The sequence below is a fragment of the Apis mellifera genome, linkage group LG13 (assembly GCF_003254395.2).
Source record: "Apis mellifera strain DH4 linkage group LG13, Amel_HAv3.1, whole genome shotgun sequence".
NCBI classification, from domain to species: domain Eukaryota; kingdom Metazoa; phylum Arthropoda; class Insecta; order Hymenoptera; family Apidae; genus Apis; species Apis mellifera.
The window spans coordinates 2,638,517-2,760,412 of record NC_037650.1 but is presented as its reverse complement, the minus strand read 5'-3'; the positions used below and the strand labels follow the sequence as shown (position 1 = coordinate 2,760,412).

The window sequence follows — 121,896 nt, the reverse complement described above, 5'->3', positions numbered from 1 at the left end:
CCCCCCCCGCCCCTCCCACTTTCCCCGGCCAAGATCTTTGCCCGGTCCTTTTTTGCCCGGGAGAACTCAAGGGCCGCATACTTTACGACACCTATCTCGCGCGACAGCACGATGCATTTCTCACAATCAGGACCCTCGAAGACGGAAACGCGTCTTGTAAGACGATCCACGAGGTGGTCCGCCGCTGGCTTTCAGCCACGATGAATTTTTCAACGACCGTTTCCTCCATCCGCTCCTCCATCGCTTCTTTTACACATTTACCAAACCCCTCTCGTCCGCGTTTCCTGCGTTCCTGTTCGGGAAGAACAATTGGAGAAATGATGGGATGATACAGGGGAGATCGACACCGTTCCTTTTCCTTCTTCTTCTTCTTTCTGTAAATTCGTTCGTCTTTATTCGGATAAATACAGTCGTCGAAAACGGTTCGATCGCTTAAGAACATAACCTAACTTAACCCAAGTCGTACTTACGTAGTTTTTATTAATAATATCTTCTTTTTACATCTTTGATTCGTATCAAATAAGTATCATTCACGTGTGATAATTGTATTTACAAAATCATTTTTTAATTCGTATCTTTATGTACGTATAACTTATGTTCTTCGTGTCCAGTTTGACGTTCTTTTTCGATTTACGACTTCTGCTTTGATCGTGGATAAAATTTAAATCAAAATCATTTCTACTATATAGATATATTTTTTTCTTAAATTCATATCTATTAGTATTTATATACTTCCTGTTCATTTCGATACACACGTCTTTTTCAACTTGCGAAACCAATTAGAACGTAAATGCGGGTTACGGCTATATATCCATGATAATTTATGGCGGATGAACTCGAACGATTCTCATAATATCTCAAAACTCGAAGGGATATAAAGATTCGATCGTATACGCGTCTAAAGTGCTTACGTATCGTGCCACGTGACCGTACATCACTTTAACTATTTCCTGGCGTGGTACAGGCCTACCGGTTCGCACGATCGCGAACAACGAGAGGCAACAACAACGCCACCAACGTCCAGGGACTAACGCGCAACCGTGCGCTATGCCGGGTGCAACGGGGATAATTCAACGATACTCCCGCGAGCAATCGTCGATCCGAAAGATATATTTGAAAGACGTTGCCGCGGTGTGTTCCGAAGTGAACCGTTGCGGATCGCCTTTTACCAATTTTAAGACGCACGCGCCGTCGTAAATTTCCGTACGTTCCATCGGGAGAACGAGCGATCCAAGCCTTGTTAATTCGGCTCGTCGACGAAATCCGTGCTCCGATGGACTTTGAAAATCCCGATAACGTAGTCGTTCGCGTGGCCAGGCGTGGAAAACGTGTCGCTGTGCACCTCCATTAAATGCGCGCGAAGTTCTTTCGCGAAATTCGTCCGAAATGGTTCCGGATCGTCCCCTTGGCAAACGTCGCATTCGTAAATCGTCTTCCCCGGATGCAGATTCGTGGACAACACGTGTTTTCTAAGATTCTCCTGAAACAGAAACGAAAAAGTGACAGCGTTAGTTCACGAGTTAGTCAACGAATGAACGAGTATAGATGGCGGTAAAGCACGGGAAACGAAAAAGCGAGGCTTTCGATTGGCGACGAGTCGCGGCCACGAATATAGAAAGATATCGAAAGTGTCATTTCGAAATAACCTTTTCTTATAATTTGATCGGCAATCTCTTATAATTTTCGAAATATTTTAAAAGAAAGATTATTATCGTGTTAAATATTAATTTGTTCAACGTGTATATCTAAGAAGTAAGTATATCGCATTTAATAAAACAATTCTATTCTACCATTTATTGTACCATCTTTTTTCAATGATATAATTCCCGAAAAATTACGTTTCGTATCGATTTCCTACAAAAATCATTCCTCACTGATCAAATAAAGTCTCTTTTCGTCTCCAATTTCATAACGCTCGTATTCTACATTTTAGGTTAGATTAGGTTAAGTTTGTCAGCGCGAGGCTGTCGTTTATCAATTATTTACGCACTCGCAGCGAGCAAAACGACACATAACAGGTAAATAATCTCTCTTATAAAACATTAAACGCTCATTTAACGTTACGATCGAGCGTATACAGCAAAACAATGAATATCTGCCAAACTATCGTGCCACACCTACTCGTCTCTTGCGTTGTGCGTTAGATATCTGTGGACGCATCGAGTGGATAGAAGATCGAAATCGAAATGGGTGTCGGAGAAAGGATTGTGCGTGAACGAGAGCGTGTAAGAAAATGCGTGTAAGAAAAAGGAAGAGGTGGGTGGCGAATACGCGACACACGCGGAGAGTGAGGGCAGAGAGTGAGATGGAGAGGCGAGCCGGTATTGGGGAACGGTCAGGATGGTCGGAAACAGGGTTTCGTTGGTATCGGTCGGCGGTGAATACCTGGGACCAGAATCGGTCTGCCGCAAACCGGACGCGTTCATTGGCTATGCCATGGAGCATTTAAAGGCGCTTTACCCTCTCGGGCTAAGTAGCTGGCCGTAGTCGTAAACATCTTCCTACCAGGCGGGCTTATACGAGCCGTTGATGGCAACGGCAACATCAAATTTAATTTCCCATAAGTAAATCTTTCTGCACGGCCAGCGCTCCGTGACGGTCCCGGATAAAGACCCGTTCACACCGTCATGGGCGGTCGTCCACCTTTCACGCGGAATCGCTTTCCAACCGTGGAAACCGTGCGCAACCGTCACGTGCAATCCGTTCCTACACTTCTTCATTTCATTAATCGGATCGATACCTCTCGATCGATATAATTTTACATCCCGCGCTGTAAACACGGCGCAACAACCGTGGAAATATTCCATTTTACGAGGCATCCGTTCTAGGATTTCAAATCGCGCCGCTTTAACTTCTCTCCTCCTTTATTTCTTTCAGGATTCCAGCGCAGCGGTATAATATTAATTTCTCTTCTACCCGGTGCAATCCACTACTGTGCAACACGTACGCGTAAACGTTCCCGTAATGTACACACGTACGTATATATACATAATACTCGCATGAAAATTATCGAATATGCGGCAAAAAAAATCCGATATTCCCTTGGCCGGCCGCTGACCGAACAGGATTGTAAAATTATAAGCGCAAACTGCCAGGATCTTTAACCCATGTCAAGATTTTTATCGATGAGATATCGAATCGGCGGGCGTTTCCACGTTTTAACCGATAACTAATAAATTCCGCCCGGTGGACGCTTATTCGTATTCCGAGTTTGTCGAGAGCCATCCCTCTCCTCAGTTAAATTTTCGCCCAAGATCGCGGATAAATCGATCGTATCGCTTTCATTGGATGCCCGTTTCACTTTTTCATTATTTTTCGCTTCTTTTGCACAGGACGAAGACCACCTGGAGAAGGAGAAAAGAGTTGAGAAGAGCAATTGTGAAAAAAGAATAAGAGATGCGTAGAAACGTCACGTTGAAATGGACCAAGTTTTCCTAATTCTGGAGTGGAGAGAACAAAAAGCTGTGTACGAACATGGACGACAAGAGGAAAGAAAGAGCCATCCGAGGTAAATCATAAACTGGATGGATATAGGAAGAAAGGAAGGAAGGAAAGGAAAGTGGAAAGGCACGTGTAATCTCGTTGACGCAAGGCGACCCACTCGTGGAAGAATTTCGTCGTTGAAGATATTTGGACTATATATTCTTACGTTGATTTTTAGCTAATCTTTGTTGTATGATTGAGAGTAGATATAGAGTCTTTGCGAATACATTTGAGACTAATATATCGAGAGAATTATTTTTTATTAAAATATGCGTTTTAAAACTTGTTCAACGTTCATATGATTTCGTATCTTTATTATTAAAGCTGATTAAAACTGATCCCAGAAACTTTATCGATGCATGCAATAATATATCAAATGAACGTTCATTAAAATTCATTAAGAATGATGTTAAATTAGACAACACGTTTCTAGAATCGTAAATTTTATAGATATTACTATTGGTTGATGAAAATTAATGAAAAAATAGAAATAAATTAATTATTAATCGTAAACTATTTATGTATTTTGCAAAAAAGAGAGATAATTTAATGTTAATTAATATTCTAAATATCTTGTAAAATATATTTATGATATTATCGTACAAGTAATGTCGAGTAAACTGGAAAATTAAATGACAAATATTTTAATATAAGTTAATTCACATTTTTTATTGTTAAAATGTAGATCAAAAAAATTCAAAGCTTTTCCTAAAATCAAAGTGAATAAAGTTTAATCAATTTTCAATAGAAATTCTTTTTTTGCGATTCATTTTACAATTGTTTTCCAATTGTTTCCCAAAAGTTTCTCCTGAAAAAAATTAACAAATTTACACATATATTATATTCAACTCTCAGACGCGAATTTAATTTTTCATTTCGAACAATTTTGAACGCGCTTTCGATCGATGGAAAAACCGCTCGAACGCATCGTTATTAATACAGCAATCTTCCAATTGGCGATCAGTAATCGATTCAGAACCGCGAAGGAAACGGAAAACAGGTTAAAACGAGGCCAGAAGGCCTTGTCATCTTTCGTATAGTTATGCGCAGCGACTTGCTACGATGATTCAGAAGTGCCTACCGGCTGTATCATTACCGATGCAAGACGTACCATTCGCAATTCCCCGTGCCGCGAGATTACCTTGGCTCAAGTTATCCCAGCGGCTGAGAGCCACTGGAATGAGTTTATGTCGCTATCAAAGAGACACGGAGCCCTCGTATGCGAGTCGCATCCTAACTAAAGCTTCAAAGGGCATTAGCATACCGGCCGCTCGGTATGACTGGGCCGTGCGTGTGTGGGCATCCAGTGAGCACAATTAACTCGTTATCTTATCGCGCCTCGGTGGCGGCAGAGGCGGCGGCATGGTCCAAACGTTAAGGTGTACTTTGCTTAATTTACGCCGCAGAGTCACCGCGGCGTACAAAAATTGAACTGCGAGTCAACCTTCCCCCTCCCATCCCATCGTGTACACCGAGAACAGAGCGGGAATACAAGACCGATATTTTTCCCTTTCCGACTCGATCTTTGCTCGGAAACCGAAACATGACGAGGATTTCTTCTTTCGTTCTTTTATTTACACTCGATCCTTATTACACTTACCAAATTGTTGCTCGCGTAAGGGCAATGGCGACACTTGTACGGCTTGGTGCCCGTGTGGAGGCGCACGTGTCGTTGCAAATGAGAAGCGATCTTAGTTCGAAATGCGCAGCCAGAGTACGGACACGGGCGGAGGAGATCCGATTTCGTCGCGTTCTCCGGCCCGTCGTGGCGTGCACGGTGGCTGGAAAAAAAAGGAACTTAAAATTTTTTCGTAAGAAGAGCAGCGAATTCGAGCGACGAAAGGGCAATTTCAAAGGTCTCTAAAGCGGGAAAGTTCATCGTCGTATCGGGGCCGATGATTACGAGCGACGCGATATGCGTACGCGATATTACGGGGGGGAGCCACTGGCCATGGTTACGTGTATATCAGGTTCGAAATGCGTGACACGTTTAATTAAAATCCTCTGTGATTTACTCCGCCGCACAGAGCGAGACCGAGAGAGAGAGTGAGAGAGAGAGGGGGGAGCCTGGCGGCCAGGAGTGGGAGAAGGAGAGGTGACACTCCAGGACAACGATGAAAAAGAGAACGAAAGAGGAACGTGGATAGGGATAGGAGAGTGGGAGGGGGAAAGTGAAGGATGCAGCTAGTGATGAGGGTTCGGGGGGAGGGAAAACGGAGGTGGGAGAGCGAGAGAGAGAGAGGGCCGTGACACTCTGTGGCTGCGTTGAGTTCGACTCACGTAGTAAGTACTCAATTCGCGATGAAATATCGCGTCGACCATCGCCATGCGGACGATCATAACGGGTTGCCCGCACTTGGCCGACTGCTGCACGCAACTTCCGCTTTCGGTCTCTTTCTCCCTCCTCCCTCCGTGTCGCGCTATCTCCCTCGATCCCTCCCCCATCTCCCTCTTTCCCTCCTCTCTCTCTCTCTCTCTGTTTCTCTTTGACCGTGGTTCGTTCGACGTGCGGGAGGGGAAAAAAAAGAGAAAGAGAACAGAAAAAAAAGGAAGGGAAGAAAAAAAAAGAGTTCAAAAGGACAACGAATCAAACGAGATGAAATTTATTAGAGGCCTTCCACTGTACAATGTCCTTAATAAGACTTAATTTAAATCGAATCGGCCGCTTTCGTGCGTAATCTACGATATATACGCGCGTTGCATATTTTTCCGGTATTAGCGTTCAACCACCTATCTGCTCTCGGACAACCGAGAGTTAACAGAGAGGATCGTTTTTTCTCAAAAAAAAAAAAAAAAAAGTTCTACAATATTCTCTCTCTCGTAAGACTCGTCTCGTTCCATTCCCCTCCCCTTTCATAAATCGAAATGTAACTCAAATTTAGAATAATCTCTTACATTTTCCTCTGCCCTGAAGTATACAATAGCTACTTATCGATAACTCAAAAAATTCAACCACACCTTTCGATATGAATAATCAGAAGAAAGAATCAACTTCGTAAATCGATTTATCGTACGTTTTCTTTCTGATTTTAATTACATACGAGGAGAGGGAAAAAATCGATGATATATATATGTACAAAAGCGAGGAAGAAAGACTGCAGCGTGCAGTGACTTACAAAGTAAATTGTATCGATAATATTATTCAACGATACATATATATATATACTTCAATAGGCGAGTGGAAAATTACGTACATCAACTGGCTCGTCCACTACGCCCATAGCAATTAATTCACTTCTCTTCCACATCGATCACGCGATTAGGATTAAAGATTTCTAGAAACCTAGAATCTTAAAAAAGAAAAAAATATTTCTCTTACCGTCGAAGCTGGGTCCTGGTTTTGGCCGCGTAACTGCAATCCGAGCACTTGTAACGTCTCGTGGACGTCGTAGCTTCGTGGACCAAGCTCACGTGCGACCTAAGCTCGGACGCTGTGCGAAGCACGGTCGGGCATCCCGGAAGCCCGCACTTGTACTTCTTCCCGGCGTGTCGCAGCATGTGCTGTCTTAGCGAGTGCCTGCGGAAAAACGGAAAAGCGAAAATAAAAGAGAGAGAGAGAATCGAAGAATTTTTCGAATGCCGGAGACGGAGAGGCAGCATTGCAATGATAACGATTTCGCGAGGGGAAGGGAAGGGCGCGCTCCCCTCCCCTCCGCCCCGTTAAATCGAGCGCGTAATAAGACAGCACAATGGGGCGGGCGACGACGAATACGAGCGCCCTCTCGTGTGACCATCGGCCGTGCTGTTCGCACGCCGTACGTACGATCGGGATCGCGGCAGCTGTTGCATCCTATATCAACCTGCCGGCACAAGAGCTGCACTTTAAATAGTTTCTGTCGTAGAGGTGACGATCTATACGGTTACTGAACTCTCCCCTCTCCCTCCAACTCGCATTCCTACTCTAGTTTTCCCGTGCTCCGCGCTCCAGCGCCCTCTTTCGATCCCGATTAGCGGATTTCGTAAGTGGAAGGAAACACGTATGAATATATACGTGTATATATATATATATGTATTCTCCTCGATATACTCGCGTAATAAAACTAAGTAAAAGCTCGTCGTCGATGTTATCGGGATCGGCAGCAAATTTCCGAACGGTGGTAGCCGTGCCGATCTTCGTACACGTATCTCCTCCCTCTCCCCTCTCCCAGTAGTCCTGTATCGAGATCTTTCGCGAGGCAAGTGGTCACAGTGGTTTGCGGGAAACCTATCGCGGTTCAACGGAGAGCGAAGGACACGGATTTTTCGAGATGGCAGCTCGACGATATCCGCGAGGGCAGAGAGAGAGATGGAGGAATACGTAGGACGAGGAGGACAAAGGGGGAGAAAATCGAAGAAAAAGGGGGCGAGAGGAGAGAAGAAGAAGAAGAGGAAGAGGAGAAGGAGGAGAAGAAGAGAAGCAGAAGAGAGATCTGGGCCGTCCTAGGGGGAGCCTCGGCCTACCCAATTGGCTACGCAAGTGTAACGGCGACTTTTACAATGTCAGGATATACACGCCCTCGTACGAGCTTAGAACGTTTATATATGTGTCTGTGTATATATACACTCTTACACCTGCACTGTCGTAGCCTCTTCTTCGAGTACGTTCCCGTGTCATCCTTGGAGAACAGCGTCCACCTACCCTTCCTTCGTTTCGAAACCTTTGTCAAGGACACGCGCGAATTTCACCAACGAATCTGAATCGAATCTAATCGTATCTGTTCGCTTTTTTCCTTTTTACCTCGCGTGATTAAAAATGTTGCACGATTTGGCAAGAATCTTTTTTTCCACGATACATTAAGCAATCTCGAACTTGAAGGAGAGCAACAAAATCGAAAGATAAGATCGAAAGCGACTACTTTTTATCCACTCTGTAACAAGCGATATCCCATTCCGTCAAACAGGAAATCGAAACTTTTCGTGATTTTCCTAAAGAAAGGAAGAGAAGAGAAAAGAAGAAGAGAGAGAAAAAAAAAATTCGAGGAACAAAAAGCGGAGGAACGAGAGACGAGGCTTGTTCCTCGTCCCCGTCTACGTGAATTATAGCGTTGGGAAATCTCGTGTTGTAGGCCCATTCCGGGGGATTGGAATTCCGATAGAACAATATTAATATGGTGGTCGACAAAAGCGCGGCGTCTCTCGCGGCAACGACATTGACGGAAGGGGAACGGAGAAGAAGGTTGATGAACAGAGGACGATGAAACAGAGAGAGAGAAGACGCGTGTGTTTCGTCGGAATGTCGCAGGCGTGACAAGAGGCCGTTAAGAAGAGTCTCGGTCCGATTGGGTAAGCGGATGCGGTCACTCCGGATGATTTAGCGCGACGTCCACCGTCATCTCGTGAAATATGCGCCGGCCCGGCTCGAGGTCATTTAAAAGTCTAATCCGCGGCGGATACGTACGTATCGTCCTTATATTCGTCAATATAACGATATATAGAGGGGGAGAGGACGAGAAGAATTCTTAAAGAAAAGAAAAAAAAGAATCGTTTCTTTCTTTTTTTCTCGTGGCCGAAAATTCGCGAAAACGTGTACAATAATAAACGCGTGCGTGTACGTGACGATGAGTCAGTCGACGAGGAAAAAGGAAAAAGAAGGAAGAGAGAGAGAGAGAGAGAGAATTCGCGAATGAAACGAGGCTCGGCGACCGTGCGCGCACAGGTTAATACACAGCCTCGATCGTTCTGTTCGGGATGGGGGGAGGAGGGAGAGGAGAGGAGAGGAGAGGAGAGGAGGCTGCGCGGCGATCGTGTACTATCCGAGAGGAGGGAAGCGGATGAGAGCGAACGAGCACGGGCATTAATTAAAAAGGTTGCGCATTAAAATGATTTGTTTTAATTGGCTGAACGCGGTGAGGTATTTATGGCCTCGCGGTCCTTCGCTCGGTCTGTCGGTCTGCGGCCTCGTACTACACAACGAACGAACGAACGAACGTCGACTCTCGAACGGACTTCTTCAGGCCTCCTCCTCCTCCCCCTTCCTCCGCCTCTCCCTCCCCCCGTCGCTTTCTCGGCTCGTTTTCTCCTCGCCTTTCTCGTCTTCCACGCCTTCCCTCCTCTCTCTCTCTCTCTCAGTTCTTCCTCTCCGCAAGTCCTTCGCGGCCTAGTCCCCTCCGCCCCTGACCTCTTCGATTATCTCGAAATCGGACGATCGTTCATCCGGAGAGCTAGCCGAGAGAGAGAGAGAGAGAGAGAGAGAGTTAAAAGCCGATTCTCCTCAGAGGAGAAACCGAGGGCGATTCATAAATATCGAGCCACGACAAGTGGATCTTTATTACCACGAATGATTTACAAGCGACTCCTCGCCCCGGCTCTTTCCTCGACTCTGTCAACCCGAACAACGCTGTCCCTCCGCCTCTCGAAACATTCCGTCTATTACATCTAAGAATATTCCTTACTCTCTTTATCTGGATTATTTCGTCCAGGACTAACCAACCAACCAACAAACTGGAAAACTCTGTTCGTGGAAGCTGCAAAGTTATAAGGAACGGATAAATGCAAACGGGGAAGAGAAAGAGAGAGAGAGAGGAGAAGAAGAAGGTGGGTGGAATCAAACGTTTCGAGCGGACGATGGGCAAGGTGGGATCGTGATGGGCCGTGATGGTGGTGTGGCCGTGTGGAACGATGCCGAGGAGGAGGCAGGACCAAAGTGAACCGAAGGTGATGCATGGCCGACGGTTTCTACGGCGGGGCCGCAGACCGAGAAATAAAGAATAAGAAGAATATCCGCTTCGTCGGGTCCAGAGCCGGCCCCCTGGAGCAAACGCTGTCATAACTCAATCCCACCTTCGTCCGCCGTTCGTACGTCCGTGCGTCCGTCCGTCCCGTACCGTTGCAGCTTGCACCTGCGTCCGTCTCGCTCTTTCTCCGACTCTACCCCCTTATACACATGTCCCTTCTCCCCTCCACTCACTTTCGACCCACCGAGCTCGATCTTGATCACCGCGCCGAGCCGCATAACCCATCCGATGTTCGAGTCATCGATCCTCTCTCTCTCTCTCCCCCTCTTTCCTTAGATTCTCCATACTTCTCTCTCGTTTCTGTTGCGAGAGACGGATCATCGAAACGAGAAAACTTTGTTCTTCTGCCGTAAGATAAGACGATGATAATTTTAAACGCGGTTTCGTGTCGAGGAAAATTTGGCAGAGAACCGGTTCGAGAGCTGATTCACGCGTTATTCAAATTATTGTAAATCGAAGTAAAGTTTTAATTATAGATTTCTCAAATTTATGTAAACAAGAAGAAGATAAAGAACTTGATTAATCTTCGAAAGTATCTCGATCGTATTTGAAAATCCAAATCTCGAAAAGCCGGCTTCGTTAACGCGTCGAAATAAGTTCGAATTAACCCCCTCGAATTTCGAAGAGAGAAGAAAAATTCTCCTTCTGTCGCGGGGAACGGTTAACCCTCCCTCCTTGTTTGGCGCCGATGCTGTAAGAAGGAGAGAACGAAAGAAAGGAGGAAAAAAGGGGAGAGAGATAAGGGGAGGTGGAAACTGGCGGAGAAGGGAATGGAGAGGGATCCTAGGCCGCCGCGTCAGGGAGATTAGGGGATCGTAGGGTCGGTTGTTGCCAGAGCCAGAGGGAGGGGGTGGTTAACGCTTCGCAGCCGAGGCTCAGAATAAACAACAATATTATAACGCGAGCTTAATTGCGCCAGAGGGCTCGGTAACGGGCGCATAAATCGGGGCAGCGGGCGCGCGCGCCCTCCAAACTACCCTCTCCTCCCCGCCTTCTTCGTCCCTCCTCCCCCGCGGGAACGTGTACCAGTCTTCCACCGCTCCCGGACCAGGATTCATTTACAATAAACATGTCCTCCGCTAATTTCGTCGGTGGAAAAGGAGGAATCTCCGGAACGGGGAGAGCGGCGTCTTAACCGTAACGTACGTCCACGTTCCTCCTCCGCTCTTCTCGTTCACAGGAGACGATCATTCGTTAGGGAGAGAGGGGAGATCGCGAGTCCTTCGTTATCGTGTGTATATATATATACATATATATATATACATACATATATACATAGGATAAGCTCGCACGGCTACGATCACGAGAGCCAAAATTTCCTCCTCTCTTCTGCCAGTCTTTTCCCCCGTGGGAAAAAATTTTAATTAAATAAAACAACTGTCCGTGCCCCGGATATTTTTTCACCCACCTTCCCTCGTTACCGCATTACTGGCGCGGATACTAGCGCGTGCCGCACCGTACCGCATCCCCCGTGGAAAACTTCCAGCAGGAGGGAGGAGAGGAAAAATTTCCCGCGGTCCACCGAAAATACCGGTATCGAGAGGATAAAGGAAACTCGAAAGGAGATGAAACGGGATGGACGAGGGGGGGAAAGAAAAATGTCAGAGGGAGGAAGGTTAGGTTAGCAGGCTGCGGCTGTATCTACGCGTCCTCGACCGCAGGCCTGTTTTATTTTATGAATCGCAATATTTCACGCGACAACTGGACTCGCGGGGCGGCCACCGCTAAACTGTCTGCATACGGGGGCCGTGCTTACTACACCATACCCGAACCGTACCGCGTCGCATCGCATCGCTACCATTCCCGTCTCACACAGAAGGAAACGCGTGCAAACAATGCGCGCCACGGGTGGAGACACCAATACATTCGAGCGCGACGAATGCGGTGCAACGTCGCATTGTTCCTCGAGAAAGGGGGGGAGAGAAAGAGAGAGAGAGAGATCCTTGCTCTTTCTTTCCTTCCCTTCGAGGGGGTGGCTGTACGGGGTGATCCGTAAAGTCGACACCGTCGTGCCTCATTAGTAGCCCCGTCCGAGGTGAGAGGAAACGATACACGCACGCACCACGCGTCCAGAACAATGGGATAGGAGAGAGAGAGAGAGAGATGGAGCCCTCTCTAAATTTACCGTGATCCGGCGAGATTTATGCACCGCCTCGATCCTCCAACATGCCTCTCGCTCGAATTAACTTTTTTCCCCTAACCTGTCTCGTCATTATCTCCTCTAATAATTCTCGATTTCTCGAAGTGGGAAGGATCGTGTATAAGGTAGGTACTGCTTCCTCTCGTTTTATGGAAAAACTTGGGGACGATCGTATATTTTATAAAAAGAACGCTTTGAGAAGGAACGGAGGGAGGGATTGTCAAACCGGGCCGCTAGGTTACGCCAATCTCACCCAGTATGCCTATCTTTACGGCGTTTACCTGACCGAAGGTACGTACCAAGGAGGACGTGGACGCGCGCCATTACTGCCGCGCGCAAGATAAAAGATACGCGGCCAGCCACGCCGCGGTCCATATATGTAAATACCTGTGGGGAGCCTCGGTTACATCGAGGGGGTTGCCCTCGAGGGGGAGGAGCACGACGAGGGGCGAAACGTACGGCGGTCAGCGTGCCCGATGTATGTAACATACTATCTTGAATATGCGCATACATCGAGAGAATTGCCCGCTTATTCCGAGAATTGGTTACGGCCATCGAATGCGCGGGAGCTGCCTCCCGTCTTCCCGTAATTATCCCTCTTCTCCTTCTTCTCTTCCTTTCCCCTTCCCTCCTCTCTCTCTCTTTTTTTGTTCCTCGCAATTTTTCCAACTCGGAGACACTCGACCTCAGGCGAAAACGACGAACTCGAAGTTTTGAGATCGAGATCTGTATCCCTTATATATATATATATATATTATATATATTATATATATATATATATATATATATATTATATATATTATATATATATATATATATATATATATATATATGTACAGGGTTGGCTATAATCGATGATAACAGTTTGTTGCATCCTGGGGAAGCGGCGGCACAAAGTTTCGGGGAAACGTTTCTTGCTAAATTGTCTCCGTTTCCTCTTCTCTGAGCAGCAAGAAGAGAGAGAGAGATAGAGTTTGGTTTCGACAAGTGAAGCTAGAAAGTCAAATCGTCAAACCTAGCCTAGAATGATGCGTCAGGAGATCTAACTAAGATCGCTAATATTCCGGAAAGAAGAATATTAATAGCTCACGAATTTTCTCGAAATCGAATTGTTCGAATTTGGCGCGCGATCGCAATTTTTAAGAGGGCCCAGGGGGCGTTAATCCGGGCTAGTAATTTCGCCAGTGTAACGAAGCATTAGCACGCGCAAGTTCCTCCAGTTACGGTGGCCGCGTATGCTACGTGTACGCGTATGCTTGCACGGGCCATAATGCAAGCCCATTAAACGCCGGAATGACCCGTGGGCTTACAGGGGCCGAGATGTTAATACGAGAACTCCATCCCTCTCTTTCTTTCCTTTCTGTACTTCTCCCCCTCCCTTAGCCGAAACGAAACGATCTTCGAAAGTCGAAACCGTGTCTATTTCTCAATATCCTCTCTCCTTTGAAGCTGAATTTATTTATTCTAGCCCATGTAACGTATTCGCAGATATTTATTAAGATAGACTTCCATAGATCTACTATGGAAATCCACTCGTGATGAATTCTTTCGTTATTTGATAAAAGTTTTCTCGAGGATGTCGCATGATACAAAATCAATGGAGGGATGATTATTTCGTTTAAAATTATCGATAAGCTCGTTAATGCGTGTTCTTACTTGGTGTAGAAAGCGTTGTTGCACTCGGAGCAGGCGAAGCCGCGCTTTCGTGCGGCACCCGGCCACCCCGACGACGAGGACCCCGCGCACTCCTTCTGATGGGCGTTCAGGTCAGACCTCCTGGAGAAGGGGGCGAGGCACTTGGCGCAGGGAAACGGCCTCTCGCCCGTGTGACTCCTGATGTGATTCCTCAACGACACTTTGGCGAACGCCCTCTTGCACACGGGGCACGAGTACTTGGCCAACGGTTTGGCGCCCTTCTCGGCTTGGCACCCGGGGCTCACGGGGCCCGCGTGAAGGGCCTCGTGGAAGATGAACTCCGACCGGGACTCGGTCGAGAAACTGCACTCCCCGCACCTCCACTCCTCGCTGCCCTTCGCCTTCGACCTCGATCCCTCGTCGTCCTCCTGGCACTTGTTCTCCCTCGTGTGCCTCGTCACGTCTTGCGACAGGGCGAACAGCGTGCCGCATTTCGGACACCTGGCGGCGTTTATTACAAGAATGTTTATTGCAAGGATTTAAGGATGATTCTGAAAAAGATAAGTGTAACAGAGGGATTCGAAAATGATTGGAAATTAAGGAAGTATATTTGGAAGGAAAATTAAGGAAATATATTTGAAGTGATTCGAAAATGATTGGAAATTAAATTAAGGAAATATATTTGGAAGAAATATAGTCACGGTATGATTCTAAAAAAGATAACTGTAAAAAGATACTCGCCTGTAACAGAATTTCGGGATTCAAAAATGATTGGAAATTAAGGAAATTAAGGAATATTTGGAAGAAAAATTAAGGAAATATATTTGGAGGGATTCGAAAATGATTGGAAATTAAATCAAGGAAATATATTTGGAGGAAATATAGTCACGGTGTAATTCTAAAAAAGATAATTGTACAAAGATACTTGCCTGTAACAGAATTTCGGGATTCGAAAATGATTGAAAATTAAGGAAGTATATTTGTAAGGAAAATTAAAGAAATATATTTGAAGGGATTCGAAAATGATTGGAAATTAAATCAAGGAAATATATTTGGAGGAAATATAGTCATATAGTGATTCAGAAAAAGATAACAGAGAGATTTGAAAATTCAAAAATGATTCTGAAAAAGATATCTGAATAGAACTGAATAGATAACTGAATTGATAGAAAGATACTCGCCTGTAACAGAGGAATTCGAAAATGATTGGAAATTAAATTAAGGAAATATATTTGAAGGAAATATAGTCACGATGTGATTCTGAAAAAGATAATTGTACAAAGATACTCGCCTGTAACAGAATTTCGGAATTCGAAAATGATTGGAAATTAAGGAAGTATATTTGGAAGGAAAATTAAGAAAATATATTTGGAGGGATTCGAAAATGATTGGAAATTAAATTAAGGAAATATATTTGGAGGAAATATAGTCACAGTATGATTCAAAAAAAGATAACTGATACAAACTGATACTCGCCTGTAACAAAGGGATTCGAAAATGATTGGAAATTAAATTAAGGAAATATAGTCACGGTGTGATTCAGAAAAAGATAACAGAGGGATTCGAAAATTCGAAAATGATTCTGAAAAAGATAACAAGATGTACAAAGATACTCGCCTATAATAAAGTTTCGAGATTCAAAAATAATTGGAAATTAAATTAAGGAAATATATTTGGAGGAAATATAGTCATCAAATATAGTCAAATATAGATGTGATTCAGAAAAAGATAACTGTACAAAGATACTTGCCTGTAACAGAGGGATTCGAAAATGATTGGAAATTAAATCAAGGAAATATATTTGGAGGAAATATAGTCACAGTGTGATTCAAAAAAAGATAACTGATACAAAGATACTCTGAATTTTGGGATTCGAAAATGATTGGAAATTAAGGAAGTATATTTGGAAGGAAAATTAATTAAATATATTTGGAGAAAACAGTCACGGTGTGATTCAGAAAACTCGCCTGTAACAGAGTTCGGGATGGCGATCGAGAAGGTGCCTCTTGTGATCCGAGAGATTCGCCTGTTTTTCCTCGCAGTGGGGGCACTGGCGGCCCACGATCGCGGCCTCGTTACACTTGCGCGCCTTCACCACCTCCTTGTGGCTGGACGTTCTTCGATGGAGGACAGCCTCCCTGGCCGTGGCGAAATTCATCGAGCAGAACGAGCAGAAGTAGGGCTCCGTGTCGCCCTCTCCGCCTCCCTTCGCCGCCCTGGCCGCGTGGCAGGAGAGCTGGTGGCGTTGGAGGGCGACCAACGACCTCACTATTCGGGGGCACAACTTGCACCTCAACCGTTGCTGGTACTCGTCGCTCGCCGTCAAACCCTCCTCGTGGCCCGTCTCCCTCGCGTGGATGCGGAGCTGCAGGTTGTAGCGGAAGCGGCGGTCGCAACCGGCGCACGCCAGGCCCCGCTGACGGCCGATCATGATCGGCACCGAGCCGTTCATCATCGAGCACACGTCTCGGTGGCCCGGGTCCAGCAGATGCGACTCCATAGCCTCGTTTCCCTCGCACCAAAAGTCGCACGGGGTGCACCTGTAGCTGCCGCTTATCTGGAAAAGGACCATTCTCTCTCTCTCTTTGTTAATGTCAAAAAGATTGGCAGGGATATTTTCTTTGGAAAGGGGATTTAGAGATCTACCTGCTCGAGGGTTTTGGCGTGAAGCTCGGACCTCCAGTGGCGCAGGAAGGTGTCCTCGGTGTTGCAATAGAAGCGGCAGGAGAAGCACTGGAAGGGGCACTGGCGAACCACATTCGCCATATTTTCGAGCAAAAAGCGGCGGGCCCGCGGCCCGCGAGGATTTACGCCCGCCACGCGGCAGTGATAATGGGAGAGCAAATGCTTGCCCATTTGCGCCCTCCTCACCCGCGCGTTGCACATCTCGCAGCAAAGTATCTCCCTCTCCCGCCTCCGCAAACTCTTCTTCACCCCGCCGAGCTTCGCCTCAGCCGCCTGCCCCCTCCCTTCCACCCTCTGTCGATCGAGCTGCAATTCCACAATTTCCTCGATCCATAGAAATCTCCAAGAACTGTACGATACATAAGGTTTCGAAAGAGAATTATTACTTGGTGGCGAGGTTTCTTCGCTGCGTGGACGGCGTTGGCGGCGCGCTGCGGGCAAAGGACGCCGTCCATCTCTCGCACGCTCCTTCTGGCGTGCAAATCGGATCGAAGATGCCTGTTGTACACCAGTCGGGAGGCGAGTTTCCTGCCGCAAGGGTTGCACCAATATCCCGACTCGACGACATCCGACGGTATCCATTTCCCCCGCGTGTGCCCCGCCGGTTGCTGTCCCACGACGTTGCTCCCCTTGGCCCCCCCGTACTCCTCCTTCTACACGAAACGCATATAAGAAGAAGAGGAAAAGGGACGTGGGAAGAGGGGAGTAAAAAAGGGACGATTACGTACGTGGGACGCGTCCGAGGGCCGCCACTTGCCACCGGTGTGGGACGGCGGCGGATGCTCTTGATGCTGCTCGTCTTCGTCGTCCTCCTGAAGTTGAGACATATTTTGAGGGAGATCGTCCAATTCCGGCTTCCATTTGCCACCGGTGTGACCCCGCAATGAACGCTCCCTATCCTCCTCCGACTCCGCGTACGAGCCGTCCTCCTCCTCCTCCCCCAAGTCCTCCTCCAACATATCGTCCTCCTCCTCCTCCTCCTCGTCCTCCTCCTCCACCACACCCTCCTCCTCCTCCGACTCGCCCTCCACCTCCTCCTCCTCCTCCTCCTCTTCCTCCTCCTCGTCCTCCTCGTCCTCGTCCTCCTCCTGTTGATACCCGAACCCGTACCTGGCCAAATCTTTCCCCGAACTCGCCTCGTTGTTTGCCACCAACTCGGCCAATATCGTGTCCTCGAGCCACGTTTGATGAACCTGCTCCATCCTGCTCTGCTGCTGCTCCTCCTGCCTCTTCCTCTCCCCCAAACCCTGCCCCCCGACCAAAGAGTTTTCCGCCTCGTGGTGGTGCGTTTTCGAGGAGGCGGTCGAGGGAGACGAGGAGGAGGAGGAGGCGACCGCCAATCCTACTCCCGCGCCTCCTGTTCCCCCCTCGACGACCATGGAACCCGTCGCGTGGCCCATCGATTGGGCCAACTTGTTACGCGGCCCGTTGTGGGCCGAGGGGGGAGGTTTCGGGGGGACGATGTCGGGGAAACCGACGAGGGACGGGATGCAGAGATAATCGGTCGGGTCGTCGACGAGCACGGGCACTTGTGGCAGCATGTTGTGAATGTGCTTCTCCTTCCCCTCCTCCCCTTGGTGGTCCACCTGGGCCACCACCCCTCCTCCCCTCTGGCCGCCCTTCTTCCGCCTCTCCTCCTTCTTCGTGGACTTTTTACCCTCGTCGACGAGCAACGAGGGGGCCGCCTTCCGGGGATTCGTCTTGGAGCTGCTCTGCAACTCCAACGAGCTGAAGAACGCGTCCGCGTTCAGGATCTCGGGGTAGGAGACGGTGGTGGGGGAGGCGGGGGTCGCGGGCGAGACCCACACCGAGACGTTCTTGTCGTCGGGGGGGCGGCATCCCGATTGACGATGACGCACGTAATTCTCCAGACCGTGTATCGTCAGGTGACACTTGATGCAGAAGTGGGTGTCGTCGTCCTCCTCGTAACTCTCCATCGGTTATCTCTTCGTTGATAAAAGGGTTCGATTAATTCAACAAATTCCACGACTTGTTTCGAAAAAAGGGTGAGGAAGAAGAGGAAAAGGAAGTATGGTCACTTTGAGACAGTTTCTTGTATATCGTATATTCTTGGATCCTCTTTTGATTATCTTTAAGACACGTAGAAGAATATCATTAAATAACACTCCTTGTAATATCTTGTAATAAAACGTGTTTAGATATATATATCTTTCAACCGGATTTATATACGCGAATATCCTCCTTGTATATATATATATATATATATATATGTAGTCTCTGCGTGAAAGTTTGCCTAGATTCGAAAATTCTCGCGTCGTCGAATGTTAATTAATGCGTCACCGTTCCTCTGTAGATATCCATCTCCGCCTGATACGTGTCGAAAAAAATTAACGAGATATTCATCTAACGAATATTCGAAACTTTTGGAAAGATATATATCGTCGTTACTTTCAACGGCATAAATTAGACTTCATTCGTCTCGATGAAATTAAGAAAGAATACACGTTCGTTACAAAAGCATCCTACACACGTGCCTCTCTCATCCCAAAAGAAACATTATAACTTCTCCTACGTCAAACGTCGCCTAACTCTTCCACCCCTCTGTCATCCCTGCGTGACGATAAAAAAAGAACAACTTCATCGTCTATCCCCAGAAAAGAAGAAGAGCCAAAGCGAGAAAGACAGGACTTCCTTTTCCCTCTCCCGTAAAGTCGGACGAACGTGAAGAAACGAGAAAGAGAGGGAATATCGATGGGACGAGTGATGGATCCCGCGCGCATGGATCACGCAGCAAAGGGCAGCGCAAAGCGAGGGCCGCAAATTGAAGGCCCGATACTCGCGGAACAGAAGGGAAACAAGTTGACGCTTCGTACGAGCGGCGAGGGGAGGGGGAGGGGAGGAAGGGTAGGAAGATCGGTCGATGCCGCTTGGCCGTTATTCGGACGACGACACTTCGCCTCCCAGTCCTGGCCGACCCTCCGCCGCCCGTCACCCACCCCTGCTTACCTCCAACCATCCGCCGCCCACCCCATCCTCTTCCTCTCGCCTTCCCCTCGCCCGGACGCCCCCGCTTCCTCCCTCCCTCCTTCCTCCCTCCCCAGCCTTGTTGCGCCCTTTCCGTTTCCCCTTTTCCCAAGTCTGCGAACCTCGGCGAGCGACCTCGTGGCTCCTCTGGCGTCCCACCCCGCCGTTGTTACACTACTCTACTCCATACTCTTCTTCTTCTTCCTCCCTCCACCCTCTTCCGCGCACCCGTCTTATTAAACGGGGAAAACTACCAAATGAGATTTCCATCCGGCTCGAAACACGCTCCACGACTCCTCCTCGCGACCCGATCGCTTAACGCGCGGATCTAGCCGGATCGTTTACTTTTGACGTGACTAAAATTCGATTTGTAACGAGATACCGGAAACTCCCGACGAGTTGGGTAGGGAGAGGAGAGAGGAGAGAGGAAGGGAGAAACCTCCACTCTCGGTGTACTGACAAGAAAGTCGAAAGTTTCGAGATTCGAGAATACGAAGAAAGCGAGGAAATGGATAACGGATGAACGGATGGATGGATGGATCCTTCTTTTCTCAACGATCCTCGAAAGAGAAAGTGCAAGGTTGATTGTACGAACGATTAAGTTTGCGGAGAGAGAGAGATACTTCTCGATATTATTATTATTATTTCGAAAGACAGGAGAGGGTAAATGGAGCGAGTCGAGATTCGCCGTCGGGGAACAAGGGGATAATTGGCAGGGATAGTCGATACGTCAATATCGGCGTATCCAAGTTTGACGTGTCGCGAGGAGTGGAGACTTAACGTTGATCGACGATCAACCACCGGCGACTAATCCCTTATTACGTGGCGTAATAACGGACGGGGAAAAAGCGCGTTACATACGTAGGGCGCACCTGCTACCGAAAGGAAACGTTTCTTCCCCCCCTCCTCCTTTCCTCGATCCTCTTGGAAGGCGAAAAATAAGGAGGGATATCGGGGCCAGATTTTGCCATCTAAAGAGGAGACACGAGAAGGGAGGGAGGGAGTAGAACTGCCGAAGGTGGAGGAGGGATGGATACTTGTTGAACGTACGAACTAGACGAATTCCCTCTGTAGCGATGCCGTGCGAAGCTACAAATTGCACGTGCAATGCATCCGGCGTTGGATATCCTGGATAGCCTGGAGAGGGGAATCGGGTGTTTTCCATTCCGAGGAGCGAAGGAAAACCGGGGCGATTATAATTATATCGATTTGGAAATGCATCGATTTGTAACGCGCATCCGATCCTCCTCCGCTCCGCTAATCCGATCGAAATGGTCGAGGGTATCCTATCCCTCCTACGTATCAACCGCAATTAACGGTAATCAGCCCTCGAACCCTCGCGTATCCCGCAATTCCAAAATGCTGTGTGTGACTAACCTTCGTCGATCGATTTCCCCTTTCCGAATTGGGGGAAAAAAGGAAAAGGAAAACGAATCCCTTTCGCGTTTCTCTTTACATTTTGGGATAATTTCTTTGAAAAGGAAAAAAAAAGAAAGAAAGGGAGGAAGACTCGAATCGAAAGAGAGAGGGTATGGTACGGGGCGAGATAGCCATGGACGGAACGGTCCGAGATAGGTAGAGAGCAAAGAGGTGGAGAGGTTCTGGTCTAGAAGGGAGATGGACCGGAGGTAGACGCAGGGGATGCAAGGTCCGGGGAATATTGAGCCGCTCCGTTAATGTTTATAACGACGTTAGACGTTGGTGTCCCCGGTGGCGCGTGTATAGGTGGCATAGGATAGCTGCGCTAGGTGGCTTCCCTCCCACCCTTCTCACCCTTTACATCCGCGTCCTCTCATTCCCTCTTATTATCCTTCGCTCTTGTATCTTCTCCTTCTCCTTCAACGGGTTTGATTCGCTCTTTCCCCGTGGTGGCCCGTGTTCATGCGGCCCTTTCTCTCTCTCTCTCTCTCTCTCCGCCCGATCCCTTCCCGCTTCTTTCCCTCTTTCTCGACGGTGGCACACACAGCGGTGGTAGTAGTCGTAACAACGGTAGCAGCAGCAGCAGCAGTAGCAGCAGTAGCAGCAAGCGGAGGCGGCGGCAGAGACAGAGGGCAGAGGCAGAGGCAACGGCAGGACAGGAACTGACATAAGCGCACGAGTGTGTATGTAGAGCACGTACTCGGGGGCTCTCCAGTTCGACGGAGTGGGCGGAGGCGGGTGGGTGGTTGGGTGGTCGTGGGGACCTCTCGTGGGTCGACGACGAGGGTATGGGTTGCGGGCGGTGGACGGGTGGATATGGCGCGGGGGGTGAGTATGTCGGTGGGTCGAGGAGCAGGAGGAGAAGGGGAGGGCTGCATCCTAGCAATGGGACGAGGGAGCCTCTGTCTAATCGATGCCGCGGCGGTGCGCGCTCGCCCCGCTGGCTATTACGCACCTTAATGTCCTTTTCCCTCGCCTCCCCCCCGCGCCAACCAACCCCCGGCCCTCTCTTCCTCCTCTTCTTCCACCTTCGACGCCGCTCCCTCGCCCCTCGGCCGCCTCGGCCGCCACCTTCCTCGTCTCGCCTGCTTTTCTTCGTTTCATCGCCCCCTCTCTCTCTCTCTCTCCCTCGCTCCTTCCCGCCACCTTTCTCTCAACCTTTCCCCTCTCCCTCCCGCCACCTGGTTTCTCTCCAACACCGAGAGGCGGCCATGACACGTGTCAATCTACCGCAGACGCCCGATCGATACCGACGGACCTCGGCTTCTCTCTGCGCTCCTCCACCTCTTTCTTCGCCCTATCGTCGACAACCACCCCATCCTCGTCCACCTCTAACCACCCCATCCCCCTCGTCAACCGGCTCGCACGGCCAACTCGACCACCACTACCACCGCCGCCGCCACTACCACCACCCCCCTCGTGTCCCTCGCGACCCCTCGTAGACCACGCGCCACACTCCCCGAAACCTTCTGCGAATGCTGCTATACACGTTGACGCCAACCCTCGACCCATGACCCGACCACCACGACAGGATCGCGCCTATTCCTTCCTATTTTTCGACCGCGCGCCGTATCTCGCGCGAAACGCGCGAAATCGTCCTTCGTGCGTTTCTTTCGGAAATCTTGGACGAACACACGTGGAGATTCGCCCAGGTTCCAGGCTAAACTCGATTCCTTCTCCTCAATTTCTCTCCCGTACTTCCTTCCCCAAATATCCCAAGTATCCTTCTCGCAAAGTTGGAGAGCAATTTATTAATGACGACCTAATAAAAGCGAAAACGCTCGCGAAATTTATATATATATAAATATACATACGTACATGCACATATATATATATATACACACACGTGCACATTTTTTTTCGTCGCCTCCGAGAAATCGTTTAAAGCGTCAACCGTCGCGTTTAACCGACTTTTTTTGCCCATCCCCCCTCTCGTAACCGCTGCTCGTTTGAAACCGAGCAATAACCGGCCGCTGCGATATTCGACGGAGTAAGGAGTAGGTACATATTCGTCGGCGCGTTCGAAACGTTTTCGATACCCGCCGATAATTCACGGAATCGAATCGAAGCCGATTTCGTTACGTTAGAAAACGCGTAAAGTTTATCGTGGTCGTAAAGTTTCAACGAGCGCGAAAATATGCGAGCACTACGAGGAAAGAACGTTAAAGCACGATCCGTATTGCGTATTGCCTTGCCACGCTCGGTTTTCGCGGGACGGTTTTGATATTTCGATACAGGCTGACGTATCCCTCTCTCTCTCTCTCTCTCTCTCTCTCTCTCTCTCTCTCTCTGTCTCTCTGTTGAAATAATGCAATCGGGAAAGGAATCGGGCAGTTTGATGGGCGGTGAAAAAAAGCAGGCTCCGGCAACAGTGTTAAACGTTCGTAATTCGATTAACAGCGGGTGGCTCGTCTGTGAACACTCCAACGTTGTTGAAGAAGAAATTATTTTCAAACAAAAGTCGGGCATCCTCGTCTGAATTCTAATCGTCTATTGCCCGAAAGTTATTTTCGAAACTGCGAAGGTGAGCTCATGCCTCGGCCCTCTCTTGCTTGTAAATATAAAGAGATTACGATTTTTTACAATGTTTCTTTCCCGTGCGATTATCGTCGAATTCGTATCTTCGTCGAATTCTAAACGCTTATTATATCCTCGGAAGACGATTAAAAGTTATTTCGTCCATTTTTCGAGACTCGTTCATTATTTTTAAGTCACGCGTTCTTCTCTCTCTTCCCTTGTCAACAGAGTTTTATCGTCGAAACTATACTCAAATTGTGCTTCCTAGCTCGTGCAAAATTTTCACTGTCGAATAGACGAATATCTTGGAATATCTGCGGAGAGTTTAATATATCCGATTAGAAATTTCTCGATACGAAAGGTAAGATAAAACGAGAGAACGTTCTCAAAAAACTCTCAATCACGAAAAAAAAAAATACTCTCGAGAGCAATTCGCGATGATATTACTCTCAAGTAAGACACGTACCTTTACCCTCTCGAACAAGACGAATCTTGTCTCGTTCTCGTGTACAGCTCCAAACACACGTACACGTTCTTTCTCTCTCTCTCTCTCTCTCGGTCCAGCGTCCTTTTTTACCCGTTTTATTCTTGTCGGTTGACCTACGCGTGGAAACGGAGCTTTTAGGAGAAACCGGAAAAGAACCTCCTACCTTTGTTTTCGGAGGTAATCCGATAAAAGAAGAAAACGTCGAGATCATGTCCAAGCGCTATAGGGTACCGCTCGGCTTACCCCCAGCGCCCTTCCTTCTTATCTAACGTTTCTAACGACATCGTCGCAAAAAGGAGGAAAAAAAAGAAGAAGAAAAAGACAACGAGATACGTTTAATCGGCATAATCCGTCCTCGTTTCTCGATAAACACGACGTAACATGTTAATTTTATTGAAAAAAAGGACAAGCCTATCTTCTCGCGCGTGATATTTTATTTAGATTCAAAAGAAAGACGAAGAAAAATTAATCGTTCACAATTCACCCGTTTCCCGATCTAAATCTAATATAATTTCAACATTATGATATATCCAGTTTCGAAAATTCACCAGATCCATGCACACACGTACTTGTTACTACATTCGAACGTTGTGTGAGCGCGAATATAGATGTTCATCCATCAAGATATACCGAAAGGAAAAAAAAGAAGAAGAAGAGGAGAGAAAAAAAAGAAGGTAAACCAAACTCGAATTTTCTTGCATATGTTACGGAACCACTTTCAGTTCGGTTGGTTAAATTCTGATTCATCGTTTTCATAATTCTCTCCGTATCACATTCATTCAACGTTTTTGATTTCCATTTCGTATTCGACACTCTTACGTAACTTCATCTGGGAGATTTCGGAATTCGTCGAATTTTTTTCTCTCCTCTATCTCTCTCTCTCTCTGTCCAACCACGCAATTTAATTTCGATCCGAACGACTGCTCACCGTCCGTAAGTATGCCATTCGTTAAACACGTAAACACGATTTGGGATGTCAGAGAGCGCGTCACGTGATCGACGATACGCCGGGCAACGGGCAGATAGTACGGGAAAAGCGGCGTATACGGTACTTTATTTTACGAGGCGCACTTATTTCGGCGGTCCCGCGGGGAACTGAGCGTACGAAATGAGCAAACGTACACCGGCGGACTTGTGCACTGACCCACATTGTCGTTGCATAACGGGACGTCTTTCGAAATATTCGCAAGTTTAGTGGTCTCGGTCTCCGTCCACCGACGACCGTATAGCTCGTAAACGGAACCCCCGCAGTCACCGTGAAGACGCGAACCCGACTGACGCTCGCCCGGGGAGAGACGTGCCCGAATCAACGATTTCTCATCTGCTCGAAGGAAGGGATTATCTCGATAATGTTTTGAATGTTATCAGTCTCGCCGAAAGAATAATAACAAACGACGTTATGTTTACGTTGAGCGTGAGAAAGTCGTACGATCATCGAGTGTACGAATTATGATTAATACGTTTCATTTATTTGCTCGTTTGAAAAATTTGCATGATAAATGTTGCGATAAAAAAAGGATGTATGAGTTTGAGAAGCAGAAATTTTTAACTATTGATAAATAATTGATCGAGAGATCGAGCGAAAATTATATAAAGTTTAGAGAAAAGTTTAGTAGAATTATATACCAAGGAATTGCAAAATAAATAATTAACAATGATAAAGAAAAAATAATAATAGCTCTCAGGTAATCGAAAAAGAAAAAAATGAATTTTAATCTACGATCAAATTTGCAAAATCATGCGATTTAATTATTGGATAATTGGTTTGGAAGAGATTGGAAAAAAGAAAAATTGGAAGAGTTACGAATGGGAGTTACGCGTGCATGCCTCGAGGAGCTCGAGAAGCGTAGCAGATAAAAATTGTTGATAATTTTTTAACGCAAAAAAAAAAGAGTACGTCGATTCTTCTCTTCGTTTTCAAGTACTCATTGGATAAAAAAGTATATCCAAGATATACATCAGGAACGTTATACCTTTTTCAATATTTCGCGATGTATATCGTTATGTTTGTCGCGCATAAAGGAAACGATAATCCTTAATTTCAAAGTATAATTTCGATAAGTTCGAATCCTATCCGGTAAGAAGTTGGAATTCTGGAATAAGGGGAAGGATTGGGCACCCGACAAAACTGCTGGATGGAAAACGTCACCTAATAAACGATCTCGTAAACGTCGGATCGCGAACGTCGGCGCGGCGTTGAATTGGTCTGACGCGCGTAGAAATGACACGATCGCCTCGCAACCCCAGAACAAAAACGGCACCACGATCGTCGAAATAAAATACTCTTTATGACAGCCTCTCCGCCGCCGCCGCTCCGAATCCCTAACGCCATTGGCGTAAAACTCGGGCGTGACGATTGCCACGAATAACCTTCGAGGTAACTCGAACAAGAAGAAGAAGAAATTCTTCGAGACAAGAATTCTTTTCTTTTTTTTTATCCAACATAATCGAAATTGAATCTGATAATTCTATAATCTAGAATCTACAAACAGAAATCTTGAAATTTCTATCCAATCGTTATATAAAAAAATATATAGAATCTATATTATATAATATATAATATTCCAAGATGATGGAAACGCATTTTACTGAGCTGTATAAAATCGGGAGAAACTAAGTCGATGTAAAATTTTTGCAAGAGGAGAGAATGGTAGGGCGACGAAGGACGACCGGTGCGGGAGAGGCGGTAAATCGGTGGAGTTTTAATTGACAGAAATGTTTGGCGATAATGAAGGCAAGGTGGAAGGATCCGGATAAGTCGGAGATAGGAGCGGAACAGGAGGGCCGCGATGCCAACGGCGACCGACAATGGTAGTCGGTGGCGGCAACGGCAGCAACGACGGCAGCATCGGTAGCGGGAACGGCAGAAGAGGAACAGTGCAGCGGCAGGACCGCGACTAGATAGAGACACAGCGGCAGGAGCATAAACATCCCGGTGGCGGCGGCGGTGGTGGTGGTGGTGGCGGCGGCGGAGGCGGCGGGGGCAGCGCGCACGTTCCACACCGTGGGCGTCGCCATCGAGTTCCTACCACAACGGCAGGGGTGTTCTATGACGCTATAGATCATGCGGGCTCCGCCTGGTAGGCGGGCACAACCTGGTAGTTGGTACGCCAATGCTCTTTTCCCCTCGGCTCCGCCAACCTTGGCAGCGCCGCCACCGGTGCCCGCCAAAACGATCTCCGCTCACCGACTATCTATAGTCTGACGAACTCGTATCCTTCGACCTCCTTCTTCCGATTCTTTTCCAACTCGAATCTTCGCCCCCGAATTATCGTAAAATATTCTCCGCCGGGGGTAACGGCCCCCCCTTGCCTCGGTGACGGATCGAAAACTTGCTACGAGCCTTCGAATTTTCGGATAAATAGCCGCGATCATAACCGCGATACCCTCGTCCTCCGACTCGAGCTACTCCTTGTTTTTCCTCTTTCTTTCGGGGAAAGAGCGTTGTGGAATTCGCCGCTCGAAGACGGGAAGACGGCAGGAATAATTTTGAAACGTGAATTTGTTATATAGCGAACGCCCGAGTTCTATATAGCACGAGTTCGAAATCGTTTTAAACTTTCGCGCTCCCCTTCCTTATTGAGAATCCTTCCTTATTTATTTAAGAATAAAATGTCCGTAATAACGTTTCTTAACGACACGAGAAAGATTTCGTTGTATCGAAGTTTCGACGTCGTTACGATTTAAACTTTACGCGTGTTATTCGTCCATTTCGTTCACGATGTATGTGCTTGAAATCTCAATATCGAATATAAATCGATATATATATGATTTCGATATTAAAAATATATCTACGTGCGCGATTATGCTATTACATTTTAAATAAGATATGTATATTTTAAGTAAGGTATAATATGTATATGATATGCATGTATATATCTTATTTAAAGTATAATAGCATAATATGTATATACTATGTCTGTTTAATAGCTGTAGCTTTTGTTTCTTTTTTTCCGTTTATGTAATAAACATTAGAAACATTTCACCAAGCTTATTTTTGTTGCTTATTTGTTTCGTAAAACCTGAATCGAATACGTACACAAAGAGTCGCAAGTTTCGTACAATTTTTGAGGTTAGGTTATAAAACTTCGTTCTATCGACTTAACAGCGACACGCGGATTAAACTGCTATAATACAGTACGAATTTCGATGAAAGAGAATAATTATGATGCACTCACCAAACTTGGTGGGAAGCTCACTGTCCTGAAAGGGTTGAAAATATCGAGAAACTCGTAGGTGTGGCTCCGTGACGCCGTAGTACCGTGGCAAGCTACATCGTCGAGCAGCGCCTCTACCGGCGGAAAGAAAAATTACTCGTGCAGAGTAGTTCTCCCCTCTCGTGGTTTGGAGCGGGGCCGAGGTGGTTGGGGACCCCGCCTCCTTTCTCGACCATCTCTTACGCGCGCGAGCGCAACATCAGTCCCTCGGGCCCATCGACGAACTTTCGTCGCACCTTTCCGCTCTCGTTATTCGCGAAATCGTCTTTTTTTTTTGTTTCTCGTCTTTTTCCCCCCTTTTCTCTCTCTCTCTCTCGCTTCTCGGAGTGCTCATAGTGCAAACCGAGATCCAAAAGGAAAACGCGTTGGTGCCAGTGTGCGATCAAGTTGGAGGAGTCAGTGCATTCAACGACATGGAGTGGTTGTCATTGCGCCGCCGCTAACCTCTCTACCAGCCCCTTCGCCGTTATTGCCGCGGTGTCGAATCGACAAGTAGCCGAAGAATAGCAACGGTTGCGGAGAATCGTCTCTCCGAGATTTCGTTTCTCGTATCCGTCCTCTTCCTCTCCTTTCTCTCCTTTCGCCCGCCTCCGCTCTTCTCATCCTTTTCTATTCGAGCGATGCCGTCTTTTGCTCGGCTTTGACTTTCGATAATCGCCTCGTTTCCGCGAATCGTATCGGTCGGTAAGGTGAACGCGGACGCGAATGCGAACGAACGCGAGTATACAGTGGAAGAGGTGAAAAAAGAAGAGTCGGCGAAGAGAGGGCAAGAGGCAAAGCATAGCAAGGAAGAGCTGGCAAGCGAGGAAACGAGAACGAGTGGAGGAGACGAGAGGGAAAGAGGACTACTACTCCTGGGGCCCCCCACCACACGGGCTGCCGCCGCGACGCCAGTCCGTAGTCAGTCAGCGCTGGACCGCCGCCCGCTCGATTTCGCGATCCACGAACGACGGTAGCCACCACTTCCACCTCCACCTCCTCCTCCACCTCCGCTTCTTTTCTCTTTACCTTGCTCACGTTCTTGCCCTCTACCCCTGCATTCTTCCTCTCGCTCTCTCTCTTTCCCTCTCTCCTTGTCTCTCTCTCACTCTCTCACTCACTCTCACTCTCTCGCAACATCATTTTATTTCTCTCTTTATCGATATCTATCCATTCGTTCCTTCTCCTCCCTATCTTCATCTTTCTCGGTACTTTACGTCATCCTATTCTCTTTCTTTCTCTCCTTTTATTCCCCTTTTCCACCCTTACGCTTTCAATTGGTCTCCAAGGTATACACGTACGAGCACGCACATAGATGCGATCGCGTATCGGTTTCTCTCCCCGTTTCTCTTGCTCTTTTCTCCATTTTCCTCTGTCGAGCGAGCTTTCGCTAGCTCCGTACGTACGAACGTAAGTACGTACGGTGGAGTGTCGTGCACGCGTCCCGAGTGGATGCAAGGCGTCGTCGCGAGGCACACGTCTCGCAGCTAAGTTGTCGCGTGATCGTAAAAAAGAAAAAAATTCTCGATCTATCTATCGATGGTGGATCGAATTTTTTCCCGACGAATCGTTCCTCCGTTTCGAGAGTCGCGTTGCCGTCCCGTGCCGCGCCGCGTCGTGTCGATCGGTCTTCTTCAACGGTTTCGTGTCATCTTCGCGAATAAATCGGGACGCGCAAAGTGAATTCAGGCTCTGTAGTGGCATCGATTGATCAATCCTCGATACGGTAACACGCGTCAAAAGTGCTCGATCGACGACGATTCGTTCTCTCGTGCAGTTTTTTTTTTTCCCCTCTCGACGGATTCCACGCGGAGGAACGAACGATCGCTTTCCGAACGCTTTTGGTGTTTCCCTCGCGACGCGCAACTTCTAGAAAAACGCCACGCGCGTCACTTCACTTTTTTTCACCTTGGATCTCTCGTAGGTGCGGCTTGATCGACATCGTAATCTTCGTCCCAGGAAGCAGACCTGTGTTCTCCTGCCGTTTTTTTCCAAAACAGTGGAAACAGTTTTTCAAAGTTGCGAATCGTGCCTGGTCCATCTTCCGACGATGATGCGACAGTGATAATACATAGCGATAATCGATGAATTTGCGCCAGATCCGTTACGAGTGAGCTCTGTTGACCGATCGCGGATGGATCACGAGTCTTGGGGACATTTGAAACCGTACAAGTGCAATCAGTGCGCGACATTCCGTGAATATATAACTGCAATTTCGAAACTGCAACATATTCTCCTCATATACGATAATAAATAGTTGCGTTCTTCTTGCGTGATCAGTATATAGTGTATACGGGCACCGATGTAGGTGCGAAACGAGGTTTTGTAGAAACGAGAATCGATAAGTCAACAGGGAAATGGCAGCGATCGTTGAAACGCCGAACCCGACCACCAAACGATCTATCGAAATCGCGATGAGGTAGTGCTCAACGCGCGTGTGGGTGACTGTAGTGCATATATAAGGGGAAACTTTGAACAGTTTCCCGCGGAAGATCTACACCGGATCTTCGGGCGAAATTTCAACACACGACCGTCACATGTTTGGGATCCGATCGACTACGTTTAACGAGCCAAGACCTGGAGGCCACAGAGAGAATCGAACATCTCCGAAGGACGCAGATGCCCCGAAGGAAACAGCACGCTCCACAACGTATGAAATGTAAGTGAATTTTTCTTAATATTCTTATTGCGCGACGAGGAAAGGAATATCATCCTACTCGGGAGGAAGGTAGCCAGCTGGAAAACGAGCTATCAACATCGTAATTAAGTGCGCTAGAGAGTAAAAAATGAAAAAAATGTTGTTTTATCGAATCTAATTTATCAAAAGCTGGTTTGCCACGATTTCAAGTTGAACGCTCCTCCTCATTGTCATTTTCCAGCACGGGGGATACCACGTGTAACCACGTTACTCGATGGTATCACGAGCCGTTTTTCTGACTAATTTCATACCCGTATTCGTTTCCTCGATAAAACCGCATTTTTTTCTATTTTTTTTCTCTCTCTTTCTTTCTTTACGATTCGAAAAAACCGTTAATAAAGAGATAAACTTCATCGATTCTAAACGTTCTTCGATTTTGCAATCGATCGATCAGTGCATTATTCATTCCGCGACTAAATTATTTTATCAGTTAATACAAGTTATTCGCAAAATATGTTGAATATCTTTATGCATCGTTTAATCTAAAGTGACTACTATAAAGTCGCAAGAAAATTTTATCTCGACTCGTATAATATTCCGTTGAATATGTTCGTCGAAATTATAACGTTAACCTTACTTCTTTTTCGAACGTCTAAAGAATTTTTAACGTATTTATTCCTCGCAGCAAAACATAAATTCCTTCGTATGCGTGCAAAAAGATAAACAATTTCTTTTTCAAAATTTCGCTCGATTCCACGAACGATTATCTTAATTATCGCTCGACGTTACAAAAATAGAACTATTCCACGAATTGCAATATTTGACACCGATCGTTACGTATCGTATTACAAAACTCGACATTCGTTAGAAAAACAACATTTTAACGTTGGAACGAAGATGTGTCTGTGTCGCGTGACAAAGAAAGAGAGAAGAGAGAGAGAGAGAAAAAAAGAATTCGTTATGAAATGAAAGCCAGTCGGCGAAATTTCGTGGCGACTGGTAGAAAAAACAACTGTGAAACTGGTAGTGGATTCGTGGGTTTGAATTCTCGACGCGCGCCATGCTGCTTTTCCCACGTGGGGAGCCATGAGGCGTAAACAAACTCGCCCCTGGTGGAGGACGCCATCTTGGTGAAGTTCTGCCGGAAACATTTACAATTCACTCAACTTGCCCTACCGAAACTCGGCCAAGCGCCGATAAATCTCGTTGTGCGCGCGCGCGGATACACGCCGCGTACATAAATCCACGGCAGTCTACGGAGTTTCGGCGCCGTAAACGCCACAGTTTTTCGCCAGCTTCCGTGGTGCCTGGCCATTGCCGAGCGAATTCAGCTTTTGATCACGTTTTTGCGACGAATCTCGCGTCCCTCCGCCACGATCCACCGGATTCTCTTATTCGTCCAATTCGCGAGATCTAACTCGAGAATATTTATAATAATTTATAATAAATTTGTCCAACGATCTCGGTGAGAAAGAAGAAAGGAATATTCTTTTGTTCGTCGAGCAATCGCATCGAAAAATCGCCGAGGATATTTATAGTAATTTATATGTAATTATAATTTTATATCATATATTAACAACGATTTCGATGAAGAAAAAAAAATTCATCGAATTTTCTTCTTCTTTAAACACGCGAATTTGTTAAATACGCTTGTAATAATTATTCGACGATTTCGATTCGATTCGATCGTTATTTTCTTATCCGATTAAATAAAAGAATATTTATAATAATTTATAATAATTTTTCGAAAATCTTGAAAAGAGAAGTACAAAAACTAATGAATCTATCCTTTTGTTCGGGGAAAAAATCAGTGGCCGTGTATTAATTCGATTACGAGGTATAGAAAATATGAAACGGAACACAGTACGATGAAGCCGTCAGCGAAAGTAGGCGCGAATAGATTAAGAAACGACGAAATATGTCTGTACAGATCGTGGAACGTGGCTTGGACTAATTTCTCCGTTTAATTTATGATGTCCCGGTGAAAGGACCTGAGAAACGCGCCGATCCTTACGAATCGATCTCTCGTCTATCTCGAGCTTGCTATCAAGCATTTATGCTGTTAACTTCGAGGAAGTTAATTAGCAGTATATTACCGTGAAAAGATTGCCGGCTAGATCGGCGGCTTCACGTTGTCACGTCGAGGGAAAATTCTCATCGGGTTAAAATATACATCGAGTCGATTGCGAGAAAATTGAAAATTCGAGGCCGTGTCGATAATCGAGTTTGTCCGTTCCGTGTGTTTCAACATCGGTTTCGGATCGGATGGTAAACGGTTCGTTTAAAGTAATCGGTTGTGGAAGGCTCGCATTATTTATCGCGGCTCTTTTCGACCGGAGGAACGATGGGCGATTCAAGATCGCGTTAGTCTAACGCGTTGGCTATTTATCAGAAAATTCGTAGCTGGCGCAACAGGTGCAGTTTCACAAGGCATCCTCCCTTCTTAATGTCCGAAAAAGTAAACTCGTCCGTAATTCGATCTCGCCGCACTTTCGATCGTATGATGGGCCGAATCATGTTACACCGTGCCAGCCAATCGGTAAGGAAGTGACCGGCAACGATGCGTTTAACTTGGGCTTCCTAGGCGACGATCGTTCATCTCTCGCGTATCGTCGACAATGTTTCAGCCTTGTTTAATATTCGTCGAATAACCACAGTGGCAGATATGTGTCGCGGATACGAGACGAATTTTGGAAGAAGAGAAGCTCGATAGCGGCGCGCGCTAATTATAAAGCGTCGCTCGAATAACTTCGGAGGACACGGATCGAGTTGGCCACCGTTCCTTGAGTTTCTCCACGTTTCTCCGTGATCCACGGTTCCATTCATAAAGCAGGAAGAGTGCTTTAAGTTGGCGCACGCGCAATTCCTAACGGCCGTCGTCCGTCTTCGCTACCAGATATTTTCGGCGGTCCGGAATTATAAAGCCAGCATGGTACTATATGGTTTCATCCACGAGACGCCACGAGACTCGGTCGCGAGATGATTCGTCGGGATAACGAAATGAAAATGATCGATTCGACGACGGAATACGGACGACTCGTATCCAAAGTCACAAAATTTCTTTCGGTTTATATTTGAAATATAATTTTCGACGGTTACTTATTCGACGGTTGCTTGTTCAACGGTTTGTTTTCGTTCGCGTTTCTCCTTGTCGTTTTATCGATTTTTACCATCGCTGGCGAACAAAAAACTAAGATATCGCCAACATCGAAACTCGAGTCCTCGACAGCCGAATTGTTTTCTTTCTTTCTTTTTCTTTTAGAAGAAGATAACCTTGGATAGAGAGAAAGGAGAATACACTTTTTCTATACGCATACCTGCCGGAAGGTTCGCGAAACGTGGCGCAAAAAATTTACGACGGTTTCTGACGGTTCTGGAAGGGACATCGGAGGACATGCGGTGCACACTCCTGCCAGATACCTGCCCCCACTCGCAACGAGAAATTTCACTACCTATCGTGGTAAAAACCCTTGGTGACCCGTGGCGAACGACGCCCATTGCGCAAAACTTTCACCTCAAACAATGCCGGCGCATTTTTCGGCCTCGAGGCCTCACTCCTCCGCGGCCATAAATCCTTCACCCCTGTGGAAAAAGCGTGGTGTGCCCTTTGCTCGACGGAAGGTTTGGGTCGACGCGGAAACGAGGAGGAACCCGCATAACTTGTGCGACTAAACACGGGAAATCCAGCGACAGTTTATCGCCTGACAAACCTTCGAAACGCACGCGGAAAATAGGATGGGAATCGCCTTGCACGGATCAATGGAAAAAGCTTACGGCTCGAAGAAAATGCGTAAATTCGTTTTCGTAGAATCATATGCGATACATATCCGCCGATACATCGAGGACAAATATATATTTGTGCACGTACAATCGGTTTTCGACGCATAACGAATTAACCATGCGTGAAAGATTCGAGTTCGGGTGCTTTCGCGTCACACTAGCTTTCTAATCTGCTTTCATTATTTCCGGTGACCATGATTTACTCCACGATACTGCGCGTTATCGACGAGCAAATATGCCAAAAAACGAAATATGCGCGTATCTCGGGATAAATGAGATCGCGGAGGAAGGAACTCGGTCGTTTTCCATTTCTTTATAATCTCTCGCCGCGACGATATTTCTCGAATCATACACACGAGGTATATTTCCGTCCATTCGTATGCAAACGGTGGACAAGCTGGACGACAGATTCGATCGAATTACAATTTCCACGGCTCGTCCTCGGTTCATCCACGACACGCGTGGTTATTTAACTCTTTCGGATGTTTTCGATGCAGCCAGAGGGCACGCTTCGAGGGCGCGGTCGTTGATCGAGTATCTACGCACTCTACGCATATACGTTCGAAAGTAAACGTGGCTTGCACAGAGTATTTGGTTGTAATTTATTCTTCACGTTGGAATATTCGGATCGAAGGAGGAAGATTCTTCTTCGATCGCATTTTCACGACGCGAGTCGACGACGACCAAGCTGTCGTCGATATTCGTATTCGGCGTGAATCATTTAACGCGATTAGACGTTTCATCGCGTTAAGCGCGAGCAGCGCGACGTGGCGCGGCCTCGGCTCTCTCTCGCGTCCCTCTCACCCTATTTTCGATGCTCGTAAAACCGGCGTCGCTGTATCCGACTGATCCGTCTCCCGATTTATACCGAGAGACGAGCGGCGACTCGTCGCCGCTCGGGACTTCGCAGCTCCCGCAGCCGGATCTTTCTCCGCGCCATTCTCTAAGCGGTGCTAATAAATTAGCCGGAGAAAAAGACGGCGGTACGACAGATGCCCGATGGCTGCCATAAAGGAACTGCTAGGAGACGCTCGCGGGTGGTGGTGGCACATCAAAGCGTATCCGTACCGACCCGATGCAGTACCGTTGTTTTATGTTTACCATGGGATTTGTTGCTCCTCTCCGTTTGCCTGACAAACACCCGAGTGAGTTATATATCGCCGGTTCATACTCTCGAATAAATTCGCGATATCCGTTGCTCGAGCGTGCGAGCGAGAGAGAGAGAGAGAGAATAACCCGGGTTGATCGAAGTGGAGGGGAAAGACGGGCGAATTATCGTGCCGCGAAAACGCGAGAGAAGAAAAAGGGTGGGGGATCGAGCGTAGCATTCTTACGAAGAATTCCTTTACCGATTCTCTTTTTGCACGCTTGGGCGTTGATCGGGCCAACGAGAAACGCAACGGCGTGTCCTCGTAGCGACGACGACACGGCGTGCCACTCGAAAACGAACTACCGCTGCAGAGGTTGGCATCGAACGTGCCGGCACGCTTAAGTGACTTTCGGTGTTTGGCCTTTTGCACGCGGCGAGAGAGTGTTTTGCCTTTGCGACAACGCTCTCTCGCTCGCGGACCAACCACCAACGCGGAGGCGGCAGTGCGTTTGACCTCTCGCTTCTCCCCTCCCTCTCCTCACGCACACGGCCCCGTCGACTTTTTTTATCCCGCGCTCCCTCGGGATACCTGTAGTGCCGCGGCACTTTCCGCGCAGATAACTGAATCGCCGCCGCCTCGCCGGCAGGATTCGTGGAGACGCGTCCGTCACGGCGATCGGGGTGAGTAGGTAAAGGGGCGAAAGTGGGTAAGCTCGAGGGTGCGGAGAGAAAGTGGGAAAGCAGACGGATACGGTTTACGCTACGGCTCAGGTGGGGAGGGACGACGAGAGAATATCGTTGTTCGTATACCGGCTATATGTATATGGCTCGAGTAAACTGAAGGCGGACGCAACGCGGGTCTCTCGAGCTTTTTTCCCTTCCTTTTTTTTTCCCTCTTTTTTCTTTTTCCTTCTTTTCCTCGACTCCAAGACTCGATGAAAACGCGTTTACGGTTTCATCGATAGGGAGATGAAAGGAGACCTATCCTCTGATCGTTACTCGGGAAGAGTAATCGCTGTTGTAAAAGTACGAGAATCCGAGAGTAGTACGCTCGCGAGAGAGAAATTTGTCCAGACGTCTTCGAGGCAAGATTGGAAGAAGTGGAAAGATCCCGCAGGAAAATAGCGATCGCGGAATACCCGAGCCAAAACTCGTAAACGCATACGCATGTATAACCGTGTGTTCGAGGGACGAGAAAGACCGAGTTGCGCGCACACCGACGCAGTCCTGTGTGTGTGAGCCGTACGGACACGAGAAAAGTACGGTGTAGTATCGCGATACAGTAGCCAAGCTATTCGTAGCCATGCACGTACAATCTAGGTACTGTTTCGCAACGAGAAGGCCCCGAAGGGGAAGTAAGCAGTATCTCTCCAGTTTCCCTCGTGGCCTCTCGGTCCTTGGTCCTCTGTCCTTCGTCTTTTGGTAGCGATCTTCTCTCTCTCTCTCTACACGATAAGTCTACTACCACCGCTCGCTTCATCCACCTCGACGCCGTGAATCTCCGCGGTAGAAGGGAAGATCGGAGTGGGGTTCTTCTCCGTCCGTCCGTCCATCCGTTCGTTCGTTCGTTCGTTCGTTCGTTCGTCCAGCCGTATCGTCTCGTCTAGTCTCGTCTCGTCTCGTCTCGTCTCGTCTCGTCTCGTCTCGTCTCGTCTCGACTCGACTCGTCTCGCGTGACGGCCTCGTCAGCCGTCAGCCAAGCTCCGTCCGGATCGATACGCTTGCCACCCTTACGACCCCAACTTCCTCCACCTTCTCCTGTGAAAAGCAATGCACCTACCATCCGCGCCCCTCACCATCGCCATCACCTACCCACCCTACCCACCGCTCTCTCTCTATCCCTCTGCTCGCGTCTCCTCCGCGAACCTTCCTTTTCCCCCGCGCCTCTTCCACCTTCTCCTCCTCCTCCTCCTCCTCCTTCTCCGGCTGCTGCCTCCTGCCAGCAAGCAGAGTCTAGTTGAGTCGAGTTGAGCCACCGGCCGGGTCAGAAGACGTCTGCTGCCCGGGCGAGCGACAGCTACCACCCTCTCCATTCAAACACCCACCTCCAACCACCCTCATTTTACCACTTCCCCCTTTGCCTCCTCCTTCGACCGTCCAACCACCCACCCCTCGACCTACTCCACGACTCCATTCTACCGCGACGTGCCGCGAGATGGACAGCCTCGCCTCACCGTCGAATCCGCACTCCAAACTCGCTCCCTCACCCCCCTCTGTATCGTTCACGTAAACGGCACCCTTCCACGTATTGGTGAACGTCCTCTCTCGCTCGTCAACCGACTACCATCCTCCCTCTACCATCGATGCCAACTCTTCCACCTCCACCCCTTTCTTCGACTCCTCCATCCTCCTCCTCCTCCTCCTCCTCCTCCTACTGCTTCTCATCCTACCGGTACTAGAACTGCTGCTGCTGCTGCTGCTGTTGCTACTACTACTGCACCATATCCTACCTCCCTTCGCGACACCGTATCTCGGCCTTCACTTTTCGCGACTATTCTCGAATGAACCGTCCGAGTGTGACGGGGACCATCGCTGTCACCGGTTCTCTCTCTCTCTTTCTCGTCCGTCTGTTTCCTCCACGACCACCGTTGCCAATAGATTTCCAAGAGAGAAGATTCATTGGAAATGTTTCGAAAAATATTATCGTATTTCTTTTTTTTTTCTTTTTAAGGTTCTCGTTTATTTCTCGGTATCGAAGGACTTGACTCGAAAGTCGCGATGATTATTACCCGTCCACTCCCTCTCCCTCGATTCGCGTCGGATACTCTGCTGGCGAGGATCTCCCGTAATGAATCATTAGTAGTCGAGAGTCAATCGAAGATTAATTAATCGTTTGGATTCGAGAACCAATTAAAGTTTGCCCGACGACGAATCCGTCTGCCCGAGCACCGTAAAGATCCCGATTTGTTTTCACTTCCATCCAACTTCGTCTCGAAACGTCGCCCCAATCCTCGAGACAAAAATTTAAAAAATTTCTCTCTCCCCCCTCTCTGTCCTCGTTTCTCTCCCGACTCTCTCTGTCGATACGACCATCGATCGCTCACCTTTAACGCGACAAATCTTCGACGCTGTCACGCGTCGCTTCCAAGTTTGATGACCCGTTGATTCTCGATCAGAAACCCGGTGAGAAAATACTGGAAAAGAAGGGACATTCAAACGAACGAGAAAGGAAAAGGGAAAGACAAGTAACGATCGATCCGCCTAAACAACGTTGCCGTTTAATTAAACGATTTGAACGTCGTTCAGATTCCCCGTCAATGGAGCAAAGTTTCATAGTTCGGTCGACAGTTTACCCGTCCCGTTTCATTTTCCCACCATGATTCAAGATCGCTCGAAACTAACGCGTCGAACCTCGGTTTAAACCGCGTCCGTTTCAGAGAAGAAACGCGTTATAGGGATTGGAGCGAGAAACGAATCGTTCGTTTCTAAGAGAAGGAGAGAGAGAAGGAAAGAGAGCCATGCCCAGTTTTTTTTCTTCCACCAACGTGACATACGGTGAAAATTATTGCCGTCCTCCGTGCTGCCCCTCTGTCCGCTCTCCCCCCCTCCCCACCCGCCTCGCCGCCGTCTCACTCCTCCCCCGCCTTCTTGCGGGTCGGACGAGTCGGAGGCGATCCCTGCCTCCCACGATACGGCACTGACGCCATCGTAGATGGGTGCCAGCTATCTAAGGGGTGATTTCTAATTTATGAGACTGGGGCGATGTGATGAACAGACGTCATAAAGCATGTCGCGCCCCGCGTCTGCAGCCTGCCACTCCTCCTCCTCCTCCTCTACCTATGCCTCTGCCTTCTGCCTCCACTCCTCTTACTTCGCCCCCAACCCGGTTACGCCACCCCTCCCTCCGTTACCCGTCCAACCGTCCACCCCCCTGTTATCGCTGCCTCCAACCTCACCCAACCTCTTCCACCTTCCGACGAACCCTACTTCCAACGCCTCACACCACCGCCCCGTGATTTGTGGCCTCTCGAATTCTCTTCGCGGGCTCCTCTCCTTCCCGAAACTTTCCCTCTCCCTCCTTCCTCTTTCTCTTTTTCCTCCCCTCCTTCGCGTCTCTCGCCTCACCCACGGCTCTATTATCTTTCCCTCTGTCTATCTATCTATCTATCTATCTATCTCTCTATTCGAAGGATCGCCAGGGTCGCCTATTCGCCACACGGTTGAATTCTTCATAAGGATGGACAATCGTTTCTTGGAAACGTTTCTATTCGTTTCTCACGATTATTAATTAGCCTCGATTATCTCGCATCGCTCGAACGTTTCGCGCCTCTTCCTCTAGAGAATCTCTATCGAACTTTACGATTCACCTTCGAATATACCGTGTGACGGATATAAACAAGCGATGATTTTACATAACGTGATGTATCTCCTCGAGGATAAGGAGAGATGGGGAAATTATATGGGGACGAGATAAGAGACAGAGGATAGATTCCCGAAACTTTGCGGACTTAATTATGGATCGTAATATTTGGAGCTCTCCCCGATTCCGACCGGTTAATGCGAGGAGCCCGAGCCGATCGAACCGATCGGTTTATATCGGCCCCGTATCCCAGATACCTTATAACCCGGCTCGGATCGAGGCAGGTATACGGAGGGATCTGGGAGGGGAGGGGAGGAACGTTGGCAGGGGAGGAGATCGGTTGGAAACGTTAGCGACGCGGCTCGACGGAGAGAACCTTTGTGAAAAATCGTGTTATAACCCTAATTTAATTTTATGGCCGGCATTACGGCGGATTGTGTTGTGTATCGGGGGCCTGGGCATAATGGCCGTATATGGCCGCGTATAATAATGGACAGGCCGTGGGACGGGGGAGGGAAAAGAGGAAGGAAAGGGAGAAAGACGGAAGGAGGAGGAGGTGGGAAGGGCGGCTAATAATCAGTTGTAACGCGAACCGTCGTAAACCGCAAAACAACTAGGATCGGGCGGAGAGGGAAAAAATGGGGAGAGGAAGCGGCGAGGCGAGGCGAGGGTGTGTGTTTGTATGTAGAAAGGGGTGCAAGTATCATTATCCCCGCGTCGAAATGCCCTTTCGTCGCTCGATTCCCTCCCGTTTGGCGCCACCGGATCCTCCGATCCGATCTTCTACAACTTTCGCCTCTTGCGTCCAGGATCACGAGAAATTATTCGAATTATAATTTCGAACACGCAGATAAAAAAACTATTGTTGACTCTTTGCAACTCTGCGCCGAGCGATGACAGATTTGGACGTGGTGTATTATAAAATTGAATAGCGATTATATTTTAATTGGATCGTGAAAATTGAAACGTTGTTTTGTATTCGTAAAATTCGAAAGAAAAGAGACTTATATATATATATATACGGGGAGAGAATGTTTGGGATAAAATGATTAATTATATACTTTATATACGCGTTACCGTATATTAATAAATAATGGAAAACAATACGATATCCACTTTAGCGATGACTAACGAAAATTACCATAGATCGATTGGAATGAAAAATTTAACGGCCTAACGGAATAAATTTCACCCCCTGCGCGAGAATTATATTAATTCTCATTTCGGGGAACGGAAACGGGGCAGGATAGAAATTTCGGGAGGAGTTTTGCGATTTTCCGATTCCTCGAAAATATACCCGTATTTTTCGTAACGATCGAAAAACGGGCACCGGTCCAAAAGGCGCGAGAGAAGAAGGAACAGAGGGAAAGAAATCATGGTGCAAAATTACTATAATACATGGGGTGTATCGAGGCCGGGACAAGAGCCGCGTATTCCGTTATTATTATTGATCGGTGGGGAGCGATATTAAAGTGGCCGGAGGGGATATTCTCTATATTTACGCTGCTTCTTCCGAAAACCGTGAAATTACTGATAATCACCGTGAGCGGGAAGTAACGCGGCCTAGACTCACCCTTAACAATAAACCGCGACGCTATAATCACACGATCCTTGCCCCTCCTTCCTCCTTCGTGCCCCCCTCCGCTCCTCCTCCTCCTCCTTCTTTTCTTCGATCGAACGAAGAAGCCGAGTCCGTTTTCCCCGCGCGCAATAACCCGTCCTCGAATTTCGGATACCCCGAAACGACCGATCGATTAATACCTTTGCTCGCATCGACCTCTGCTTCTTCTGAAGAGAAAGAGTAAACGATGGATCAAAAAAAAAGAAAAAGGGAAAAAGGTCGAAAATACGACAAAACTTCCTTACCTACGTTGCCCCCTCCCTATGCGTATATTCGAGAAGGGAGGAGAAGAAGAAGAAGAAGAAGAAGAAGGAGCCAGAGCGGGGTCAGCCATCGTGCGGGTAGGCAGCAGTTCGACTCGGGCTGCCGGCCGCCGTAAAAACGTCAATTAAAGTGTTTTATTTGATCCTTCGTTAGAACGTTGAAATGGAATTTTGATTTATGACCGGTGCTGTTCCCGTGATGTGTGCGTGCGCGAGGGCACAAGTGCGCCCGCGCGCGTACGCGTAAATAAAATAAATAGGAGGCTATAATTAGGTCGGTCGGTACGGTCTACCGCTCGGTCGATCACCATATACGACCGGTTCCACTCCAACGTGGGATATACCTCGAGCGTACGAATTCTTCGTACCGTCCAACGTTTCTCGCATGATCCGTGCAAAATAACACGGCCATCCTCGCCATCGTTTTCTGAGAGGTTGTTTGGTCGTAAACGCTTTCCACCGGTCGGTAACGAAATCGGTAATGGACGAAATTAGTCGTTAGGTCTCTTCGAGGATCTCTTTATCGGAACGTATTTAATAGCGTTGGTCGTCGCGGAATAGAGAGAGAGAGAGAGAGAAAGAGAAAGAGAGGAAAAAAAGCGAGAACTTCAACGACAGGCTCCAGCGAGATGCCCACGCGCTCGTCGATGTCCTCCCGAAGCGATTTATTATCGAGAACCGGTGTACGTTCGGGAGCGTCGAGGCCGAGGAAATAACACGTGCGATCAGAGCGTGCGCTGGAGCGAGCGAATGACCGAGTTAAGTGAAGAAGAGTCGTACCAGCCGTCCCGCCAGCCGGCCGTCCAAATGTTATTGTTTATTGTGGCCCAACGACAGCTTGATTTATCATGCGAGCCGGCCATAGCCATGCGTGAAATAGTGGCATAATCCCGTTGATTTGTGGCTACCATTGTTCGCGCTACCACTCTGCTGAAAGTATTTTTCTTTTTTTTTTTTTTTTTCGTGTTTTTTTTTTTTTTCGTCTATTTTTTCCTCCTTTTTTATTTTTCTTCCTTTTTTTTTTCGTTCGTTTACACTCGATTATTGTCCTTCGCGCTCGATTTTCGCGTTTCCCGAACACGAACGAGGCATGACTTCTTTCCACTCGTATTTTCTCGCAATCGTGACTTCGCTTTCTCATCCGAGGACACGCAATACACCGTCCTATCCCACTATGCGTTCTTTGATCCCTCCTTGGCTCGCGGCTATCGATAAATTGCCAAGATGACGCGATAACGACAGGGCGACGCCGGGTTGGATGCGAGCACGTAATTTGTCGAGGATAACTATAGTCCTTAGGACGGCGATGTCGGTTTTCTGGCCGGTAATGCAAGCTCGGGAAAATCGAACAGCTCGCGCAACGATTTTACGACACTTGTCTCGTAATTATAACGTTTTATTCGCGCGAGAATCTCCACCACTGTCGATACTCAGATCCTACTTGGCCGACGAGAAGATGGCGACTGAGCAAGCGGTATACTATCGCCCCTCCTCGCTCTATTTGCCGAAACAGTTATATTTACAATCGAGTTGTCTCGAAAGGCGAACGTGGAAACACAAACAATGATTCACGGCGTAAATTTATACTGTAAGCCGAGTGTCGACTATCGAACGCAAAATGTATCCTTGTTTATAAGAATCCTATTGTATCGTAACACGTTAACAATGTGTGATCTTTACGAGTAAAAAATCTCCCTCTCTCTCTACGCTTTCGTCTCTTCTATACGTATTATTCTACGTATTAAGAATGCGATTGATGATTATTCTACCGTTCCGGAGAAATAACCGAAAATTTCTGGCGGAAAAAAAACAGAGAATAGTATTCGATGCTGTCAAGGGTCGAGTGACAAACAACTCGCGAGACTTTGAACTCGGTAAGTGGCTTGTTCTCTCGTGGGTAAGTAGCCGGTCGGTCATCGATAAGCCGACCTACTGCGCTTCTTACGCGGTCGCGTATTACGGCGCGAAACGACGGGCGGTCCCTTCCGTTTGACGAGAGCCATTCATCCTCATCCACCTACGTTGATACCCACACGTTTCAACCTTGTAACGCGCACGCAGCCACGCGTGTTCCTCCATTGTGCGTCCATCTATCACGTGTCACAAGTAACGGCGGCTCCGCTGCCTCGATCGGGGTCGATGCTAGACCCGCTTTATAGCTTCGAAACGATTCCGCCCCCCACTCCCTTCCCCACCCACACCGTATCACGCCGGCAATACTTGGACGTTATTGCGTTTTCCATTCGCACTTTCCGCGACACGTAACGACACGGATAATCGATCGAACGTCCGCCGTTCGATGAGCGGTGTCCGTTCGAGGGAGACACGCGTCTCCCCTATGTGTGCGTGCGTGCGTGCGTGCGATTCGAAAACATCTCTGCGGTGGAAGGGCCTCTAGCGGCTCGAAACACAGGCCCTTTGGCGATGACCTGCCAACGGTTCGCGCATTAGCTCGACAGATAGCGCTGCCTAATCGGGCCTCATAAATTACCAAATTAATATCCCGCGTTGCCGACGCCGGGCTATCCGTCAGGTGTCAGCCGCGGTGCAGATAGCAGCCTCCTCCCACAGTTTCCCTCCGCTCTTCTCTCCACCACCGCTCATCTTCCCTCTCGCTAACCGCACCGATGACAAACACGACCAGGCAACGATCGACGATGCGCGCTCTCGCTCCTTCTTTCACTTTGATATCCTACTCTGCCTTCCGTTTCGTTTCGTTTCGTTTCGTTTCGTTGGAAGGAAGTGATGTTCGTAACAGTTCGTTGGAAACGTAACAAAGGAAGATACACGCTCGATTCGATCTTCCTTACCCTCTTCTCTCTCTTTCGCTACGTAGACGCTCTTTCCGTCAGGCTGTCCGTTCCGTTTAACACGGCCACGCGCGACGCGTAAACGCGTAAAGGGAAGCGGAGGCGAAAGGGAAGAGGGGGTGGGTGTGCCAGCACGCAGTGGCGTGGAACGTAAGCGCGAGCACGTTGGTCTCTCCTCCGGCGAGAAGATATTCGGATAAACGGGGAAGCAGAAGCGAGGCGAGAGAGAGACACGGAGGAGGAGGAGGAGGAGGTGGTCGGGTGGGAGCGTCGACGAAAGAAGGGGCAAGAACCGCTTACGAATTACGCGACGAGCAGCAGCCAGCTACACAAACCGGCTTCGAGAGCTACCTTTATGCGACACGGCTGCCAATTAGCGGGCTGACATCGACCTGACTGACCACCGTGCACTGCCAACCAGTCGTTTCTTCGCCTCGCATCCTCCTCCTTCTTCTCCTCCATGCTCCTTCCTCCTCTTATCCGTCTCATCGTCATCGATCTGTCCCCGGCTTCTAGTCACGGACCCAGCTTCCTCTCGCTTCGATCCAATCCCTAGTTTTCCTACCCTTTTTCCTCCTTCGTTCTCGACGCCTTCGTTTCGTCGATCATCGTCGAGGCGAACAGAGACGAACGATTCCACGGCCAACGCGTGGGACGACGTTCGTGGGATTCGATCGAATCTTGGACGAGTTTTTCGGTGTTGGTAATTAATCGGCCGTTATTCGTGCAATTTATAATATATAGGTGTCCTCGTACAAAGATACGAGAGAGGGAGAGAGAAAGATGGAGGATACTTGGGTGGACGTGTGACGCTCGAAATCCGTGGATCGATGCCGTTTCCTCGTTCGAATCGGTCCCACCTATTATATACGATCGGTGGTGGGGAAGGCGAGCGAGCAAGGCAATAATTATTACGTATATGTCGGCCGGTATTATTCGGCCGGCCTTTTAAAATGTCAATAAAAAACTCGTACGAAGCCCGCTATCTTTGTCGTTTCCTCTTTTACGCCACCCTCCTCCTCCTCCCTTCCTCCCTTCCTCCCACTCCCTCTCCCCTCGCCGTGTGTCTGCCCACAACCCTCGAGCGTCGCTTTCTTCTTACCCTTTTTTTTAATGCCGATGCAGCTGCACTCTTTTCAGAGGAGGAGGCCCCCGTCACGTTGCATTACGGAATGATATTTGCTAATTGGGCACGAAGATAAAACGACAACGGCGTGGCAACTAATAACGGCGTCCCTGCATCCTACACCTCCCCCTCCTCCCTTCGTGTAGCATCATCTCCGCGTAGTTTCTCTTCCGTCGACTCGGTCCCCGTGGGGAAACGGATAATCATACGTTGAACCGCGTCTAGCAACTAGCCGCAACACTTTGGGACGAACCACGCGTCCTATCACCCTTACCATCCCCCCTCCCTCCTTATATATCTGCTCGTTTTATCGGTTCGCCAACTCTCGACACTCTCTTTCCTTCTCGCTCACGTTTCTCCTCTTCCCTCCTCGGCCAACGGTCGGCGTACGGGAACAAGTTTCGTCCCGTACCTTTCCAATTTCCACCCGATTATCCATCTCGAAAGGCGCGGCAAAGAGTAACGTACAGGTATATATATATATATATATATATATATATATTCTCGGCCGAGACACGTTCGACTCGGGAATTCCAAGTTGTCGTTTTGTCGGTCGGTGGTGAGGCGACTCGTGTAGGTACGGCCCTGAAGCGGTAATAAAAATGAGGGGAGCAGGAACGTGTGGCTCGATCTGACGGCTGATGGAGACGTCTTCGTTCCAGACAGACGCTTCGGACGTTCGCGACGTTTGATCGACGGTTCCTCTCCTCCTTTCGCATGCGTTGCTCCCGATCATGCTCTCTCCCTCTTTCGTTCCTCTTTCTCTCTCTCTCTCTCTCCTCGTCCCGTCTCGTCTCGTCTCGTCTCGTCTCCGTGCCCGTCTTCGTTCGCTCGTCTCTTCTCGGTTCTCGCGCTTCTCGCGTCATCTCGCGTCCCTGTTTCTCCTTCTACCTCCTTCTTCCTTCCTCCACCTCCGGACTCGATTCTCCAGTCACTCACAGTCAGTCAGTCCCGCGTTCGGAGAAGGCACTTCGCGCCCCGCCGTTCATCGTTCGTGTTTTTGCCGGGCCGCCTATAAATAGGCTAGCCGCGCGGTGCCCCCGTCCCCTCTCCTCCCCCCTGCCGCGCTTTCTCGCGCGTCACTCGAGCTCTCGTCATCGCGTTCAAGGTCGACCGACCAACCAAACGAAACCCAAACCGAAAAATTCGTCCTTTGTCTTTCTTTCTCCCCTCCCTTCCCTTTTTATCGCTCGACGATCGATCCACTCCTCGGTGGATCGCATCCGATTTTCCGCCAATCCAACCGCGTCTAACCACCACCACCACCACCACCACTACTCTACCAACGTCTAACTGGTATTCCGGTAAACATTGGACGTTCGTTCTCATAACGGCAGTTCCGAAACGCGAAGTTACGAATAGAAGTTGCGCGCGATGCGAGGCGAGATGAAAAGGGGGGGAGGGTTGCGCGGGTTGGCGCGCGTTATGGGCAAAGATACGGTCGGCCCCGAAGGAAAGTCGTTGGCTTCGGGGAGATAGAGGGGAGGGAGGAAGTGGCGAAAGGGAGAAGAGGCGGGCGCGCGGTACAACACACACCGGGTGCTGCACACAACTTGATAATAATAAACTGAAAAAGGAGCAAAGGGCGTTATTTTAAAAGGGAAATGCAGCGCCGCATTTTTATGTCTTCGCCAGAACTTTTCATCTCTCGCGTGCGCGCCACCACGGTGAAATGGGTCGCTCGGGGAGGAGAGGGAGAGGAGGAATGGGGGGTGGGAAGCGCCAAGGGAATCGCGGCTATCCGTGGAGCAGGGGCAAAACCTGCTGGTGCCGCCAGGGGTTGTGAAGCGTTACGCGGACGAGAAGAGACACCCTCCCGAGCGGCGGATAGAGGGATAGGTGAAACGAGGGCGAGGCGAGCAGCCAAGGGGGGGCGAGGGGGGTGTTTTGGCCGGGGGGAGGGAGTGGTGGAGGCTAAAACGCGGAATGAAACGGCAGACTGCCGCTGATGAAATTCATAATTTAGATCCAATGCGCTCTCTGTACCTCGTTTAGAATACACTGCTATTTATAGTCGAAATTTTCCTTCGGTAGGAAAGGAGCCGCTCCCCCTTCTCTCCCAAGGAACGTAAAACCGTCTCCTTCGCATCTATCCCCTCCCTCCAACCCCTAGCCCGCGCCCCTTCGTCCATTCGTTACCGCGATTACGGAATATTCTTACGAACCAGCCGACTTTTGCCAGCCGATTCCACCCGCCTCTCGAACGATCGTGTTCGTTAAGAGCGAGTGCGGATATTCGATTCGCCAATCGAACCTTTTCATTTCCTCCATCTTTCCTTCTCGAGAGAAATTCGAATTGTTGCATCGTATTTTTTTTTTTTTTTCTTTTTATTAATCCTTATGGATCGTTATGGAAATTCTTCCATCATTCCGGATACTCGTTCGTTCAAAGTGGATCTTCAACCGGCCACGTATCTTGAATTTGATTTATTGGAATTTTTTTTTTTTTTTCTTTACGTCATCGGTTCTTTCTCGAAGAGATAACGAGGGATAATCGGCGACTCTCTCGCGAATTTCGATCTATTAGTTTTTAGAGATCATGCCAATTTTCCTCCTCGAGAGGAATTAAGAAGCTGTATTCTAAACCTTCTTTTCGTTCGAATGAGTATTGTGAGAGTGAATTCAAAATTGTCGAAATATCGAAAAATATGGGATTTAATCAATAAATTGTTCCAATATTCTTAATTTTTTGAGAATGCTTCGAAGAAATCTTACAGTGACTGTATTCTTTTCCTGAAATTATTAACCTAGTCTCTAATTGTAATCTCTTTATAACTTAATCAAAAATGAAATATACGTAACGATATATATTTTAAAAATTTCTTTATTATTTTTTTTTTAACTTGAATTCAAGCAAAATTTACAGGACAAAGTTACGATGAATTTTACTCGCGGTAAAAGTATATAATATGTATAAACAATTCGAAAGTTGAAACAATAAACGTGCCGGCGAGAAAAGAGTTAGTCGTAAAACGGGCGAAAAAATGCAACGAAATCCGAAATGATTGGATGCTCGTGTTGGATCCGTGTGCAAAAGGATTAATTCCTTTCCTTCGTCTTTCATAATAATTTCTCGAATAAATTCTCGTAAGGAACGAGCGGCATAGAAAACAGGAAATCCCCATGACGCATACGCTTGCTCGCCAATACGCCGATTAATTATAATATATCTCACAAAATATGCTTATCAATTTCTACGATCCAACCGTGTAATGAATAATGCATTTTTTTCCCCCGCGTTTCGACGATTTCGCACCATCGCCTATCTCTCTCTAACGAAGACGATCAATCCATTCATTCCCGAAACATCTCTTCCCGCCCGCGACAAAACCAATCAAACTCTAAAATAAAAGAAAAGAAAAGAATCATCGATGTCGTTTCCTCGAGTCAATTTTTGGAACTCATTGACTCATCTTCTATCTTCAGCCTCTGCCTGACAAGGGTCAATCGAGTGAATTTTTAAGATCATCCTAAACGAGATTACGAAATTTTCTCGACTCCTTTTTTTCAATCGATCGCAACACAATTTACAGAATCTCTTTCCCTTACGCCTTCTTTTATCATAGCCTTGTTTCTTCTAACTCTTCATTCAAAACTACGGGGAATCGATCGTTTTGCCGGAATGCTTTTCATCCCTCGTCCATTTTCGTTTCGTTTCGATTAATCGATCTTTCTCCCAGAATCTCCGTCGAGGAGTCGTTCCCCGGGGAGGGAAACGGGGGAGGAGAGGCTTTTGGATCGACGAACGATCGACCCTTTTTCCCTTCCTGTCGCGTTTCACCCGGTAGTTACACGTGATATTATACAGATCCACTCGAAATTCGCGGGCTTTAACGGTGCACGATCACGAAAAGGTTAACGAGGCGGCCTCCCTCGAACGAACGCACCAACTTTCGCTTTCGAAAGTTTCTCGATCTCCTTCGGTTACGATGTTTTCGTTCGTAGCGTCTCCGTTTCACGAAGGTGAAACGGTCACTTTTTTTCGAGCGCAGAGGGCGATCGATATCGCGTGTTGTTGTTTTCGTACCGCGGCTCGCCTCGCGTCCCACCTACGGCCAGGGAAGCGAGAGAGAAGAAACCGAGAGAGAAGGCAATCGTAAATTGACCGTAATTGCGTTCAATGTTACGCGCGCACGAACGGATCGAAGTCAATTGCTCGAAGTGACGGAGTCGCGAGGACGACGACGAAACCAATTGCTTTCTGCCTTCTGGTGGAACGCTCCGCGAGACGTTATTCGCGAAAACCTATGGTGGAATGTTTCGTTCGAATCGGGGATTCGAGACGATTCCTTGATTGGAAAATAATAATAATAAAAGGGGGATCGGATTTTGAAAGATGTATCTTATGTATATATTAAAAATGATACTTGTAAATAAGGAATATTATGTAGAAATAAAAATGTAGAGAAAGAAATGAGATTGAAGAAAGCGGCCAAATTATTCGGAGAGAAAGACTTTTTATTTATCGATTCGACGATAAATAGAAATGAAAATGAAAAGGAAGAGGATCTCTTATTTATAAATAAAAATAAAACGAGAAAATGAGAAAAAGAGGGGGAGCTAGAAAGAGAATTATCGAACAATTATAGCAATCCTTGTATCGAGTAAAAATGTGAAAAAAAAGAATGATCGGACAATTATACCAATCCTTATATCGAATAAAGAATGGGAAAGAAAAGAAGGTGAAGAAAGTATATTCGAAGGGAGAGGGGGTTTCTTCTTATTTTCAACGGTGCTTGCAAATAGAAATGAAAGAAAAAAAAAAAAATGGGAGAAAAAGAGGAAACTAGGAAGCGTGCTGGTTCGGGAAGAGAGGAGTTGTCGGGGCGAGCGGTGTGCGGTTGGTCGCGTCGCATTCGTGAATTTCGTTGATAAAACAAGGCGCGTTTTAACGGCGCGACGCGAAGCACCGGGCGCGCGCCCTCGCGAGCGCGCTCCACGATGAATGACGAGGAGGACAAAGACGGGCGCGCGCGAACAATAAACGTTAAGCTCGAATGGTCGTCGGTGTACAAAGCCGCGGCTCGTAGAAGAAAATCTAGGATATATATGGGAAGAGGGAAAGGGACAATCCTGACAGGGAGACGACGCGTCGATCAAGCGGGGGCCGCAGAATCGGCATTCAAAAGCTTCCTTTTTCTCCGACAGGCCGCGCGCCGATCGTTAGGAAGTCGAGTGTCAAACTGTCCGGCTTGTCACCGCGCGAGCCGCCACCATCGCGCCGTTTACACGCTTCGAAGAGGGAATACGAGAGATCCGCGTTGTCTCCGAAAGATGGGAGCCCACGGTTCATCGCCGATACCCGCGATCTAGAAAAACCCAAACTTTCTTCCTTCTCTTTTAATCTCCTTCTCCCATAGGACGAACGCTCGAGAACCTATATATTTTAATCGACGTTCGCTTCAACACGTTCTGGATAAACCTATTTTGTACGGATAATTTTTTATTATTATTATTATTATTATTATTTATCGCTCGAAAGCGAGCCGAGTTAACCGTATTAACCGAGGTATTGTATATATATATATATATAGCGAGAGTAAAGTTAGTTATTCGAACGTTTTAAACGTTCGTTGCCTAAAGTAAACTCGAACCGACTCGAAATTTTGATCGATTAATTTTCCAATTTGTCTTTGATTATCGATATTCAATTTCTTTTTTCAGTTACAAAAAAATTCTTATTTTCTTATTTCGTTTCGACGTGATACTCGTGAATTCGTGAACGACAAGGGATCCTGTCTTGTCGAAGCTCAGTTTTCTTTGTTTGAAACGATCGATAAAAAGAAAAAGGACAACTTACACCTCTCGCTTATACTTGTAACGTTCGATTTGGATACGAAATAACACCGTGAACGGTATCATCGGATCGTGTAGAGGAATCTTAACGCAATTCAACGATCATCCGTTCTCCTTCTCGAACGGTCCATCGATCTCGCAACGGAGACATCGTTGTAGCCCTCCCCCCTCCCTTCCCCCTCCCTCTTCCCACTGTCCACGGCCGTTCAACTTCGAAAACACTCGCGATTAACCGTTTGACGGTAACGATATCCTCTTCGAAACGAGGAAGGAAGAGTCTCGCCGACTCTCTTCATCGCCCGTTTCCTTTTTCCCGGATACCTCATTCGATCGATCGAGTCTCGCGCGTTTCGAATCGGTCTGGGACGCGAAATATCCTTCTAATTATCGTTGTGCTCGACCCTGGAGACCGGTCGATGGGTCGGTCGGTGCGTCGCAGCCCAGAAGAGAAAAGAGAAAAAGTCGGCAGGTTTACCCACGATAAATCTCGCGGTACTCAGGTATAAAGAGGGCTGGTGTGGTGCTTTCGGTCGACGATAACGTTTCTCTCTCTCTCTCTCTTCCCCGCTTCTTCGCCGTATCCTCCGGGAACGCGAGGATATTCCATCGAATCTCCCACCGTGGGAGAAGGAGAGGAGGGAAGGAGTGGAGGCAGAAAGGGTTGAGAGATCGGGCAGAAGATAAGAGTCATAATGAAAGGCATTCATTCCACCACGAGGCCGACACACTGAACTTGAGTGACGTGGTTGCAGACAGCTGCTCAAACCTGATCGTTTCGTACGCACCTTCGCCCGCACGTCCGTCCGTCCGTCCATCCGTCCATCCATCCGTCTCTCATCTTCCGTACGTCCATTCGACCACCACACGTGATTCTCCTCGCGTATATAATATCGTGTAACCGGAGACTTTGAAGAAATCGATCGAGAATCGTCGGTCGAACATCTTTTTCTCCCTTCGCGAGATAAATAATCTCGAAATTCGTAACCAGGTGCGTCTCTGTGTGCGAAAAGTCGAGTCATGCGTGCCTTTTGTTACAAATCTCTCTCTGCAGACTCGCGTTAAGAAAATTTCCGATCTCGCTTAAATCTAATTAATTTCGAATAAATTTACTTTCTTTTGAAAGAATCGTTTCTGGAAAAAATACGATATTCGCGAAAACTGGATGTCCCTTCCTTCCCACCACGCTATTCCTTCCTCAGCCGAGCTCGGCTCGGGTGGCGAGGTCGAGGCGGCCCGAGAGCGTGACGCTGACAGAATTACGTCGGGGCCCCGGTTCGGTTGTTGCCGTGTAGCTCGAGGCCCGACGAGAGAGAGAGAGAGAGAGAGAGAGAGAGTAGTTGGAACCCCTCGTCTCTATGGCTCGCCATAAATATCGGCGGTGACGTTTGGGGAGAAAAAAAGAATCTGGCGGGCTGGGAACTATGGATGACCTCCGTTTTACGAAGGCAGCAGAAGCGGCCAACGGTAGGCAAGCATCTACCGGCTACCGATCATCATCCGTTCAACCTCCAAAAATTACACTCTCTCTCTCTCTGTGGATTTTCTCCGAGCAAAATCGTCCATTCCTCTTTCCTGGGTTAAAGGTGTACATACAGAGAGAGGAAGATTGTGTGCTACCGGCAATGCTTGTGGATCGTGGTTGAATAAGCGACAATTTGTATGACAATTCCTCTCGAACGGTTCGGTGCCGCATTGTGCCGGCATGTGAAAGTACGAGGAACGTGGGCACGATGTATCCCTATCGTGTGCTGCCTCCTCCTCCTCCTACTCCCCCCCCTTTTCGCTCTCTCTTTCGGAACCGCGAGTGGACAAACAAGCCTTGCGAAGGTATGAAAGGGGGAGAGGAAAGAAGAAAGAGCGAGGAGGAGAAAGACTGAGAGAGAGAGAGAGATGTATATAGGTGCATTACCCGTGCGCGATGGAAAAGAAGAGGTGAAAGGGGTGGAAGGAAAGAGCGAGAGAGAGAGAAGGACGCGGTCGCTCGAGAGATCACGATCCTTTGCAAAAGCGAAGGAGCCAAAAGCAAAAGGTCGATCCGTGGTGCACGTTGCATGCACGACGACGACGACGGCCACGCTCTACGACTACGGTAGGGCTGAACGTTTATTAGAAGCGGAGGAAGCGCCTCTGTGACAAATGGCGTGGTTTCATTGTTGCACGAGGACCCCCGGGCCCTCCGACAGGGCCACACGGGGCCCCTGCGCGACGTCGTAAATCTGACCAACGCTGACGGATAGAAATCAGAACGGACGGCGGTGGCGCGCGGTTTTCACGGTTAGAGCAGAAGAATGGAATGTTCTCGGGGAGAGAGAACATTTTTGGAGCCCGGTGGAGGGATATATATCGAGCTACCTCTCTCCCGATTCTTCTTCTTTTTTTTCTTTTCTCTTTCTTTCTTCTCCGTTCTTTAATTAATAGATGTACAAGGATGCAGTTTGTTTGACGAAATTTTCTTTTTTTCCAATTGATTGTTTTATATTATATATGTGTACAAAGTTTATTATTTTTCACACTGATGATGCGAATGATGTTATCGCATGCGTATGCTTATGGGTTGAATACGTTGAAAAGGTTTTTTTCGATCGAGGGAATTGGCTCGATTATCTCGAAAATGAAGTCGAGCCACGGCTGGTTTTGTCTTCGATGATGTGAATGATATCACGATTCAGGATGTGGGCTTAAAAGTGACTCGAACAAGGTGGAAAGTTTTTCTTGATCGAGGGATCGAAAGTCGAGGTTTGTTATTTTATTTTCGTCCCCGATTTTTCGAATACATTTTCGAAATCTTTTTGGTCGAAGAATTGATCCAAGTCGAGGTTTGTTGTTTTATTTTCGTCTCCGATTTTTTAAATACATTTTTTGAAAACTTTTTCTTGATCAAAAGATTGACTTTTATGCGCATCTCGAAAACGAAGGTTTATTATTTTATTTTTGTCTCTGATTAAGTAAAAAAGGTAAAAAAATGACTCGAAGACGTTGGAAACTTTTTCCTGATTGACGGATTCATTCGATTGTGCGTGTCTTGAAATAAAGTCCAGGTTTATTATTTTATTTTCATCCCCGATTTTTCGAATACATTTTCGAAATCTTTTTGATCGAAGAATTGAACCAAGTCGAGGTTTGTTATTTTATTTTCGTCTCCGATTTTTTAAATACATTTTTCAAAACTTTTTCTTGATTTATTATTTTATTCCTGATTTGGATTAAAAATCACTCGAAGACGTTGGAAACTTTTTCTTGATCGAGGGATTAAAAATCGAGGTTTATTATTTTATTTTCGTCCCCGATTTTTCGAATATATTTTTGAAAACTTTTTCTTTATCAAAAGATTGACTTTTATGCGCATCTCGAAAACGAAAGTTTATTATTTTATTTTTGTCTCTGATTAGGTTAAAAAAATGACTCGAAGACGTTGGAAACTTTTTCCTGATTGACGGATTCATTCGATTGTGCGTGTCTTAAAATAAAGTCCAGGTTTATTATTTTATTTTCGTCTCCGATTTTTTGAATACATTTTTGAAAACTTTTTCTTGATTTATTATTTTATCCCTGATTTGGGTTAAAAATCACTCGAAGACGTTGGAAACTTTTTCTTGATCGAGGGATTGAAAGTCGAAGTTTATTCTTTTATTTTCGTCTTCGATTTTTTAAATACATTTTTGAAAACTTTTTCTTGATTTATTATTTTAGCTCTGATTTGGGTTAAAAATCACTCGAAGACGTTGGAAAGTTTTTCTTGATCGAGAGATTGACTCGATTATGCGTATCTTGAAAATAAAATTCAAATTTAATATTTTATTTTTTAGTTTTCGATTTTTCGAATACGTTGAAAACTTTTTTCTTGATCGAAAAAATTAACTCTTTTATGCGCATCTCGAAAACGAAGGTTTATTATTTTATTTTTGTCTCCGATTTTTCGAATACATTTTAGAAAACTTTTTCTTGATCGAGGAATTGAACGAAGTCAAGGTTTATTATTTTATTTTCGTCTCCGATTTTTCGAATTCATTTTAGAAAACTTTTTGATCGAAGAATTGAAGTAAATCGAGATTTATTATTTTATTTTCGTCTCCGATTTTTCGAATACATTTTTGAAAATGTATTTTTCTTGATCGAGGAATTGAACCAAGTCGAAGTTTCCTTATTTTATTTTTTCGAATACGCTGCAAACTTTTTTTCTGAAAGATTCACTCTTTTATGCGCATCTCGAAGGTTTGTTATTTTATTCTCGTCTCTGATTAGGTTAAAAATGACTCGAATACGTTGAAAACTTGTTCTTGATCGAACGACTCGTGCACAACTAATTAAAAATTGAATATATATTTTTTCTTGATCGAGGGATTGACTCGATTACGCGCTTATCTCGAAACCGAAGAAGATTTATTACTTTATTTTTGTCTCCGATTAAATTAAAAACGACTCGAACACGTTTTCGAAAACTTTTCCTCGATCGATCATATTGAAAATAAAGTTGAACTTATCATTTTATTCTCTGACGATGCAAATAATACGTGTACAACTCGAATATACGTTGAAAAGTTTCTCGATCAAGGGAATCGGCTCGATCACAGCCGTCTCGAAAACGAAGTTTTCCGAGCCAAATTATTCCTCGATGATTGTAAATAAGGTTAAAAATAACTTGGATCGGTTGCTACGACTGATTGACTTGTCCGGGGATATAAATTTCTCTCTAAAAGTGTACCGTAGTTTCTTCATTCCCCCGTTACTGAAATATTTACGATCTATGAATCTAAAATTGCTCGTAAAATCCTTCTTAAGGCCCCCCGATGAAAGAAATAATAATAAGACGGGTTGAATTAGGAGTCGAAGCGAAAGTTTCTCGAAATGGAATATTTCGATTTTAACAGTCGATTACGTGTCGATTGCGCGTCTCTCAATCTCGTTTCTTAAACGCGTATACCCATAAAACACGAATGGACACGTAAACACCGAATCGTGTTTTGCATTCGCTCGAGGCGGAGGAAGCTACTTTTCTAAACCGTCTCCTTTTTCTCTCGTTCTCTCGAAGTTACCTGAAAAACGCAAACGCGTTTCAATCAACCCCAGAAAGGACGAGCACTTTCTTCTCGTTTGACAATTTCTCATCCGATAATAGATCGTTAATGTAGAGGCAGAATTTACAGAGAAACTTTTTAAAAGCTAACGTAAATCTATAATACCATGGCTATATATATGTACGTACAACTTTTCTCAAATTTTCGATCAACGAAAAATCGGGAAGTCGATCGAAAGGAATTTTCAAAATAAAAAAATTGGCACGCAAACTCGAGAAATTTACCAAGAAACTTTTTAAAACCTAACCTAAACGTAAAAAAATTGGCCCGCAAGTTCGAGAAATAGAAATTTACAAAGAAACTTTTTATCACCTAACCTAAATCTATAATATGCCTATATATATATATATATATATATATATATACATACAACATACAATAATATATATATATAATAAAACGTATAATATAATAATATAATAATAATATAATAAAACATATAATATACATAAAATATATATACATACAACTTTTCTCAAATTTTCGATCAACGAAAAATCGGGAAATCGATCGAAAGGAATTTTCAAAATAAAAAAATTGGCACGCAAGCTCGAGAAATTTACAAAGAAACTTTTTAAAACCTAACCTAAACCTATAATACCACACCTATATATATATATATATATATATATATATATATATATACAACATACAATAATATATACGTATAATAAAACATATAATAATATAATAATATAATAATAATATAACATACATATATACATATAAAATATAATATATTATTTATTTATATTTTATTATTATATTATTATTATATTATTTATTTATTATATATACATATATAATATAGATATAAAACATATAATATACATACAACTTTTCTCAAATTTTCGATCAACGAAAAATCGGGAAATCGATCGAAAGGAATTTTCAAAAGAAACGCGTAAAAAAATTGGCGCGCGAAATTTACAAAGAAACTTTTTAAAACCTAACCTAAAATTATAATACCACGTCTATATATATATATATATATATATACATACAATTTTTTTCAAATTTTTAATCAACGAAAAATCGGGAAAGAAATTTACAAAGAAACTTTTTAAAACCTAACCTAAAACCTAACCTAACCTATAATACCACGCCTATATATATATATATATATATATACAACTTTTCTCAAATTTTTAATCAACGAAAAATCGGGAAATCGATCGAAAGGAATTTTCAAAATAAAAAAATTGGCGCGCAAGAAATTTACAAAGAAACTTTTTAAAACCTAACCTAACCTATAATACCACGCCTATATATATATATATATATATATATATATATACAACTTTTCTCAAATTTTCGATCAACGAAAGTCGATGAAAAATCGATCGTTCTACTCGAATTTTGAAAATAAAAAAATTGGCGCGCGAGCATTAGAAAAGTCATAACGCGTGTTCGATTCGCGTGTAGCTCGGCGCGATCATCCGGCTAGATGGCACGAGGCGTAAAAGGGACGGCGCGAAGGAGAAGAGAGTTCGTTAGGCGCGCGGCGATCGGGCGCGCACAGGTCTGTCAATCGATCCCCGAGTCCTCGAAGAAACGAAGGGACCCCAAGATGGCTGCCCGAGAACGTACACGCGGGCCCCCGCTTCACCGGCATCACCGACTTAGCATAAATCACTCCCGCTCCGCTCCGTTCCGCTCTCCCCCCCTCCTCTCCTCGCCCCCGTCCGCCCGATATCTGGCTATAGAGAAATACGGGCGACCGTATACCCCAACAGCCTTTTCCACTCTTCCCTCTTCCCTCTTCTTCTTCTTCTTCTCTCCGACTTCGAGTTCCGTACCGATCCTCGCCGCTTGATGATTTAACCGAATCGGGCCAACTAGTAATCTCCCCCCCACCCACCCCTCCTCCACCTCGATAGGGAGTTGTGTATGGATAGCGATAAATTCTTCGAGGCTCCAAGATTTTTTTCGAAAGGATTCGAAAGGAAAGGATTTCGAGGGAAGCGTTGATGCATTCCGCGAAGAAGAGATTCCGCCGTCACAAAGACCTTGTTATTTATTAGTTTAGATGTCTCTCTCTGTTCAATAAGAAATGTAAAATATAGGCGTTTTATTTTGGGAAATAACGTATTTGTGATATAAAGTAAGAATATTCCTTCCAAGATAATAAGTAAACGAGTATCATATTTTCGAATCATCTTATTGAATTATTCGGGGAGGAGAGTCGAATCTCCATCCGTTTTTCTGTAATTATATCCTCCTCTTTATATCACAGACAGAACGTGCCATTACTATTCACTCACTCGGATACATTATTATCTTGCACCATCTTTTTCGTTATCGAAAAAGGTAAAAATAATCGTTACACGTCAACGCCTCTCCTCCGTCACGACCACTCACGAAAACGACTTCTCTCGATATCGCGGTTGAAGAGAAGAAATTCCCTCCCCCCGAAAGAAAGAAAGGAAGGAGGGGAGAAGCAGCAGTGGAGAAGAAACAGCGGAGCGAGACGAGGGAGGGAGGAAGGGGAGGAAAGATTTGCAAGAGGTTGGGCGAACAGAGGAAACGGACAGGTCGCTTATTTATGGGAGCCATACTTCGGATATATGAACTGGTTCCCGTCGAAAGTTCGCGGGACGTCGCGTCGCGTCTTCTCCCCGTTGAAAATGTATATAGAGACGCGTTTCGCCTTGGCCAAGATTTGCGAGGGGTCACCCGTCCACGCGACGACGTCACACCAGCTTCTTAATTCTTCCCTTGCCAAAAACTCTCAATGGAGAACGATGGAGAAAGAGAGCCTCGATGCCACGAGGATCTCTTCGAGAAATCGATACGCACGATTTATATATATATGTAGGTCGATCCTCGAGGGACGTTTTCGATATTTGGCGAAGTCGTATTCGCGCGTCGTCATCCTCCTTCACGGAGAAGCAAGTGAGAGAGAGAGAAAGAAAGGAAAGAGGGGGGAGGGGCAACAGGAACGAGGGAGCGGAGGGAGGGATGGCAGGGAACGTAACATTGGGGAGAAGAGAAGAGAGGCGATGGAGTAGATAAATAGATGGATGGGCAATATTATAACTCACCGGCTGTCATCCTGTACGGCGAGTCAGGCTGCTAATCAGACCCTGGCTCGCTCTCGCCCCTCGACCGACCCTTCACGAAAAATGGATTTATTGCCGTTCGCTTCGACTTCGGCACGCTATCGAGCTCTCTGATCCGTAGAATGTAACCATCGTCGTCGTACTATTCGCGTCTGGCCTTCTTCTTGGCCCCTCCCCTATCTCTCTCTCTCTCTCTCTTTCCTTCTCTCGTCTTTCAACGTAATCGCTCTTCAAATTTTCCTCCCGTCCTTCCCTTGTTCCCTTGTTTTCTTCCCTTTCCGAGGAAACGGTCGAGCCGAGCCGAGCCAAGCCTCGGTCTTCCTACGAGAGATAAAAGTGTGGAAAGACGAGGAAGAAGAAGAAAGAAAAAAAAAGAAATAGGCGAGAACGATTTCCTTGACGCCCGATGATAGTTGGAGCCGACGCAAGAGACGTAGACACGGTCGCGTCCGAGGGACGGCGGGCAGGTGGGGAGAGGGGCTCAGGTGAGGACCGATGCATCAAGCAAACGGTGACACTCGCCTCTGCACGGCGTGCATAGATCATGTCGACCTCGTTGCCGTCGGACGCGCGGTGCTCCGCGAGACGGGGACGAAAGATCTAAAGCTTGGGGGGAGGGGGAAGGGGAGAGGAGGATCACCTCCCCTCCCTCCTCGCGTTTTACACCGGCTTTCCTCTTCCTCGGGCCACGGTTGCACTCTCGCGGAGAGCACAGATGTACGAACCGAACGAGATAGAAGAGAGAGGGAGAGAGAGAGGGAGAGAGAGAGAGAGCGGAACGGGTCTCCGAGATCCCTGCTCCCGAGAATACGTTGCGCGCATACAGGCAACGACGCGTTTCCCCGTCTATACGTGGCGTCTGTACGTGTACGCGCGTGTGTTTTTTCAACGAGATTTATTACCGAACTCCTAATGCCTCGAGGAGAGGGTGCCGCCGTTTCTTCCCACCCATCGACTCTCATCCCCCGTCCCTCACGACCAACGTCGTCGCCTTCCACGTCATCGTGTGCTCTCGTCGTCGTCGTCGTGGCCTTAGTCGTAGTTGTACGCGTCCCTAGTAGTAGCCGTGGCGGCTACGTCTTCGCGCGCCGCTTAATCCCCGGCTGCCACGCTATTACGAGTTGATTTACATTCCTGCGTTAACAAGGGCCAGCAGCGGCTGCCCGATTCCGACTCCTCTGTTGTCGCGTTTCGCTCCCCCCCCAAACTCGAGAGTGTACGAGGGGAAGGAGTGAAGAAAAAGAAGGAAAGAAAGGAGGAAAAAAAAAGAATTTGGCGGTTTTCGCGCGGACGATGGCGGATCGTTCGATGGGCGAAACGATCCCGAGACGAAAGGGTGTGTACGGGCTCCCGTTACGCCACGGGGCGATAAACGTCGTCGCCGAAATATTTACGGCCGCGAACGGTATCGTGACCGTGTAATAAATCATTATTAAGCAAATCGTATTACCGTTTATAAATTCGACTCTTAAGGAAAGCGAGACTTTAACGAGATCGTCGCTAGGGATTACGTAATTTTCGACCGCGACGGCCGAGCCGTCACTTCCCGACACTTTCGATCTTGGAAATTCTCACCTAGAAATAGCTATGTCCCTACCCGTCAACGGGACGAGCCACCGTCGACTGGAAACTTTTCACCTCGGCTTCCTTCTCTCGCTCGCACTCCCCCTCCCTCTCTCCTCTGTCCTCCTCCCCCTCCGCCTCGTTAGTGCTTCGTTATTCACCCCGTACCGCGTTGCGTACCGCGGTCGTCGAGAAACGAGATAGATAGATAGATAGACCTTCGAGAAAACGCAACGGTCACGAGTTAGTAGTACGATAGTACGTATGGTCAGGGAAGCGTGTTGAAAGAGGAGAACGATTCTCTGTAAAAAAAAAAAAAAATAAAAAAAAAAATAAAAAAAGAAGAGAAAAAGAAAATAAAACTACCGTGGAAATACCGGATCGCGGACGAAATCGAAGGAACACGCGAGAAAGGGAAGCGGCTTACGACGGGTGAGTAGAGGAGAGGAGAGGAGAGAACACGGATGTCCGGGGTGACGAGAGAGAGAGAGAGAGGGAGGACAAAGGGATGAACGGTGGAGAGAAAGCGGGGATAGGAAGGATAAACGGCGAGACGCGGAGAAGAAGTCGCGAGAGAGCAAGGAAAAGAGAGTCTCCTTCGTGAAACGGGGAAAAGTGGGATGGGGGCGTGGGTGGAATGGGGAGCTAGTGGGGAGAGAAATACGTGGAGCCGGTGCGTGGCGGAGGTGGGGATAGGTCAGGGCCGCGGGAAGGGGAGGGGAGGGGCAGGTACGGTAGGGCGAGCGAGGAGGCAGACGGGGAAAGATACTCGGTTTGGCACGGGGCTCGGAATGGGACGAGAGATCGGTTTAGAGGGAGAGAGACGGCGAGCAACGAGGGAGAGAGGAGCGAGGAGCGCGGTTGGATCGGAGGGGAAGCGTGGTTAGGGGCGAGGGGATGGCACAGGGGAAAGTGAGGTAGGGGTTGGCTGGCCGTGGCGCGGTGGGTAGGGGGTGCATCGTCGGCGGCGGCGGCGAGGTAGAGGGGGCAGAGGTGGGGAAGATGACCGCGGAGCCGTCAGTGCGCCACGTGCTGTCGTCGTGGGAGGGTCTTTGCTTTCGCTCCGTTTCGTCGCCGAGTCATGCACGTTACCGCGAAATCGTGACTCGTCCGTTCGGAATGCTGCTCGCCTTTCGATGAGTGACTCGCGTCGCGAAATTCGTTCGATAAAAGAAACGAAGACGGATCGAAACGAGACGAGGAGAGGAAGGATAAAAAGTTAGGATCGGTGAGACGCGCGTGGAAAGTATCCGATCGTGAAAAGAATTGTAGCGAGAAAGGAGGAAAGAGGAGGAGAAAGGAGGAGGAGGAAAAGGAAAAGGAAAAGAAAAAGGAGAGAAGGAGAAGTGACAGACCAGTTGTTGAGTGAGTGGTGAATCTTATTGTCTTTTGCGTTGGTGGAACATCCGTGTGAGGATGACGCGGTGATATGGTGTCGAGGGAATCACGGAGGACACGCGAGTCCCGATGCTCGTCGTCCAAGCGCCCTGTTCCTTTGCCCGTACTCGTTACGAGGATAATCGCTCCTGACGTAGCCACGGAGCGAAGGATTCATCGGGACTGACGTTTCCTGCGCACTGGAACCACTACTACTTCACGGTGAGTCCGTTTCCTCGATATTCTCGCGATCGAGAATTTCTTCGTCCCCCTTTTTTCGTCGTTTCTCGCCGTTTCGTTGATTTATAACCACCGCCAGCTTCCCCTCCACCTGAACGGTTGCACGCTGTCGTAACGACAGAAGGAACAAAGCCTCTCTATTTTCCGTACGTACAACGTTTCGAATAGACGCGATCAACCGATAAATTCGAACGTAGCCAATCCCTTTCCGTTATTCCCAGCGACGCGATACGCGAAAATTAAAATTACCAGGTGCACACGTACACACGTTTGCGCGCCAACATTCGATAAATGTTTGATTCTACTTCTCTCTATCGTTTCCTTCTTAACGTAACGCGTAAAGAATTTCTCGTAGCTTCGACAGAAACGTCATCGTATAGCCATCAGCAGGATGGACAGCTTCGTAGACAAATCGATCGATGGCGATCACGGTCCATACGTTTCGTTCCGAATTTCGTTTGCCCTTTTCGTATCCCCCTCTCTCGTATACGTGCAAGGCATGTGCACGCACAGGAGCACACACACCGTTATTATACGTGTACCAAACGCACATGTATATACGCACACATACTCGCGACTCGGATAAACAGTCATGCACGCGCTTTCGTGTGTATACCTTCTCCTTCGCGATAGGCGAGAAGATAGCGCGGTCGATCGGCGAGTAATTCGATTCATTTTTGCGCTCGCACTAATAAATTAATCACCGTGCACGGATTACGCGTACGAGTTGCGCTTGGAGGACGGGTTGGACGCGTTTCGAGGAGTTGGAAGTCGGTGAAGGAGATCGGGGAGGAGGACGCAGCGCGAAGGGGGATCGGCCCGTCACTGGTCGGACAAGCGGCGACGAACTCGGCCTCGGTGGTGGAGTTGGCGCGATGCGGCGCGACTCGGTGTGCCGGTTACGTCGCGACGAACCTACGCGCTCCATCGTTGTTCGCCGAGATGCTCGGCGACGCATTGCCACGTGGCACGCACCGTGTGATACGCGGCACAGATAATTCTCCACGCGTACCATTCCTCTCGATCGTCCGCACACGCGATTTCGTACACACGCGACTTCTTTTACTTTCTCTTCATTTTTCTTTTTTTTTTTTTTTTTTTTTTTGTATATACCGAGTATGACGAGTATGCGTTTCGTGGAATCGAAACCAGCTCGTATCGATCGAATCGTATTTACACGTGTATATTTCTTCGCGCGAGTGATAAAATTCGCCGGTTTAAAACCGGACAGGGATGACGTCATTGGATACCGATTAAATCCGTCCTGTCACCGTGAGACGTTCTCGACACGGGAGGAGGGGGGGGGGAAAGAGAAAGAAGAAAAAAAGATATATCGAACGTATAAGATTCGTTGCTCGGCCCTCCAATTAAGGAGAACAATCCATTAAATATATTTGACACGGGGATCAGAAATAGCATTTTTGCATTTTTTAACGGACACGCCAATTTCGGTTAGAGTTTGACGTGTGACCGACACGACTTCACCACTGACGTCACCGCGACTTCTCGTCCCATAAATTTCGAATAAGAGGCGCGTGACGGTTTATTCGTTATCCCTCGATCTTTGATGATTAGTCTTTCGTTTCGAGCGAAAGACAGAGAGAGAGAGGCTAGACTAGAGCGCGTGGAATGGTAAACAAGCGTGGAGATACAGGTTGTAGTACGAAGTCAGCCGCGGGAGAGCGCGAGCTTGGAGCTGTGCCGCGTCAATAGCACACCCCCGCGATTCAGTAGCGCCTATTGAAGTCTGCGATGACGGGCCCCGTCTGTCAGCAGATCAAAGCCGAAGTAAGCTCTCTTTGTGATGCTCCGCCGGGTCGGTATTTAATTATGTATGAGATCGATATTCGGGCCTTCGGGGGCTCTCTTTCAACTTCCCAGCCTCCTCCTCCTCCTCCTCCTCTCGGTCTCTTGGTCTCTCGGCCCATCGTTCCCTCTTTCGCGTCGAGCAGTCGCACACACGCCCCCCTCCCTCCCTTTTTCCCTATCTCCTCGATAGGTGTATCTCCTCGTTAAGACTGAAATCGTGCCAGGTAAGGAGAGTTTTTCGATTATTTATCTCGAAAAATGATTCCAAGGTATATTTCTGCTTTTCTATCTTTCTTTTTACAAAGGAGTTCGACAAGTTCCGTAATTATTTGGGACATTGTTTGAAAAAGGTGCGTTTTATTGTTCCAAGTAATAATGGCAATGGAGCTTATTCTTTTCGTTGAAGATCCTTCGTAAAGGATCTCGTAAGGATCTTTCTTTTCTTCGAAAGGAAGATTATTATTGGGCAGGTAACCGGTGGTTGTTAAACTTTCGAGGGACTAACTTTCCTATTGAAACTATTGCATCTTTTCTCTTTCTCTCTCCCCTCTCCTTTCCGAATATCGGGACACGAGCGATCGAAATTCGAATATTTATTCGCTAAATTTCACGATATGGAGAGAGAGAGAGAGAGAGAGAGAGAAAAAAGAAGCCCTCTTTGATCAAAATCATGCCACTCGATGAACCATGCCATCGAGTTTTATCGTGATACATACGTCATTCAAGGAACAAAATTCAACGGCAACGAAAAAATATCGAAAAAACCGAAAAACAAAATGTATATAAAAAAAAAAAAAGGGGAAACGGGGGAAGCCTGGAAAAAACGAAAAGAGGAAGAACGGAGAAAAAAAGCGTCACCCTTCGTGAAATCGCGGGGAGGGAGAGAGAGAAAAAAAAAATATTAGCCAGCCGTGATGGCGCTAATTTGCCGCGACCTGCGGCGGTTCGCTCGCTCTCTTTCCCTTTTCCGCTGGAACGCCTCTCTCCCTCTCTCTCTCTCTCCCTTTCCGTCCATCCGTCCTCCCTGTCCCTCTCCTTCGGCCGCGCGCACAGCACGCGTTTTCCGTTCCATCCGACAAATCCATTTCGCCCGATTTCCATTTTTACGCATCGATTCCGCGTGTGTGCAATCGGGACGAACGACCGCGAAAAGGTTATCGCGTCACGCAAAAAACCCTCGAAATCGAACGATCGACGAGTGGACGGGCGACGAGGAGGAGATGGATATACCTCTCTATCCTTTTCTCTCTCTCGCTGACGAAAGGATGAGAATCCTAATCGCGAGAGCGACTCGAAAGAAAAATAAAGGCAAAGGAAGAGAGGAGGGGGTAACGAAACGAAACGGTTGCCGGCTGGTCGAAGCTGGATTCGTAGCAAAGGGGATTATCGGTAAAGAGGAGAGGAGAGAGGAAGGGGGGAGGGGCGCAGGCGTTTTGATCGGTCGCACAGAAAATTGTATTTTCGAAATCAATTAATATCCAGAGAATAATAATACAGTGGTGGCTAATGATCGTGCAGTCATGTATAACCGACTTGCCTCCTCCTGCCGACTCTCCCCCCTCCCCCTGAAAACTCCCCTCCGCTCACCCTTTTCCCTTGGTTTACTCCCGATTACCCTCGGGCTACTTGGAGCTGCGGATTCCGCGCGCGCGGCTAGTGACGCGTCGATTCGACCAAAGTGCGTTTGACAATTTTTAATTATCGATAACGAGTTTGACCGCGAAGATAGGTCGACTGAAATGCGGTGCATTCGACGAACAATCGAAAAGCGGGGAAAGAGAAGGGTGGGTCTCTCTCTCCCTCTCTCTTTTCCACTCCGCTCCGATTTTCACGATTATCCGCGCAACGAACGTATCCGTTTCCGTTGTAAGCATCGGGCTCATAAATTGTCTATTTAACGCGGACGGTAGTTTGTCTCTTTACCGCGTCGATCGGAACGGCTAATGGTTTATCAAAGGGAGACGCGTGAAATACGATAATTCGAGCGGTATTCGGATTTTATTCGCGCACAGAGAAGGGGAGGGGAGTATTGTACGTGCCCGATGCACGCCCCTCTCTTCCTTTTTTCCCCAACCCTTTTACGAATTTTCGTTTAAATCCTGCCGCGGAATCTTTCCTTCCCCCGATCGAAAATCGATATACAAGATCGTGGCCGGTGTTTGCCACCGTGCAATTTTTATATTTCTCTTGGACCTGAATATTTATCTAAAAAGATGTACTTGGTTCGGTGAAATCGTATACAGATCCACGTATGTAAAATCAATAATGAGAGATTAACAGATACATCATCAATTGTGTATAAAAATAATGTATATGTGTGTGTCTCGAGGAATAAAAATGGAGAATTATAGGGTGGAGGGGGAAAGGTCACGCTCGTTTCCCCCCCAACTCTTTCGGAAATTTCTCTTCTCGGAGCAGCGTTTCGGGCGCCGCATCGATCAAAGAAACTGCCAAGTTGACGTCGGGGACGGGGGCTCCTCCGTGAGTTGCACAACCATCTAAATATACGGTCTCGTCGCTGCTTTGTTTCCCTCCCTCCCATCTGGAGAGAGAGAGACAGAGAGGGAGACTGTCCCCCACCCGCACTACGTCGCCGCCAGAAACTCGAGAAATTCGCGTATTCGGATCTAGCGAGACCGAATAGATGATATCGGGTCTCCGCGCTGTTAAGCCGGTCGAAGGAACGGCCGGAAACGCGTGCTTTATGCATCCGCGATGGACGATAAATTTCCCTCGCCTCGAGAAAAATTTCTCCACCCCCGTGAATCCAACCCTCTCCTCCCCAGATTACTCCGATTACTACTGGCGTGTATCGATTTCAACGAGACGAGCTACCTGGATCCTCCTCCTCCTCCTTTAATTATTCCATCCGCGCAATGTCTAAATCCGCTTATTCGCAATCTACTTCGAAAATTGGGCGACGCTTTTGGATCGGCGTATAAGAGAGAGAGAGGGTGATAACAGCGAATAATAATCGCGTACGTCGGCATACGTGTCCGCCACCCACTCGCGCGTAGATCACTCCCCCTCCCCTCGAGCTCTCTAGGATCCTCCGACGCGTGTGTCGTACGGATAGAGATGCCCTCTGTGCGCGCCCACAGACGCGTGTAACGGTATCGAAGTCGCGTGTGAACCGGTGAATCACGTCTCGCGTGGGAAGGAACCGACGAAAGCTCTCCCTCCCTTCGTCGTCACCGTCGACGGTTATCCTGAAGGTGGATTGGCTCGAATTGACCGAACACCTGTCGCGGGATTCTTTCTTTGTTTTACTTGATCCCTCGAGAATGATGGAATATATATGTATATGATGTAATTATAATCATTCGACACTTTCGACACTTTTAACGCAAAATTTTTGGTTAAAAATCTAACCAATCCCGTGTCACGTAACAAATATATTGGGTTATTAATATTCGCGAGTTAACGAAGGTTATTTCGAAGCGCGTTAAAAAAAAAAGATGATCGATTAATTACTATTCGCTCGTTTATTATACTTTTTTTTTTTAAAAATTAATCCGTTCCACTTTTAAATTCCAATCCGTATCCCTCGAGTTGAGCGCCTTGTTATGCGAGAACGAAAGAAAGAAATAAAAAGGAACGAGTTTCGAAGAATCCCCTCCCTTCCCCATTTCCCAACGACGATCTCGATTCCCTGGACGGCGACCGTGTAACCCCGATTTCCTTCCTTCTCCGTGGCGAGAAATTTCGTGGACGTCTTTCGTCTGGCTCCGCTCTTTTATACGAGCCTCGTCACGGAACGCCATTCGTCACAATTTTATCGATCGCCGTCGAACAAGAGACCGAGCCGAGGAGGCCTCCCTTCGCTTCGCCTTTCGTATCGGGCCCATCGATTCTTCTCCATCTCGCGAGAACCCCCTCCCATTCCAATTAACCCGTTTCCACGCATCGACGATCATATATATATATATATATATATATATATATATATATACGCTATTCAAGGCCTCGAGTAAATTTGATCGAGACATTCGATCCGGCGAGCATCGATCTTTCCGATCCGTATTTGTGAAATCGGTGTGAATTTTTGAGAGAGGAATCGCGGCCACGTGGCGGATATAAAAAGACTCGTTGTTGCCGACGATCCATTACATAATAGGCATGCCCGTTCATAAACAGCGACGGTTTAACTATGAATGAAGCGAGGAGAGGCCCGCTCGCCCACTTCTCCACGCGCTCGCCCGCTCTTGACCTGCCTCAAATCATGTAAATCCTAATCCGTCCGCGCGCGCGCGATCGTTAAACTCGACGCGGATTTTGAATAATTAAAATATTAATGAGCGAGCACGCGCGCGCGGTGTTAATTATCGATATTCGATCCGCGCGTATTAAACCGCGTTACCGATTAACCGCAGCGTACCATGGATTTATCCGGTCGTTGAAAAATTCATTTTCGATATGTACATCCGAGGCGTAATTATGCGGGAAATTCGACGAAGACGGGGACGAGGACGAAAGATTATCGGAACGTTGCAATTTTCAGTCGCGAAATTTCACCTCGCCGGATTTCTGCGCCTTTTTTCTGTCTCTCGAGTGCGGGTAGCCAACCTGTTTAGCGCTCGGGGAAGAGAAAAGGACGAGAAAAAAGTGTAAGAGGCTCAGGTGCAGGTATCTCCGGCGTCCGGCTCGAAAGATCGAGTTGCTCGATGTCTTCTCGAATGCCTCGAGAAATTTAAAACGTCTAAGCCGTCAACTTTTCCGCCCCTGTTGCTCCACCCTTCTCTCCCCCTCCCTCCTTGCCTTTCGTCTTCTTAACGCACGTCTCTCTCTCTGTCTTTAATCTCGTCTTCCTCGCATTTTCAATGCCATTCCCTCGCGAGAGGGAAACGGTTTAATTCTTTGGACGAAAACGATCGATAATTATACCTCGTTCGAAAACATCCGATCCGTTTACACATCGTGTAAATTTCCGAGTCGAGAGCTTTGTCCATCCGCGTGGAGCAAGGATTGACAGCTGCGACGAGTCATCATGTTCGATCGTGATCGTCATCCTGATCACGATCCTTACGGGCGGCGACCGCGACGATGATTGGGCCGAAAGCGCATTTGTTTCGTGACGCAGCAGGGGCGAAAGCGTAGAGAGAGAGAAGAACGATCTGCACGCTCTTCTTTATCCTCGGCGATAAAGAAAAAGGAAAATTCGCTTTCGAATTTTCGAGCGGAAATTTTTACGAAATATTCGAGAATCGATCGAGACGATCGAAGATCGGCACGGACGAATCCGTGGACGGATGGATGGAAAGGTTGCTTCGTCACTGGACGGCCTTTGGGCTTTGCCGATGCATCGGGCGTAGCGACGAGAAGGAAACAACAACGTGGAGTAATCGGGAGGGAGGGAGAGAGAGACGACGTACCTGAAGCAAAGTATCCGTAGCGGCGAGGATAATAAATAATAAAGGTATAGGTACGGGAGATTGATGGCTGCACCATGACTGACGTTCCATCAATCACCTCCTCGCCCTTCTCACCGAGGATCGGCCGTCTTCGTCCCAAGCATCTCCGTCAATTCGTTTTCTTCTTTCTCCGTCTTCTCTCTCTCTCTCTCTCCCACCCGTGGGTTTTTTCTTTGCTCGCTATTATCGTACCCAGTCCTTATTAGCTCGCTGTGCCTTTCCTCGATGAATCGAGGAGAAACGACTACCTACCGCGGCCCATTCTCGCTCGCGAGATCCCGAGAATGACTGCGCTATTTCCCTTTCCACCCAATTCACTCTCTCTCCTTTTCGAAGAATCGAGAAAAAGAAAATTCGAGACGATAATATATCTCGAGAGAAGATCGAAAGGAGAGGGAAAGGAAGGACGAGAGGATTCGGTAGTACTCGAAGTACACCGATGTGTATATATATATATATATAGCGTAAGTGGATAAGCGTAGTAGAGTAGTAGGAGACTGCTGCCATCCGCCAACTAATCCGTCCCCTTCGGCGTATGGTGAGTGGCCAGGACGTATCAATCGGAAGGCTGGTATAAGTTTCCGCCGTTGTGGTCCGCCGGTACGGAGGTTAGCTGTCGTGGTCAGTTTCGAATTGCGGCGATGTCAGTGACAGCTGTGCTCGAGAGCCGCGTATTGAACTCACGTCCAGTCACGCTCCTTTATACCTACTTACCTTGTCCCCCCCCACCACCACCACCTCCTTCCATTCTCTCCTTTCCTCTCCTCTCCTCTGCCTCTTTCTCTTCTTCCTTCCCTTTCTTCCTGACCGCTTCATCTTCTCACCGCGCTCTTTCCAATATATATATATACATACATATATACTTTGAGAGAAGTTGGTTTCTTTTCGAAAGGATCGGGCTCTCGTCTAATAGGACACGCCAATCGGTAATAAGAAAGCGAGCGCACGAGAGTTTGGTTTACTCCCTCGCCGTTAAGACTAAGTATCTATCGGTAAATTCGGTATTTTCGTTTTCTTCGGAGCTGAGCGTTGCGTTGCCTCGATCGATCGAAACGTTTTTCAGATATTTATTTCTACGGTTGCGTATACTCGAATAGTGTATGCGTGTACGTGTATGTGTACAACGAATACGTGGTGTTTGTCGAAAAGAACAAAGGGAGTTTTGCGACAAAAGCGAGGTGCATGCCGGGGAGCTGTTTAACTCGCCAATTACCCGGAAAGCTTGGCCCATCGAGACGAGTATTAGACGGGTTTCCAACCACGTTTCCATTTTCTCGTGCTCGCCTCTCTTTCTTACTTGCTTGTCCGGCGAGAGGGGAGGGAGGATTTCACGAGTGCGTTGGCTTCCTCGGTTCCTTCTTTGTTCCGATTTCGTTCGTCTACGAACTGAACTCGGTGCAAGAGGAAAGTGGGGAGAAGGGAGGAGCATGATGATATTACGGCGGAGCAGACGATGCTCCGGAGAACGAGATCGGCGCTCGTAAGGAAGAATAGAGGACGAGGCTGGCGGAGTCGAAGCATCGGTATACGTTTCTCGAGACGTTCCAGGACGGTCGCTCTGGGACGCTTCCACGCAACGAGCGAGTCTTATCTTCGCTATGCGCTCGGCAGGGGAGGGGGGAGCGTATCAACCCTTCACGGTTTACTTCCGTTATTCTTCGACCGCCCACCACCTACGCGACGCCGCGCTTGTTCCACGTTTTCTTCGCGAACACACCCTTTTCTCCTCTTTACATATATATACACATATATATTTTTTTTCCCTCGACGATCGAACGAGAGAACCGCGATGAGGTTCTCTGGCTAGGTGCGTGGGTATTTTTGGAAATACGGAGGATGGTCGGGACAGAAATTAGAGAAAAGCGTGGCCGAATCGACGAGCGAGGCGGCGGACGAGGACAGAGGCTTGGGCGGCAAAAAGGGGAGACTTGACGATTTATAATCGGTGACGAATGGGCGCGATCGCCGAGGGAGAGAGAGCCCTCGCCTCTCGGCCGTTTTATAAATGTCGCAGAGCAATAAAGACGCTCGATGGATTAGCCGTGAGCCCGGCATTCCAAACGGCAACGGGTTTCTATTCTGGTGATTTGAAACCAGGCACGCGCGTCCAATGAATCAATCGAAATCTCCTCCGTTTTTTCGCCTCCTCCTCGCCTCGTCCCCCACCCCCTCCCCTTCGATCTTTCGAATACCTTTTAGCGTCCGAATCGTCAGATTCGAGAGCGGCAGATATACACCCGTCGGTGTCTATCGCGTTTTTTACGACGGAGCGGCTCGCTTCTCGAGTCCTCCGTCCTCCCCTCCCCTCCCTCGATCGTTCTTTTTCCCTCACGGCGACACGAACACGCGGTATCCCCGCCGTTCCAAGAATTCACGTACGCGTCATAAATAGTGGCCTGCTCGCACTGTGCACCGCCTCCCATCCTCAGCCCCCTCTCCCCAACTCCCCGATTTCTCGCACGTTTCGACGTTTTCCAATATTCCAAACTGCACCGATTCCATCTGGGGTCTCCCCGCGTAGCTTCTTCAACGTCGCCCTCTCCTTCCCCCCTCCCCTCTTTCGCCAGCTTCGCGAGTATCGATTCGATAGTATCGAGCGCGCCGCGACTCTTCGAATTCTTTGAACTTTGTCGAATGCGAAAATTTCACGAGTCGAATTTCGGATTTCGATTGGATTTTCGATATATTCCACGGTTTTTGGGAGCAGATGTTGCGCAGATGAGATGAATCTCGATCGAATTTTTAATTTTCTTTTCTCTTTACACTTTCATCGGATTTCGTTATCTATCCAGTTTGAGAAACGAATCGAATCACTCGTCAATTGGTTTTTCTACAAAAGTTGAAGCACGGTTGAAGAATGGTTAAAATCGTGGAAAACACGAATTGGCGCCAAACACGTTTCACGAGCATGCGCGCCTCGTTGCACCGTGCTCGGCGTGGGTTTGTTGTGCGTCGACCTTTACCTAACTGCTCTCTCTCACTCTTCGAGTCGTAGCTGGCTCCCTTAGCTCTCCTCTCCTCTCCGCCCGGCCTCCCCTGTAACTACCGCCGCGCAGCCACCCCCGTCGCCAACCCTGACCTGATTTATGGGATTCTCCAAGTGTCTACCCTGCCGACGCGCGTTTTCGAGCCTCCCTCCCTCCCCAACTCTCCCCTCTCCGCTTTCTCTTCCTCTCTCTCTCTCTCTCTCGCCGGTGCAGACAGCTGGCTAGCATTTTCACCGACACGCGCTCCTTTCCTTCTCCGCGACCTTTTCTATCTTATCTCTCTCTCTCTCTCTCTCTCGGCTGGAATCGGCTTTCATTCTCGAAAAAGAAGAGAGAGAGAGAGAGAGAGAGAGTAATTTCGATTTTCGCCTCGCCTTATTTCTCCTCTTTTCGCCTCTCTTCCCTTCCTAGATATGGCCGAGTAATATACGAGCACTGCATCTGTTCTCTCTTCGTGTGACGCAACGTCCTGCCATAGATCACGCCGAGGCTTTTAGAGAGTGAAGGCTGTTAAGAAAAGCGCGACGAGGACAGCCGCGCGGACGCTGGATGGAAGACGGAGAATATACCGAGGAGGAGGGAACGGGAGGGGAGGGGGGAAAGAGAGTAAGGTTGGACGAAAGAGCGTGTCTACGTTACGAGGCAGAGAGAGAGAGAGAGGGAGAACTCGAGCTGCCATGGGACGCAGGGGTGGGGTGGGGAGGTTGACAGGGTGACGTACCGTTGCTGTTAAACTCGGTTAACAGCGGGAGAAGTGGCGTATCGGTGAGTCCGTTTTTCTCCCCGGCTTATTATTCGCCTTTGATCGACCATCGATATTATAAGATAAAGATAAAGACCAAGTTGGAGCCTGAATCGAGAGTACGAAAGTCGATATGGAGCGAGAAAGAATATGATTGATTACGTAACTAGTAGTACGCGACCTCTCCTATTAACGCCTCTTTATATATATTCAATAATGTAAAAAATTGCGATTGAGAATAAAATATATTTTGGAGAAAGAAAAGCAACTGTTTGCTGAATTATCATCTCTCCTTTCGAGAGAATTCGATATCCTTTTCGAGTCGTTGGTAGAAGAGGGGGCGGGGAACGAAAGGGAACACGGCTAGCTAGATACAAACGGGAAGCGAACGCGTCGCTCCGCACCGCGTCGTGCAAACCATTCAACCGAGATATACGATCGAGAGTTTGTTCGCGTTTATGGGCTGCGTCTGGAAAGAAGGTGGGAGGCGAGGGATACGCGGAGGGTAAAGAGAGGAGGGAGAGGCGAGTTGCCGCTTTATCGGAGCACCCTTATGCCTATTATGCCTCCTCATCCCCCGATGGTAGCGGTTTAACGCGCGGCCATCCCCTTGCCGCGCTAGACGTTCGGTCGGTTGCGCGACGCGGCGCCGAGTTCGGCCGAGTTCGGCCGAGCGCGGCCGAGCGGCGGCGACTCGGGCCGAGGGCAGCCGAGGGCGAACGACGCTGGATGACGCGGCACGGCGCGGCGCGCGAATTAAAACGGCTCATAAATATCTGAAACAAAGGCGGCCGCTTTCGAGGGCGTACGGTACGAAAGATATACGGCCGGTTAGGATGGCTGGTAACGGGTGGATAAGAGAGGGAGGGGGAATGCGAGGGGAGGGGAGCCGACGTCGGGTCGGGAAAACGAGCAGGGTCGTCGGAAAAAGGAGGGTGGGAAAAAAAGGAAAGAAAGTTCTTTCCATCCTCGTGCGCGGATCGAATCGAGCGTGGTCTCGTGGCCGCGAGGCGAACTATTTTTATGACCATTCTGACTTTTTCTCTTTCAGGTAAGTAGTGGTCTCCGATCGTTTGAAAAGCGAGCGGCCCGCAGCCGCCGCACCGGACGGGAGACATGCGCAGCAAGCAGCAGCCGAGGCCTTCCTTTCGGTGGCCGCAGCAACGCGGCGATAATCTTACCGGTAAATATCCCAACCACACGCAACGCATCACTACGCACGAGAGCACGCACACGCGCACGCATCCACCTTATCTGCACGTACTTCTTAGTTCTTCTGCGCCTTTTTTCCCCTACGTACGTTCGATCTTCGCGTCCACCGCGATTTTCATCCGTGAAGTTTTACTCAAATTTTTGCTTGCATGCGAGTAGAATAGAATCGATCTTTTCCAAGATTTTCGAGCAGAAGGAAAAGGGACGAGAATTCGTCGGCGAAAATTAGTCGGGTGTCGTCGTGTGCGCTCTACGTGTGTGTGCATTTCGGTGGAGAAATTAGAAATGCCCGGGGAGATTTATTGCTCGTGTTTGCGAACAACACGAGAAGAAGAAGACGATCGCCTTGCCCGCGACGAGTTATCACGACAAACCCGCGATACTTGTGATATAAATTGTTCGAATCTTGGTGGCGGCCAATTATAACCAATGTACTTAGCGCTTATTTAAACGATTTCGCCCGGTCACGGTCATCGTACGCTCGATTAGTACGCGGAAAAGGCACCGCGCTCAAATTCGGCCGAGGAACGAAATTGGCAACGGTCACGGGCTCGAGGTAGAAAGGAGGGCACGTTGCACTCTCGAAACCTCCCGCTTCCTTACACATACACATATATATATATATATATATATATACACACCTATCTCTCTGCATCGATCCTTGGAGAGGGAAAGAGAGACGCTTATATTCGAGGAAAAGCTTGAAGCCGAAAAGCAGCCGTGGATGAGGAGATATCGAGCGATCGTTGATAACGGACGCGGATAAAGTACAAGCCGCGTGCGTGTGCCGGACAAACGGGGTCGTGGAGGAGGGACACGCGACTCCTCTCTCTCTCCCTCCCTCCCCCTCCCTTTCCAATAGCCCCCGGCCAGGGAATCGTGGCGGTCGTCTCGACGATAACCCTCGAATGACGTGACAAGCGAAATCCCTGTATCCACCGGTCCGGCTGGATATCGGCGGACGTCTAAATGAACCGTTGTACCTTCTGCTTTGATTTCAAAGAGAGCGGAGGATCCCTAACAGCGGAGGAATATTCATTTAAATATCTGTCGATACTCGAGTCAGACGCGAGGCTTGCACCGCGATGTCAGCTGCGGACTTATGTGCCCGTCCCCGCTCCCCTCCCCTCCCCGCTCGCACGCGTATCTACCTACCTACCTACCTACCTACCTACCTACCTACCTACCTACCTACCTACCTGTCTACCTGCGAGCGTTATATCTATATACGCCCACCAAGTCCACGTCCGATACGTTCCAGCCCCGCACTTTGTTCTCTCGGTTGTCTTATCACAGCTTCCTCGAAATTATCTCTTCTCGAGTATCGAAGAATCGAATTGTTGGAGGAAGAAATGACGCAAGGAGGCGCAAGTTCGTTCCCTGAGGCGGGATGCAGGACCCATTTCGCATCCACTTGCACGGGGAGGCAGCATTTTAATCCGGGGAAACAACGTCGGGGGGGGAGAAACGTCACTCCACAGCGCCGAATAATCAGGCTGAAATTCGTTGCGAGCGTAGGCGGAAGAGCGGGCGAATTGTCGCGGGGCGCGCAACAAAAGAACGGCGGCGAATATTAGTCGGGCGGAAAACTCCGCCGCGTAAACGGAGCCGTGGAAAAGAGACATCGCTTGATCCTTCCCGTTGCCTCTCGGCAGCGAGCCACGATTTATCTCGAGGAGAAGGGATAGATAACGATCGATACTTTTTTCTTCGATTAGGTTAGCTTGGATAAAGATTGTCGTTCGGCAATGAATTCGGTTACGGTTTTTGCGAGAGAGGAGGTGAGCCATAACAAGAAATTCGACTTACCGAACTATTTATAGAATTTTGAAAAGAATTGACAATAGCGAGACAGTTAATATGGAAGAAATAATAAACACCAGAAAGATAAAATATCGACTATAATTAGCAGCGATTCGAACTTTGAAAGAGAAAGAGAAACGTTGGGCGCGTCTCGCCGCTCTCTCTGTTTTGGCGCACGTCGATGCGTTGCACACGTTCGCGCCCGGCTTGGGAATAAGAACAAGGGAGAGGGGATAGAGAGAGAGCGCGGAATGAATCGCTGCCACTCAAGGAGCAAGAGACGGACGCGGCAAGGCCGAGCGCGCCTCCTCGAGTCGATATAACTCGTGTCCACCACCGATAAACCGCAAAGTTTTAGAGGCACGGTTGCTAAGCGGCAGCGCCTTCCCCCGAGAGATTCATCTCCAAGAAATTCCTCTCCTCTCTCTCGCGCGCGTCCATCGTCCCAACCTCTCTCCATCGTATCCACTCGGCTTAATTATAATACGAGAGATATTTATTGCCACGCGTATCGTCTATTTCCGTCCGAGGGCCGTAGGTGGACCGGGCGAAAACCGGGTATCGCGATCCAACTCCCTCCTCCTTCTCGACGAGAAAGAAAGGAGAGGGAAGGGAGGAAGAAAAATTTCCCGATTCAGGCGAGGCTTCCTTCCGCGCGGATTAATGAGGGTGGCGCGATAAGAAGAGGGCGGCGAATAATACGAGATCCACCTGCCAGCGGGGCGGCTCTCGCCGATGCTATCGCGCGACCGAGCCTTTCACAACCGACGCACAATAGTTGTCCCTCCCTTCTTTCGAAAAGTATCCAGCTGCCGCGCGGATACTTTTCCGGCTTCGGTGTTACGCGCTCGCCGATCTGGTGCTCGAGGAGAGAATCCACGTCAATTATTCCGATTACGCGCCGTACGGTTACGCTTGTCGGAATCGATCTGCGGCGGAGGAATAAAAAGGAGAGGAAGCCATGGAGAGGAAGACGTTTCTCTCTCTCTCTCTGTTGAGAGAGAGTGGCAAGTATCGCAATTAATATCGGGACGACCTCGATCCGTCGTCTCTCGCTTTCGTTCCCTTTCGTTTCGTTTCTGTTTCGCGAGCGGGCAAGGAGGCAAAGTTCGAGGAGAAGGAGACAGGTTTCCCTTCTATTCGTGTAATGCGCGTATCGCGAGGATGCGCAGCACGAAGGAGGAGGAGGAGGTTCCGTTGGAAACGTTGACGTTTAATCGACGTTCAACGCTTGTCCAGATCTCGACGAGGGGGAAGGAGAAGGAGAAAAGAGAGAAGGGAACGGACGCCAAGTGGACGCGGTACGTCCGTCACGTTGCCGCCGTCAGATTATCGTTCCGACACTTTCGAGTTATTCCGGCCATGCGCTCCTCTTCTCTCTCTTTCTCTCTCTGCTCTTCTCCGGAGGGTGTTTCGAACGATCGCTACGTTTCGCTCCAACGAGAAGAAGAAGAAGTAAGAGACTTGGCGCAAGAGAAGAAGAGCGTGGAGAAGAGGGAGAGAGGAGATTTCGAGAGCCAAGAATCTGGTACCTGGGTATTTGAAGTCCGGTCGACCCGTTTGACCGGTGTCGATCAAATTTCCGAGGACGAGATTATTCAAGGCCGACAACGATCGAGACAAAGCTCCTTTCGCGGCCGTATACCTCCTCCTCCTCCTCCTCCTCTTCCCCCTCCAGACTCTTACTTTCTCTCTCTCTCTCTCTCATCCGCCTCCGCCAATTTCCAAAGCTCTCCTCGATTTCTCGCGGTGGAAATCGACTCGATTCTGCCCGTTCGACGCAGTGTTATAATACGAGCGCGACCTCGGACACGCGCCCGTTTAATAAATTCGATCATCGTCCCAGATTGGATTATCTTTTCGGGGGACGAGGGAAAAAAAAGGAAAAAGATGGGTGCAAAAAAAATTACAAACGCCGCGTCGCGTCGATGCAACGCGACGACGCGATTGTAGTGGTGAGCGAAGCGCACACAGTAGGAAGAGGATGACGTTTAAACGCACGCGCCTATACGTTTACCAAATTATTTCAGTTTTGCACGACCTTATCGATCGAGCACGGAAACGGGGTTCCGTGGAAACTTGAACTGGTTTTCGACGCACCTCACGCTGTGACACACTCTTCCCGTTTCCCTAATGGCCCCACGCACAACCCCTCCCCCCTCTCTCGAAATGGAAGGAGAGCGGCGCGAAAATCGGTGGCGAACGAATGGCGAAAAATGGCGAACCGCCGCCGCTTCCAACCGTGCTAATTATCGGCCGTTAATTGATGCAGCGTCGCGCTCGTTACGCGTCTATCATTAGGACGGAGGGAGGGAGGGGCGCGCAAAAGTGTGGAGGAGAGGGAGTACGTATTAAAATGCAAACATTCGACTCGGTTTTGGACGGTTTAATGCCTCGCCCGATTTCGGGGCGCGGCGGCCGGGTAATTAAATCGAATGAAATTACCAACGATTAATGCTCGGGACGCGTCGTCCTCGGGTCACGAATCAAATCGAAAAGTATATCCAGGGAAGAGTTATTCCATCCGAATTTCTCCCTCCTCTCGCGTAACCCGCGGGGCGACCGAAGAAACACGCGAGAAGGAGAGGAAACGAAAGAAAGAAGGAAGGGAAAAAGGCTCGCCGTTATATTTTCGCCGTTGTATTATACGTCGTACCTCCTCTTTCAACTTGGGAGGCCATTATCGCGGAATACCGCGGATGCATCCGCAACGCACACGGCTGCGTCGTTTTTGGACATTAGCATAGCGTGTCCGTAGGCCGCTCGCTTGTGCGCGTGAGTTAATGCCCGCGCGCGACATTTCCCTGATGATGAAGTCGAGCAGCGACGCGTAATAAGGGTCGCGAGAGAGACAACGTGACAAAAGGAGAGAGAGAGAGAAGGAAGAAAGGGTTGGCCGTCCGCTAACAGTAGTAGTAGTAGTCGAGGAATCGAGGAACGCGTATTTGTCTTTCCTTGCTCGAAAATAGCGCGCACACGTCGAATTATTTCGACGAATAATCGTGGTTGCGCGCGCTACGGTATCGAACGACGAAACTCAAGGTGGTCCACTACATCCCTGGGTGAAGTTGACGGCGCGGGGTGGACCTGTCGAGGAGAAGGGTCGAGGCGGACGTGACACGGCCGTCTTGTGACCCGTGCAGACCCGTCCGCCCGTCCGTCCGGTTTCGTCCCAGCGCTTCGCTCCTTCCCCCACCCTCCCGCTCCCCCTCCCTCGCGTGCCACCGCGTCGACCGACCGCCGCTAGTCCGGCTCTATTGTTGTTATTATTAAAGGGGGGTCGCTGGGGGAGGGTGGTTGCCGCCGGAGAGGGACGATGACGGAAAGGAAGGCGGCGTCTGCAGGTGACAGATGAAACAGCTACCCTCTCCCTCGCACCCTCTCTGGATCCCCCTTGTTCTCTCTCTCTCCTCCTCCCTCTCCTCTCTCGCTTTTCCCTCTCTCTCTCGTTTCTGTGCTCTCGCTCCGTCCGATGCACGCGAAAGAAAGACGCGGAGGAGAGAGAGAGAGGAGCTTTCGCCTACCACACCCCACGATCTTTCCTCCCTGAGCGCGCGCTCTTTTCGGGTCGAAAATTTTCCACTTTTGATTCCTTGCGATTAAGGAATGGAAGGAAGAGGGAAAGGAAAGGGAGAAGATCGCGAGGTTAGTTCGAAAGGGGTGCACTTTCGGGTGTACTGTCGGGGAAATGGACACGCGTGGAATGCGCTCCTCTTTGCAAAGGAAAGGAGGTCGTGCAGCGGCTACGTACGAACGAATTCTTCCCTCCTCCTCCCAGGGAGGACACATCCCAGGCCGGTCCGAAATAACTCTACGTCACGGATCGTCACCCCCTTTAATCGCGCTCCAGGCATCCCGCTCCTCCCACGGCCGAGATTCGAGCAGATCCGCCGTAGACAAAACCAATAAACCGTCCACGATATTCGGAAGGGACCACTGTGACTTGTCCCTCTTCCCTCCCTTCTTCCTTTCTTCTTTCCTCCATATATATATATATATATAACCACGGGTGTGGTTACGTCCTGCTTCTTCCTTTTCCAGCCTTCCTTCCTTCTCTCTTTCACATTCCGTGAAAAGTGTCCATCGTAACGAAGGATTGAGAAAAAGATCAATTGTGTAAGGTATATCGTTGTACGGTTCCGCAAGGATAATTTTGGAACGTGGGAGCGGAAGGAGAGGGGGAGAGGGACAGGTCTCTCGCGTCCGTCAACTGGAAGTCGTCTCTTTGGACGACGGTGGACGCCCAGGCGTCGTCGCCGTTCACGGCATTGATCTGTCGGACGGCTGTCTTGATATCGACGTTACCCGTGGGGAGGGTCCGGGACGACGGGTTGCTAGACGGCTGCCTACTCCTTTAGCCCGCGAAATAAGCTTTCTGCCAACGTCCACGATGCCTCGCGATTCCATCGACCAGAAAAGAAAGAGATATATATATATAAACTCGTGAGAAATTGTTAAAAATTGTACTCTCTCTCTCTCTTTCTTTCATTACTTGTTCGTATGCACATTCGATGTTTTCAACTCGTTCGTTGGTCAACCGGCGAACGTTAATCGAGGCAAATTGAACGAGCCACGCGGCTCGCGACGCTCGATTAACTTCTCCCCTCCCTCCTTCCCACCCTTCCAAGCCAGAGAGCTTTCACCGCCGAATGCTCGAGTTTCCGAATACGTGAGAATCGTAAAGCAGCCGATGATGATCGACCGACGTCCTTAATCACGGTTTACGATCTCCGCGAGACGAAATTCCGCGAAAGGAGGATCGATCATTCCGACAAAATCGTCCTCCTCCTCTTTCAAAGGTGTACACCGTCGAATTAACCCAACCGAATTTCGCTCGATCCGCAATTACGAATAACCCTAATAATTTTCGACGAGACTTTGCTGCTTCTTCAAGCTACTGCTCGATTCCTCCCAATCTTTCGAATACTCGAAGCAAAGATACGTATCGAAGTATTCGAGGAGGAGAAGAAGAAGAAGAAATAAGAGAGCGCGACAATATCGGAACAAGGATGAGGATAGTAGGAAGGTTCGGGTTAGGTTGGTCGGTTGACCCGGTTGACAATCGATTGACGGCTGTCGCCAAGACCCTTCAGCCTTTCCACCTTCTAACCCGGCGAACTTGCCCGCTCGATTCGATGCCGCGCCACCCTTCTTCCTACCCACCACCTGTCCCTTTCCGACGATAGTTCTGATAACTTTTTCTAATTACCTGTCGCCGAAGACGTCTCTCAGAACGCTCTAAGTGGAGGAGAACCGGCAGTGGAAGGGATAAACGTCGTCAATTCTCTGGAAAACACACATATTGTAAGAAGAACCTATTTAATCTCGTATTATTGATTGAATGACAATCGAATAATGTATAATTATCGAACGAGTGCAAATTCTGAGTTACGATTCTCGACGTCCCTTTCGAGCTCGAATATAGAGAAAAAGACGCGACGGTCGAAAAAGAAGCGGACCGACGTGGCGCGGCAAACCGATTATGCGCGTGTACGACACGAACGCGCGACAGTTGTGGCGCAAACGCGCACACACAGAGATACGCGGCAAACGCGCACGCACACGGTTCTCTTTTCCACGCTCTCTCGACGAGGCTGGCGCGCGCGCGTAGCGGGAGAAAGCCTCTGTGGAGGTAAATAGGATGGGTATACACCGGGCGGTGTTGGATATTATTTGCCGAGGACAGTGACAAACGCCCGTCAACGTCATTTCCACTCGCAACGTCGGCTTCCTGCGACAGTGCCGACACCGCGCGCGATATCGCCCTCTCCAACGACACCTTCTCTCGCCTCTTCCAACTTCCTCTTTCTCCTCCCCCCTCCTCGCCTCCAAGGCGAGCTAGAAACGTGACGAGCATATCTAGTTCCGGACCGAACTCTCTCTCCTCCCTTCTTTCTTACTCGAGGTCCACTGCTGTAGTATTTTCCTCTCTCTTCTTCCATCCAACCGAGATTCTCTCGCAAAACGACGACGAAAGAAAGGCGCGAACAAGGCGAGAGGAGAGGAGTTGGCGCGATCGGAGAGAAGGAAGAAGAAGAAGAAGAAACGGCGAAAGGTCCGGGGAGTGGGGTTGGTTAGGCAGAAGGGTGTACGGTGACCGGGCTAGGGGGAGGGGGAGGGGGCACGACGACCGGGGAGCGGCCGGGGGGAGTCGAGGGGGGCGTAGGTAGTCATTATGTGGAGGGAGGTGACGTCACTGACGGTGACGGATGGCTACACGTCAGGCAAGTATAAACCCCATGGTACCCAATAAATTATTGCAACTATAAATTACTTCTGTGCTCACGATATAATGCCACGGCTACCGCCCCGCCGCTGGTGTGCGTGCACGCGCACACACGAGCCGCGTTCGCGCGCGTGAGCGTGTGTGTGTGTATGTCGCGTCGAAGGTGGGGCGTGCAAACAAAGGTGGTACTACGATCTCCGACTAACTAGCCACGGTTCGGCCACCGCACAACCCCGTTCCTTCTCTTTTATCGCCGCTCCCTCTCCCTCTCTCTCTCTCTTTATTTCTCCTTTGGGAGGAAGGAACCATCCCCTTCGTCGATCGGTCGACGAACCTTTCGATTTTTTCTCTCTCTCTCTCTCTCTCGTCGAGAGAAATTCGAAATCGCGGAGAGAAGGGGAAGGGGGAAGAGACGAGAACCGCCGTACGACGGCATAACATAATCCCCGGCAATTCGTAATAAATATCGTTGGGACGGCCTGGGTTCGGCGTTATTGGTGTATCTGTCTCTCATCTCGACGATGCCTTTGGGGGAGGGGAGGGCGGCCAAGATGCAGAGAGCGGCAGACGAAGGGGGAAGATATTATGGGCGTGCGAGTGAGTTATACGGCTTGCCGCATGTGTGTCGCATAAATCTGCCCCGACCTCGGCCCCCCTCGCGACTGCACTGGAACCGTTTCTAGACTTTCCTTTCGATACCGACAACCGTCACGACCACGACCACGACGACAACCACGACGATTCTCTCGCGACGATTGACTGACTTGACCCGCTCTCTCTCTCGAAATCGAAATTTTTGCCCGCGAAGAATCGCTCCTCTCGATCGAAACCGCGCTCGTAAAACCTGATCCGCATCGCGGTATTATTTATAGATCGGTGCCGTCCTCGAAACGGCACTCGCGTTTCACGGAATATCGTCCCCACGGACGATCGACACGACAGTTTTTTCGAGCAAGAAAAATTACATCGAATCAACTCTATATATATATATATGTATATGTGTGTGTGAGAAGGATGAAGATGGAGGAGACGCGCACCTGTCCTTCCTTACATCAGCCGTCCATCATTCGGTGGACGGATCCGTCTCTCTCTCTCTCTCTCTCTCTCTTTCCGTGCCACGACGAGAGGCATCGCACTTATTTACGTTGACACGATATTTATTAGGACGGATCGGTGAGGTTCGTGCGCCGCGGCAGCCTATTTCGGGATCCTCGCGGCGAAAGACCGGCCGGCCACTCGCTCTCCCCCCTCCCTTACTCTCGAGAGGGGGATTAAGACGCCGAGGAAACCCTTGCGAGCGGAAGATCGGGAAGAGGAAGAGGCGGAAGGTCGTCGTACCCGATCGAACGTTGGAAAAAGGGCGGAAAGAAGAATTCGAGGGGGCGACCACTTGGCGGAGCGGGGGCAGAGCGCGACACGCGGAGGCTGTGTAAACGAAACGATAACCGGACGGATCGACACCAGCTGCTCCGTGTTTGTTGCCGGTTCTATAAATAGAGGCGGACCCGTGTTCCGCTCCTTCTCGCGAGCCGCGCTCGATCTCGATCATCCTCCCCTTTCTCCCCTTTCTCTCGCGCTTTTTAACTCTCTCTCTCTCACTCTAGAATTGCTGCTTCCCTCTCCTCTTTCTCCTCCTCCTCCTCCTGTCCGTAGCCGACTCGAGAGACGTTACTTCGCTGACAATTATTGTTGTCACGGGCTCCGTACCGGCAGTCGGTAACGGGAGTGACATTTCGAAAGGCGGCGTGACGGCGAGTGGAAGAAAGAGACGAGAAGGAGAGTCGAAGGGGGGAGGACGGGTGACGGATATCGCGATGAAGGCGTCCTCCTGTCATCTCTCTCTCTCTCTCTCTATGAACAGAGAGAGAGAGGGAGATAAATCCTCGAAATCCTCTCGCGAAAATAAGTATCGTTCGTTTCCGGTATTCGAATTGGAGAGAGAGAGAGAGAGAACGGGTTTGCGGATTTCAGCTTTTTAAGCGGGTGCAGCTACGGCAGCAGCTATCCGGCAGCCACGCATCGATCATCACTGTCGCCTGTTGCGCGATCGACCAAACGAACAAACGAAAGAACGAGCAGAGAGAGAGAGGTCTTGCGCATCCCATCGTCCATCATCCATCATCCACTCGTCCTACCTGCATCACCGGACTCACCTACGGCGCGACCGTGCGTGCCTCGTCATTAATACCATAGTACGCGACGCAATTTACTCGATCTCTCTCCCCCTCTTCCATTTCTTCCCTCGAAAGAAAATCGAAACATCGTCCAATTTCTGATCGAGAGAATAAATTTCGTTTTTCGCTCTAAAATATACGCAGAGAAGCAGCCTTTCAACATTCTACCGAATTATATATATATATACACGTCTCGTCCCGAAACGGGGAACGTCTCAATCGAGGGACAGAAAGAGAGAGAGAGGGACGCATTTTTTATGCACCGGTGGAATCGCGAGGAGGAGGAGGAGGGGAAGAGTAAGAAGGAGCGGCGATTCGACAGGCTGATGGAGTGAGTGTTGACTTAGGATAACAGTCGGCTCATCGGTCAATCAGTCAGGTAGACCGACTACGGTAGGTCGGTGCTCCGTCTTCGGTTCGGCCCTGTCGTCTCGTTCGGACGCTCTTAAGTGACTCACACGGATCCGACCACCCGACGCGTTCCATCCTCGAAGACAAAGCGATCCTCCAACGAGGAGGAGGAGAAAGAGGATCGAGTCGTAAACATTTGCGTCAACGCCGAGCGCGAGACGCGTCGATCGAACCGGTCGTGTCCAACCTCGAAGGAGGGGGAGGAGGACCTTCTTCTTCTTCTTCTTCTTCTCACTCGAGAAGAAGAAAACCTGGAGGAAATGGCGCAAGGATCGCCGGTGGAAACGTTCGGTTGTTGGAAAGCGAAGCGACCGGGTGAGATTCGAGAGCCGGTTGCTTGGAGAGGAGGAGGGGAGAAAGAAGGACGGGGAGCAAGGAGAATGGATTCACCCGTCAGTCACTCTCTGGCAGACCGCGAGAGAATCACAATGCGAAGCCTCCCTCTTCTCGTCTCTCTGCTCGTCCTTCTGTCGGACCGCCCGTTCGCCCATCCCTTTCCCTCTCTCTCTCTCCTCACGTCCAAGTCTGTCCGCCTGTCCATCCGATCGTCTCTTCGTCTGCCTCCTGTCACTCTCCTCGCCAGCCTCTCCCGACGCTTCTCTCGCATCAGGAATTCATCTCCTCTCCTGTCCCGTGCCTTGTCCTCCTCCTCCGTTGCTCCTTTTGTTCTCACCCTCCTTCTCTCTCCCTCCTAATCACTCTTCTCCTTTCCTTTATCTTATTCTTCCTTTTAATTCCAAGTGGATCGAAATCGTAATCGAGATTTGTAATTTGAGAGAGGAGGATAAAGCTCTGTGTATTAAGCGCGATGCATGGACGGGCATTATTTGCATTCCGGTATCTCGAGCGCGAGGACGATATCCTGGACGGGGGAGGAGGGAAGGGAGAGGGAAGGGGAGTGCAGAGGGATGCTGGAAGCGGGCGGAGCTCGGCGTGCATCGGTGGTCCGCCCTGGGTCCCCTTCTCGGTAGCGGGCCGATTCCGACCGATCCTCGCATGCCTTTTACCTCCCGAGGCCCTCCCGTTGTCGTCTTCCTCGTCCTCGTCGTCGACGCGGTCATCCTCGCGATCCTTTCTTCTTCTTCTTCTTCTTTGAGAGAGGGAGAGAGAATCGTTCACGGCCGAGCGGAGGGCTGTGGTTGGAAGGGCCGTGGACTGCTCCAGGCCGAGAGAGACAATGGACAATGGGGACATAAATCTGCGTAATTAGTTGCCGATGCCTCCTCGGATCGATGCGCGATCTCTTTTCCCTCCTTCCTCCGTGGCCCATCGGCCAACAAACGATCGTTTGGTTGGCCAGTCGGCAAAGTAGGACGGTGCTCTCGCCTGTCCCCACCCCTCTCGGAAGGGAGGTGTGCTGCGGTCGCTCCCTTTCGCCTCCCTTCCTTTTTTTCTTCTTCCGAGCGGCCTCGCGCCATCGCCGAGGAGGACGAGCCGGAACAAGATGGCGAATTTCCCTTCCGGGAACACTCGTCGACGTTCTCTCGAAAAGGTTAATAAGAAATCGTTCGACGATGGAGAGGCGCGCGTTTATCGTTCCACGTCGCGGCGGACGTCGCCGCCGCCGTCTTTATCGAAGGGGAACGATAAATGAGGCGATAACGAACAATGCGTTACACGCGCCCTTACCACCCCCTCCTTTCGACTTTCTCGTTTCGAAAACGAGAGAGGCGAGAACACGTCCGTCTTCTTCCCTTCCTCCCTCCCCTCCCCATCCCCCTCGATTCGCGCGTTGAACGCACGTCTTCCGCGGCAACTGATCGAACTTCGTGTTGATTTTCCGTTGCAGGGGAGGACGGAGTCGAAGGCTCAGGGCCCGGCGCGGACCTCCAGGGGGAGGAAGGCGGCGATTGCGCGGAGGATGACGGCCCAATTAGTCCTAGCGAGAGAGGTTGCGCAACGGTGGCCAAGGAGGAGGAAGATGGGGACGCGACCGACGAGGAGGACGACGAGGACGGATCGCCGCCCGCCCCATCGCCTTCCGCGACAGCGAGACTGAACCCCGCCATTCTGAGGGACAGTGGACCGCCGGACAGGTAAACCCTCCTCCTCCACTCTCCATCCCTCCCCCTTTCGAAGATCGAGACGAATCGAATCGAATCGAATGGAATGGAATGGAATGGAACGGAACGGAATCGGATCGAGGAATACGCGTTCAAACGGTGTTAGCCGCCGCGGCGTTTGTTGTGTTGACGATCGTCGAATGTGGGACGGGCGTAAATTTCGACGAACACGGCTCGCTTGAAACTCATTAGTCGGTGCTTTACCCGGAGCTCGCCGGTCATAAACCGCCTAAATCAACGAGAGCGCCGCTGCCGTTCCCTTTGAAGTTCGCCGCCTCTCTTTGGCCGCCCTCCCTCCTTCCTCCTCCCTCGCCTCGTGTACACACACCAACCGTTCTCGTTGTTCGAGCGCGACGAATCGTCACGCGGATTCGCGACAGAGACACGAAAGCAGAGCGAAAGAGAAACAGAGAGAGAGAGGAGAGAGGAAGAAGGGGTTAAATAAGCCGGTGCCAGAGCGATGATATCGGTGGGCTGCCGTGCGACGTCACACGGCTAATAGAGATAGGCACGTGTTACGCGTCGGGTTGCATCGACGATCCCACCACCACCGCCACAGCCACAGCCGCCGCCGCCGCCGCCGCTTTGCCGCATCACGGGGGCGGCGGCGGCGGATGCGTGTGGCAGGCTGCGGCGGTGGCGCCTCCGCGCCCCCCCGAAACTCGCCCTGCGTGCGTGCAGGCGCCTCCCCTCCCCTCGGCACGCATTCGGCATTCGGTCACACGAGCAGTCAGTTCCGAGCGAACCGTCGTCGAGCCTGCCGCCTTTCGCGCGACCGTTCGTGTGCCTCCCGTTCGCTCTCGATCTCTCCCTCCCTCCCTCTCCATCCCCGATCCTCCGCGTGTGGACGACTCGTAACCCGCGCCTGGTTCATGCTTTCAGAGAGGCGATGAGTCCACGCTGCCCCTCTCGAGACTCACGGGAATCGTCCGGGCCGGCGAGCGGCAGCCCCCCGCCGCCAGCGACGAGGAGCACCGCGAGCCCCGTCAGCCCCGGCGGGATCGTGCCGCTGCCGCTCGGCGCCCATCCACTTCTGCCGCCGCACTCCGCGGCCGTGATGGCGGCCTACCTGCAGCAGACCCACCACAGACTGCTGCTCGGCCACTCGCCGCTCTCGCGCGGCTCCGTGTCGCCCCTGGTCTCCTCCTCGTGCTCGCCGCCGGCCGCCACCCCCGGCCTCCTCGTGTCGCCGGCCAGCGTCGGCGAGGTGTCGCCCACGGCCACCCCGCTCCCGGCCGTGCTCGACTTCAGCACGAGGAAGGCGTCGTCGACCGAGGACGACGACGACGAGCAGATACTCAACCTCAGCAAGCCGCCCACCCCGTCCTCCGCCTCCGCCGAGGCCAACAACGGGCCCCTCGACCTCTCCGTGCCCGGCAGGAAGCGCCCCGGCCCCGAGGACTCGCCCCCCCTCCTGCCCGCGCGCAAGTCCTCCCGGCTCGCGGCCAGCACCGCGGCCGCGGCGGCGGCGGCGGCGGCGGCCGCCGCGGCCCACCAGGAGGCGGCCCAGGCGGTGTCCGCCGCGGCGGGCTTCGGCCGCCCGCCCGTCGTCTCGCCGTGGACGTCGCCCGTCGTCGCGTCCCACTTCCCCTACTTCGCGGCGGCGGCCGTGGTCGCGGCCGCGGCCACTAGTCAGCAGCAGGCCCTCTCGCCCAAGAGCGGCACCGCGGGCGTGGTCGACCAGCAGCAGCAGCAGCAGCAACACCAACAGCAACACCAACAACAGCAGCATCAGCAGCAGCAGCATCCGCACCACCACCACCAGCACCATCACCACCACCACCACCAGCAGCTGTGGAACGGGAAGATGAAGCCGCCGTCCGCGCTGGACAAGTCGTACCAGCCGAGCGAGGCGACCAAAGCGTTGGAGAAGATGAGCGAGTTGAGCAAGCTGGGCGGCGAGGACCTGTTCCGGTCGGGGGCCGGCGGGGCGGGGGGAGGCGCGGGGGGCGCGGTGGCGGCGGCAGCGGCGGCGGCAGCGGCCGCGGCGGCGGCCGTCGCGGGGAACGCGAGCGGGCCCGGGTCCACGTCCGGGAGCAGGCACAGCGCGTGGCAGTCGCACTGGCTGAACAAGGGCGCCGACCAGGCCAAGGACGTGCTCAAGTGCGTGTGGTGCAAGCAGAGCTTCCCGACCCTGGCCGCCATGACCACGCACATGAAGGAGGCCAAGCACTGCGGCGTCAACATGCCCGTGCCGCCGGCCGCCCCCTCGCTGCACCCGCAGCCGCCGAGCATCGCCGCGCCGCAGCCCCCGCAGGCCGCCTCCTCGGCCAACAGCGGCGGCGCCGGGGGGCCGGCGGGCGCAGGGGGCGGCACCGCGACGCCGAGCAGCAAGCAGAGCCCGTCCGAGTTGAACCTGTTGATCAAGGAGACGATGCCGTTGCCGAGGAAGCTGGTCCGCGGCCAGGACGTCTGGCTGGGCAAGGGGGCCGAGCAGACGAGGCAGATACTCAAGTGCATGTGGTGCGGCCAGAGCTTCCGCTCCCTCGCCGAGATGACCTCGCACATGCAGCAGACCCAGCACTACACCAACATCATCTCGCAGGAGCAGATCATCTCGTGGAAGTCGTCGGACGAGAGCAAGGGGGGCAGCGGGGCGGGCGGCGCGGGCGCAGGCGGGGGAGGGGGCGGCGGAGGCGGAGGAGGCGGCGGCGGCGGCGCGGGCGCCAGCGGGCCGGTGGCGGGCGCCGCGGGGGGCGGCGGCGGGTCGGTGGGCGGCGGGGTGGGGTCGGGGCCGCACGGGGGGAGCGCGAGCGGGCCCGGGTCGGGCGCGACCAGCAGCCACGTGAGCGCGGTGCTGACGTGCAAGGTGTGCGACCAGGCGTTCAGCTCGTTGAAGGAGTTGAGCAACCACATGGTGAAGAACTCGCACTACAAGGAGCACATCATGCGCTCGATAACGGAGAGCGGGGGGCGGAGGAGGCAGACGAGGGAGAAGCGCAAGAAGTCGCTGCCGGTGAGGAAGCTGTTGGAGCTGGAGAGGGCGCAGAACGAGTTCAAGAACGGGGACGCGGCCGCAGGCCTCGGCCACAACCTGGGCAAGCACGCGGGCCGGATCACGTGCGAGAAGTGCGGCGAGAAGATCGAGACCACCATCTTCGTCGACCACATACGCCAGTGCATCGGGGCGGGGACGGTGGGCGCGAGCCAGCGCAACTTCCTCAAGAACGCGCTCATGTCCAACCATCTGTCGGCCGCGCTGCCGCCCGCCGAAACGGGGCGCAAGAGCGTGACCGAGGACGGCTCCTCGGTCTCCTCGAGACACCACCGGTCGCCCTCGTCGGCCAGCGACGCCACCACCCCCGGCAAGGACACGCCGACCCCGGCCGCGAGCGAGGCGACCGGCACCTCGTCCCCCTCCGTGTTGAACGCCATCGAGAAGCTGATCGAGAAGAGTTTCGACTCGAGGGTGAGACACGGGACGCCCGGCCTCCACCACGCCCAACCCGGCGCCCCAATGGGCACCAGTATATTGAAACGGCTGGGGATCGACGAGAGCGTCGACTACACGAAACCGTTGGTCGACCCGCAAACCATGAACCTGCTCCGCTCGTATCAGCAGCAGCAGCAGCAGCATCAGCAACAACACCAACAGCAACAGCAGCACTACGCGACGAGCACGGCGGCGCGGCGGGAACGAAGCGGGAGCGAGTCGAGCTCCGTGTCGGAGCGGGGCAGCGGGGGCGGTAGAACCGACTCGATGACGCCCGAGAGACGCGTGGACCTGTCCTCGGTGGGCCACTCGGACGCCAGGCATTCCCATCACCACCGGCTCACGCCCGACAAGCAACTCGTCCCCTCGACCACCCGCCACCACCCGCCCGCCGAGGAATCCGGGGACGAGGAGTCCTCGACGACCGCGGCCGCGGCCGCCTCCGCCCCCGCGGCGGGCGGCGGCGCGGCTGCCTCCAACGTGGTCGTGGTGAAGAAGGAGCCTCGCGACGAGGAGTCGGAGGAGCGCGCGGCGAACGAGGAGGAGCAACGAGAGGTGTTCGTGAAGAAGGAGATAGTGGAGGACTGCAGGGAGGAGGAGGAGGCGGCGGCGGGCTCGTTCCACCATCGGCGAGGCAGCCTGCACGAGGGATCGGAGGAGGGCAGAGAGGTGTTGTCGCCGCGGATGAATCCACCGACGCCGAGGTCGAGCGGGCAGCCGGAACAGTTGACGCGCAGCCCCTGCAGGAACAGCACGAGCAGCCCGACGAGCAGCGACCGGTCCGTCACTCCGCGAGGGACGCCCGACACGAAGGGGTCGAGCAGCCTGGGCGCCCTCTCCTCCATGTTCGACAGCCTGTCAGGGGGCGCAGGGGGCGGGGGCGGGGGCGGCGGGAGCGGCGGCGGCGGCGGCGGCGGCTCGAGCAACGCGGTCGACTCTCAGGGACGCAAGGCGAGCAGCCATCCTCTGGCCGCGCTGCAGAAGCTGTGCGACAAGACGGAGACGAGAGGGCCGAGCGGCAGCGCGGCCCGGTCGGGCGGCGGCCCTGGGACCGCGGCCGGCCTCGGCGGCGCGGCCGCGAGCGGCGGCGTGGGCGCGGCCGGCCCCGGTTCCGGGACGGCCCCGGGGGCGATCCTGGCGTTCAGCTGGGCCTGCAACGACGCCGTCGTCACCGCCGACTCCATCATGAAATGCGCCTTCTGCGACACGCCCTTCATCTCCAAGGGGGCGTACAGGCACCACCTGTCGAAGATGCACTTCGTCAAGGACGGCGTCATCCCCGACCCCCTCACCATCGGTCGGTCGGCGGCGGCCGCGGCGGCGGCGGCTGCGGCTGCCGCGGCCGCGGCGGCCGCGGTCTCTCAGACCACCGGCACCGGGCCCCCACCGCCATCCGGCCACGCTTCTTCCTCGCCCCCGACATCCCAGCGCAACAAGTCGCCGCCGCTTCCGCAGGCGAACGGCAGCCCGTCTCAGTCAGCGGCCTCTCCCCTCGAGGAGAGCCCGCACTCCAAATTTCTCAAGTATACGGAGCTGGCCAAGCAGTTGTCCAGCAAGTACGTATAGTCCGAGCCCCGTAAGTAGCGGTGCCACTTGTACATAACGTGTATCTATAATGTAACGACTGTAATTAGCGACGCGATTTTGGTCACCTTTTCACCTCCTCCTCCTCCTCCTCCTCCTCCTCTCCCTCCACCAACTTATCCTTTCGGTCGCGATTCCGTTATCCGCCTCTCCCCGCTTCCCACCCTCCCTCTCTCTCTCTCTCTTTCTCGTCACCCCTCGCAACCCCTCCCCCCTGCCCCGATCGCCCTTTCCACCTGGCGATAAGCGAGTCGCGCAGCGAAAACCGGAAAGCGGAGGAGGTGGATATCGAACGTGCGTTGATTTTCATTGTGATGCCACCATATCTCGCGGCACTGCTGAGTCAAGGGGCTCGGCCGGCGGCCAAGTTTGTGATTTTATAAATACTTAAGGACATTTACGATTGAGAGAGAGAGAGGGAGTGAGAGAGAGGGAGAAAATGCGTTCGAGCGAGTGCGAGAGAGAGAGAGAGCGTGAACGAGAGAGAGAGAGAGAGCGGGGATGAATTTTCTAAGGTGTAGAACAGGAACAGGCTTACCTATCGCACAGCTGTCGTAAGGTCAGATCAGCATGTATACCTTTAGAACGTAAGAGCGTAGTTGATTAGCGCATAGGCTAGGCTAGGGTCCGCCCTTGTATAGGAACCTCTTTGTTGATACTTAGAGAGCTGCGAAACCGGTGAGATCGTTTCGGGATCGAACTTGTCGTCGAAACTCTGCTACGAGGGTTCGGAACGAGCCGAGAACGGGAACGGGTACGGCGTGAGAAAAGAAATAATGATGGAGCATTAACGGAGCATGATCGAGAAGCAACGAGATACGGTGCAATAGCGAGGCTCGCGATTATACTCGACGGACACACGTGCGCGACGCGGCCTCCTCGAAATCGTTATCGTTTTCCTTCGCTCGTAGCGCACGAGTATAGACCATTGTAAATTTTCTTTGTTCAAATAATATTTATTGCGCCGTGCGAGTCAACGCGACGTTTTAAGTGTAAAATATTGTCATTAACTATCGCTCGGATTATCGCGATATACCGTGTATATTGATTACGATTACGATTATTCTCTATACGATTACGAAGAAAACGGGAATGGAAAACGCAGCGGCAGAGAGAGGGAGAGAGAGAGAGAGATATTGGATAAGGGGGCTCCCTGCGCCAGGAATCCCATCGTCTCTCGGCTAACGTGCGTGCTTCTCTGCTTGGGCCGAATATTCGAAAGGAGGGGAAGAAGAAGGGGGGCGAGACTGAAAGAAAGCTTGGTGCAAGCACGATCGGCCGCGCGTCAACGCGAGAACGCGAGAAGGAAGGCTGGTGGCTCGCGAGCGAGAAAGGAAAAGCGAGGCGACGATTGCGCGCCCGTTTCGAGGACGAGTAAGCGCGGTTTTGGAGCGGAACACACTTGTATACGTATTTCTTGTAAACTCTAATTCTTCCATCGCGGACTTTAAAAAGTATTTATCGATATAACGATAATATTAATATTATTATTGTAATTATATACGACTGCTGAGAGTGTGGCGGGGGGATACGAGAGAATCCGCGCGATTGCGATACACGGCGCATGCGCGTGAACCAGCGCGCGGCGCTTGCGCACTCGCGGATACGAGATACGAGAAACGAGAAATAGCCAACCGTGCGAAAAATACGCTCGAAAAGTACCTACCTACTTACAAATGCGCAACCACAAAGATATGCATCATGTATACGCGATTCTTGAAACCATTTTACCAGATTTGTCATTATTTAATTATTTCGGTTGTATTTTAAAATGCAATTAAAGCTCAAATAAATATATATGTTATAAAGTAAACGATTCGTCTTTCTTACGTATTATAACCTAACCTCGTCATCGTTTTTTCTGTCCTTCTTGCACGACCTGTGTTACTCGAATCAAGATACCCGTATATATATATATTTTGAAAATTTGGTCGATCATTTGCCGAGCGGGGAGAGTGCGATATCCGTGCAAACGTGTATGCTTTAAGCATATGCACTCTGTTATCAAAGATACCGAGTCTCGCATAATATCCTCGAAGAATGGACGGAACAACTGGATAAACGAAGAGCTGTGTTACCAACGTAGAAATCACTTAACGCTTCGTCATATTTTAGATTTTTCATTCCAACGAGTCCACGATAATTTTGTTGGTCACTTAAGCGAGTATCATTTTTTTTCTTTTTTTTTTTTTTCAATATTTCACGAATCAAGTTAAACTTACTTACATACCACGATTCTAACGCGTAAATTATTATTTTTTTAGAAACTATAATTAAATTATAATTAATTGTACAGTATTTTCATTCGCATGTATAAGTCTTTTTTCTTTCATCCGATTCGAATTGGAGATTTAACAAAAATTTTCATCCAAATTATTTATTCGTCGAATTAAACGAATTATATTTCTTATTCACTTTTCGACTTATAGTCTCGTTCATTCTTTCGACTTGGCCATTCATCATCCTTGCAATTTCGTCAAATTTTTCGCGACAAATCGAAAGAACAACGCGGAAAATAAACATTACGAAACGAGATAGATAGATGCGGCTCAGAGGAGGCAAGACGAGGAGGAAGAAGAGAAAGAGAAGAGAAGGGAAGGGAAGATGGACTCACCTACCTATCGGCTGGAGCTGGTAATGAATTCGTCTAATGGGTCGTAAAGAATGCGATCTTATGGAGCGGAGAGGATAAAATAAAACATCGGCGGAGAGACTACCGATTCTCGAACGGCTCCTAAACTAACCCTTGCCTCAAAGAAACGAGGCCTTGTTCCCCTCTCTTTCGCCATCTTTTTCCCTACCCCTTTGTCATCGCTCCTTTTTCTTCCCCTCTCCTCTCTTCTCCCCGCTCGTCGTCTCTCATCCTCCGTTCATTCTGTGTGCCCCATAACTCTCCTTTATGTCTCGTGCGCGCCGTTTAACCCGTTTGTGCCTGGGATCATGAAAACGATAGCGGGATCAAGTGTACAATAAATAGATTCAAACATCGATTCCAATCTTCCGTATATATATATATATAAATACTTTCAACAGAAAAAAAAAATAGATTTCCATTTGTCGAAATTCTTTTCATTATATATATATACGTTTATTGTAAGAATTGGTAAAAAAATATACAATTATTCTTTACCAGCAAATAATTTCCACTATTAAATTTGATTTCGATCTATTGAACGTGATCTAGTTCTTATTATTTCTTCTTTTTTACCAATCTTCTTTCTTTTCTTTTTTACACACATGTACATCGAAGTGGAAAACAAGAGCAAAAGCACGAGAGAGATCGAGCGTAGCGATAGGCGCAGATTTGTAGGTGGTTCTGGATAACCAAGCAGTTTCCCTCCCCGTTTTTTCTCTCTCCCTCGATATCATCGTTCGACTTAATCGTTCGACACCCCCTCGACTTCCAAATCCACGAGGAAGATCTTTCTCTCTGGAGTGAAAGAGGGAGGGGGGGAGGGCACCTCGATCGAGTAGTAGTAGTAATAGTAGTAGTAGTGGGCAAAGTTTCGAGTTGCTGCGGAATGCGAGTTGCTTGGCTGGACCAGAACGATGAAGACGTCAGCTGGTGGAGGACGCGTGGGAGTGCCAGCTGGGTATACACCGCCGCTAACCGGTGGGTGTTCGCACTCTCTTCTCTCTCTCTCTTTTTCGATCGTCCTTTTCTCTCTCGCCAAGTATTATCGTCCACTCGTTTCTTTTTTTCGCGTTCCAATTTAGTCCCGTAAGATACACTCCAGGTACGTCTACTTTACGACGGCGCGTACATGGAAGACCACCGCGCGAAAAGAGAATGTCGAAAAGGAGGTTTTCGAAAGGGAGGATAAGGGTGAGACGAGGCGTGATCAGGTAAGGTGCTATCCTCGTCGTGGGATAGTCTCGCTGCATTCGTTCTCTGCTTTATTAACGTTCGGTTACAGTGAACAGCAAGGGTTAAATCCGCGAGGGGGTGGTAAAAAATTTCGTATACGGCGTAGCAAGAAATCTAACGATGATGTTTGTATGGTAAATTGTTTAATTTTGATATATGATTAGTCAAAAGGGAGTCGATTCGTCGAACGAATTTTTTTTTTTGGATAGTTTTTCTACGACTTTTGTGTATCGTAAAAGTAATTTAGAAGGGGTGGAAATTGTTTAATTTTACATCCACTTCATCAAAAGAGAGTAGATTCGTCGTACAAAGAAATCTCGTAAGATATTTTGTATGGTAAATTGTTTAATTTTACATCCCCTTTATCGATTCGTCGTACAAAGAAATCTCGCGCGATATTTGTATAGTAATTAAATTGTTTAATTTTGTCGATACTGCATATTTTGTTCGTCAAAAGGGAGACTCGATTCATCGAATGAAATTTTTTTAGATAGTTTTTCCACGATTTTTGAAAATGTATCGTAAAAATAATTTAGAAAAAGTGGAAACGAGTGAATAATCTATTTAATCTGATTATAAAGAAACCTCATAAGATATTTATATGATAAATTATTTAATTTTGATATCTGCTTTGTCAAAAGGGACTCGATTCGTCGAATGAATTTTTTTTTTTTGGATAGTTTTTCCACGATTTTTGAAAATGTATCGTAAAAGTAATTTAGAAAGGGTGAAAATGAATGAATAACCTATTTTATTTGGATAAAAAAATCTCGTAAGATATTTCTATGATAAATTGTTTAATTTTACATCTACTTTATCAAAAGAAAATCGATTCGTCGTACAAAGAAATCTCATAAGATATTTGTATATAATTAAATTGTTTAATTTTACGATACTATTTTGTTCGTCAAAAGGGAGACTCGATTCATCGAAAATTTTTTCAAATAGTTTTTCCACGATTTTTGAAAATGTATCGAAAAAATAATTTAGAAGGAGTGGAAATGAATGAATAATTTGTTTTATCTGTATAAAGAAATCTTATAAGATATTTGTATACAGATAAAACAAATTATTCAAAAAAAATTTCATTCAATGAATCGAGTCTCCCTTTTGACGAAAATATGCAGTATAGACAAAATTAAACAATTTAATTATCAATTAATTTAGAAGGAGTGGAAATGAATGAATAACTTGTTTTATCTGTATAAAGAAATCTTGTAAGATATTTGTATGATAATTAAATTGTTTAATTTTATCGATACTGCATATTTTGTTCGTCAAAAAAGTGACTCATCGATTCAACGAATGAAATTTTTTTAAATTTTTTCACAATTTTTGGAAATGTATCGTAAAAATAATTTAGAAAAAGTGGAAACAAGTGGAATAATCTATTTAATCTGTATGATAAAGAAATCTAAAGATATTATGGTATTTAATTTTATATTCACTTCGTCAAAAGAGAATCGATTCGTCAAACGAAATTTCTTTTTCAGTTTTTCCACGATTTTTGGAAATGTATCGTAAAAATAATTTAGAAAAAGTGAAAACGAATAATCTATTTAATCTGTATGATTATAAAGAAAAACCTTCTAAGATATTTTTATGCTAAATTATTTAACTTTGATATCCGCTTAGTCAAAAGGGAGTCGATTCGTCGAACGAAACTCTTTTTTTTCAGATAATTTTTCCACGATTTTTGAAAATGTATCGTAAAACTAATTTAGAAAGGATGGAAATGAATAAATAACCTGTTTAATCTGAGTAGAAAGAAATCTCGCGTGATATCGATAAATTATCTAATTTTACAATATGCTGGTCAAAAAAGGGATGAAAATCAAAAAGAGTGCCGTGTTATTCGTATCGTAAAAATAATGGCGATATTTAAAAGGAGAGATGGAAACGAATGACTAAATAAATAAATTGTCTAATTTTACAATATTGCACTCAAAAGGGTAGACTCGTCATATATCGTAAAAATAAATTGCGACAGAAATTAGTTTCATTAAGGATCAAAAAATACCTATTACACCTTCCATCGTTTTTCCATCAAACCAAACATCCAAACTCAACCAAACTAACTTAATAAATGTAAAAAAAAACCTAATCATTTTACAAATCTATCAACCAACAACCGAATGAAAAGTCTCTCCATTTCCCCCCCTCCCCCCTCCCTCTCACGTTTACTTAACACACAAATAACTCATTCATCAAGCTCCACTTTACATTCAAAATAATCAAACTGACTCATTTACACTACTCATTCATTCATCCCCCTCGAAATTCCCTTACCTTCCCCTCCGAATCCCTCGATCGAAAAGAAGAAAAACATTCCCTTCGATCGAAAAAAAATTTTTCCAAAACCGCTTCATCCCACCTTCACGGAACGTAGAACGAACGAAAAAGAAGAAACTATTCGCAGAGAGCAGAGAGAGAGAGAGACAACGGAACAATCAAACTGACTCATTTACACTACTCATTCATTCATCCTCAAGCATAATCCCCCTCACCCCCCTCGAAATTCTCTTACCTTTCCCTCGATCGAAAAGAAGAAAAACATTCCCTTCGATCGAAAAAAAATTTTTCCAAAACCGCTTCATCCCACCTCCACGGAACGTAGAACGAACGAAAAAGAAGAAACACTCGCGAGAGGAGAGAGAGAGAGAGAGACAGATAGCAACGGAACAATCAAACTGACTCATTTACACTACTCATTCATTCATCCCCAAGCACAATCCCCCTCACCCTCCTCGAAATTCCCTTACCTTCTCCTCCGCGTCGATCGAAAAGATCCCTTCGATCGAAAAAAAATTTTCGGAACGTAGAACGAACGAAAAAGAAGAAACTACTCGCGAGAGAGAGAGAAAGAGAGACAGGTAGCAGCGGAACAATCAAACTGACTCATTTACACTACTCATTCATTCATCCCCAAGCACAATCCCCCTCATCCCCCTCGAAATTCCCTTACCTTTCCTTCCACGTCGATCGAAAAGATCCCTTCGATCGAAAAAAAATTTTCGGAACGTAGAACGAACGAAAAAGAAGAAACTACTCGCGAGAGAGAGAGAAAGAGAGACAGGTAGCAGCGGAACAATCAAACTGACTCATTTACACTACTCATTCATTCATCCCCAAGCACAATCGACTCATCCCCCTCGAAATTCCCTTACCTTCCCCTCCGCGTCGATCGAAAAGAAGAAAAAAAATAACAGATCCTTTTCAATCGAAAAAAAATTTTCCAAAACCTACCTCGCAGGAACGTAGAACGAACGAAAAAGAAGAAACACTCGCGAGAGCAGAGAGAGAGAGAGAGACAGATAGCAGCGGAACAATCAAACTGACTCATTTACACTCATTCATTCATCCCCAAGCATAATCGACTCATCCCCCTCGAAATTCCCTTATCCTCCCCTCCGCGTCGATCGAAAAGATCCCTTCGATCGAAAAAAAATTTTCCAAAACCGCTTCATCCCACCTCCACGGAACGTAGAACGAACGAAAAAGAAGAAACACTCGCGAGAGGAGAGAGAGAGAGAGAGAGACAGGTAGCAGCGGACGTGTGGGACGCGAGTGTGTGCACGGGGGAGGAGAGGAGAGGAGAGGAGGTGGGGAGGCGCGAGAATCTGTCAGGGCAGGCACACTCGGGCACAGATTTACAAGGCTGCCGCTGTTTTACGACCCCGCAAAGTGCCGCCCGCCGCCCCTCCACCTCCCTCCTTGCCCCGCGCCTACACCAACGATCGGTCGTCAAGGACAGGCCGCGGAACTCGACTCGATTCTACTCGACTCGATACCTCGTCGTTTTCGAAAAACGACTCTCTCTCTCTCTCTCTGAGAAACTCACCTCGTTCGTTCGCCAATATCAAGGTCGTGGAAGCGGAAGCGGAGGGGGAGGCGGCCCACGCGCCGCAGCAAGTAGCCCCTGCGTGGAGGTTAATCTTGCGTGCTGTTCCTGCTCGAGAGAGAGGAGACAGGAGAGAGAGTTTTTTGAATGAAGAGGAAATGGAGGATAAGAGGGAGGTTATTCCTCTCGTTATCGAGGGGAGGAGGGAGGGTCGTGTGTTGGGTTACGCGCAGGTGTCCCGGCCGTGTTTTACTGCGCCATAATTGAGGCGGCGGAAGTTAGCACACGAAGATAGCGGCGTGTCGCGCCGCTTTGGATATCGTTCAACAGCCACTCCTCTCTCCTCCTCTTCTCTCCGTCAAAATTCGTGGGAGACTATGCGAAAGTGCGTCTTCTCTTTCGAGGAATCTCGTCCACCGATGAATGGAGTAGCACAAAGGGTTATTTTTCCTCGGTCAGGCGAGAAAGAAACGATTGAAATAAAAGTAATACGCGGATACAGAAACGTGCGAAACGTTTCGACTCGTACACAACACTGCTCGATATTACGCCTCGGCCGTAACAGTATGTTTACATACACGCGGCTTGTTATTATATTAAAGCGAAATCTACTTTCGTTTATTATTATGAACGGAGGGTCTCCTTTTGTAAAATGTAAACTGTATTGTAATTATTTGTAGTATTTCTCTGCTTTCGATCGTGTATTACGCATGATATATTTATATTAATTTATATATAATACTGCGAGAAGAGAAAGTGAGATGGAAAATCGATAAACGAGATTACTATAAAATACTCGTTGATATAAAAATATTTAAAAAATGTTAAAAAACAAATCTATTGTATCACTATTATTGTATCACAAATTTAACCCGGATTAACTTTAATTAGAAAAATTTCATTTCGCATTTGAATATCCTGTTCACGTTAAAAGGATTCCTTCTCCTCGATCAAATTCAAATAAAAATAGTTAAAGTCTAGGTTAAAATAGAGAAAGAGTGTCCCTCTGGAGGAGACAGGAAACGAAGGAAGAAGGGCGGGGGGAAAAGGAAAGATAAAAAAAAAGAGAGAAGAGGAGGAGGGGGAAAAGATTAGACTACTACTACTGGTGCTACTACTATTTTGCAATTTCTTATAAATATTCATTCCTCCTTCTCGATGAATCGGGGAGGCTCGCGCTCCAGGCGGTAAGTCGCGTTAAGAGCGCTAACGAGCGACTCCTTCAGGGCTCCGAGAAGGGAGCCTCCCCTCGGAGGTTTCCCTCCTCCCCCTCCTACCCGTGTCCCGTTTCTTTCCTACGAGGCAATTCCGCGAGGCAACCGCGCGGCGCGCCGAGTTGCGCGAATTTGTTTAATTAGAAGTTAGGCCGACGATACATTAGCAATGTAAATATCCTCTCCTCGCCTTCTTCCCTCTCTCTCTTTCTCTGTCTGTCTCTATCCGCCCTCTTTCGAACGGCCGTAGATCTGGAAGGGACGGGGAACGGGCAGGCGATGAGACAAACACCGCGTGATTTAGCATTTTCGAGACTTTGTCGAAAGAAAGCGGTAGATCACCGCGGGAGAAGCCTTTCTTCCTTTCACGAATTATTGCATTTCGAGATTGACGGATGATCGAAACGAGGATTTTATATTTCATATTTTTATTAATTCTACGATACGAGCGTCAAGAATTCTACGAATATTTCACTTTTTTCATTACGAGAGAGGGCCACGCGTTAAAGATTGTTAATGTTTCGAAGGTTAGCATTTTCGTTTCGAGACTTTGTCGAAAGAAAGCGATTGCATTTTCGTGATTGACGGATGATCAAAACGAGGATTACGCGAATCGAGTAATTTTATATTTTATATTTTTATTAATTCTATGATACGAGCGCCAAGAATTCTACGAATATTTTACTTTTTTCATTACCTCTGATACGAGAGAGGGCCGGTTCGGTCGTTAAAGATCGTTAATATTTCGAAGGTTAGCATTTTTGTTTCGAGATTTTGTCGAAAGAAAGCGGTAGATTACCGGGAAAAGCCTTTCTTCCTTTCACGAATTATTGCATTTCGACGGATGATCGAAAGGATTCTAATTACGCGAATCGAATAATTTTATATTTCATATTTTTATTAATTCTACAATACAAGCGCCAAGAATTCTACGAATATTTTATTTTTTTCATTACGAGAGAGGGCCAGTTCGGTCACGCGTTAAAGATCGTTAATATTTCGAAGGTTAGCATTTTCGTTTCGAGACTTTGTCGAAAGAAAGCGATTGTATTTTCGTAATTGACGGATGATCGAAGAATTACGCGAATCGAATAATTTTATATTTCATATTTTTATTAATTCTACGATATGAGCGCCAAGAATTCTACGAATATTTTACTTTTTTTATTATTTCTTTCTCTGATACGAGAGAGGACTGGTCACGCGTTAAAGATCGTTAATATTTCGAAGATTAGCATTTTCGTTTCGAGACTTTGTCGAAAGAAAACAATAGATCACAGTGTTGAATAAAAGGCGGGAGAAGCCTTTCTTCCTTTCACGAATAATCGCGAGAAAAATAAATATTGCATTTTCGAGATTGATCGAAACGAGGATTACGCGAATCGAATAATTTTATACTTTACTTTTTTTATTACTTCTTTCTCTGATACGAGAGAGGGCCGGTCACGCGTTAAAGATCGTTAATATTTCGAAGGTTCGTTTGGCGATCGGCCAAACTGCGACGCGCGATTAGGAGAGGAGGGGAGGGGAGGGCGCGCGGTCCGTTCGTGCGTCGACTGACGATTCGACGACGTACGACGATTGGGATCGCACTCGGGCTCGCGCGTGAATCGACGGGAGACGCGCGAGAGAGTGATCGGTGGAACGTGGTGGGGAGAAGGGCGAGGGGGGGGGAGAGGCGGAGGGGGGTCTCCCCAAGGTCGGTGGGGAGGAAGGAAAAGCGGAGCGGAGGCGCGACGCGGAACGGCCGACGTGGTGGACTTTGGAGAGCCGCCCTTCATTGGTTTTCCCGAGATTAACACCCATAACTCATTCGGGACACGGAGCCCGTGCGTCACTCCTAGCTACGCTATAATTGCCGACATAAATCAATCGGCCGATGAGATCATAAACCCGGGGCGATACACTGCGCCAACAGATCCATATAACGGCTAGCGCACGGCTGCATGTTAAATGTCAATTGACGTCGGCCTGACGTATCGGATTACCGCGAACACGGCCGCGAGATGGCACGACACGCGTCGATGTACGTATACACGAGAGCGGTTAATATCTTCGATTCGAGAGCGGTCTCGAATTCCGCGATTCGGCCGAGGAGGGAAGAGTTTCGAAGAGTGGCTGCTGCCGAGAACCGCGACCCTGAACCCCGTTCTGTTTAGCGGCAGGGCGGGGAAGGGGGAGCACGCGTATACCTGCTCCGCTCGTACAGTACGTAAGTACGTGCGGCGGCGGCCGCTCTCTCTCTCTCTCTCGCTCGCTCCCACTCCCACTCCCACTCTCTCTCTCTCTGTCCGCAGCACGGGGCGGTTCGCGAGCCTAAATATTGAGACGGTGTTTATTTAGCCGGGAGATATATGATATGACGCGGACAATATAATGCATTGTATTCAAATACGGGAGCCCGCGAGTCGTGACCGGGAGCAGACCGAGTAGTAAGGCTTGGTCCTCGGTATCAGGTCCGGTGCTGCATGCGCCGCCACCGCTCGCGACTCCACCGGTCACCGTCACCCACACTACCGTACCGACCGAGCCAAGTCTTCTCCACTCCAACAGCCCGTACCGCTCCGCCCGTATAAATAATACCGCTGCGCTTCGATTCTCAGGATTTGACGCGGGGCCGCGGATACGGCCTCCTATAGCATTGGAGGAGGATTCGAGGAACGGAACCGGAGGAGCTGCTAACGCGAGGGGCATCGGCATCGTAAAACCGCCGGGCTTACGCGCCCATCTACGTGCATCTACCGTGCACGCGCGTTCGCCTCTACCTGGTCGTGGAACGGGCCGCTCTCCACGGCCGTATACACGCGAATACGGGTATAGGTATGCACGACAGGGGGGGAGGGTATCCCTCCGCCCAGCGTACGTTACCAGCTATCTGCGGTCCATATCAAATGCGCCCTTCCATCCGTGCTCCGTTTACACTGCAACGTCTTCGACGTTTCCTTTACCTTACCTTTGTAGAGATGGCCCTCTCCTTTCTTTCCACGCACCACGACTTTAAATCTGTCCACCCCGCGCGGACCAGATACGCTACCGCCGGTGGGCCGCCGCTTCTGAAAACCGTTTCTTTCGTTTCTTTCCTCTCCTCTTAATGGCACATTCTTCTGCGTTTCGAGGACACGAGAGGAATCGAAGGGACGATGTTGAATTAATCCAACGGATTTTTCTTTAATTTCGCAGTTATCAAAAGCGAAACGAAACGAAACGAAACACTTTCCTCGTGAACCGCGTCCGCGCGTTTCTCGATCTCGATACCGGGATCCAGCGATACGATCGCTGTTTTAAACCTGTTTTAAACCGCCCGATTAATTACGATTAGTTAATCTTACGCCGCAAATGTGGAGAGGGAGAGGGAGGGGGAAAAGGCTGGCGAGTACAGTAGTTGATTACGGTAATTGGAACCGCGCGCGCTATCGACTATACGATATTTCTCTCTTTTATCAAATTACAGGGGCAGAAGAAGCATCGAATATACTACAAGAATATATTATATTTTTACAACAAGAAATTTTGCACGTGTGATCGAACGTTATCCCTTAATTCATTTCTCTCCGATAATTACGATTGTTCGAGAAGAAGAATCTCCGTCTCCAATCTCGAAGAGAGAAAGAGACGAAGGAAGAGACGATGAGGCGGCAGGTTTGCGAAAGTATGAGATGAGTACGTGGCGTGGGGGGGAAGGGGAAGGGGAAATTCGGGTAAAGTTTCGTCATTGCGAAATGACACGAGTGGTCTTTATAGCGGGAAGAAAGAGAGAGAGAGAGAGGTCCCTTTCCACGTTTCGTCCCTCTCCCACCTTCCCTTCCGTGTATTGACAAAAGTGTCGGCCGGCCTCCCCCCGCCCACCCCCCCATCGTAGTTTCGTCGCGCCATTCTCCGATATTACCGCCCCGTCGAGGGGTTGTGGCAGCGGGTAGGATGAGGGTGATTGCGACGAAATCATTGCGAGGAATAGAAGAGGTGCCGCAGTTGGGAACTCATAAGACGTAAAACCGTCTTACGGGGGAGAGGAGGAGGAGGAGGAAGGGGGTGGCGGCGAGGGGATGGAGGGGCGGAACGGCTGCGGTTGCGGGCTTGGAACGAGCCGTCGGCAACTGTAATCGGGGCGAGGAAAAGTCGCGAGTCTTCCAAGTCGCGACTGTGTGTCGATACCGTGTGATGTCTTCTCCTCCTCGCAGGGGGGGAGGGAATTACCGCGTCTCTGATCTGGAATTCGCGAGAGGTGTCGAATAGACGAGGGATCGATCGATCCTTCGATCCGTCGTTTCCCTCGTTTTCGAAAGTTTTCGAAAGAGTTGTTTGTTGCAAGTTTATTAGGAAAATATCGATCGATGATTGTTCGAAGGAAAGTTAAAAGGATTCATTCGATTTATCGAAGGTTTGAAGAGCACGATCGATCGATTCTTCGATCCTCGTTTTGGAAAGTTTTGGAAAGAGGAAAGATTCTTCTTGATGTTTTCTTCGATTTGTTGCAAGTTTATTAGGAAAGTATTGATCGATGATTGTTCGAAGGAAAGTTAAAAGGATTCATTCGATTTATCGAAGGTTTGAAGAGCACGATCGATCGATTCTTCGATCCTCGTTTTGGAAAGTTTTGGAAAAAGGAGAGATTCTTCTTGATGTTTTCTTCGATTTGTCGCAAGTTTATCAGAAAAATATCGATCGATAATTTCTTCGATTGTTTGAAGGAGAGTTAAAGATTCAGGATTCATTTGATTTATCGAAGGTTTGAAGAGCACGATCGACCGATTCTTTGATCCTCGTTTTGGAAAGTTTTGGAAAGTTTTGGAAAGAAGAAAAATTCTTCTTTTCCTCCGATTTGTTGTAATATCGATCGATGATTTCTTTGATTGTTTGAAGGAGAGTTAAAGATTCAGGATTTCTTCGATTTATCGAAAGTTTGAAGAGGACGATCGACCGATTCTTCGATTCGTTGTTGGAAAATTAAGAAGGATGATTGATGATTCTTTCGATTCGTTGAAGAGTTTTCTCCAATTTAGGAAAATAGAGAAAGATCGATCAATGAATTCTCGACGATTTTTTGAAGGAAAGTCAAAGATCCACGATTCCTTCGATTTACTTCGAAGATTTGCAGGAGGCGATCGACGAGAGGACGATCCTTTGATTTATCGAAGATTTACAGAAGAATTCTTGGACTCGATTGGAAAGTCGAAGATGCACGATTCCTTTGATCTATCGAAGAAATACAAGGCGATCGATGATTACTTTCGAGTTGATTGAAAAATTAAAGAGAAAGATCCTTCGATTCGATTGGAAAGTCAAAAAAGAAGATATTGAAGATTTGCAGAAGGTGACTGAAAGCGATTCTTTCGATTCGATTTTTAGAAATTTGAAGAAGACGATCCTTTAATTTATCGAAGGTTTACAGATGATCGACGAATTCTTCGATTGAAAGGTAGAAGATTCACGATTCTTTCAATCTATCGAAGATTTGCAGAAGACGATCCCTTCGATTTTTAGAAATTTAAAGAGGACGATCCTTTAATTTATCGAAGGATTATAAAAGACGAATTCTTTGACTCGATTGAAAAGTCGAAGAGCAGGATTCTTCAATTTATCGAAGATTTACAGAAGGCGATGAATTCTTCGACTCGATTGGAAAGTCTAAGAGGACGCTCGATGATCCTTCTTTCGATTTCTCGAAGAAAAATCAAAGATCCACGATTTCTTCGATCTATCAAAGATTTGCAAAAGGCGATCCCGTCGACTCGATCGAAAAGTCAAAGAAGTCGATCCTTCGATTCCATTAAAAAATCAAAGAGGACAAACCTTCGATTTAATTGAAAAGTCAAAGAAGACGATCCTTTGATTCGAAGATCCACGATTCTTTCGATCTATCAAAGATTTACGATCCCTTCGATTCGATTCGATTTTTAGAAACTTGAAGAGAACTGATTCTTTAATTTATCGAAAAATTACAAAAGACGACGAATTCTTTAACTTGATTGGAAAGTCGAAGATTCACGATTCCTTCAATCTATCAAAGATTTACAAAAGGCGATTGATTGGAAAGTCGAAGATCAGAATTCTTCGATTTATAGAAGATTTACAGAACACAATTCTTCGATTGGAAAGTCTAAGAGAACACTCGATCCTTTTTTTAATTTCTCGAAGAAAAGTCAAAGATCCACGATTCCTTCGATCTACAAAAAATTTACAGAAAACGATCCCTTCCGTTCGATTCGATTTTCAGAAAGAGGACTGATCCTTCTTCGATTTATCGAAGAGTTGAAGAAATCGTCTCGATACCTTCGATTCCGTTGTTTCCCTCCCCCCACCCTTGGCGATTCCATTCACGATCGAGTCGACCCGGCGCTAGTCAACCCGACGATGATAAAGCAAATAGATAATGTCCGAACTTTAATTAAAACTGGACGGCTGAGTGACATATTTGATTACCCGAGAATTTAATTAATCGCTTCGCGAACTCGCGCCGCGATGGGACTGCGGGAGGGGAGAGGAGAGCACGGTCAGCGTGGCGGGTCGAGGAGGAACAGGGGAGGGCGACGCGATAAGTCGCCCTCGAATTTGTATCGCGAAATTATCTCCTCCTTCTTAAAACGAAAAAAGAAAGAAGAAGGAAAGAAAAGGCTCGTGAAACGGCCGAGCTCCCTAACGAGAGATTAATTAGTCGCCACTCGCCGTTACTCGCGGCAACGATAAACGCCGTTTGTTCGTTCCACGCCTCGATAAACGCACAGAGATACTCCTCCTTCCGCTTTCCCGCTTTTCCTCCGATCGGGTCGCAGCCGATACCTCTCGATTATCACGCGTTTCTCACACTCTTTCTCCTTATCTCTCCCTTATCCGGTTCCAGATCTGCAAATGGGGGGTTCAATCAGGCCGAGATACTTCTCCTCCCCCCACCTCTTTTCGAATACTTATCTCTCGTTTAAATTTTCAACTCGATGAAGCCGTTGTGTCGACTCAACAGGCCGATCAAAGCAATCTTCACGTTCCTTTTCCCTAATTCATTCAAAAAGTATATACAATCGATAAATGTAAAATCGAAATATCGATCTGATCGAGAAAACAAGAAGAATTTACATTTCACCGCAAAATGCATTAAATTTGGATGCAGGATTACAACGACGCCATGATTATAAAGGTGAGAAATCTGAGAAGTACATACGATCGATAAGTGTAAAATCGAAATATCTGATCATGATCGAGAAAACAGAAAGAATTTACATTTCGAACCACAAAATGCATTAAATTTGGATGCAGGATTACAACGACGCCATGATTATAAAAATGAGAAATCTGAGAAAAGTGAGAAGTACATACGATCGATAAGTATAAAATCGAAATATCTGATCATGATCGAGAAAACAGGAAGAATTTACGTTTCACTGTAAAATGCATTAAATTTGGATGCAGGATTACAACGGCGCCATGATTATAAAAGTGAGAAATCTGAGAAAAGTGACAAGTACATATGATCGATAAGTGTAAAATCGAAATATCTAATCACGATCGAGAAAACAGGAAGAATTTACATTTCACCGCAAAATGCATTAAACTTGGATTACAACAACGCCATGATTATATGAGAAATACAGAAGAGAAGTAGCTAGTACATTTTTACATAATCAACGAGATTATTTTCCAGATGTTAATAAGATTCACGGTTATTGAAATTTTATTATTATTAAACATCCTCCTCCTCTTTATCAATTCGCGTCATCCTTCCGGTATCCAAGAGATCCGTCCAACTCTGCAACGGTCGTTACGGCTCGTGGCGCGGTCAACAGACTCGCGGGATCGTTAGCCGATGGGCCGGCTGCGTGTACCCACGGTGATTTACATTAATGATTCGTCTCGTGGAGGCGGGAGCGGTTGCCCAGATTGGAAAGATTTCGTCCTCCTTTTTTCTCCTCGCCCAGAGAAATATTATCGTTATCATCATTATTATTACTAATTAATTTCGCTCTCCTTCCTAATACGAACAATTGTACCGATCGACGAATAACGAAATAATTAAACACGCGAATGCTACGAATAAATCTTCTTCTTTCTCGCCGATCGATCGATTCTCGAGAAGATGCGGGGATCGCCGTCAGGCTTTCAGCGGACTGCCGATCGTAAATATCGCGTGGCGCATCAGATATTTCGGAGGGAGGGAGCGAGAGTTATGGTGGCCGGTCTCTGGCGGACGTAGACGCGCAAAAGTCACAGAGAACTGTGGAGGAGAATGGAGCTCGAAAAGGAGGGGAAAAACGAACCCTTGGACGCAAGAAGAACGAACCCTTTCGCTCTATCGCCTCTGCGAAAGCGATAGACCACGGAGAAGAGAGAAAGAGAGAGAGAGAATGGGGCAGAAACGGCGGAGAGGAGCAACGGCAGCTTCGGTATAGCATAACTTCAGGTATATATCCAGCGCCAGTAAATTATACGCAAAGTGTACGCGAAGGCCCCCCCCTCCGCCGCGTCACCGCCAGCTAGCCCGCCCTCCCCCTCCCCCGTTTTCCTCATCCTTTTCGCTTCCCTTCTCTTCTTCTCCGCGTCCTTCCATCTCCTCCTCGACCCTCCGCTTCTCCCTCTCGGTACCCCCAGAGGCCGCGCCTGCCTCACGTACATCATTATGATTGATCGCTTCACCTTACTTTGTAATTAAAACTAGTTGCCATTGTGCCCGGCTCTCCGTCCTCCTTCTCCCTCTCTCTCTCTTCCTCTCTTTCTCTCGTACACACACACGTACACAGGCTCGTACTCGCCTCATCCTCGTACCCCTTTCGCGCCACCGGTCTTCGTCTCCCGCGAGCATTTGCACACACATACACAGATATTATATTACACCAAGTAAGAGAACGGTACTACTACAACGAGCAGTGATCCACGGATCAACTCGTGAATATCGTGGAATACGGTGGTTGGAAAGGGGAGAGGAGGATATAAGTAAGGGGGAGGGGTGCGTTCTTCTTTCGAGAGGACGACGACTTGGAGTCGAAAACGCGGTCAAATCCCTATCGACGACGATCCTTCCTTCTTCCTCCTCCTCTCGTCTCGCGTATCTCCCCCTTCCCAAGCCCGTCCAAGTCACCACTCGGAGCCACGATCCGGTGAGCGCACCCCTGTCTCTTCCCGGGGGCCATGCGTCATAGTTATCTATGCTTTTTGCAACGGAGACTGATTTAGAGCCGTCTAAGGACCCGGAGCCCGACGAAAATTAAATAATTGCTAATTTATGGCGCGCATCGAGCAGCTCGTTACCTCTCCTCCTTCGAATCTCTCGCCGCCCCGGACGGAGAGAGAGAGAGAGAGGGAGGATGTACATTTACATTTACATTTTCCCGCCCCTTTCTTTCGAAAACTTCCTCTTCTCCTTCAATTTTTATCTCGTCTCTGGAAAATCGTAGAAATATTAATAAAGAAGCGGAGTTTCGTTATTTAAACGTTTAGATCATCCTCTCGTGGTATGCAGATTAATAAATAGGGAGGGGGGGTCGCTCTATGAGCCCCCGTTTTTTTTTTTTTTTCCGTGCAGAAACTTATTCGACGCGTTTCAGCGATATTTATAGGTCCGGTTTCTGCACACGCGACGCGGACGTCGCTTCAACGTTCCCTATTTACGAGACGACGAGGACGACGAGGACGACGTGATCGTCGGGCCCCGACAGTTTGCTAATCGACGCCGAAGGAAAAAAAGGAGAGAGAGAGGGAGAGAGGGAGGGAAGACGATGAAATTTATCGCTAAAAAGAAAAGGGGGCCGTGGATATAAATCTCGGGTATTATAATGGGATCTGTCCATTATTAAAGAATGAGTGATTTAGAGGGGGAGGGTGGAGCCGAACCGTCCCCTCCGATGCGGATGGGTTGCAGAAAGGATACGGTGAGCTTGATCGCCAATTCGGCAGAGTTCGTTTCGATTATACAAACAACGCGCGTTGCTGCTCCAATAGAAAAGAAAGAGACAGAATTCGATCGATGGATAATGTGGACAGAGTTTTGGATCGGAAAGAAAGAATCTCGAATTACTAGGAGGGGCAAAAATCCTTTCTTCTCACGAGGGCGGCGTTAAAAAGTTGGGAAGAAGGGAGGTGGCCTCCGTTGAACGATTCCTCCATCCGTCCGCCGTCTAACAGTCTGCCAGGATATTTACGACTGACCGACTCATTGCCGCGGCGAGTTGAGCGACCGGTCGCCACAAATCACGCGGGAGAAAGCCTGCCTTTCTCCGCTCTGGGAAACCTCGTCCCCGGTATTTTTCCATGCCCGGGATAACTTTGACTCGTCGGTAACGGATGGATGTTTTGTAACCGATCAAATCGAAGAAGTCGTTGGAGAGACGTTATTAAAAAAAAGAGATTTCGAAACGATACGTGGAAAAGAAGAAGTAAGGTTACAAGAATGGAAATGAGCGTTCGAAAGATCGAGATAAGATAAGAAGGCATGGAATAATTTCACGTAATTTCAAATAAAACGAAGCTAAAAGTAACGGTGAGTAGAATCTCAAACTAATCGAGAAAAGGTAGGAAGGGGGGGAGAAAGTAAGGAAGGGAGAGGAAGGGGTGTCGTCCGGTGGAGTAAGACGATGCGGTCGGTGGATGTCCCTGTCGCATAAATCACTGCCGGTATCTTCTGGCACGGCGGCTCGCTCATCACGGCCGAGAGTTCTTGTCGCGCCTTAATAACGCGTCTCACCCGCGCCCCCTCGAAGCCCTCCCTCCCTCTCTCTCTCCTCGATCCGGCCCCCGCCTCGTAGCGCCTCGCTACAAATCCTGATTATATTCTGCCACTGACGTTATGCCGCTCCGCTTTTTGCTTCCTCCTCTCCTCTTCATTTCCACCACTCCTCCCTCCCTCGTTCCTCCTTGTCGTCGTTGTCCATCCGCAACAAGGATCCTGCCTCCTCTCACCTCAGGATCGCGTAAATCAATTTTCAATTACGAGCAAAGGACCATCGAAAGGAGAGGGAGGGAAGAAGCATCGAAGAGCAGGTTTGTCTCGAAACAGGGGAGGAAAGTCGCGAATGATGGAACGAAAGAGGGAAGGCTTCGAAGAAGAGGGAGACGTAGAGGTATTATTATATACCTAGCTGCTACGGTCATATTTATAAATCAGCGGATATACAGCAGAGAATACGAACGGAGAGAGAAAGAGAGAGAGAGGGAGGGAGGGAGGGGTGGAATTTATAGCTTCGTTCTCTTTCCGCCAACCCCGACCAACCTCTCTCCCTCCTCGCCTTCTTCATTCTTCCACCCCTTCCGATATCCCTCCTCCTTATTCAACTCATTCTCACCCTCCTTCCTCCCCCCGTTTGCCAGAGATTCGTCGCGTCCCTTCTAGGTATGCGCGGGGGCATACAAACTGCCAACCCTGTACGTATATGAGCTTAGGTCGACATTTTCCCTCCGACTATTCGGCAATAAATCTGCGAGTCTTTTGAGCGGCGGCAGAGGTGGGAGAGGTGGGAGAGGAGTTTCGGCCTGTATCCCTCCCCCTCGTCACGGGAATGTATATAATTAGCAGCATTGTGCTTCCTCCACGGGGCAGATTTACTACGGGGAAGGTATCTATGCTACCGCGGCTGCATGCATAAGCGCGTTTAAATAAGTATTTATCCGCCCCGTGGGGGTTGGTCGAGCTGATGGATTTGCCGGCCGAAACTGCGTTAAACGTCCTCTCCCCTCCGAGCGATGGAAGATAAACCCCCCCCTCTGTCGCCGTTCCACGAGAATTCGAATTGCGAATCCTCTCGAACAGATATCCAGAGATTTCCTAGATCTCGCGGTTATTATATCTTGAGAGCGTACTCCTCTTCCCCCCCCCCCCTCGATCCGGCTATAATTTCGACGGTAAAGTTGGGGAGGAGATAAGGGAGGAGAAGCGTGTACGTATAGCAGATTCATCGTCGGTGATAACTATCCGCCACTGTACCATCCGGCTCCTGTTTCTACCTACGATTCGAATTCCAGTTCTCCCAGGCTTGCTCTCATTTCCTCTCTCTTTCTCGATTTATCAGTTTATCATTTTCCAGAAAATTTTATCCGCCAATTTCTTCTCGTTTCTTCGATCGCAAGTCGAACGAAGATAGATATATTCAGAAAGAGAGAGAGAGAGAGGAGGCATTAAAGGAGGCGCTCGAACTTTGTCCATTCCCATTACAACGACCGACTGTCTTATCTTCGTACAAATTTTCCCGAACCGACTCGTCCTCGGTCATCGAGTGAGCGAGAGCGAGAAAGAGCGAGAGCGAGAAAGAGAGAGAAGGAGATAGCGAGCCGTCGCACACCGATCCATACGCGGTCGATCGATACGCCCGCGCGAGGAGAGGAAGGGAAAACGGGGAAAGCGCGGCGAGATTATCCAAGTAATTTTTTTTCCCCAAGTTCGTCACGATACGCGAATGTCAGCGAGGAGGGGGGGAGGGTGGGAGCGGATTCAATGGAGCGGCGTGGTCAACCCCGTTAAAATCGATGAATTACGAGACAACGCATTAGTGCAGTCCGCACGATACTAATCAGCGAAATTTCCGTGCGATAAATAAACGAATGAAAGCGCGTAACCAGATACGCGGGCCGGTAATGTCGATGCGATGGGAGCGTTGCCGCTCCTCCTCCTCTCTCCACTCTCCTCCTCTTCCAGCCTCGTAAATCGGCAGATTTTTCGGGGTAAAAAGGGAAAAACAAATAAATGGGACAAAGAACGAAAATCAAAACCCTCGGATGCGTCGGGAACGATTGCGCTTCGAAATGTATATCGAGGGGAGAGAGGGGGAGGGAACCGCGGCTTATTGGTGGTTTCGAGGTGAATTTGCTCGTAAATATGTATTCGTAATATTGATTCGACATAGACGCATAAAGATAGACTAAACGCGGGATTTAAACGCGGAATTGTAATTTGTGTATATATTATGTTTGTCGATCGCAATATCGTATCGTGTGGAAATCATTTTTTCCCTCTCCTCTTTTCTTTTTTTTTTTATTTGTCGAATATCATAACATCGGCCAACGATTTCACACGGGCGAAGCCAAGTGTGTTGGTCCATCGATTCGAAAGGGTATCCTGTGAAGATTTGAATTTGCCGCCATTAAGTTGTCGGCGAGAGAAAAGGAAAAAGAACACGATACGACGATATTTTAAAAACTCTCTTTTTTAATTCAAATCTTGCGTTAATCTCGTCCAATTCGTGTATTTTTGTGATTAAAGCAAGATAAATAAGGTATACGAAATTCTCCTAATGCGTTATAAATCTATATTATAAATTTTGCATCAAACGTTTATTTATTTTACGAATTGAAATTACTTTACAATCAACATTATGATTGTGTCGTAAAGCAAGATAGAGTTAGTGGCATTCCTACGTTGCCATAATAAACTGACTTTATCTATGCATCTTATTTCCCTTGCGATACATCTACGTTCGTAACAAGAATAAAAAACACGAATATACGATTTCGAATGACTTCGAATCTTCTCTTCCCTTTCTTCAAAGATCAAAAATCTCTCTTCTCCCTCTTCTCGACTTTTCGAGGAGACAGAGAGAGAGAGAGATGCACGGCCCCGTGGAAGAGGCGTGGAGATCGAAACGCATCGCGGAGAATGGCAACGAGGTCGCATAGCTGGCACGCCGAATGTAACGAGCCGGCGCTCTTATCTCTTTGCTATTATCTCCGCCCGGCTCGTTTCCATCGGCCTGTTATGGCCGCGTTACCCTAGCCAGCCTATACAAAAGTATTATGCGATATTCGTGCTATCTTCTCCCAGCTATCGCGGCCGAGTTGAACGGAGAGACATTGGTAACAATGCGGGAGAGCGCGCCAATACGTTCCTCTTCCGTAACATCCGCCACTCTTCGCGGGTCACGAGCCATCAACCTATCCCTCCCTCCTTCCCCAACCTCGTCCAGCAGGATCCAATACGACGCTTCTTTCCTTTCTTTATTATTATTATTCTCATTGTCGTTCCTTCCTTCAGAGAGATGGAAAGGAGAGATTCGAGGATAGCCTCGATGCTCTGTCACGAGAATGATGCTGCTTGATCGAAGGTCTGTATGACAACGAATCGCTAGACAGAGAGAAATTTTATTTCCAAATCGAGGGAGAGGAATCGAAGAATTGGAGAGGAGGAGAGGGGAAACTCGTCCACGCGCAGGATTATCGGACCTTCTGTCGCGAGATCGGGCCGGGTGAGGGATTGCTTCGACAGAGCGATTACGGTGGTCGACGCGTTTCAATGGGGGAACAAAAAAAAGGAGGAGGAGGGAAAGGAAGAGGAGGAAAAAAGAGGAAAAAGAGAGAGCGGGGAAAAAAATCAGCGATACCAAACAACGAACGGGGTCGAGTCAACGTGGGAGGAGGGGGAGGGGATCGCGGTGGGGTCGCGTTTTTCCGGGGTGAACTAATAGACTTCCCGCTCGCTCGTTCGCTCGCTCCACTCGGCGTTACGCCCCCTCTCCCTCACTCACCCTCTTTTCTAGCTCCTCTTCTCGCCCTCCGCTTCTCTCTCTCTCTCTCTTTCTCTCCCCCTCCTATTCCTCTCACGGATTCGCTCGCTCGCTCGCTCGCTCGCTCGCTCGAATAAAAGTTTCCCGTGACCCACCCGCCACGACACCTGTTGAACCGGTGGCCAGGGTCGGTGGTGTGGCGTACGTCGTCCGAAAATAAAAAGGACAAAAAGATTGGCAATTAGCGTATGAAGGGTGTCCATCAAGGTCAGCTGGGAAAAGATTTACGAGGGAGATGGAAAATAAAACCGTCTCTACACGATATATTATACAGTCTCTCTCTCTAGTTTATCGATGAATGGAAGAATGGAAGAAAGGGAAACTTTGGAGAAACGAAGAGTCTCGTTCGAGAGTTTCGAGATTCGATCCGACGACGACGACTACGGCGACGTCGCGGCGACTCGCCAACGACACCGCTCCAAATGGAAATTTACGAGCTGGATAAATGGCGGCGTATCGAGCAGCTTTTAGGGCAATGGGTCGTGCGTCTGCTGCGCGAGAGACGATTTTCGACTCGCAAAAGTAGAGGCCTGTATCGTTCGAATCTCTTCGAGGAAACTCTTCCTTCCGTTCGTAAGCGAGTGTTGGTGGTGGATCGAATCCGTCGGAGGGGTGGTGGTGGTATGTTTATTGCTGGAAGCTATCTGCCCGGGCAAGGGTGGGTTGCCGCGTCACACAGGAGCATTTTCATAATTCGGCCGTTCGTATTCTCGGCGACCGCGCGGCCCGAATCGAACAACACCGCGTCTCCGCGAAGGCCGCGAAGCCTCCTCTCCCTTCCTTCTCCTCTCTCTCTTTCCTCCTCTCCTCTCCCTTCTATTCGACACCTACCGCATACCCACGCGATATCGCCCTCCCTTTTTCGGATTTCCACCCCTCCTTGTTACTCTCACGCACTCCTCCGACTCGCTCTATCGCCGGGTCCATCTTACTCGTTTTCTCTTCTCCCTTTCCTTCCTTCCTTCCTTCCTTCTTCTCTGCTCTCCGTCCTCGTCCCTTTTTGCACGAGAGAGAGAGAGAGAGGGAGAGAAGACCGGGACCGGTATGGCGTCAGTGTCTCCGTTGATCTATTGCTCCCAGCACGGCGGATCGATGCGAGCCAATCAACCAACGCCGTTGGTTCCCCGTGTCTTCCCCGATGACCAACCGAGCCGATCTTTTTCGCCTCGCGGACTCAGCAGGTTCCTCGCCCGGGGCTTCTTTACGCCCGGGGCGGCGCATCTCGCCCGCCCGATCTATACGACTCGGTGGTACGTACTCGATACGATACCGCGTTTTCGATCAAACTTCCGGGGTTTAGAGGAGAGAGTTTAATAAACGGGGAGGAGATGGACATACTCGAGGATGGACCTTTCCTTTCCTTTCCTTTTTTGTTCCAAAGATTTTTCTTCTTTCTATGGCGAATAATATGGCGACGGATCGTAAGATTTTTAGAGTTTCGTTATCGAACGAACGTAAGCGTATTGAAATTAAAACACGTTCGATTACGTCTGGCGGAGTTTAGAGGAGAGAGCTTAGGGAAGGAAATGGACATACTCGAGGATAGACTCGTCCATTTCCTTTCTTTTTAAAGGAAGAATTGTTCCACAGATTTTTCTTCTTATTCGGAATAATTCAAAATATAATACAATAATAATATAAGAATAATAATACAAGAAAATATGGTAACGGATCGTAAGATTTCAAGAGTTTCGTTATCGAACGAACGTAAGTGTATTGAAATTAAAACATGTTCGATTACATCTGGCGGGGTTTAGAGGAGAGAGGGTTTAGAGTTTAATAAACGGGGAGGAGATGGACATACTCGAGGATGGACCTTTCCTTTCCTTTCTTTTTTGTTCCACAGATTTTTCTTCTTATTCGGAATAATTCAAATTACAAGAAAATATGGCGATGAATCGTAAGATTTTAAGAATTTCGTTATCGACGAACGTAAGTGTATTGAAATTAAAACACGTTCGATCAAACTTCCGAGGTTTAGAGGAGAGAGTTTAGAGAGTATTGGGAATAAACGGGGAGGAGATGGACATCCTCGAGGATAGACCTTTCCTTTCCTTTCTTTTTTGTTCCACAGATATTTCTTCTTACTCAAAATAATTCGAAGAAAATACGGCGACGGATCGTAAGATTTCAAGAGTTTCGTTATGAAACGAACGTAAGCGTAATTAAAACACGTTCGATTACGAATTATTCATCCAAGGAGATGGAAAGAAATCAGGGATTCCCGTATTATCACGGGTCACAATTCGCCCAAGGGAGCACGGATGGTCGGCCATGGTCGATAGGTGGCCGTTCCGTGACGAGGTTTCAGAGCGCAACACCGGTTGTTAAACCATCCACGGCATTAACGAAGATGGTCCTCCCCGTGACGTGTTTTCGCGCTTCGAGGGGGTTCGTAGGGAAGGTGGCCAGGAAGGAGAAGAAAGAGGAGAGAGAGAGAGAAAGGGAGGAGGGAGATATTCTCTGCATGGAGGGTAGGTGGGTGGGCTCTCTTCCTCCAACTTGGTTGGCAGGGCGCGCGTCAATAAGCGTCCATCAGCCGTAATGGCAGCGAGCGCCACCTCGGATGCATTTAGATGGCTGTTTAGACCCCGGTTGTCTCGATGTGGCTCTGAAATTCTCTTCCCAACCAACCTCCTTCTTACCGTTACCCGAGACCCGGAACGTTTCCGCGGAAGCCAGCGCCATCACCTCCTCCTCCCCCTCCCCCTCCCCTCTTCGTAGCCCCAACTTTCGTAGCTGCACACGAAACGAGGCTACTCACCCACGCCGGGTAATTAGACGATCCGGTTCGTTTTGCACGGCCTTTTAATTAATTTGTATACGCTCTTTCGCTCCGCAAACCCTTCCTCTTTCCTCCAGGAGAAGAGTCGCAATCCTAGAAGTCGCGGTTGAATAGATGAAATAGTTTGAAGAAAGATTCGAGAAAGGTTTCTCTATAACGAGACACGTGTTCAGAAATCATTCAGATTGGAAATAGTTTAAGAATCTTTTCGATCGTACAAAAATACGCTTTCTTCCTCTTCCTCTTAAACTATCTTACTCGAACTAAGGAGATACAAGTATGAAATTAGTTGTTAAATGGTTCAAGAAGACAGATATGCGGAGCGTTCACAAACTAATCAATTCGCATTCCCCGGAAAATGGCTTACGTAGTTGGAGAATCTTTCTATCGCTCTACAAATCAATTGATAAATTTCCTAAATTTAAAAACGCGAGTATATTATATTAGAAGCATCTCAATAAAATATTCCATCTCCTTATTTCTCATCCCTATTTTTCACCTATCCATTCTTCTTCCAATAATCATCTTCCACCCCCACCCCAACCAATTTTCGTACGTGAACATCATCGCGAATCTGGACGCGTGGCGACACCGCCTGACGTGTGTTCGTGAGGAGGGGGGGGAGAGGAGGATCGTAAAGTAGGGGGAAGTCGGAGGAAAAAGCTTCTCTCGAAAAACGAGAGAATTCGGTGCGGTGTTCGGCCGCGATATATGCAAAAAAGCTCGGCGGGGAAGGGCGGTGGGAGAAAGAGAGGGGGAATGTTCGGGCTCTCGAGCTCTCGAGGATTAAGGACATTATTAACGGGCGTACCAGGGACCGACATACTTACGTCCGGCCGGAATGCCCCGCGATAAATACACCGGTGGCTACGAAACTGGACGAGAACGAAGAGGAAAGGGGAGCCGGCGTTTAAATAAAATCAGCATTTTATGTTACAAGGGCCGCTTGCTCCGTGGATAACCGTGGAGCGGGCGGGCCGTGGTACATCGTGGCCGCGCCACGAAGGCGAAACCGCAAACCCGGGAGGATCGACCGATAGACCGATCGGCCGATCGACCGACACTCCTTCGATCGCATAGGCGTAAACGCCTCTCAACTTTCCTCCTCTCGAGCCTTCCCCTCTCTGTACCTTTGTACTTAAACCGCAGCCCGGGAGATCGATCTCGATGGAATCTCCGCCGACCTTCGAGGATTAAACCGAGATATCTGCCGCCGATGTCCTACGTACGTGTATTTATATATACATATAATACGAGAGATATTGTGGTGTTCTTTTTTAAACGAAAATAAATTGGATAATAGAGACGAATATTCATCCGTTCGATAGAAATCGTCCTTTATCAACATCTCACAGGACGAGGGTGGAAGTCGGTGCATGGATAACGTGCGTAACCATCCCCCATTTCGAGAAGGCGATTTCGAGTTACGGACAAAGGTGTTCCTCGCCGCTTTGGCCGGTAAAATTTTCATCCTCTCGATATCTCGGTACTTGAAATATACAGGGAGTGCGGTGGTAGTAGAGCAGGCCATAGAGCAACGAAATATTAGACAAGAGGTCCGCGCTGGCTGGGAAGGTATTGGATGGGCAGTGGCGGGCTGGATACAACAAAGTTGCGGCTACACCGATGATTTAGCCCCGGCCTTAATGGAGCTATAAATACTAGCTTTTCGATAGAGGAGGATGAGGATGGCACGGCTCCTCTCGTCGTGCACGATGCTCGCCAGGAGGCTCGTGGTCGCCCCGGATTTCGCGTACCTATCTACCCCTCCGCCCCCTCCACACGCGCGACCGGAAATCGGACGTTTCGATATCTACGTATCCGCGAGAATCTTAGTTTCGGCGTCGAAACAGGCTCGAGTCGCACAGCTCCCCTCCGAGAATCCGGCCTCCGCTCGAAAACTCACCTGTGCTCGTTGCCAGGAAAATAGACATTTATACTTTGATAAATCGAAACGTACGATTGAAGAATATCGAAAGATGCTTCGACACAGTGTTGATAACTTTTGGAAAAAATTCGAGAATCGTCCGTTTATTAGTTGGCGAAAAATTAGTGGACCGAAAAATAGTGGACCGAAAAATAGTAGACCGAAAAATAATGGACCGAAAAATAGTAGGCCGAAAAATAGTGGACCGAAAAATAATAGTGGACCGAAAGATAATAGTAGACCGAAAAATAGTGGATCGAAAAATAATAGTGGACCGAAAAATAGTGGACCGAAAAATAGTGGACCGAAAAATAGTGGACCGAAAAATAGTGGACCGAAAACTAGTGGACCGAAAACTAGTGGACCGAAAGATAGTGGACCGAAAAATAGTGGACCGAAAAATAGTGGACCGAAAAATAGTGGACCGAAAAATAGTGGACCGAAAAATAGTGGACCGAAAGATAGTGGACCGAAAAATAATAGTGGACCGAAAAATAATAGTGGATCGAAAAATAGTGGACCGAAAGATAGTGGACCGAAAAATAGTGGACCGAAAAATACTGGACCGAAAAATAGTAGACCGAAAAATAATAATGGACTGAAAGATAATAGTGGATCGAAAAATAATAGTGGACCGAAAACTAGTGGACCGAAAAATACTGGACCGAAAACTAGTGGACCGAAAAATACTGGACCGAAAAATACTGGACCGAAAAATAGTGGACCGAAAGATAGTGGACCGAAAGATAGTGGACCGAAAGATAGTGGACCGAAAAATAGTGAACCGAAAAATAGTGGACCGAAAAATAATAGTGGACCGAAAGATAGTGGACCGAAAAATAGTGGACTGAAAACTAGTGGACCGAAAGATAGTGGACCGAAAACTAGTGGACCGATCGAAGGAATAATTTCGAGACGATTTGATTGATCGAAA

At 48.6% G+C, this 121,896-nt stretch overlaps 3 protein-coding genes and 1 long non-coding RNA gene across 10 annotated transcripts; 3 read left to right on the top strand and 1 right to left on the bottom strand.

Annotated features, from left to right (window-relative positions):
- Nucleotides 1-370: 370 nt before the first annotated feature.
- On the bottom strand, nucleotides 371-28,642 carry LOC726597 (zinc finger protein 729). The gene is made up of 10 exons (XM_026444603.1): nucleotides 28,243-28,642; nucleotides 17,736-18,602; nucleotides 17,385-17,627; nucleotides 17,043-17,309; nucleotides 16,618-16,962; nucleotides 15,939-16,528; nucleotides 13,993-14,472; nucleotides 6,803-7,000; nucleotides 5,084-5,264; nucleotides 371-1,480 (listed from the first exon to the last, which is right to left on the bottom strand). The coding sequence occupies exons 2-10, from the start codon at nucleotides 18,591-18,593 to the stop codon at nucleotides 1,241-1,243; spliced, it is 3,402 nt and encodes a 1,133-aa protein (XP_026300388.1). The 5' UTR covers nucleotides 18,594-18,602; nucleotides 28,243-28,642; the 3' UTR covers nucleotides 371-1,240.
- On the top strand, nucleotides 1,390-3,537 carry LOC102654895. Of its 2 annotated transcripts, XR_407597.3 has the most exons (4): nucleotides 1,390-1,752; nucleotides 1,934-2,018; nucleotides 2,878-2,974; nucleotides 3,333-3,537. It is a non-coding gene; the product is annotated as an uncharacterized LOC102654895 (long non-coding RNA). The 2 variants fall into 2 exon arrangements; XR_003305929.1 differs by lacking the exon at nucleotides 1,934-2,018 and having other exon boundaries at nucleotides 1,399-1,752.
- Nucleotides 28,643-29,115: 473 nt separating the features above from the next.
- On the top strand, nucleotides 29,116-94,669 carry LOC102654448 (protein tiptop). Of its 6 annotated transcripts, none has more exons than XM_026444602.1 (4): nucleotides 29,116-29,233; nucleotides 30,185-30,919; nucleotides 87,566-87,812; nucleotides 88,722-94,669. In XM_026444602.1, exons 2-4 carry the CDS (start codon nucleotides 30,880-30,882, stop codon nucleotides 92,836-92,838), a joined length of 4,404 nt encoding a protein of 1,467 aa, XP_026300387.1. In that variant the 5' UTR covers nucleotides 29,116-29,233; nucleotides 30,185-30,879; the 3' UTR covers nucleotides 92,839-94,669. The 6 variants fall into 6 exon arrangements, with proteins under 6 accessions (XP_026300387.1, XP_026300386.1, XP_026300384.1 ...); XM_026444601.1 differs by having other exon boundaries at nucleotides 29,201-29,549; XM_026444599.1 differs by having other exon boundaries at nucleotides 29,201-29,670.
- Nucleotides 94,670-121,014: 26,345 nt separating this feature from the next.
- Nucleotides 121,015-121,890, top strand: LOC102654408 (S-antigen protein-like). Its single transcript, XM_006557876.2, has one exon. It carries the CDS (start codon nucleotides 121,015-121,017, stop codon nucleotides 121,888-121,890), a length of 876 nt encoding a protein of 291 aa, XP_006557939.2.
- Nucleotides 121,891-121,896: the final 6 nt, after the last annotated feature.

Bases quoted from the DNA above. Each gene is read 5' to 3' on its own strand.
- LOC726597 (XM_026444603.1), bottom strand. From the start codon at position 18,593: ATGGAGAGTTACGAGGAGGACGACGACACCCACTTCTGCATCAAGTGT. The intron at 17,628-17,735 runs GAGGACGAGGAG...GAGGAGGAGGAG, and splicing joins GGTATCAACAGGAGGAGGAC to GAGGAGGACGATATGTTGGA. The intron at 5,265-6,802 runs GTAAGAGAAATA...TTTTTTTTCCAG, and splicing joins ACCAGGACCCAGCTTCGACG to CCACCGTGCACGCCACGACG.
- LOC102654408 (XM_006557876.2), top strand. From the start codon at position 121,015: ATGCTTCGACACAGTGTTGATAACTTTTGGAAAAAATTCGAGAATCGT.
- LOC102654448 (XM_026444597.1), top strand. From the start codon at position 75,067: ATGCGCAGCAAGCAGCAGCCGAGGCCTTCCTTTCGGTGGCCGCAGCAA. The intron at 75,134-87,565 runs GTAAATATCCCA...TTTCCGTTGCAG, and splicing joins ACGCGGCGATAATCTTACCG to GGGAGGACGGAGTCGAAGGC. The intron at 87,813-88,721 runs GTAAACCCTCCT...TCATGCTTTCAG, and splicing joins GACAGTGGACCGCCGGACAG to AGAGGCGATGAGTCCACGCT.